Here is a 134721-nt window from a genome sequence, read left to right on the forward strand (position 1 = left end):
ATTAGAGCTTGGGAGGCGTTTATGGAAGGACCGATTGGTCCTGCAGGGAGGTGGTACGCCGGCATACACGCCTATGCCTGCTTGACCCGCATAGGAGCAATCTAAGCCACTTTTTTCAGCCGGAAAAGATGGATGGTCGGGATTAGAAGGAGCCGCGCATGTCGCCTTTGGGCACACTATCGAGGCAGGTGATTACCGCCGGCCTTGGCAGATCGTCTTACCGTGAATCTGGGCCCGCAGTGAGCATGCTGGCATAATCGGTCCCTCCTGAATGTCCATCTTTGCCTTCCATTCAAGCCTGCGAAGATGGACGCTCGAGATAATTTTGCGACAAATGGATAATGCCGCAATCCCTAATTTTAGGGTTTCATACCTGCGACTTTTGGCCGATCCGTTTCGAGGTTGCACGCCTTTTTAACAAGGCCGATTGTGCAAGGGGAATATTGGGCCGGCAGTGAACATGAGCATGCTTGCTCTGTGGTCCTGGGCGCGATCTAAGCCATCCAACCATGCCTGCGAAGTTGGATAGTTGTGATCGATTTTGGACTTTTAAGGCGCCACAAGCCTAGTTTGGGCGACCGTATGGTGCTCCACGACTTGTCTATGGGAAAATCGATCAAGCCAGTGGGAAGTGGGCCCGCCAATGGGTGCGCCGACACTTCCTACTTGATCGAGATGTGATCTAAGCCGTCCAACCATGCCTGCGAAGTTGGACGGTCGCGACCTTATTTAGACTTGTTTTTCCAACAGTTTTGTGCATGTTGGCTGCTTCATGCCTGTTCAACCATCCCTTTTCGAGGATGGTGTTTGAAGACTACTTGGAGTTGAAGCATGCGACCACCAGGGCAATGCCGGGCCCGTCGGCGGTTACGATAGCCTGCTCCTGCTGGGGATCGTCTAGGCTATTGAATCATGCCGACTTGCGTGGTCATGATTATTTCTGAGACTGGCATAGGCAGTCCAGTTTATGCTCAATCGGGCTAGTATAACACCGAAAGGGATGCTCGACGGGGCTAATATAACCCGCCGTGAGACTTTACTCAATCAGATTAATATAACACCGAGAGATGTATCCTGTACGGGTATTTCGTACATGCTTCATTAATAATGCTTGGAGATTCGTGTTTCTCTGCTGAGAGCAACACTCAGTCGTCATGCCGCATCAATAATGAGAGTGGAGCAGTACAGGAAATACAAGGTTGGTCATGCATTAATGGATAATGCTATAAATTCACAGGGTACAAGGGATTGTTGCTACATGCTCCAACCTGGATGAATTTAGTAAAGTGGAGAAGTATTCTCTACTTTATCAGTGGCTTTATCCTTTGCAGGACGTTAGCGCATGATTTTGGCTTTTACAATTTTAGCCTTAAAATGAAAATCCACCATCAACATTATCAAATCAAGAATACTGCTGAAGCTGAGTAACTAGGATTTAGTTTACTTAGTAGTGTATACACGAAGTTGCAGGTTTACTTTTTGTAGCATCTTAATTCATCGAGTATTCAAATCTGGACTAGGTCCCGGGGTTTTTCAACAAGATTGTAGTTTTCCTCGTTAACAAACTTCTGGTGTGTGCTTTACTTTATTTCCGCATTATAATTGTTTTTATATTATAATTAAAGTAATTGCACTTGTACGTTAACTAGGATCTTGATATTTATCTTATAAGGTTTCGATTATCAAGTGAACACTTTGTTGTAGTATTGTCTCGATTTGATATCCATAGACGATCACACAAAGTGTAATGGATCTTTCCACTTATCTGTTGTAATTATTCACGTGTTAGGAAAGTCCGGACAAACCCTATTTCAAGTGGACATTGTGTTGAAATATTCCTTGAGTGATTGTTGCTCCAAGAGGTTTATATACAGTGGGTCTTGTATAGGTTGTGATCAAAATAAAAGATTGTGGTATATTTGGGTACCCTCGTCTTTTTAATTGGTATCAGAGCAGGAAAACACGAAAAGATATAAAAATCTGTGTTTGGTGTGATCCAACCTATAAAGTATTGAATCAAATAATAATTGATGTAGTTAACGTACCTCCAGGGTTTGATGGCTCAAACTATCTATGGTGGAAAATGGCTATGCAGTCTCTTCTTCAAGCCTATGACTTTAACTCTTGGGTTTTAGTTATTGATGGGTATGTACACCCAAAAGTACTGGTCGACAACTCAACCACTGAGTTTTGACTAATGGAATTGAAATAATTTAGTAATGAAGAAAAATTGCTTTCGAAGCAAAATTCTTTTGGATTAAACGCCATTATACATGCTGTTACAAGTGACCTACATCATCATGTAACCAAGTGTAAAACATCAAAGGAGGCTTGGGATATTCTTAATATCGTATTTGAAGGGAATGCCTCTGAAAAAGAAGCTAGGCTTCTAACCCTATCTTCTAGATGGGAAAATCTTAGTATGGATGAAGACGATACCTTCGATGAGTTTGATGAGAAACTTTCTGAAATAATGAATGCCTCTTATGTTTTAGGAAAAACTATTTTAGATAAAGATATTGTGTGTAAAATTCTAAGATCTTTACCATCAAGATAGAATCTAAAAAGCATGCTCTCATGGAAGCTAATGATCTTTCCATACTATCTAGAAGCGCTCTAGTTGGTAAATTAAATATCTTTGACCTTGAATATCAATTCAAGAATGAAGTGGGTATTACCCTTAAAGATGTAACTAAGACTTTTTCTTCAGATACAAAAACCGAGAATTGCAGTGTTGATACGAGTGCAAGATAATTTAGAAAGTTACTAAGACAAAAGAAAAGGAATTATTCTCCTTCTCAAAAAATACAAAAGTGTATAGAGAATAAAGAACAAAATAACTCTGATAGCCCTAATTGTTTAGAGGTTCAAGAGCACAAAGCTTTACATGCAACTGTTGAATGCACATCTGGAAAGGATACTGAAGTAACTTTAGAGTCAAAAACACTTGAATGTGATAAACTCTGCAAAGAGAATGAAAATATTAAAAGAGAACTTGATATTCTATATAAGGATATAGAACGTGTAAGTAATGGTGAGACTTATCTTGAAGTCTCGGAAAAATACAGAAAACAAAAAGGTGATGATCGAGAATCCCTAGAGCCAAAGGCACTCAACTGTGATCTTCGTGAATAAAATGAAAGATTGAAAAAGAAACTTGATGAATTGGAGAACGATATTGAGATTATTGGAGGTGGTCATTATCGCGAATGCATAAGAAGCTACAGAGAGCAAATCGAAGATGGTCATGATCGAGAAAGGAAACTAGATACAAAGCTGGAGAATCTAAAAAACACTAAGGTAAGTAATTTTACCGAATATGAAATTTCTTTAGATTATAAAGTTCAAATTGAAAAATTTAAGGTTGATCTAGATAATGCTCTTGAAAAAATAGAAATATTGGAAAAAAAAAAAGAATATGGATCTTAAAGCGGACTTGAAAAAGTTTGATAGTAGCACAAAACAACTTGACTCAATGTTGAAGTCAAATAGAGTTCCTCGTGACACTCGAGGATTGGGATACAAAGGTAAACAAACTTTGAATGCTAAAAAGGAGACAAAGTTTTTTAAGCCTAAAGAATCTGCTGAAGAAATTGCTTCAAAAGTTGCCACAAAAGATTGCTCTTCCATAAAAGAAAAATATGTAGCACCTTCATCTTCAGCAAAAGATGGAGAACATAGATTCCGTCAAACTCCAATGAAATAAAATCCACAACAAGATAACACTAGACCCCATGGTTCGTTTGTTACTAAGCATTGCTCTTATTGTGGAAATAAAGGACACTTGGAAAGGAGCTGCAGATTCCGAAAAAAGAATAAGAAATCCATAGATGCACGTGTTTCCGCAAAATTGGCTGAACTCAATAATGCTAAATCAGGACATCATTGTCCTAAAAATGAATAAAAGAATTATTGTAATGATAGTTCCAAGTTTGCTTATCAGGCTTCTAAAAAGTTTTCTCAGAATCGTTCAAACTACAAAAGAGGAGATAACTTTGTAAAGACCAAATATGATGTTCCAAATCGAAGAAAGGATAACTCTCAGAGTTATCATCATTTAAGTTACCCTAATATTTCCTGTAGAGATTCATCTTGGATTTCAGGAAGAAATAATAGGAAGAACAAAGTTGCTTCAGCAAAACCCATTTCTAAATGGAGTCCAAAGTCTCTCTAAATACAACCAGGATGGTATCAAAAGATAGTCACAATGATGACACTCGAATGATAAGTTTCAATACTCATGACAGTCATAATATTGTACTAAACGTTCTTGAACAAATGAATGTATCTCCATGTTGTCGTCGTTATATGAGATAGGTCTCATAATCGGTTACCTTTTTATGATTTTGTGACTTTTGATTTAGCGGATTTCATATATATAACTTGTTGAGTTGCTTAATCAAATAATCATAAAAGGATGATGAAAATCAATCCCATATGTTGCCTTTGTTGTTCTTATGTCTTTGCGAATGGATGAGAAGAACAACGAGGAAAAATGGATGCGAAATTGAGGTAACAATCTTGTTAGTTAATTGTTTTCTTGTTTAAGAAAAGCCTGAGTTTATATTATATATGTATTGCTTTTTCTTAACGAAATTTAGGTGCAATTGATTTTTTATTCCATTATGTGTGTGTGGATGTGTTTTAATTGATTCCTGTTAAGAAAAACTATTGTTATCTTACTTTATTGTGTGGTATCAATCGTTTAGTATTACGAAATTGTGGTACAATTAATGTGTGTGTTGATTCAATTGGTTCCGGTTAAGAAAAACTATTGTCATCTTGCTTGTGTATGGTTACAATAGTTTAGGATTACAAAAGTGTGGTACAATTGATATGTGTGTGATTCAATTGGTTTCGGTTAAGAAAAACCTTTGGTATTTTGCTTTGGTATTATATCAATCGTTTAGGATTACAAAATTACGGTGCAATTGCGGTGCTTATAACGTCTTATGTTGATTCAATTGCTTCCGGTTGAGGTGAATAATTTTGCAAGTTGATTTATATTGGTTTGTATGAATTATTTATATCTTAACGAAATAATATGTATACGGGATGAGTTGTTTAGTCCAGTTCGATTCCGGATAAGAAACTAAGTTAATTCTGATCTTAGTTTGTATTATCAAAGTGAGGTTTCGGTTATTCAAGACTAATCGAATGCCTAAACAAAGAAATACTAGTTAACTAACCTAGTATTTGGTTTGTTTGAAATTGAAAGGTCTAAGTATATGGATTATTAGAACCTGATGAGAAAAATGGAGTTTATACTTTATTTTGGTCTTATCGAATTAAGCGGTTATTCTTGGACAATCGGTGGCAAAGGAACTAATGTGATTAGTCGTTTTTGGTTTTCTAAACTATATGGGAAAAATTATTTCGGGAAATTGTTTCCTTGATAACACTTCAAAATAAAACTACTTGTAGTTTCGGTTTTGATGTTGGTTATCAGAACGTGATGTGTGGAACCCTCGTGCCTAACTCTACAAGTTTGCAAGTCTATTTTTGAGATTTGTAAGATTCTTTTCGTGTTGTCCTTTATTTTTTCGTTTCTTTGTCATTTTTGTGACAAAAAGGGGGAGAAATATATGGAGTAAACAGGTGATACTGGGATTGATTGTATCTTACTTGGTATATATCAATTGGTATCGTTAGGGAAAAGAACATTGATGCTTGAATGTTATATCTAAACAAAAGAGTGAAAGCACAGACTAAGGGGGAGTAACATATCATATTGTGGTATAACAAAGCCATGCGGATTGATTATCTACCTATCTTCCTTAGGGGTAGTATTTTTCTTTGTTATTATAATGTCAACATCGGCATTTATAGTTTGAATATCTCCAGGTTATTGTGTTGTTGAAATGTGAATGCATATGTAGAATGAGTTATTTCTTTAATTTGTTTCTCCATATGTAATAGATTTTTGTCACTAAATTGACAAAGGGGGAGATTGTTAGAGCACTGCTCGGTTGAACCCACCAAGCGTTGGTATGTCAAGGTTGGTTGTCATATTTAGTTCCAAAACTCGAGTCGCTATTATGTAAACTATAGTCAACTTCGATAGGATAGACTAGAAATCATAGAAGTATTGTGCTCCAGTTACTCACAAAGATCTGAAGATGGATTGAAGACAACAAAGACACTATCCTTCAGCTTGAGGTTAGTAACTATGAATTGACTTATTCCATTTCTACCTTGTGTCTTTCAAATCTTTTATATTGAAAACATAACTGCGAAGCATGTTTGAACTCTAGATAGACATAGTATTAAGGAATACAATACGAGGTTTATTGCTTAACAATTAAACTTTGTAGATAAGACATGGCCATAATCATTTGAATGCTATTGTGATTATGTATGAGTATAAGGTGAGGATTTCATCCTAGGGAACAATGTGTTATTGTTCTAAGGAAGTAAGTTCATAAACTTGTTTGTGGACTGAAAAGGAAATTTCCAGGAGTTATTGGTTTTGTTATTCATTGCATATCTTATGAACAACCAATATGTATGATAGAGTATAACCGCTCACAACTTATTGTGTTCTTGATAGAACTATTCACAAAGTCCTGACTTATGTATTGGTATAACTTTTATGAATAAAACCAATTTTAAGTAATCACTTGTGGTATGATCGGATTGTAACTGCCAATGGAAGAGAGGAACTGATCCTTGTAAGGGGTGAAGGTAACCGATCCTAGTAATGGGTGTAAGGGGAACCCATCCTTGTAATGGGTGAAGGGGAACCGATCCTAATAAGGGGTGCAACACATAAGGGTAACCGATCCTAGTAAGGGGTGCAACAAGCCACAAAAATCTCAATCAAATCTGAGAGTGTTTTGTGTTTTTAACACAAAATATTTTCCAAAAATATGTTTTCGAATTTTCTATTATTCTATAAATATTAGAGATTCCGAAAATATGTTTGGTTAATATAGAAGGATGTCGAAACACTTTGAACACATGCATGAATGTTTATTTCTTTAATTGTTCAAAGATATTCCTTGACAACTAAAAGGAAGAAAATCCCAGGATCAAAATTAAATAAGTTAAGAATCTTTTAATTAAGGTTTTTAATTATACATATGGAAAGATAAGAATTAGTAATGTTCATTTACTAGTTAAATATTTTCCAAGGAGATTTTCGATCAATATTTTGGACAGAGCATTCTCAGGAATTATGGAAACCGAATTTGTGCTTTAATGAATATCTTGAGAATATTTTCGGTTTTGAAAATTCCTTGGTTTCCAAACTTCCTTATCTATAGATACTTGAAGTTTGCCTTTCTAGCAAACTAATCCTTCGTGATAGAAAAGTTCCTTTGTTCTTCTGTTACTGGTGTAGCCGCCTATCATAGAGGAAAGTAATCTAATTAGGTGAAATCTCTTACGGCCATTCGTTTTAAAGTCTTCTTTGGAATTGAGAAGCTCTAGCACAACCCGTTGGTGGGAAACTATATATTTGCAGTCTATCTTTAGTTTCCGATTGCTTTGATTGAATAACGGTTGTTGAATCTTTGATTGCACCTAGTTTGTTTATTCTTGAGAACCTTCTTTTATGATATAAGGCTCACTCAAACTAGATCAAGGATTTAACGTTTCTTCGGATCTAAGTCTTTCTAGATCTGTAAGATAGATTCATTTATTTGTCATTGTTAACAGACTCTGTTCTGTGCGACAAATCAATAAGGAATCAAGTCGATTTTTGCAGGTTGTTACTTTGAAGATTAAACCGAAGATTGAAGATTGTGAAGATTTGAAGAAGAAGTTGTTGTGAATCATTAATAAGATATACTAGATATAATCCTAAAGAGAACGTCTGTTCTGCTAGGATATTAGGTTTCAAATATCTATTGAGAACTTCGGTTCTGCTAGGTATTATCAAATCAAGAATACTGCTGAATCTGAGTAACTAGGATTTAGTTTACTTAGTAGTGTCTACACGAAGTTGCAGGTTTACTTTTTGTAGCGTCTTAATTCATTGAGTATTCAAATCAGGACTAGGTCCTGGGGTTTTTCTACAAGATTGTAGTTTTCCTCGTTAACAAAATTCTGGTGTGTGCTTTACTTTATTTCTGCATTATAATTGTTTTTATATTATAATTAAAGTAATTACATTTGTACATTAGCTAGGATCTTGATATTTATCTTATAAGGTTTCGATTATCAAGTGAACACTTTGTTGTAGTATTGTCTCGATTTCATATCCATAGACGATCACACAAAGTGTATTGGATCTCTCCACTTATCTGCTGTAATTATTCACGTGTTAGGCCAGTCCGGACTAACCCTATTTCAAGTGGACATTGTGTTGAAATATTCCTTGAGTGATTTTTGCTCCAAGAGGTTTATACACAGTGGGTCTTGTATAGGTTGTGATCAAAATAAAAGATTGTGGTGTATTTGGGTACCCTCGTCTTTTCACCAATGAAGTCTTTAAGTTGTTAAACTACGGGGTCTCGGTAGAAAACTAATGTTAAAGAAGAATCGACTCCGGCTAACACAACTAGTATCACACAGAAAGTGTGGGGATTAGTTTTCCCAGTTGCTAGAGTTCTCCTTTACATAGTCTCCAAATAAGGGTTTGCAATCTAAGTTACCTTGGTAACAAAGCATTCAATATTCACCATTAGATGAAAACCTGATTATATTCAATCTAATATCTTTCAACAGTTAGATCGAATCTTAACTTGTTACACACAAATGAAAAAAACTTCATTTAGGGTTTGAGTAACCTACCTAAACGGGTACACTTAGTTGGTTCAAAAACAGTTAGCCAATGGTTAGCCATATGAGCACTTTCATATCAACCTTATTCATCTTCACTATAACTAGTCCAAATGACTCAAATGAACTAGTTCGAGAGTTGTTCAATTGCTTAGATCTTATAGAAGTATGCAAGACATAATCGAAGTAAAATTAATTTTGATTCACTCGAATCAATTCATGAACATTATAGACACGGTTTGAAAATTGCATTCCTTAATATATAAATGTTTTAGTTCATGAACAAACCAATTTTAGAAAGAAACACACTTAAGTATGCGTACTTAAGAAACCATATTTGAGTTTGTTTTGGTTTTCAAACTCAGCAGAAATTCACCGACGTGAACTTTCTGCCAGTATGCGTACGGGCACGTATACTTAGGTAACTTGATTGAGTTGGTTTTGAATTCCAAACTCAGCATAAATTCACAGACATGAACTTCTGCCAGTATGCGTACGGGTATGCATACTTACACAGTCTCCATCAACCAATTAGTACACACAAGTATGCCTACATTTGGTTCCCGGTTTTTGGACTTATATACTAATGTGCGAACACACTATATTCTTATATGCAAAGATGGTTACATGTTCTAAACTCTTTATTTCAATCATTGAAACATTCTTAGAGGATGTTATATATAGTTGTTATCCACAAACTATTTTTCATTAAAGCAATTTTCAAAATATTGAAATAATCAACATGAATTTCATCACGACTAAAGATGAACTTGGCCAAAGCGAAAGCTTTACAACACATATTTCGAGAAATAGATAAGCGAGATAAATTCGGCTCGAAATAGCAAATGTGTATAATCGAAGTCTATATAGCAATACAACTTTTGTCTCAAGATAGGAGATAAAGTAGATAGACTTTTGAGCGATAGATAATTTCAAGTATCCACATACCTTTTTGTTGATGAAGATCCACCAGTTCCTTGAGTAGTTCTTTGTCTTGTATGATGAATTCCATGGAGTATAGAGCTCAACTACACTTTTTATCCTAGTCCGAGACTTAGATATAAGTAGTAGAATCAAGACTTATAGTTTTGATCACTAACATTGACAAACATGCTTGAGATAGAAACGCACGCAAGTTCGACCGATCAGTGCTCTAACAATCTCCCCTTTGTCAATTTTAGTGACAAAACTATCAATACATTTGGAATACAAAATAAATAAACTTTGCAGCTTCTCATCCACATGCTTGATCTCCTTGGTTCTTCAACATTACTCTAAATCATCGTCACTTCCAAGTACTCCAATGATTCCAAAGGTTGTAAGTTCGGAATCATCGTTGTTGAAGTTGCTTAGCCATAACAATGAGAAAACAATAGCTCTTAATCATTGTTATACAATGTTATAGTATTATTACACAACATCAAAGTTCAACTGCATCACAACTTCGACAACAATACTATGGTGATATGTATCACTCCCCCTTAGTCAATACTTCATCTCACATGAAAACCACTCCCCCTTACATAATGATTCGTAAACCATATATATTTGTAGTGTGAACTACACATTAATTCTCCCCCTTTTTGTCAATAAAATTGGCAAATATACGAAAGCTAGTTGGATCCTAATGAAATTTCCATAGAGATACTTCATGACCAAAAAAAAAGTAAATATCAATTTTTTTAGATGAAATCATATAGCCGAAACTAAATGCATTCATCAAGGATTTTATAAAGATACAAGATAATCCCTATAATATTCCGCAGCCGTACTCCCCACAAAGATTTGGCAGTTAAGCACAAGTTCAATAAGAACTCTCCCCCATAAAATGTCATTCCCGAAATAACAACAAGAGCGACCTTACTTTCACAAGAAAAGAAGGATTTCTTTGGGCATAAAAAATCACATAAGAATATGAATTTGTATCCAAAAATCTCAATTGAATTAACCACAAGTGAACCCATGATTAATTCAATCGGAATACTCAACTAAATTAACCACAAGAGAATTCATGATTAATGTAATTGGAAATTCTCACATAAGAGAACTTACGGAGACGCATAGTATTTTACATAAAAATATGGATCAGGAAGATCAATACTGAGGAATAAACAAAGATTCATTGTATCTTCCATCACTATTTGCACAATGACATATAATAGACTTAATGTTTGTAAACAAAAGCTCATCCTACCTTCCATCAATATTTGCATAATGACATAATAGGCTTATCTTTTGTTTTTGTTAAAATTTCATTCATTCTTTTATCAATATTTGTATATCGACATATGAAGGACTTAAATTTTGACCATGTATGGGACAATCATAGTTCACGGACGCAAACACACATATCCCATAACATTATTTGCAACATATAAACCAATAAAGATTAATATTGCAAAATCAATTTTTGTTCTTAGAAGGTAGAATCAATTTTTTTCGCATGGATTTACACCAATAATGGCTACCAAAGGCGTATAAAAAAATTTATTAATAAAGAAGAACATACAAAGTCATTAACGACCATGCACCATAGTTCACATAAGATGATTGTGAATATTCAAGAATCGCAGAGTAACGCGTACTACTGCCCATTCTTGAACTTTCTTCTTTGTGATTCACCAAAAACACTCTTGTAAAATCTACAAATGAGCTTATAATAGAGGTACTCCAAGAATCCAAGTGCCCAAGTCCAAGAGAAGTGGAACAAGTGCGACAAAACGGAGTACACACTCAAAAACAAGAGAAGAGACAAATACCAATCTTAACGAATCCAAATTCATCAATTATCATCACCATTTTGAAGATATTTCAAATAGGAAGATAATGCAAAAAGAACGAGATAATTCCGAGTTCGGACGAAGAAGTTACGTCCAAAACAATCGAATATCGACGTCTACATTTTCGTGACCAGGAGCAGTATGCAAACGGGTATGCGTACTAAACTCCCTGGATTTTGATTTTAAAAGATGGTATGCATACTTGGTATGTGTACCATGAAGTCCAAACATCCGAACTAATATTTTCAAACCTAAACATTCAAGAACCTTAAACACAAATCAAGTTAGGTAGAAATGAAAGATAATCAAGGTACATGGATCATTATAAGTACTCTAAGCAAGTAATAAAAACATAAATCTTGCTCAAGTTTATAGACATAAATTTTTAGAGAAATCGAATCTAATTCTACATCCTTACCAAGCATTATCTTTGCGCCCCAATTCTCGTGCTTCCCTCACCGTATGCATTACACAGCGTTCTTTGGTAAGGATGCACTTCCAACACAATCAAGTTGTGTTGAGGTGAACAATGTCTTTCTCTCAACAAGTGACTGAAACATACTTTTCTGTAACTATGGATTTTTCACCATCTATAGTTTTTGGCTTTTTTTGTTTCACTTTTGGATTATCATGAAAGAGATCGCTTTTAGAATCTTTCACATCCAAATCCATTTTTCCAAAGAACATGTTTAGTTCCAACATCATGGATACTGACTTCTCCGTAGTCATGGAATTTTCTGGAAGATCATTCCTTTTCGCACTCAAAGCATCATTGGCTTTCTTTGGTACCCACTTATGAGTGCGATTTGGAACAACCGGAACCTTTTTCCCATTACTCTCTTCAAGATTTCTCGAAAGAGAATTGGATTGACTATTCTTTTGCAAGTTAGTTTTTCTCCAATTGGGAGCATCGGGTCTTGTCTTAGTCTTTACGAAGTTATCCTTTTGATAACCATTACAATTGTGAAAAGGATTTCTATAACGTTTATAGGAAAATCTAGATTTATCACAGCACTGATTCCTTTGCCTAAAGTTTGGACAGTTACAACCTGTAGCGTTAAGGGGGTTAGTCTTAACATATGATCTTGGTGTCACAACTTCTTGTGATTCCCAAACAAGAACATCATGAAGTTTCTTATTCCTTATACGGTAACAACATCTCCTTTCCAGGTGACCTTTATTTCCGCAATAGTGGCTAACATAAGGAATGTTCTTACCTCGATCCGTGTGTGTTGAGTTTGTAGGTTAATATATTTTTTTCTTTCGAACCTTAACTGCCGGTGTAGGTATTTCACTTTTGCTCAATGTTAGTGATCAAAACTATGAGCCTTGATTTCTGGTCTATTATGGCTAAGTCTCTGACTAGTGGTATCCTTTTGTCGAGAAGAATCACTAGCCTTGACAAATTTTACCTCTTTGCTAATACTTGGAGAATTATTCCCTTATAGCCTAAACTCGTATATCACGATGATTTTTACTTGTTCCTAGCATAGTGGTTAATTTATTTGAACTAGTTTTTAACTTTTTCAAGTCCTCCTCTAAAATATGGATTTTATCAAGAGCAGCATCTAGATCAGCCTCAAGGCGTTTTTCTCGAGCGAGACAAGCACTATCTTTGTCGTCAGAACTTGTTTTCTGGGAGTTAATCCTTGCTTCAGATTCTGCAAGTTTCTCTTCCAACAAAAAATACTTTTGATAAATATTATCACATTCAAGTGAATTCATACGTTTTTTCCTCATATCCTTGAGGATTGATTCGTTAGAACGATTCGAAACATAAACACCTGCGTAACATCTTCTCAATTTCTTGTTTTCTCGACAGAGAGGAGTCAGAAGAGGAGTGACATGAGAAGTTGTCATCTTATTCTTTTCCAACGAATTCAAAACATTCACATACTCAGAGACTTCCTCATCAACATCTCTATCAATATATGAACCACTTTCGTCAGAAAGTTCATCCAACTGTTATTCTAGGTGTGTTTCCCAGACTTCAACAGGTTCTACATTAAGACAATATTTAGATACTGACCTAGATGTGACAGTCCTCTCTAGTGAATCCAAGATTTGAAAATCATTTGGTAATTTATGAAATGGTACGTTATTAGAGATAGACTCGTCCATAAAAATCATATTGCTTCAAACACAGACTTATGAGGTCTTAGCGTGTTTGCCTGCTCTGAAACCAATTGAAAAAGCTGGGGTCTACAACCTCACCCAATATTTTGCTTAGAAATCTTTATGGACTAACTCTAATTACTTTTAAGAGAATCTACTAGACAGTCAAACTCAATCTTAATAAAAAGTATATCAAAGAGTTATATCTCAATTTCTCGATTCAATCCTTACTCAAGCAAATAGAAATCTGCGAGCTTAATTGAATACAAGATAAATTAACTTGAATGGTACCAAAGACCAATGTTCAAGGATCAATCAATTTCAATCAACAACCAAAGGTTGGATTTACCAATTCATCGATTCAACGCACAACCTGTGATACTTCAATTATATAACAAAATATAATGCGAAAAAGAAATAACACATACACTAGAAGTTTTGTTAACGAGGAAACCCCAAATGCCAAAAAACCCCGGGACCTAGTCAAGATTGAACACCATACTGTGTTAAGCCGCTACAGACACTAGCCTACTACAAACTAACTTCAGTATGGACTGTAGTTGAACCCCAATCAATATCACACTGATTCAAGGTACAGTTGCACTCCTTACGTCTCTGATTCCAGCAGGATACTACGAAATTGATTCACATAGATGATTTCACCCACAACTAAGAGTTTCTACGACCCAAAGTCGAAGACTTTGATAAACAAAACTGTCTCACACAGAAAAGTATATAGGAATAGATAAATCTGTCTCCCACAGAAATACCTACAAGTTTTTGTAACGTATTTTGATAAATCAAGGTGAACAAGAACAAATTGATATACCGGACTTATATTCGTGAAGAACAGCCTGTAAAATTATCAATCACCTCACAATAATCTTAATCGACTAGCGAAACAAGATATTGCGGAATCACAAATGATGAGACGAAGATGTTTGTGATTACTTTTCTATCTTGCCTATCAGAGAAAATAATCTCAATCCAACTTACGATTGCACTCAATCACTATAGAAACATCAAGATCAGATCGCGCAACTACAAAGATAATAGTTGGGACTGGCTTCACAATCCCAATGAAGTCTTTAAGTCGTTAACCTACGGGGTCTCGGTAGAAACCTAAGGTTAAAGGAGAATCGACTCTAGCTAACACAACTAGTATCACACAGGAGGTGTGGAGATTAGTTTTCCCAATTGGTAGAGTTCTCCTTTATATAGTCTCCAAATATAAGGTTTGCAATCTAAGTTACCTTGGTAACGAAGCATTCAATATTCAACTTTAGATTAAAACCTGATTAGATTCAAGCTAATATCTTTCAACTGTTAGATCGAACCTTAGTTTGTTACACACAAATGAAATATACATCATTTAAGTTTGAGTAACCGTACCTAAACGTGTACACTTAGTTGGTTCAACAGTAGTTAACCAATGGTTATCCATATGAGCACTTTCATATCAACCTTATTCATCTTCACCATAACTAGTCCAACTGACTCAAATGAACTAGTTCAAGAGTTATTCAATTGCTTAGATCTTATAGAAGCATACAAGACACAATTGAAGCAAAATTGGTTTTGATTCACTAGAATCGATTCTTGAACATTATAGCCACGGTTTGCAAATTGCATTCCTTAATATATAAATGTTTTAGTTCATGAACAAACCAATTTTAGAAAGTAACACATTTAAGTATGCGTACTTAAGCAACCATATTTGAGTTTGTTTTGGTTTTCAAGCTCAGCAGAAATTCACGGACGCAAACTTTCCGCTAGTATGCGTACGGGTACGCATACTTAGGTAACCGGATTGAGTTGGTTTTGAATTCCAAACTCAACAGAAATTCACAGACATGAACTTCCGCCAGTATGTGTATGGGTACACATACTTACCCAGTCTCCATCAACCAATTAGTACACACACAAGTATGCCTACATTTGGTTCCCGGTTTTTGGACTTATATACTAATGTGCGAACACACTATGTGTTTATATCCAAAGATGGTTACATGTTCCAAACTCTTTATTTCAATCATTGAAACATTCTTAGAGGATTTTATATATACTTGTTATCCACAAACTATTTTTCATCAAAGCAATTTTCAAGATAATGAAATAATCAACATGACTTTCGTCACGAGTAAAGATGAACTTGGCCAAAGTGAAAGCTTACAAACACATATTTCGAGAAATAGATAAGCGATATAAACTCGGTTCGAAATAGCAAATATGTATAATCGAAGTCTTTATAGCAATACGACTTTAGTATCAAGATAAGAGATATAGTAGATAGAATTTTGAGTGATAAATAAGTTCAAGTCTCCACATACCTTTTTTTCGATGAAGATCCACTACACCAGTTCCTTGAGTAGTTCTTCGTCTTGTATGATGAATGCCATGGAGTCTAGAGCTCAACTACACTTTTTATCCTAGTCCGAGACTTAGATATAAGTAGTAGAATCAAGACTTATAGTTTTGATCACTAACATTGACAAACATGTTTGAGATATCAATGCACGCGAGTTCGACTGAGCAGTGCTCTACAAGTTACAACTAGATTGAAAAGAGATTATTGGATGAGCATGCCAATATGTGGCCATCTGCTCGTCAACTCATTTCATTGAGTCATTCTTCTCTATGGACATAATTTTACATTCTCACCAACAAGATGTACTTATAATAAAGAATTTTTACCAAGAAGAGTTGTGGTGGCGCATGTCCAAACGAACCATTTTACCAGCCTACAACTGAAAGAAGGATGCCCAGTACCTCCATTTAGGAGGGGAATATGATTGTCATGGCTCAATCCCCAGGGCTTGGTGTAATCGGTTTGAGGAAAGTTTTGAACTTTGGACGGTATTAAAATTATCGAGGAACACCCCATGTGTACTCATGAGTGACGATGAGGATGAATAAAGGTGGCGAAAGGTGGTGATTATACGATAAGTTGTATTTTGATGGGTTGTGATTATATGTTAAGATATTATTTTGATGGGTTGTGATGGGTCTATTGTGTTTTTTGTTTGCTTAATTTTTTTCTTATAAAGAAGAAGCGAAGAAATTTGGAAATTTATGGGTACTTACGGATAGGTTTCAGTCAGTATAGACCTAGCCGTAATTTCCTAAACGAACCAAAAAATTAAAATCTCAGCCATTTACAGCTATGTCGGTCCAAATTCCTATCTGTAAGTTTTGGTCTACAGATTCCCATCTCGGAATCCAAGTCGTAAAGTTGAGTTTTCATAATTTTGTAACGTTAACGACAGTGAAACCCATCCATAATTACATGTCACGGCTGGGATTCCCAGCCATAATTTTGTTGACTCTTTCAATAGAAGCATTTATTGTTAATTTTTGATTTGGACCAATATGGTTGAGTCTACAAACGACTAGGCTTTTCAAAAAACTAGCCGTTGGGTCTTTAAGATCTATAAAAAAACCTTTCTCTCAACTCTTTTTCACCCAAACCATAGTTTTCTACTTTTAAAAGGTCCATTTTGAGCTTGATCATTGCTATCGAATCTTGGAAAGAACTACATATGATTTCAACCTACATAATTAAGTGTTGTGATCTATGTTATGTATTTTTCTTCAACATTGCGCTATGAAATACATATATTATTCTAGTTTTAATGAAATGTTTGATATTCTCAATGAAGCTGAGAATTATATGGCTAGGTTTTCTGAAGTGTAGACATAGCCGTAAATATACACAATTAGGAGTTTAAGATATTCCCGACCGTAAGTAGTATTTCAGTTAATACAGAAGCACTTACAGATGAGACATACACATTTCACTAGGAACTTTTAAGTCATGGAGTGGAATTCGCTGTCGTAAACATAAAGCGACGAGGTTTTGTGATGTGTAGTCCTAGCCGTTTCTCACCTTGAATTTCTATCATCTTATTAATTTTTCGTCCAATAAATATATATATATTGGATTAGCAAATTAAAACAAGAGATTATTATTCATTCAACCTAAGTTATAATATCGCATGGCTTAAAACAAGAGAAATTCATCCAAATCCATAACCAAATACACTAGAACAAAGTCTTACATGATTAAATACTTAAACAAGTCCATAAACCATATACCACTATGACCAACATTCTGTTGAACATACTCTAAAGATGATGTAAAACTCTCACGCGTCTTGTAACCCCTTGCAATGAATAAATCCTCGTAAGAATATATATAATCCTTTTTAGGATTATCTAACTCATGAAGTCTAAGAAACAATTTTCTTTGTTGTTCAACAATTAACATCTTCCCATCATCAATGGAACATGACATTTCCCTCACAAGTCACTTAACTCGGTCGGCCTATTTTCATATCAAATTCACAAACTTCAAATACTTGTATATAATTTGAAAATATACAAATATATGATATAGTTAGTGTACATACCATCATCATCGAAACATCATACAATGATTGTTCTTGTGGTCCTTTATTATTTTCATTTTCTCGATTCCTAAAAATGGTACAAACATATAAAAATATTGAAAAAAATTCACTTTGAATGATGCACTTACGGTTGAGAAACAATAGATTACCAACTGTAAAACAAGTTTACGTATGGGAAGTACTATACATCACGACCATAAGGCTAGTTGCGGGGACAGGAAAAAAAATGCGACCAACCGTAAATACCATTTACAATTTGGTGAACAAAATTACGGTTTGGAAATTCCTAACCGAAACTATCCAGAAATATCGAGTTTTCTGCAAAAACAGAACTTGCTACGGCCTGGAAAGTCCCAACAATAATAAGAAATTCACGGTTGGGATTTTGGAAATTTCCTAACCATAGAAGCACATTACAACAGGGAGTTTTTAATGTCACAACCGTAAATAATACCTCACAGCTAGGTCGATATGATCCTAGGCGTAATCGTCTCAGAAAACCAATTTTGAGACCCCTAACTTCATCAAGATAACCTATTTATCCAATCTAAATCTAAAATATATAAATGGTGTGTTTTTCAATTCTTACCTAATAGGAGGCGTTAGTAGAGGATTCGCTGGTGTTTGAACAAATTCATTCACCAAATCTCTATTAAAGACATTTAAAACTGGGCATGTTTCAGAATCAAGATTCAATCGTCATGATCTTATCACTCTTGGTCATCTTGAGAATCAACTTGAGTTGTTTGGAGAATCGTGTGAAGAAAAGAAAAAAGGTGTATGTTTTGTTTTGATTTTTGTTTTTTGAGAAGAAGAAGATAAAACAAGAGTGATAAAAATTAATTTTAGGTTTTGAATTAGAGTTAAGTTTTGATTAGAACTAATTTTATCAGGAAATGATAAATTTTGACTTTTTTGGCACATTAGATGTCCTATCCAATTTTTGGATATCAAAATCTTATGCATCCCAATAATAAGATTCTTTCAAAATACCACTTAAAATGTTTGAGTGAAGAATAAAAAAATAACTTCAATTCCTTTATCAGATGGTGTGATGTGAGCCATTGGACGTAAAAAAAAAAAGGCTTTTCTTTTTTGTTGCCGCGATTAGACCTAACACGAAAGTACAAACCCGCTTAGATCCCATCACCAAAATTAATTCTTGTTAGAGCATAGTGTAGTTGCAGGAATTCCTACACTACACCCCTCATGAAATCTTACTAATATTTATTAGTTTCTATAGTAACAATTTGAATTCTATCGATTAACTTCTGAACAATATTACAAGATAAAGTATCAACAATGATCACAACTCTCTCTCTCTCTTCTCTCTCCTAATTACTTGATCCACACTCTCAAAAAGGTCTCCCCTTCTCTTTACAAATGAACGACTATTTATAAGAAATTACATAATGGATGACAGCTAATGTACAGCTAACATTTCCCCTAATTTCGGATCTTTATTGCGATGTCTTCACAGACTTACAAATACGACATTCGAAACATTCCTTCTCTTCGCAAGATCCTTATACTTTTCTAATGATTTAGTTGATGTCGTTTATTGTGTAATCTCTGAGATTATTCTGCGACGCTGTTCTGCGACATTGTCATGTTGGGTTGTTGATTTCGCCGAAGCACTATTGTTGCGAGATTCTGATCCAACATCTTGCCTCTTCTCATATCTTCTCTGCGAAGTAGAGAATGATGTGATAAATGCCGCAACTGTTTATTTCTCCACGCTCTGCATTTCCCATACGTGTTCTTTCTTCCATCCATTTCTTAACACGTCTTTTGTAACCGTTACTTTATTAATGGTATTTATTTCTTCGAGTAAAAATCTCCCCTATATATTCTTCTTCTTATTCTCCTTTTGTTTTCTCTTCTATTTTTATTCTTCCCTCTCTGCAACTCTACTGTTCTTCTAAAATTTCCGCCATTACAATCTCCTTTCTTCTTCTTTTAATCTTCTTAACTTGTTTCACATAATTTTACTAATACCTTCTTCTTCGTATCCATACTGTTCTTTCTGTGGATCTTCATCATTTTCTCACATACTTCACAAGCTACCCTTCCTGCTAGCATTTTTCATGGATTCATCAAGGTTAGTTTTCTGTTTTCTTTTTTATGAGTTTTGCTGAAAAAACCCTAATGATCTTTGTTTACTATTTTGTTTGATGTTGCTTATCTGATTCTCATATTGTTATTATTTCAGCAAAAACACCTCTACTACCAAGTTTACAATTCAGAACCCTAATGCCTCCAAATCGCAGCAGAAGACTGTTGCGAACAAGAGAAAGCATGTGAATCAGAAGGTAGTAAGAAACACTTGTTCTTTTCTAATGACAATATTGTTGCCTCTGTTTCTTATCTGGATTGTAATTCGCAGGGTGACAAAGAAGCTAATAGGCCTCTCAATAAATCTCGCCACCTCAAGACTGTTGAAACTTTTGTTCCTTTCCCTCTACTTGTTCCTTCTAAATCTCCTGCGACATCTTCGCAGGTTAAACCCTTACCTTCTATTTACGACTCAGTTATCCCTACCAAATCTCCTGCGACATCTTCTCCAGCTAAATCATTGTCTCCTATTCGCGAAGATATTTCCTCATATTTCATTTCTCCAACTGATCGCTCTCTTGTTGAAATCCCTACTGTTAATCCTTCTATGAATGAAATTCCTTCTTCCTCTGTTGAAAATATTCCTCAACCTTCTACTCTCGCGAGTTCTTCATCTGAACCTCTTTCGAAAGAAATTGTTGAAGGGATAGACATAACTTTCAAAGTTTTGTCTGAGGTATTGGATGACGGTAATAAGTCTTCTGCTGATCTTGTCAAGTCTGGTATTTGCGAAATTCTGAGAAAATATCTTGGTTCTGACAGAGCTGCTTCGCAGACAGCCTTGGAGAAAGAGTGTGATGCTCTTCGTCTTGAAAATCAAAAGCTTCAGAATGTCTCGCTAGATTGCAACAATCTTCGCAAGAGAAATGATGAGCTGAGAGGTATGATTTTCTTATCCGAGTATTTGACTTACCATTCTAATGATTTTATCCCTTCCATATTTAATTATACTTGAAGTCCCTCTTTCGCATATTAAGCCTTAAACCAGAAACGGGTAATGAAGAGATATCAATTTGAATCTGCTGCCGAAGAAATCCGAGTTGATAAAGAGATTTTGATGGATCAATATAACCAACTAGATAGCCTTTATTCATATTCTGCTGATCATATAGATAATCTTACCAATGAAAATACCCAATTAGTACAGAGGCAAGATTTATTAAATAAAGAAATTTCTCGCCTCTCTTATAGTTTAACTAAAGCTAATCTAGGAATGGAATCTTTATCAGACGAGAATAAAACTCTGTCTCAAGAGAAGAGAAGTTGTTTAAATAAGTTGGTGATATCTTCGCAACAACTTAGTATTCTCCAGAAAGTATGCAATGACCAAGAACAATCTCTTCGCTCTCTGAAAAATGAACTTAAGGAAGTAACAGAGTCATCTATTGCTGAAAGAAATACACTCATTCAAGGTAGAATAGCTTTGAGTGTAAAGGCAAATCAACTTAAGGAGAAGTATTCTAAATTAGAAGAATATTATTCTTCTCTTGCGAAGAAGAATGCCTCTCTCATTTCTAAAGAGAAAAACCTCCAATCTCGACTTAAAGGTTTAGTTGGAGATAAATTTGACGATGCTATGGATCATTGGGAGAATAATTGTGTGTCCTTGATTCAGCACCTTATTTCGCAAAAGGAAGGTAGTCATAATAATTTGACTTCCTTATCTGTCTTTTCTTTATCATATCTTTTTGAGTTTTTCATTTTTCTGAAATTTGGTATTCTTCTTTTCGCAGAGTCTGAGAAGAATCTACATTCCTCCATTTCTACTTTGGAAGACAAGTACGCCAAAATTCGCAAGGAGAATGCGCTACTTGTCTCTACACTTACTGGTGCTCGGGACCGGGCAGAAAGGAGACTTGATTATCTTGCTTACTTTAAAGATATTCAAGATAGGAATCATCAAAGAGAACTTCTTCGCCAAGTTCATCTCAGAGTTGAGGTTCTGGTGAACAATATTTTGTTATCCAACTCTCTTCATCCTACCTCAATTGAACCCTTGGAAGTAGATGATGATGAATTTCCTCGTGACGCTGATAGTGATTATGATTTTGAGAGTGGTGGATAAGATAATCTTCTAGAATGTGGAGAAGATATTCCTCCTAAAGAAGCAATTTCTGGTGCTAATGAAAGTGAGAAAGAAATTTCTCATAAAGAAGTAATTGCTGGCGAAGATCAGAATAAAAAAAAGCTTGGCGATGTTGAGAACATTGGCGAAGAAAATATTGGCGAAGAAAACACTGGCGAAGAGCGTCCATTATCTCCTCCAATTAATATTGAAACATGAAGTCTTCTTGAATTGTTTCATCTTTATTTTTTCTCGCGAATAATACTCTTCCTTTAACCTTGTAATTAATATTTTGCTGGCAAGAAAGATAATGCCTCTTATTTTCTGATTCCCATACTTGCCTCTCATTATCTTTCTGGCAAGAAACAATTTGTTATGAATATTTAAAAATATTATGTTTTTGTCATGTGGTCTTATTTTGCCTTCTTAATTAAAGGTCTTATTATGCCACTTTTTTTTATTTGCGACAAAATCGCAGGACGTTCATGCACTTTCATGCAAAAACCCATTGATCTTTCCTTAACTTTTTATCTAGTATTATAACCTCTTCAGGAATGTTGCAACAATATGACAGGCCTAAATATTCTTGCGAAAATAAATCCCCATGACATTGCCGTCTTGCGACGAAATCGCAGGACGTCTTCGCACTTTCATGCGAAAACCCATTGATCTCGTCTTATCTTTTTCTCTAGTATTATTTCCTCTTCGGGATCGTTGCACAAATATGACAAGCCTTAATACCCTGGCGAGTAAGAAGCCTCATGACATTTGCGTCTTTAGACACTTATCAGCTCCCTAATGGAGGGTGCCGCCCTTATCTCCCCCTGGTAGCCCCTTCAAGGAGGCGGACTTCGACCATACAAGATTAGCTCCTCCCATCCAGTCTTAACAACAACCAGTTGTTTTCGCAGCCTCTTATCCCTTTTACCTATAGAGTTTATGGTTACGAGACTGCACCCTAAGTGGGGTATTCTTCGGGCCGAGTGCAGCTTAAGCCAAGACTTGTCAAGAATAGCAAGGTACACTCTAGAAGCCCCTGGAACTCTTGACTCAACCGTGTACCTCGGCGCCTTGTTCAGATTCTGCACTCCTTGAGAGATTCCTTATTACCTTAGTCGCCCAACCTAAGTCATATGCTTAAGCTGAGAATCCAAGGTGCCTCTCCTGGATGGGCTTTATTGACCCCAAATCTCCATGACTCAGGTTACGATGGCGGTATAGTTTTTCCCTAATCCATGCAACAGGTACCCCCTTAAATGACGTACTTTAGGTCTTACATTTGCCTCTTGCGAAATTTTATTCGCGAACTAGGGTGTACGCCACAAAGGTTCGCCCCTTTCTTTTATGTCATTGTTCTATGATTATCTCTGCGAGAGTTTCGCACGTCATGATCTTGTTTTGATATAAACTCGCAACTATTCTTTATTTTCCATAATTTCCCAAAGCTTCTTACGGATAATATCTTTTTAAGTACAATCTGTTCCATGGTATGTCAAGTATATGACCCACATCTCTGCCCTCTGGATCCATTAATTTGTAAGCTCCTGTTCCAACTATATCCTTAATGATATAAGGTCCATCCCATTTTTTCGCTAATTTTCCACCATTTTCTCGCTTATATATTGGTGTCTCTCGCAGAACCAAATCTCCTGGCTGGAATTCGCGTACCTTGACACGTTTATTATATTCTCGGGCTAATCTTCGCTGATAATTCTCCATATGTTGTAAATCTCTTTCTCTTTTTTTTTCTAAGTCATCAAGTTTGCTTAAAATCAAACCGACACTAAGATTTTTCTCCCAAGCTTCTCTTTTTGTTGTTGGAATAACAACTTTTGTTGGTAATACCGCCTCAACTCCATATGTTAAACAAAAAGGGGACATTCCAGTGGCTTCTCTTCTAGTTGTATTATAAGCCCAAACTGCATTATGTACTTGTTCGCACCATGCTTTATGATGTCCTTCTAACTTCTTCTTTAATATATCTGCAATTGTTTTGTTTGTTGCCTCTACTTGCCCGTTCGCTTGTGGATACAAAGGAGTATACTTTCCACACTTTATTTTAAATGCATTAAGCAACATTTCTATGTTCTGACCTTCAAATTGTTTTCCATTATCATATACCAACTGCGCAGGAATTCCGAATCTGCAAATGATATTTTCGAAAATGAACGTGAATATATCTTTGTCACGAATATGTTGTATTGCTTTAACTTCTGTCCATTTTGTGGAATAATCTGTTGCGACTATCAAGTATCTTCTTTGCCCATATCCTGGTAAAAATGGTCCCAAAATATCTAATCCCCACTTTCCAAAAGGCCAAACACTATTTGAGGATGATAATGGTGCTCCAGGTGCATGTATTTTCTTTCCAATGCGCTGACAATCTTCGCAACGTCTTCTTATTTGCTTTGCGTCTTCGTGCATATATGGCCAGTAATACCCTTGCATTTTTGCTTTATGTGCCAAAGATCTTCCCCCACTGTGATTACCAGCATCCCCACTATGTAACATTTTTAGTACCTTTTCTCATTCTTTTTGCGTCAAACATCTGAGTGATGGTCCACTAAAGGATCTTCGGTATAGCAGCCCATCTCTTAACTCAAAATTTGTTGCGCGGCTTTTTAACTTGTGTGCTTCTAATCTATTCCTTGGTGTTTCTCCTTTAGCCAAATATGCATGAAGTTCTGCTCTCCAATCTGCTATATTGCTCGTTTGTTCTTCTTCTCCATCGTCTATTAGCATCACATCCACTTCTTATTCTTATTTATTGATCGATGGTGATAGAAGTGTCTGTATTTTTATGCATCTCGTGGTTGGATCTGTCATCATGCTTGAGATGAAACCAAAAGCGTCTGCGAGTCTGTTATCCTTCCTTGAAATATGCCTCCATTTTATTTTTGGGATTTTCGCTGACAATTCTTCAATGAGATTCTTGTATTTCTTCAAAGATGGTTCATTTGTAGTGTACTCTCCCTTTATTTGGCGAATAACTAGCTGTGAATCACTAGTGATCCTGACATTTTCTATTTTCATTTCTATTGCGAATTTTAAGGCATGCACCACAGCTTCATATTCCGTTTCGTTATTAGTGGATGCGAATTCCAATCTGAATGAAAAAGACAATTTCGCTCCTTCTGGCGAAATTAAAACAATCCCAACTCCATTTCCTTCTCCATTTGATGATCCGTCTACCAATATCTCCCATCTATTTGGCTCTGTTAACAAGTCTTTTGGGTCTCCATGTTCTTCCTCTGTATCCATCATTTCTTCTACCGCTTCATCTTCTTCTAAAGGAAATTCTGCCAAGAAATCCGCAACAACTTGTGATTTCGGTGAAGACAAAATTTCATACTTAATATCGAAATGGCCTATTTGTGCATTCCATCTCTCCACTCTTCCTGATCTTTTTGAATTCTTCATCACGGATTCAGTTGGTATTTTTGTTAACACTTTTATCTTGTGTGCTTGAAAATATATACGGAGTTTAAATGATGCATAGACTAATGCTAAGATGAGCTTCTCAATCTTTGAATAATTCTTCTCAGCAGTATTAAAAGTTTTGCTAATGTAATACATGGGTTTCTCTACTCCTGCGTCTATTCGCAATAACACAACACTTAATGCATGCGATGTCGTCGCAAGATAGATTAACAATTCTTCTCCTGATTCTGCTTTCTGCAAAATAGATGTATTCATAAGATGTTCTTTGATCCCTTGGAAAGCTTTTTCGCATTCATCAGTCCACTTGAACTTTGCACCCTTCCTGAGTATATCGAAAAAATATTTTCATTTATCCGATGATCGCGAAATGAACCTCCCTAGCGAAGCTAAAAGTCCATTTAACTTTTGTACATCTTTTATTGTTGCTGGTGTTGGCATATCAAGAACTGCTTGCACTTTCTCTGGATCAACTTGTATTCCTTCTTTTGACACAATGTAGCCTAAAATTTTTCCCGACGCAACTCCAATGGTACACTTCTCAGGATTCAATTTAATGTTATACTGCCGTATTTGTTCAAAAATCTCCCTTAGGTCTTGTACATGGTTTTTGGCCTCTTTACTTTTTACTAACATATTGTCCACATATACTTCTAATGTTTTGTGTATCCACTTCTCGAACACCTTCTCTACCATTCTCTGGTATGTTGATCCCGCATTTCGCAAACCAAACGACATTTTTGTGTAACAATATAGACCTCTAGGGGAGAAAAAAGAAGTATGCTCTTGATCTTATTCAGCAAGAAGGATTTGGTTATACCCTTTGTATCCATATAAAGATGTTACTCTATCATTTCCTGCAGCCGATTCCACCATTTGAGGAATATCTGGTAACAGAAAGCTATCTTTAGGGCAGGCTTTATTTAAATCAGTGAAATCTATGCAAATTCTTATTCCTTTGTTTTTCTTTGGAACAATGACCATGTTCGCTATACATTCTGGATATTTAGCTTCTCTTATAATTCCTGCATCAAGAAGGTTCTGTAGTTCTTCCTCTATTTGAGAATGGTAGGTTGTTGAGATTTTTCTTATTCTTTGTTTAAATGGTCTCACACCCTTGTCGGTCTCCAGCTTGTGACATGCAATCGATGGATCTATCCCTGGTATCTCATCCATGCTTCCTGGGAAAATGTCTTTATATTCTCGCAAGAGGTTAACAGTTTTTTCTTCTTCTTCTACCTCCATCTTGGTTCCAATTCTCAATATTAGAGGTACTTCTGTGGTTCCAACATTTACTTCTTTTGTTGGTTCCGCGGCAGTGTAACTAGACTTGGGTTCTCCCATTGGTGTTGGTTCTTTTATTGTTTTCGCAGATCTTTCTCCTCCTTCTGAAATTTCGCTGGGTATTCCCCTGCCTTATTGTGTACACTCTAAATTCTTCTTCTTTATTTGCCTCCTTTGCCAATTTTCTGCGAAATTGTTTCTTTTTTGCTCGTCCTTCATAATGCCTTACTTCAATTTGATAACATAATTTCGCATTGTTTTCATCTCTTCTGATTTTACCTATTCCATTTGGTGTGGGGAACTTAACACATTGATGTAACGTTGATGCCACATCTTTTATCGCATGTATCCACGGTCTTCCTAGCAACATGTTATATGGCGATTCCATATCTAGCACGCACAATGTCACGTGTGTTTCGATCTCTCCTAGTGGAATTCGTACCACTATTTCTCCTTTAGGCTTTGTTGTGGATTTTCCAAAACCATGAATAAGATATGTTGAATTGGACATTTCTTCATCTTTAAACCCCATTCCCTTGAATGCATGATAGAACATTATATCCACTTAACTTCCGTATCAACTAAAATTTTGTTCAATGTCCATTTCTCTGCGGATTTTGTTGTTGTCCCCTTCTCTTTTAGTGTAATAGGCACTGTAATGACCAACGGAGACGTGTGGTTCAAATTTTCTTTTGGTATTTCTGTTGCCATGAACGTGATTTCTTGTTTTTCCCAATCTTTCAAGGGTGATGTCCTTTCTACCGTCATAATCTTCCTTCCTTCAAAATCTCGTTTATGTATTCTTCCTTTGATGTTTTCATGGAATTCATGAACCATTGATTTTGTTATCATATTACACTCCAATCTTTTGTCACCTTCATTGACTCTAATCATTTTTATTTGAATTTGTTCACTGATTTGATTAATCATTTTCTTGATTTGAACACTCTCAACAAAAACTTTTAATTTTTGATCTTCAAGTTCCCTGTTTCTAGCGCCATTATGTAGTTGCAGGAATTCCTACACTACACCCCTCATGAAATCTTACTAATATTCATTAGATTCTAGAGTAACAATTTGAATTCTATCGATTAACTTCTGAACAATATTACAAGATAAAAGATAAAGTATCAACAATGATCACAACTCTCTCTCTCTTCTCTCTCCTAATTACTTGATCCACACTCTCAAAAAGGTCTCTCCTTCTCTTTAAAAATGAACGGCTATTTATAGGAAATTACATAATGGACGACAGCTAATGTACATCTAACATTTACCCTAATTTCGGATCTGTCTAGCGATGTCTTCGCAGACTTACAAATACGACATTCGCAGCATTCCTTGTCTTCGCAAGATCCTTATACTTTTCTCGTGATTTAGTTGATGTCGTTTATTGTGTAATCTCTTAGATTATTCTGCGATGCTGTTCTGCGACATTGTCGTGTTGGGTTGTTAATTTCGCCGAAGCACTATTGCTGCGAGATTTTGATCCTACACATAGCTCGGTCGACCTCGCATGCGTTGCTATATCAAGCATGTTTGTCAATGTTAGTGATCAAAACTATAAATATTGATTTCTTGACTATTTATCTAAGTCTCGGACTAGGGTAGGAAAGTGTAGCTAAGCTCAAGGACTTCATGCCGATTCAACGACAACGACGAAGATCTACACCAAGGAACCGTGGAACTTCATCAGCAAAAAGGTATGTGAAGACTTGAACTTATCTATCACTCAAAAGTCTATCTATTCTATCTCCTACTTCTTGAGGCGTAAGTCGTATGCGAAATATATAGACTAGATCAAACACATTTGGTATTTCGAGCTGAGTATTCAACGCTTATCTAGTTCTCGATATATGTATGTGTTGGTATAGCTTATCGCTTTGATCAGGTTAATCTTCATCTTCCAATCACTTGGAATGAGAGTTTGGATAACATAACCATGTACAACTTGTTCCAAAGTTCAGTGAACTTTGTTGTAGCAAGAATTCGGAGGATTGTGGAATTGGCTTGCCAAGTCCGCGAACCCAGTCCGCGAACCCAGTCCGCGAACTCAGTCCGCGAAATGTCGAGAGTTCTCGACCGAAAATATATGCTGGAATTCCAAAGACTCGTTTGCTAGTTTAAGTCCACGAACTCAGTCCGCGAATTGGAGGAAGTTCTCGACCGAGAATTTCTGCTGAGTCTGGAAACTCAACAGATAGACCTTAAGTCCGCGAACTTGTTTGTGTGCTTAAGAGGTTATGATCCAAAGATGTGCTCTGAACATTTATATTAAATTACTAAGGAATGCTTTATGCAAACCGTGGCTTTAATGTTCATTGAGCCAGTTCAATCGAATCGATAGCATCTTGTTCATTTGTGTATGTGCATAAGATCTTATAAACAATTGAATGACTCTCTAATTAGTTCGTGTGAGTCATATGAACTAGTTATGATGGATGAGGAACCAGGTTAATAGCAGAAGCTAATATGGTTTACCTTTGCGGGTTACTGTATTGAACCAATACTAGTGGACACGTGTGACCGGTTCTCACGAACTTGGAAAATGTTCACAAGTGTGTTTGACAATCTATATCTTTTAATCTAATGGTTGAGATATATTGGCTTGAATCTAAATCAGGTTTCATCTAACGGTGAATATTAACTAAGGAAAAACCCTGATTTGAAAGGCTATATAAAGGATACTTCTAGCTAGAGAAAAACTTAATCCCCACACACATTTCTTGTGTGATACTAGTGCGCTCGCTAGAGTCGATCTCCATCAACCCTTGAGTTTCTTCTTCAAATTCGGGTTAACGACTTAAAGAATTCATTGGGATTGTGAAGCCAGACCGATACTACTTTTATCATAGTTGTGTGATCTGATCTTACGTTTTCCATCGTGTTGAGTACAAACGTTTTTGTTTGGCTCGAGAACTTGTTTCTCCGATAGGTAAGATAAAGTAGTCATGATTATCTTCGTCTCACTAATCGTGAATCCTCGATATTCTTCTTGTGTAGTCTAGGATTGAGTATCGTGAGGTGATTGATTTATCTAGGTTGTTCTTCGGAAATATAAGACCAGATTAATCAATTGGTTCCTTGAATATACCTTGGTTATTTTATAATCAGAAAACGGAACAAAAACCTAGGGTTTATCTGTGGGAGACAGATTTATCCTTTGATAGACTTTTCTGTGTGAGACAGATTTGTTTATTATCAAGCCTGTGATTTTGGGTTGTAGCAACTCTTTGTTGTGGGTCAGATCAGTAAAAGAAATCAAGTGCGTAGTATCCTGCTGGGATCAGAGGCGTAGGGGTGCAACTGTACCTTGTATCAGTGGGAGACTGGTAGGGGTTCAACTATAGATCAGTCTGAAGTTAGTTTGGTAGTAGGCTAGTGTCTGTAGAGGCTTAGTACAGTGTGTATCTAACCTAGACTAGGTCCTGGGGTTTTTCTGCATTTGCGGTTTCCTCGTTAACAAAATTTCTGGTGTCTGTGTTATTTCTTTTCCGCATTATATTCGTTTATATAATTGAAATAATACAGGTTGTGCATTGAAGTTTAATCAACTGAAGATCCAATCTTGTGATTGTTGATTTCGTTGATTAACACTTGGATATTGGTCTTTGGTACCGTCCAAGTTATCTCTCTTTGATTTGACTCGTAGATTTCTATTTACTTGAGTAACAATCAAATCGTGAGATAGAGATAATAACTCCTCGAGACACTATATTCTAGATTGAGCATAACTGTCTAGTTGATTCTCTAGTAGAGTGCTTCGGAGTTTGTCCATACAGATTGTTAAGCGAAATATTGGGTGGTGTTGTTAGACCCCCGCCTTTTCAATTGGTATCAGAGAAGGCAAACACGTTTAAGACCTTACAAGTCTGTGTTTGTAGCGATCTGACTCTATGGACAGTAGTGCTATCTCAATAAATGCACCACTAGGTCCAGGGATTTCAGAATTCTCTTCCATGACTGATTTGATAAAATCTGTAGAAGAAATTCTATCTAAACCTCCACCAGGTTTAAAATCCCTTGAAGTGTTTTCAGGGCTTGAAAAGAAGCTTGAGAGATTATCTCTTGATGTTGAGTTATACCTCCAGAGAGAGCAAGAATCTCTTTACAGGATAAATCAAGTTATGATGAATAATATTCATGTTGAGGTTGATATTGATTTACTAATCAGCGAGAGCAATGCTCCTCCTCTGCGTAATCCAATTAGTTGTGTAAACTGAACGAATTACAAGAGGAGTTTAAATCTCAGTCATCTGAGTGTATCGCCTCAAAGCATGAATTGATTCATTGCTCAATTCCTGATACATCCTATCAAGATAGTACTATTATTTCCTTTTATGAACAATCTAGGACGTCTCTTTTTATCAAAAGAGTTTCCCTTCGCAGTACTAAAAACTATCAGCAGAAATTGTTTTTTATAAGTTGGAAAACAAGAAATCAGAAACACAAATATTTTTGGGTTCTCTTGAAGTTCTTTGATAGACTTATAAAAACAGTTCCTTGGGTGTTTCTCAACACTACAAGATTTAAGAGTTGTTGGAAAGAAACTCTTTCTTGGTGCCATGGTGAGAAAAACATTGTTCACCTCAATACAACTTGTTTGTGTTGAAAGTGCATCCTCACCATGGAATGCCATGTTATGTATACGTGAGGGAATCACGAAAATTGGGGCGCACATATTATATTCGATAAGGCTGTAGATAAGGACGTTTCTAAAAAGGTATGTCTATAAACTTGAGCAAGTTTTATGTTTTCATTACTTGTTTGAGTACTTATAATGATCCATGTACCTTGATTATCGTTCATTTCTACCTAACTTGATCTGTGCTTAAGGTTCTTATATGTGTAGGTTTGAAAATAGTAGTTCGGGATGTTTGGACTTCATGGTACACATACCAAGTATGCATAACATGATTTAAAATCAAAATACAGGGGTTTAAGTTCGCAAAACCAGTCTGCAAACTCAGTCCGCGGACTGGTTTATGAAAATTTGTTTGCAAACCCGTATGCATACTTGCATGTAGACGTCGATATTCGGTAAACTTGTTTTGGCCGTATTTTCTTCGTCCGATCTCGGAATGACCTCATTCTTTTTGCATTCTCTTTCTTTTTGGATTATCTTCAAAATGAAGATGATAAACCTTGAATTTGGATGAGTTAAAATTGGTATTTGTCCTGTCTCTTGTTTTTGAGTGCTTTGGCTCCATTTCATCTCTTGTTCCACTTCTCTTGGAACTGGGCACTTGGATTCTTGGAGTACTACTCTTCTAAGCTAATTTATAGATTTTAAAAGACTGTTGTTGGAAAATCACAAAGAAGGGAGTTCAAGAATGGAAGTAGTACGTATTATTATGGAATTCTTGAAAGTTTACAATCATTTTATGTGAACTATGGTGCATGGTCGTTAATGACTTTGTATGATCTTCTTTGTTAATATTTTTATACGCCTTTGATAGCTATTCTTGGTATAAATCCGGGCGAAAAAGATTGATTCTACCATCTAAGGACAAATCATCTTATATGTGCATTACGAGTTTTTCTTGATGCATAGGAAGTCTTCTTTTTGGATTAGTTGGAAAAATAACTAGTGCTTTTGAATAGCGATGATTGTGATTACACATAGCTATCTTTTGTTTCATTCTCTTTTGTTATTTTTTAGGTTTATGAATTTAAATTCTAAAAATATTTTGAGGATGATTATTGTTATTGCAATATTTTTATTGGTTTCTTATATTGCAATATTGTTTATGGGATATGTATTGTTTACATTCGTGAACTTGAAGGTCCCATATGTTGTCAAAAGTAAAGTCGTCTGTGATCGGTATTCGTATTGGTTTAAGGACGAATCGACTTTTGACAACTTACAAACGTTAAACCCTATGCAATCATATATTTGATGGAAAATAGGATGTAATCATTTGTTTGCAAGGATAAAATCTATTATGTCACTTTGTGATGCAAAGATAGAATTGATCCTTGTTGTTATCCACGGTTTTGGTCTTAATTGATCTTTTAGTTTGTAAACCGTGAAGGCTCCCTTGTGTGTCTCATGTTGAGTACCTTACAACCCAGTCGATTATATTGGCTTTGTTGGTTATTCTATGAGATACTATGTGATTGAGCATTAAGAACTATTTTAATCGACTAGTTTGATTACCTAGTTAGTATTCCATAAGTTTTACTTGTGTTGAGTACATACACAGCTAAGATTGTCATGTCATGTGTCAATCTTATTCGGGGTTCCATAATCCTTTATGTTGATCCCATGTAAACTAAGTTAATCATCTTGTCAGATTATTTAGTTTTGTACTCCATAAGTCTTCTTCTTCTTACTTATGTTGAGTACATGTACGGTTAAGGGTGTCATTCTTTTTGATACCTTAATCGGGGTTCCATATTCACATATGTTGAGCCCATGGGAACTAAGTTAATCAAACTTGTTTGGTTACCTAGTTATTTTCTCTGAAAGTTATTTTTTTGTAGAGCAAACTCTTTAATAGTTAAATTGATTACTTCGGTGATTAGTTTGGTTGTTAAGTTCTTGGTTTTCCGATTAGATTAATTCTAGGTTCTCTTGTAGTTAATCTAATTGTGTATTCATATATTCCACAATATCTTGTGTTGAGTATGTGAAAGACTATACTAATCATGTTTTATTGATTATTGTAGTCATATATTCCATAAGGTGTCTCTTATGTCGAGTATACATGATATTCCGTGAGGTTGCTCTCATGTTGAGTAAATGATCGTATATTCCATAAGAACCTTCTTATGTCGAGTATACGTGATATTCCGTGAGGTTTATCTCATGTTGAGTAAATGATCGTATATTCCATAAGAACTTCCATACATCGAGTATCTATGATATTCCGTAAGGAACTCCTTATGTTGAGTATTTTAACGGTTAAGTTAGTCACCTCCATATGATTAACTTGGTCGTAGCTCCGTAGGTTTACTTATATTGAGCACTTTTACAATTAAATTGATCACTTTTGTGGTTTTGATTTTAGTTGTACTATCCAATTAAATTAATCATGGGTTTACTTGTGATTAATTTGGTTGAAGATTGGATATAAAAGATCATTCACATGGTTTTTAGTGTCCAATTAAATCCTTTGTTCTTTTTGTAATTAAGGTCTCTTTTGTTGTTCTTTTGGGGATAACATCAAATGGAGGAGAGTTCTTTTGAACTTGTGCTTAATGGTAATATCTTGCGGGGAGTGTGACTGTGGAATTTTTGAGGGGTTATCTTGTATCTTTAAGCTCCTTGATGAATGCATTTAGCTTCGGCTTTATGATTGCATCTAAATTTAAGATGGTATGTATCTTTCCTTTGAATTATTTTGTCTATCTGGAAATTTCATTATGAACCCATTCTTGTACCTTTGCCAATTTTATTGACAAAAAGGGGGAGAAATATTGTAGGTCACACTACATATACATATGGTTGTCATATCATTGTGTAAGGGGGAGTGGTTTCCATGATTGAAATAGAGTATTAACTAAGAGGGAGTAATACATATCACCGTAGTATTATTGTCAAAGTTGTGATGCAATTAGACTTTGATGTTCATAATAATACTATGACACTGTAAAACGATGATTGAGAATTTTGAGTTCTCTCATTGTTGTAGTTATATATCTTAGACACGATAGTGCTAAACTTACAACCTTTGGGATCATTGAAGTACTTGGAAAGGACGAAGTTTTCAAGTAAGTTGAAGATTAGACTATGGAATAGGAGCCAGTAAAGTTTATATTTTCTGTATTCCATATGTATTAGTAGTTTTGTCACTAAAAAATTGACAAAGGGGGAGATTGTTAGAGCATAGCTAGGTCGACCTCGCATGCGTCGCTATATCAATCATGTTTGTCAATGTTAGTGATCAAAACTATAAGTCTTGATTTCTAGCCTATTTAACTAAGTCTCGGGCTAGGGTAGGAAAGTGTAGCTGAGATCAAGGACTTCATGGCGATTCAACGACAACGACGAACATCTACACCAAGGAACCGTGGAACTTCATCAGAAAAAAGGTATGTGAAGACTTGAACTTATCTATCACTCAAAAGTCTATCTATTCTATCTCCTACTTCTTGAGGTGTAAGTCGTATGCTAAATATATAGACTAGATCAAACACATTTGGTATTTCGAGCTGAGTATTCAACGCTTATCTAGTTCTCGAAATATGTATGTGTTGGTATAGCTTATCGCTTTGATCAGGTTAATCTTCATCTTCCAATCACTTGGAATGAGAGTTTAAATAACATAACCATGTATAACTTGTTCCGAAGTTCAGTGAACTTTGTTGTAGCAAGAATTCTGAGGATCGTGGAATTGGCTTGCCAAGTCCGCGAACCCAGTCCGAGAACTCAGTCCGCGAACTGTCGAGAGTTCTCGACCGAAAATATCTGCTGGAATTCCAAACGAGTCTTTGCTGATTTAAGTCCGCGAACTCACTCCACGAACTGGCGGAAGTTCTCGACCGAGAATTTCTGCTGAGTCTGGAAACTCAACAGATAGACCTTAAATCCGCGAACTTGTTTGTGTGCTTAAGAGGTTATGATCCAAAGATGTGCTCTGAACATTTATATTAAATTAATAAGGAATGCTTTATACAGACCGTGGCTTTAATGTTCATTGAGCCGGTTTAATCGAATCGATAGCATCTTGTTCAATTGTATATTTTGTGCATGTGCATAAGATCTTATAAACAATTGAATGACTCTCTAATTAGTTCGTGTGAGTCATATGAACTAGTTATGATGGATGAGGAACCAGGTTAATAGCAGAAGCTAATATGGTTTACCTTTGCGGGTTACTGTATTGAACCAATCCTAGTGGACACGTGTGACCGGTTCTCACGAACTTGGATAACGTTCACAAGTGTGTTTGACAAGCTATATCTTTTAATCTAATGGTTGAGAGATATTGGCTTGAATCTAAATCAGGTTTCATCTAACGGTGAATAAGGATTTCTTAGTAACTAAAGCAAAACCCTGATTTGAAAGATTATATAAAGGAGACTTCTAGCTAGAGCAAAACTTAATCCCCACACACCTTTCTTGTGTGATACTAGTGCGCTCGCTAGAGTCGATCTTCATTAACCCTTGAGTTTCTTCTTCAAATTACGGTTAACGACCTAAAGACTTAATTGGGATTGTGAACCCAGACCGATACTACTTTTATCGGAGTTGTGTGATCTGATCTTATGTTTTCTATCGTGTTGAGTACAAACGTTTTTGTTTGGCTAGAGAACTTGTTTCTCTGATTGGTAAGATAAAGCAGTCACGATTATCTTCGTCTCACTAATCGTGAATCCTCGATATTCTTCTTGTGTAGTCAAGGATTGAGTATCCTGAGGTGATTGATTTATCTAGGTTTTTCTTCGAGAATATAAGACCGGATTAATCAATTGGCTCCTTGAATATACCTTGGTTATTTTATACCTTGGTTATTTTATCTGTGGGAGACAGATTTATCCTTTGATAGACTTTTCTGTGTGAGACAGATTTATCCTTTGATAGACTTTTTTGTGTGAGACAGATTTGTTTATTATCAAGCCTGCGATTTTATGTCGTAGCAACTCTTTGTTGTGGGTCAGATCAGCAAAGGGAATCAAGTGCGTAGTATCCTGTTGGGATCAGAGGCGTAGGGGTACAACTGTACCTTGTATCAGTGGGATACTGGTAGGGGTTCAACTATAGATCAGTCCGAAGTTATTTTGGTAGTAGGCTAGTGTCTTTATCGGCTTAATACAGTGTGTATATAATCTGGACTAGGTCCCAGGGTTTTTCTGCATTTGCGGTTTCCTCGTTAACAAAATTTCTGGTGTCTGTATTATTTCTTTTCCGCATTATATTCGTTTATATGATTGAAATAATACAGGTTGTGCGTTTAAGTTTAATCAACCGGAGATCCAATCTTGTGATTGTTGATTTCGTTGATTAACACTTGGATATTGGTCTTTGGTACCGTCCAAGTTATCTCTCTTTGATTTGACTCGTAGATTTCTATTTACTTGAGTAACAATCAAATCGAGAGATAGAGATAATAACTCCTCGAGACACTATATTCTAGATTGAGTCTAACTGTCTAGTTGATTCTCTAGTAGAGTGCTTCGGAGTTTGTCCATACAGATTGCTAAGCGAAATATTGGGTGGTATTGTTAGACCTCCGCTTTTTCAATTCTACTAAAAGATAAAAATAAAGAAGGAAAAAAATTGTAGTAGTCATGAAAAACTTTGCTCCAATGACAAGGGAAACAAAATAGGACAAAGTAAACCAACGCCTCCGTGGCTTTAGTTGTATGGTTTGATTGGGTTTTCTTTCTCTCTCCTAAAAAAAGAGCTCCGCAAATCGGTAAAATGTACTGACTCAGTAAATTTGATTCTTAAATTTTTCTTTCATTATTGTCTCTTTTGATCTAGTGTTATGGTTAATGATTAATTTGTTTTCCCATCGTCTTCAATCTTTCCTTTTCTAAATTTTCCTTAGATGTTCAATTCAAATCTTAGATTGTTTTCTAAGTTTTGCTAAAAAATTTCCAAGTCTTTCATGTCTTCCTAAATCTCTTCTTATAATTTACCTCTATTAATATGTTTTAGATGTCTTTCTAATTTTACCGGGCCTCATATATCACCATTATCATGGAAATCATCCAGTATTGGACTTTTATGGTTCGAAATCTACTCCTTCTAAGAGTAGTATTACAACTTTCAATAGTATTAACGGTTCCATCTGTCGCAGTATTGCAGGCCATCAAAACTAGTATGGATTATCACAGTATGTCACAGTATGTCTTTCTCTATCATATATATGATTTAAACGATATCTCCTTGTCTTCTCGATTCAACTCAGAGGATACAATTCGACCAGTTGAGAAGAGATGCACAGTTTTGAATTTTGAACTTCAAGAATTCCCACTTTCAACGGCCGTAATGTAAGCTACCCTTCTTTTCAGCCGTATCTTATGCAATCAACTCATATCATGGGTCAAAGGTTGGTGAATATTGTTCCTCCAACAATTTTGGAAACAAAATATATCCTCTTAACTGATTTTAGTTATATGAGGAAAATTGAGAAGCTTTATAAGAATATCTCTCGGTATCATCTTTACACATATCTCAAAACTAAGTATCGTTCCTATCAACCAATCTTTCAACAATGGCCTCTTGTTCTTTAAAACCTCAAATCTCATCAATAACCTCAAAGATGCAAAATGCTCAGATTCGAGACATCTGTGCCAGACAAATGAGAAGAGCCATAGGAGCAAGATCTGCAATCTCCGAAGCCTCAAGTAACTAGAACACTACTTTAATATGATTTTTTTTTATTGAAGGTGCAGTAGAAACAATTGCTGTCAGAAAATAAAGTCCATATGGAGTATGTATAGAGTCAAGGAACTGAGACATTTGGATAGAAACATCTTTCTATTCAAATTCAACACAGAAGAATTTATGAATGCAGTGCTGAAAAATGGCCAATGGAACGTCCTCAAAGCTCATCTGAACCTGAAGAAATATGATTCTTCCATTCCTGTGAAAGACTGGGTGTTTGATGAACAAGAGTGGACTGTGCAATTTCAGCACATACTTCTTGAACATCACTCTATAGATGTGGTAGATGAAGCAATTGCAGAATTGGGTACATTGAACCTGAAGATTGTAAGCCAACATATGAAAGTATAATATCAGCAAGAATCAGGATCAATCTAACTAAACCCCTTCACAGAGGAGGATGGTGGAATACAACAACAGGTGGACAAACTTGGATTCGTTTTCATTGGGACAGACAACCTCACAATCTCTGTCCTAAGTGCTATAATGTTGCACACAATGATGATGAATGTGAAAATACAGCTGACGATCTTATAATCAGAAGGTATACAAATGAACAATATATTGCGTACATTCATGAATTAGCTGCATCCTATGGTGTTGAAATTGTAGAAGATATGGACATAATGCTTGAAAATATTGTGTCGCTAGTATGAAATTGTGTGAAGCTCAGGAGGAAAAAGAAGCAACCAAGGAAATACTAGATGAAGATGATGATGCTAGCAGAAGTCATAAGAGAACCAGAGTTGAGAAGCAAGGAGATATTGTGGAAAGTGTAACTGAAGAACCAAATATCCATCGAGAGTTTGATGGCATGGAACATGACCTGATTGATGAAGGACAAAACAACATAAGGGAGAATTTCCATGAGGTGATCGAGGTTGCTTCTCCTAATCTGGTAATAATCTTTTTCAACTCTTCTATTAAATGCAACTATAAGGCTTTTAATTTTTCTGTCTCGAGGTTTTTCTCGGTTTAAATGTTGTGCCGACCTTAAACAATAACTGCAGTATAACTGTCTTATACTGTTGCATTAATTTTAACTTGAATATCAAGTCTTTAATTCTTAATAGTAATATGGGATTATAAGTTGGAATTTCCAAGGTTTCCTTGGCAAAGCTACTAGGGATCACTTAAACCAATTGAACAATATCATCTCGCCTGAAATCATATTTCTGTGTGAAACCATAATTAATGATGATAGAATCATTTCCCTCACTAAGTTTCTTAAGATGCCGAATAAATGTTAGATGCCATCCTTAGAACAATCTGGTGGTATCATTATGCTTTGGAAAGATGGATTCCAGGTAGATATTGTGAACTCCTCTACAAACATGATACATGTTATAATAAACAATGATCCTTCTATAGGTTCCTTTCTTGTGTCTATGACACTCCTTACATAAAATACCAACTAGAGCAATGGAAATATATTTACAGGCTGAGTAAATCAGTTAATATTCCTTGGGTCCTTATTGGCGACTTAAATATTACCATGAATGTTATAGATAGAAAAACTAAGTCTGCCCTAACTTCCCCTGAAGTTTTAGATGTCATAAGAAAGTCTGATTTGCATTACATGAAATATAGTGGTAATGCTTTCACTTGGACTAGCAATAGTCATGGCACTGGAAAATTCAAGTCTAGATTAGATAGAGTTCATACTAATAGTAAGTTCTTTATTCATTTTCCTAGTGCCACTAGGCTCTGATCATACTCCTCTCTTGTTATCTCTCTATAACGAGTCTAATAACTCAGGAAGAAATTGTAAATTCTTTGAGCATTGGCTCCAAAAATATTCTTGTGCAAATGAAATTGTGAATGCTTGGAATTCTAACATTACAGGTTCAACAACTTATGTATTATGTGACAAGCAAGTCAACACTAGGAAAATTCTCTCAAGATGGAGTAAAACCAACTGTGGTCATATTCAAACAAGGATAACTGAGATTCAACATGAAATATCCAAACTCCAAGAATCAGATGTGCAAGGTCAAAATGCTGCTCAAGTCTTATCTTTGGAGAAACAAGTCGAAGAACTCAATGATATTCAATCCATCTCAAATAGACAGAAATCAAAAGACATATTCTACAATGATATGGACAAGAACTCTAAATACCTCCATATAAGGGTTAACCAAAGAAGAATAAGGAACAAGATTGACTCCTTACAAGCTCCAGATGGTACTTGGTGTCAAGATAGGAGGTATATTGAACAACTTGTAGTCACCCACTTCAAGAATATCAGTTCTATATCAAATCTCAGTGACAGCTTCTACTTCCTAGAACACATTCCAACAATCATCAATCAACACGTTGCTCTTATTTCTCCTCCAGATAAACAAGAAATATACTTATCTTTAATGTCAATGGATCTATGGACTTCCCCATGCCCAGATGGTTTCCCTTCAGGTTTCTATCAAACACAATGGAGAGTTGTCAAAGATGATATATGCAAAATGGTTCAGGCTTTATTTCATTGTGGGTATCTCTTGGAGAATATTAATAATACAAGAATCTCCCTAAGAGCAACTGCAGTGGTGCGAGTATAACCAAAGACCAAAGAGGGAAAAAAAGATCAAATTTTGGGTTTAGTATGGTGTGTGACGCTACGGTGGAAAGACTAAATTTGGTCAGACGTACATTATACGTTCGCCTGGTGTAGGGCGTAGACTATACCAACGCCTGATTGGGACGTGCACTAAAAAAAAAAATGAAAGAAGTGGGGCGGAGGTATAAAGCCCGCCCCACTAAATTGATTTTGAAAACAAAGAATGGGGCGGGGGTATAATGCCCGCCCCATACAAAATAATTAAAAAAAAAAAATGGGGCGTAGACTTTACGTACGCCCCATGTGGAGCGTAAACTATACCAACGCCTGGTGTGGGGCGTAGACTATACCAACGCCTGATGTGGGACGTGCACTATATGTCCGCCTGGTGGTGGGGCGTGAAGTATATCAACGCTCGACTATATCTGGGTTTAGTCTTGGTCCCAGACCAAATATACTCTGGGTTTTAGTCGTTGATCAAAATTTGATCGATAGTACGTTCCACTGCGTCTGTTCAAAAGACCAAATATTTGGGTTTACTCTCCCACTGTGGACGCTCTAATCCCTAAAGTCTCTTCTCCTCAAAAACCAGAAGAATACATACTAATTTCCCTCTGCAACACCATTTACAAAATAATCTCTAAAGTGTTGGCTCTAAGGTTAAAGAAGCACACGGCTGATATTATATCTCCAATGCAGTCAGCTTATGTACCTGGTAGATTAATCTCAGAGAATACTTGTATGGTTCAAGAATTAGTTTAAGTAATAAAGAGGAAAAAAGGGAAAACATGCCATCTTGCTCTCAAAATGGATATGTCCAAAGCCTTGATAGGCTAGAATGGAGTTTTCTAATTGAAGTCCTGAAGAAGTTTGGATTTTGGAATAAACTATGCCAGCTAATTTCTGAATGTATTTGTACTACTCAAATTAAGATTATGATTAATGGTTCTCCATCAACTGCATTCAAACCTACAAGAGGTATCAGATAAAGGGATCATGTTAGAGCACTGCTCTGTTAAACCCACTAGCGTTGGTATGTCAAGTTAGTTGTCAATTTTAGTTGCCAAAATGCATTCTTGATTTAGTATACTAAAGATAGTTTCAGACTAGATTAGGTCTAAGAAGGTGAATCGAAGTTATTCTTAAAGGTTGAAGATTGAAGATTAAAGATTACAAGAAGACATCAACAAGTACTTCATCAACAAAGGTATGTGATTGATTTCATTTGGATTCTTGTTCAATTCTATCTTTCTAATCTATCAACATATATGCTCACTCTATGGAACAATTCCGATGACGATAAATGTACATTTATATATATATACTTGAGGTTATTTGAGCCACGACCTTTGTGACAATAACCTTTATCGTTTCAAAGGTTCTCGTGTTATAGTGAATGAGCTTATGAATTCAACGAGCCAAGAATCACTCAATTCAGAGTCATAACGATAAAGTTATGAGTGATTTATTAAAGCAACAATTATAAGCGTTACTGAAATTGTTGCAGTTCGTTAGTAGGAAACAATCCATGGGCTGCTTGTAACGGTCCGCGGACTTGAGCCCAATTACGTGACCAAAAGGCTTCTTTGGTCAAATTGGCTATGTTTCCTTATCTAGGCAAGATGGCTGTTACTCCAAACATCTTTGATTACCATATTAAAGTGTTTGTGATTCCTTCCTAATTTAATTTGTGATTTATTCATATAAATACAATTTGCTAAATTAATTATTTATTTAATTATTTTGGTAAGAGTTGTAACTTAGGAAAGACTCCCTAAATTAAGAGAGTATTGAAAATGGAAAATAGCTTTGCTTAGCTTCCAAGCTATTGTTCACTATAAATAAAGGGTTCACGAGTTTACACGTTTTTCATCCCTTTTGAAAATTGGCGTAAGCTCTGCAGGTTGTTTTCCATGTCTTTGTTCTTCGTGAATAAGGGTGAGATAAAAATCTTTGTATTAGGGATCACAAAACCAAGTTGGATTTGATCTTCGTGATTAATCATACAACTTGTAATCTAGGTTTTTCACCTCTTGTATATTCTAAGGTTTTCTCTTCTGATATAAACCATTCAAGAGTTATTGATTATAGACCCTAGGTTTTGATAGATTTCAGTTTCTGATCGTATACCAACACTTGTTAGTCGAAATCGGAGACTAGAAAGAAAAACTTTTTTTGAGACATCTCGTAAAAATCCTTGAGAAGTTTTAAACAAGATATTTCTGGATTTATTCTAGTTGTTCTTGTTGTAGATTTGTTAGGGTTTCTTTAACTTGGATATTGGTATTTGGTACCGTCCGAGTTCACTTACGTAAATCAGGTTCACAGACTCCTTGTGTTTGCGTATCTTGATTGTAAGTTAAAACCCTAATCTACAAGATTTCCAAAACCTTGATTTACATCTAAAGGGAAATCAAACCGGTGTTTTGTGCAAACAAAATATCAAATCGTATCAATCGTGTTGTGGTATCTTCTAAAGAGAGCCTCGGGTTCTGCTAGAAGATTTGTGTGAAGAATTTCTAAAGAGAATCTGTATTCTGCTAGGAGTTCTACAAGTGCTGAAGAAGGTATTACATCTAGTCCGAATAGGTAGTAGCAATTTGGTGTAACAGCTTATCAGTGTGAGTTTATTCTGGAATAGGTCCCGGGGTTTTTCTGCATTTGCGGTTTCCTCGTTAACAAAATCTGGTGTCTATGTTATTTCTTTTCCGCATTATATTTTATTTATATCATAGAAATATCATAGGTTGTACGTTAAGATCAAACAGTACTTGTATCCGACCTTAGGGTTGTTGAGTGAATTGATTGATACTTGAATAATTGATTTTGTTATTTTCACATTGTTAGACCAGTCTGGACTAACCCTATTTCAAGTGGACACTGTGTTGAAATATTCCTTTAGTGATTGTAGCTTAAAGAGGTTTATACACGGTGGATATTTAATAGGTTGTGATTAAAAAAAAATACCTTGTTTCAAGAGCTTCACACTAAAATCAGGTTTACAGACTTATTTCTGTTTAACTTTGATTGTGTTGAAATAGAGATATTAAACTCTTTGATATACTTTACTCTAGATTAAGTCTGACTGTCTAGTTGATTATTTAGAAAGTATATTGGAGTTTGTCTATTCAGATTTCCAAACGAAATATTGGGTGGTGTTTTTAGACCCCCGCTTTTTCAATTGGTATCAGGGCAGGCAAACATGCTAAGACCTCATAAGCATGTGTTTGTAGCAATATGATTCTACGGACAGAGGTAATATCTCTATAAACGTACCACTAGTCTTCAATGACACAAACTACTTATGGTGGAAAATTGCTATGTGAGCTTTTCTTCAAGCACGTGATTTTTAATCATGGGTATATGTTGTTAGTGGCTATGATGCTCCCGTTGTGGCAGAGGAGATGTAAATGTTCCCAAACCTATTGGTGAATATAGCCCTGCTGAGATACTTGCTGCAAAGCAAAATTCCGACGGTTTGATTGCTATTATCCATGCCATTATCCCAGATCTTCAGCACCACGTGACTACGTCCAATAAGTCTAAAGATGCTTGGGATATATTAGAAACCGTATATGAAGGGAATGACGCAGAACAAGAAGCAAGGATCCAATACCTAGCATCTGACTGGGAAAACCTTCACATGACTGATGATGAAACCTTTGATGTGTTTGACCAAAGACTTTCTCAAATAGTGAACGCCTCGTTTGCATTAGGAAGAACTATTCCAGAGAAAAATATTGTGTGCTTCTCAGGTATCTACCATCAAGATACGAGTCTAAGAAACATGCCATTAAAGAAGCAAACGATCTTTCTACACTCTCCAAAAATACTCTTGTTGGAAAGTTAAAGATCTTTGATAATGAACACGCAAGAAAAGAGGTGATTTCTCTTAAAGATGCGAAAAATTCTGAATCCCCTAAGGATAAATCTGGTTCATCCGATACTAAGGATGTTACTCCACGACAATTTAGAAAACTCTTGGGAGACAGGAAAAAGAGTTTTTCTAAAGTTACAAAATCTTCTATTGATGATGTACAAAATCTGGTCCATCAGATACTAAGGATGTTACTCCACGACAATTTAGAAAACTCTTGAGAGACAGGAAAAAAAGTTTTTCTAAAGTTACAAAATCTTCTATTGATGATGTACAATGCTATAACTGTCGTGGTTTCGGGCATCTTTCTTTAGTATGTCATAGCTGGAGTCGTAGACAATCGGCATATGCAGCAGATCTGCCTACTCTTGATGATGGTCCTGAATTTTATAATCCTCAAGAGCTCTCAGGCGAGGTTGCATTAGCTTTTGGAAAAATTCTTTCGGATGACGAAGAAGTGTCCCATGATGATCCAGTTGCTAATAATCTTCTTAAAGAATGTCATCGGAAACTTTCAGAAGCCGATAACACCATTTTCAGTGAGAAAGTTAAATATGACAGACTTCGTAGTCAGAATAAAGACTTGCAAGACCAACTTGATTCTAGTGGTGCAAGATATTATCTCAACGAAATACGAAATCTTAAAGAAGAAATTGCCGAAGGTCGAGATCGGGAAATTGTTCTTCAGGCAAAGTTAGATAACTTGGAGAACGTGGAGATGAACGTGTTATTTGATTCGAAACGAGAAGATCTCAAAGTTCAATGTGAATCTTCCAAGAATGATCTAGTTATTGCGCTTGAGAAGGTCAAAAGGTTGGAAGAAGAAAACTCGAGATTAAAAGAGAGTTTGTCTAGAAATAATAGATCAAACAAATTAACCTCGATATTGGGAGCATGTAGAATTCATCGTGATACACGGGGATTGGTATATAAAGGAATAGACGCTCCTAGTATTTGCAAAGAGGTAAAAATTTTCAAAGCTAAAAATTCTTCTCAACCAAAACCTTCCACGGTTGACAAAAGGAAAAGCATCTCTACAAACTGCGGATGGAGAAAATAAGAAATCTTGGCAAGCTCCAAAGCAAGCACATATACATTCAGGTAATACTAAACATAAATTTTTCCATTATATTAAACATTGTTTTTATTGTGGAAAACCAGGTCACTTGCAAAGGAATTGCAAATTTCTTAAACGAGATAAAGCCAGATCTGATTCTGTAAGGATGACAAGATCTGATGTTCCAAACTGGAGAAAAACTGTGTCTCATAAAACCAATTCCTTCAGTATTCCCCCCAAGAAGTTTCATAATTATATTGGGAAGAAAATGAAATACGTTGCTCCAAAAGTTACTCAGAAATGGGTACAAAAGAAGATCAATAAAGCAACGAGTTCTATTAAGAAGGATCTTCCAGACAAGAGCTTGACAAGGGATAACATCTTAAAAAGGTATGGAACATTTATTGAAAGTTTCAAGGAAGTTGTTAAATTCCTAGACTCTATGCATGATTTTGTTTTGGATACTTGTCGTGAGCAAGATATTGCTCACCTCAATACAATCTGATTGTGTTGAAAGTGCATCCTCACCAAGGAGCCCTACTAAATGCGGTAGGGATTGCAAAAAAATTGGGGCACACATATTAAGTTGGGAAATTTCTGAGTATGTGGAACAATTTATTGTTTCGAGCTGAGTTTAACTCGCTTATATATTTCTCGAAATATGTGGTTGGTAAGCTTTCGCTTCGATCAAGTTTATCTTCACCTAGTGACGAAAGTCATGAAACATTTCAGTTGTCTTTGGAAATTGCTCTGACGAGAAAGGTTGTGAATAACGACTGAATAACGTCCTCTGAGAATGTTTTAATGGTTGGAATGAGAGTTTAGATAACATAACCATGTATTCCTTGAACCGAAGTTTTCGAACTTTGTTGAGCAAGAGAAATCGATAGGATTGTGGAATTGGTTTGCCAAGTCCTCGAACCCAGTCCACAGACTCAGTCCGCGAACTGACGGAAGTTCTCGAACGAGAATTTCTGATGGATTTTCCTAAACTCGTTTGTGTGCTTAGTCCGCGAACCCAGTCCGCGAACTGGCGGAAGTTCTTTTCCCGAGAATTTCTGTTGAGTTTGGAAAACTCAACCAGTTTACTTAAGTCCGCGAACTTGTTTGTGAGCTTAAGAGGTTATGATCTAAAGATGTGCTCTGAACATAAACATTAAATCACTAAGGAATGCTTTATGCAAACCGTGGCTATAATGTTCATGAGCCGATTCAATCGAATCGAATCATCTTTGCTTCAATTGTGTCTTGTGTAGTACATAAGATTACCTTGCAATTGAACAACTCTCTAACTAGTTCATATGAAGTCAATTGAACTAGTTATGGTGAAGAAGAATATGGTTAATATGGAAATGCTCATATGTCTAGATACCACATGTATGAGTCTTAATTTCCTAACTTGATTTATGATTGAAATTCTTAAAATTAATAGGTTAGAAGCAATTATCAAAGCCATGGATGTTGGTTTTTATTGTCAAAGAAACTTTTTCATACTCTTATGGTAACCATTCTTGGTGTAAATCCTTGTGGAAAAGTTTATTCTTCCTTCTAAGAATATCAAGTCTTGTTTATACAAGTTTGTATCTTATAAAAGATTATCACAATACTTGATCCTTATGATCACATATTGTGTATTGTTACCATGAGATAGTTCTAAACTTTTTAGTAACATGATCTCATGAGAGACTTTGAATGATTGATTCTTAAATCATATCTCCTTGTAGGATCTCTAAGATCCATTTTAAATCCTTCTCTCTAGAGTAAGGTCGCTCTTGTTGTTCTTTCGGGAATGACATCAAATGGGGGAGAGTTCTTTCGAACTTGTGCTTAATGGTAATATCTAGCGGGGGTGCGGCTGTGGAATTTTAAAGGGGTTATCTTGTATCTTAAAACTCCTTGATGAATGCACTTAGCTTCGGCTTTATGATTGCATCTAAATTAAGATGGTATGTATTCTCTTTTAGATTATGAAATGTCTCTTTTGGAAATTTCATTATGAACCCGTTCTTGTACCTTTGCCAATTTTATTGACAAAAAGGGGGAGAAATATTGTAGTTCACACTACATATACATATGGTTTTTGGATCATTGTGTAAGGGGGAGTGGTTTCCATGATCGAGATAGAGTATTAACTAAGGGGGAGTGATACATATCACCGTAGTATTATTGTCAAAGTTGTGATACTATGAAACTTTGATGCTGTGTAATAATACTATGATGGATCTTCAACAAGTACAAGATGAACACATGAAGAGTTGAAGAACCAAAGAAATCAAGCATGTAGGATTTTGGTTATGTCAAGTACAATCCATATGTAAAATGGTTTTGTCACTAAAATTGACAAATGGGGAGATTGTTAGAGTACTGCTCGGTTGAACCCACTAGCGTTGGTATGTCAAGTTAGTTGTCAATTTTAGTTTCCAAAATGCATTCTTGATTTAGTATACTAAAGATAGTTTCAGACTAGATTAGGTCTAAGAAGGTGAATCGAAACTATTCTTAAAGGTTGAAGATTGAATATTGAAGACTACAAGAAGACATCAACAAGTACTTGATCAACAAAGGTATGTGATTGATTTCATTTGGATTCTTGTTCAATTCTATCTTTCTAATCTATCAACATATATGCTCACTCTATGGAACAATTCCGATGACGGTAAATGTACATTTATGTATATATACCTGAGGTTATTTGAGCCACGACCTTTGTGACAATAACCTTTATCCTTGGAAAGGTTCTCGTGTTATAGTGAATGATCTTATGAATTCAACGAGCCAAGAATCACTCAGTTCCGAGTCATAACGATAAAGTTATCAGTGATTTATTAAAGCAACAATTATAAGCGTTGCTGAAATTGTTGCATTTCGTTAATAGGAAACAATCCATGGGCTGCTTCCGCGGACTTGAGCCCAATTACGTGACCAAAAGGCTTCTTTGGTCAAATTGGCTATGTTTCCTTATCTAGGAAATATGGCTATTACTCCAAACATCTTTGATTACCATATTAAAGTGTTTGTGATTCCTTCCTAATTTAATTTGTGATTTATTCACATAAATACAATTTTGCTAAATTAATTATTTATTTAATTATTTTGGTAAGAGTTGTAACTTAGGAAAGACTCCCTAAAAAATAGCTTTTGCTTAGCTTCCAAGCTATTGTTCACTATAAATAAAGGGTTCGCAAGTTTACACGTTTTTCATCCCTTTGGAAAATTGGTGTAAGCTCTGCAGGTTGTTTTCCATATCTTCTATTTTTCGTGAAAGAGTGAGATAAAAGTCTTTGTATTAGGGATCACAAAACCAAGTTGGATTTGATCTTCGTGATTAATCATACAACTTGTAATCTACGTTTTTCACCTCTTGTCTATTCTAAGGTTTTCTCTTCTGATATAAACCATTCAAGAGTTGTTGATTATAAACCCTAGGTTTTGATAGATTTCAGTTTTCGGTCGTATACCAACACTTGTTAGTCGAAATCGGAGACTAAAAAGAAAAACTTCTTTTGAGGCATATCGTAAAAATCCTTGAGAAGTTTTAAACAAGATATTTCTAGATTTATTCAAGTTGTAGATTTGTTAGGGTTTTTCTAACTTGGATATTGGTCTTTGGTACCGTCCGAATTCACTTACGGAAATAAGGTTCACGGACTCCTTGTGTTTACGTATCCTGATTGTAAGTTAAAACCCTAATCTGCAAGATTTCCAAAACCTTGATTTACATCTAAAGGGAAATAAAACCGGTGTTTTGTGCAAACAAAATATCGAATCATATCAATCGTGTTGTGGTATCTTCTAAAGAGAGCCTCGGGTTCTGCTAGAAGATTTGTGTGAAGAATTTCTAAAGAGAATCGGTATTCTGCTAGGAGTTCTACAAGTGCTGAATAAGTTATTACATTTAGTCCGAATAGGTAGTAGGAATTTGGTGTAACAACTTATAATCAGTGTGTGTTTATTCTGGACTAGGTCACGGGGTTTTTCTGCATTTGCGGTTTCCTCGTTAACAAAATTTGGTGTCTGTGTTATTTCTTTTTCGCATTATATTTTATTTATATAATAAAAATATCACGGGTTGTACGTTAAGATCAAACAGTTCTTGTATCCGACCTTAGGGTCGTTGAGTGAATTGATTGATACTTGAACAATTGATTTTGTTATTTTCACATTGTTAGACCAGTCTAGACTAACCCTATTTCAAGTGGACACTGTGTTGAAATATTTCTTTAGTGATTGTTGCTTAAAGAGGTTTATACACGGTGGATATTGAATAGGTTGTGATTAAAACAAAAGACTTTGTTTCAAGAGCTTCACTCTAAAATCAGGTTTACAGACTTATTTTTGTTTAACTTTGATTGTGTAGAAATAGAGATACTAAACTCTTTAATATACTTTACTCTAGATTGAGTCTGACTGTCTAGTTGATTCTCTAGAAAGTATATTGGAGTTTGTCTATTCAGATTGCAAAACGAAATATTGGGTGGTGTTGTTAGACCCCCGCTTTTTCAGATCCTCTTTCCCCTTATCTCTTTATCCTAGCAATGGAGGCATTTTCAAGGAAGTTGTTTCACTGTGAAGGTACAAAACAATTAACTGGTATGAAAATCTCAAGATCTGCTCCAAAAATTAATCACCTATTGTTTGCAGATGATTGCTTACTCTTCTGCAAAGCTAATTTGGATCAAACTACAAAACTTCTTCAACTAATTGATGAATTCATCTCATGTCCAGGCCAACTTATAAATTTCAATAAATATGTTTCTATTTTAGCAAAAACATGACTCCTTCTCAATGTCAGCTAATTAGTGGGACTTTGCAAGTAAGACAATTAAACTTAAATGATGAACAATATATGGGTTTACCTATTTTCATTGGAAGAAACATGAGAATTCCCCTTTCCATACTTGGTGATAAGATGGACAACAGATTGTCAAAGTGGAGACAAACCAACATGTCAGAAGCTTCCAGATCAGTGATGGTGAGAAACGTAACTAATACCATTCATATGTATCATATGTCAAGTTTCAAATTGCCAGATACAACTATAAAAAAGGATGAATTCTTTACAGCAAAAGTTTTGGAGGAAGAAAAAATCAAACAAAGGAAGAAATCTAATCACATGTAAAAGTGTAAATGCTCCAAAAGAGGAAGGTGGACTAGGATTTAGAGATCTTCATATCTTCAATAGAGCTCTTCTTACAAAGTCTGCATGGAGAATATGTACAAATCAATCTTCTATCTTCAGCATGTCACTTCAAGCAAAATACTTCCATGATGGTGATATATTTAATCTCAAGAAATGTTCTTCTACAACTTGGTCTTGGACCAATATTAGTTCAGAATTACAGTTAATCCAGAAATATAGTACATGGAGCCTTGGAAATGGTCAGTCCATCCTCATCCGGAAGCACAAATGGATTCAAGGTCCCACTGTACCTCCAACACCAAGGAATGGTATTACAAATGCTGAAGAGTACAAGTATGTCTTTCAGTTATTCAATTCAGATAACACAAGGTGGGATAATTCTCTAATACAATCTCTCTTTGAAGACACAACAACAAGTTTAATCCTCTCCATGAATATTTTCTCTAATCATGATGACAAGGTGGTCTGGACTCTAGAGAAGAATGGGAAATTTTCAGTAAAATCAGCATACAAAAATATGTTTGAATAAAACTTTTTACCTGCAATTTCTCCCAATATGAAGAAGATCTACAAGAGACTTTGGAAGCTACCTCTACTCCCAAGAATTAATCAATTTATGTGGAAGTGTGTTAAAGATGTTCTCTCCACTAGAGACAAACTCACTTATGCCATACAAGATGGAGATTTCAGTTGTGCTTTCTGCTCTCAAGTAAATGAAACAGCTATGCACTGTATTCTTGAATGTCCTCTGGTGAAACCTGTCTGGTTTGCAGCTTTAGGTATCCATACTCCCAATAATGTCAGCCTGGTGAACTGGTTATGTAATAATTTTGAAAATCTAGAAGCAGGTCACATTCAAGAGGAAAATATGTGCAAAATTACAATTGTAGCATGGTGTATCTGGACACATAGATATAACAAGATCTTCAAGGGTACGACAACAACACCAGATATAATTATTCAAAACTGCAGGAAGTATATCTCTGAGTATATTGAGATGGCTCGAAAGAGACCAGTCAATAACCATAAGCAAGTCAGACTTAATCTTCATTGGACTCCACCTCCATATGGAACTTTTACTATTAATGTTGATGGTTATTATTACAATAGTTCTGGTGGCATTGGTCTTACAATTCGAAATTTTGCAGGAAAACACCAAGGATCCAAATGTGTCTACTTAGCTGAATCTTTAAGCGCGGAACATGCTGAGTGCAGGGGGCTATGGGAAGCTGTGAAGTGGACAAAAGAATTAAACTTGAAGGAGGTATTTTTCGAACTGGACTCAAAGCTCGTGGTGGATGCTGTAACTAAAGAAGAATGCAACCTGGACTGGAGACTCCATAATCTAGTTAAAGATATTAAGACGTTTTTCATGCATCTAGCTCTTGGCATTGTTACTATGTGAAAAAAGAGAAAAATAAAATAGCAAATATCTTGTCTAAGTCTGCTAGAGTAAGAAAACTCAATAGAGTTTGGTTAACTGAGCCGCCTGGTAACATAAAGAGTTTACTAGATAAGGAAGCTCAATATGTAAACTCTTGATTTTAATATATCAATTTTCTCAGTTTCAAAAAACAAAAAACCCTGCTTTAAAAGGTCATACGGTGAAGATACCAATGACCCGAGTTCCAGAGTTCCAAACTCACCAACACCAAGTTATTTACGGATGCAAAAAAATCAAACAGTGCTTTGAAAAGAAACAGGGGTGCCTTCAATATTTCATCGGACACCTTGACTCAGTCACCCCTCTATAAAATAATCCATTTTAATCAGTTTCATCTGAATCTTTTCAAATTCTCCCGCTTCCGAAGAATTTCGAACTTCACTCTCAGATCTCAAAAATCATCAACTCTTTCTGAGGTAAATTAAACACCTTTCTGTGGTTTAAATCTAATTCGATCTGCTTGTTTTCGTTTTTCACTTCATTCCCAACTTTGATTCCACATCTGATTCATATACTTTGCGGTGAAAATTGATTAGATATCAGATTCAGTTCGATGGAATGAAACATCGAACGGTTTTTAGTATGACCGGATCTGTGATATTGTTTTCTTTTTTTCTTACAGAAAATTGAATCCATGAGAGAGATGTCTAATGTCACAGTTTGCGCTCGATTTAGACCGTTAAATTCTAAGGAGAAACGAGAAACTGGTGATAAGATCTGTATGCATAACTTAGATCCTGAATCTTTTGTTCTAAAGGTTTGTTTTCTCAAATCGTTGATTCGTCGTTTTTTCCCCTTACATTTCCGATTCTTTATATATATAGATATATATTAGATTTGTGCTAATATTGTGTTTGATTTAATTCCGGTGTGATTTGGTTATTAGGATGAGAAGGAAGGAGAATTCACCTTCTGTTTCGATAAAGTCTTTTATCAAGAATCGAAACAAGCAGATGTATATGAGTTTCTTGCTCTTCCCATTGTGAAAGGTTAGATTCACAAATCGAAATATCCTCTAAATGTTTTTCCGTATGATGTCGGTTTAATTTATATATCTAGTATTCTGATTCACTTCTTCATTCCGCTTTGAATTTTATCAACAGATGCTGTTAACTCCATTAATGGAACAATCATCGTTTATGGACAGGTAAAATTCAGCTTTGTTATATGGAGATTTTGTTTTTTCTCTGTTCATGTTTTTCTAATTGTTGTTGTTGTTGTCAAGTGTCTTTTGATTGAACATTTATGTTCATAACTCGTAGTTGTAAATCCCCATGTAGAAATACATCTGTAACTCCTATGGTCCCGTAAACCTGATTCTTTCTTGTCATGGTGTATAGTCTGTTTTTAACTGATCCAATGATTTCCAACTAATGAGTTTCATGCTGGGAACAGACAGGAGCAGGGAAGACATATAGCATGGAGGTAAAGTGGTCAACTTTGATTGTGGATTATTTTTCAGTTGATATGTCTTATCGATTAAAACCTATACTAAGAATGAGGTTACTCCTTTTCCAGGGAAATGGTGTCATGGAATGTCATGGAGAGGAGACAGGATTACTTCCTCGAGTCGTGGATGGACTTTTCGAATCTCTTAAATCGCTTGATGAAATGACCAAGTACACGGTCAAGTTGTCAATGGTATGTATATGTTTATAATCTTGTTTCTTACATTGGAGGACTGCAGAACTGTGCAGTTTCACCATGTATCTGTTCATTCAGTTGTTAAAGCTTTATTCTGCGTCATGTAGGTGGAGATCTACAAGGAGAAAGTGAGGTCTGTATGCTTAATGATGTGGTTGATCTGTTTTTCTTCTGAAATATGTGACCCTGTTGAAGTGGTACAACTTTTTCAATTCCAGTGCCTTTACATGGATGTTTTCTCAATGTCGTTATCAATTGCTGTACTTTTGTTCTCAAAGTCATAAGCTATTTTTCCTTTTATTTGGTTGATCTGATTAGTTACTGGATTTTTTTTTTTTGGTTAGGGACCTATTTGATTTATCGAAAGACAATTTGCAAATCAAAGAGAGTAAGCTCCATGGAATACATTTGACTGGCGTTACTGAGGTAAGCCAAACCTCCTGGAGTGTTCCATGTTTAATTACTATCAATGAGAATTACCAGTAGATAAGTGTTTAGAGTTACTTCTTAAGTTCAGTGTGATCTTTTAGTGTTTATGTCCCACAAAGTGTTGATGTAGCGACCAGTTAAATGGTCGTGATTCTGGCATGCAACTTTGCGTCCAGAGATATGATTCTAATTTTGCTCTGACTTGGCTTAGACCGTGTCAAATTTCTTTGAAATATCCCTGCTAGTTCCATGGTTAACTCAAGCAGTTCACTTGAATATGAGACAATTGGGCCAAGTCAGAAATGTGCAACATATGTAATGGAAGTTTAAGACTTTAAGTAACTTGTCACTTGATTTTGCTAGGCCTTCATCTCTGATCCAGCAGAAGCATCACAAAACCTTGCGGTAAGGAAAATGCTGTAACATATGTTGGTATTTATTTTAGTTCTGTTATATGCATTCTCAGCCCCCTAATTGGAACTCTGTGAATGCAGAATGGAGTTGCAAATAGAGCTGTTGGAGAGACACGTATCCTTTTAGAGGAAAACGCAGTTTTAATCGCATTTGAGAAATAGTAAGTAGTACTTACATTAACCTTAAACCTGTTGTTAAACCTTATCCTACAAAGAGATGAACATGGCAAGCAGTAGAAGCCATTGTGTGTACATCTTTACAATTCATCTGGACTCAGCAAATGATAGAAGGTATTTTCTTGTTTTTGAATCGACAACCCAAATTTGCCATCCCATGTGCAAGTTTTAGATAAATAATATCTGATTCTGTATAGGTTGAAGTCTGGAAAACTAATTCTTGTGGATTTGGCTGGGTCTGAAAAAGTGGAAAAAAGTGGAGCTGAAGGGAAAGTACTTGATGAAGCAAAGACCATCAACAAATCTTTATCGGCTCTTGGAAATGTCATCAATGCTCTTACTAATGGTAGTCCAGGAAAAACAAATCACATCCCTTATCGAGATTCAAAGCTTACTCGGTTTCTACAAGATTCGCTTGTTAGTCCTCCTGTTCGGTTATGCTACTTCCAATTCAAAATATTTCTGTGCCGATTAACAAAAAAATAATAGTTTCTCTTATTATGTTGCAGGGTGGGAATTGTCGTACAGCATTGTTGTGTTGTTGCTCACCTAGCACTCTAAATTCATCTGAGAGCCTTTCGACTATACGGTTTGGTGCAAGGCATGCTAACATCTTGAACTAAATCTTGTGAACCCATTTGTCCTGTCCTGTGAATCAAGAAGATCCCATCATGTGACTGGCGTGAGGACTTAAACATCCGAGTATATAGTAGCTAGAGTAGGCTGTTTTAGTCCTGCTGATTCACATAATGGGATCTTCTCAGCCCAATTGTGGGCCACCAGTGTTACAGGTTTTAGCAAATTTTCCTGCTCTAAAGTTGTGGACCCTGGATTTGCATTTGACAGAGCAAAACATATAAAGACATCACCAAGAGCCATTCCTATTGAAGACAAAGTTGTGAAGAAAGAAATGATTCCTTCTGCAGTTAAAGATGATTCAAACTCAGGCCAGAGAATACTAAACAAGGTAAGGATGCAGGAAGGCTGCTATTTTAGCTCTCTTTGTGTCTCACTTAATGTTACTGAATATGAAGTGTAATATTATTCCAACTACTGGATTTGATATAGTTAAGTGAGAAGATGAAGGTTGAAGATGTAAAGCTTCTAGAAGAGTTGCTTATAAAAGAGGGAATAGTTTACAATCCTAACTCGATTGGATTACACTGCGAACCAGCTTTAGAAGACTTAACTTCTCGGACAATCACTGTACTGCAGCAAACTGTGGAAGAATTATCTTCAACTGTTGATAAGGTCGAAAGGAAATCCCTTTTTTAAGTCTTTAAGACATCAAAACTTATTTATAAATTGATTATCTCCAGTTATTTGCTTACCTCAGTTTTCTTTGTTGTTTTTACAGCTGAAGAGAGAGAATAAAGCTCTAAAAGATATACTAAAAGATTTACTAATGGCCGGTGCTGGTAGATTAAATATACATGGTGAAGATGCTGAAGGTGACGCGAACTACTATGAGAAGATTTCAGGTCTTTTCAGTTCCTTGTATTCCTGGGTTTGCAGATCCATAACGACACTATATCTCAAAAAGGATCTTTAAATGACTCAGAAATGAAAAAGGTTAGTGATATGCATGTGAGTATTGTATAGCAACACTATAAGTCCATAACTGATGTACTGAAAGTTCTTGACTGAATTCAAACTTTGCTAGAAGTCTGTGAAAATGCTGAATAGGTTCATATTTAGTGTCTCAAATCATAGTGTCGAACTTTAGTTGTTTTTTTGTACCCTTTTCTTGTTACTCGTATTGTGTCTGAGTCGTTCAAGTCATCACACAGGCATAAGGCTTGCAATTTGTAATTGCCATATTCTCATGTCAGACAAATATCTAACGAGTCAAATTTTTTGCAACCTATTCCTTTGTTAGACTTAATAGTCTTGGTTAAAAACTCGGCTATCATAGACACAAGCCATGCTACTTTCTAGGTTCTTGTCTGGAGGTCGATGAGTTCACTAACTTCAGTAATGCAGTCATTGTCTAGCTAGACTAGACCCAACAAAAGCTACAATGAGTTGTCAATATGAATGATCCATCTTCCGTACCAAATGTTGATGCCGTCTCTGGTTCCCACTTTGCCGATGACATTTTGTTTAATAACCTTTAAACCCTGACCAAATTTCTCTCATATCCAGAAAGTTTGTTTCTTAGGTAGCATATGTAAGGGACTGGAGTTGGTGTCCCATAAAAATGTCCTGGCTTGTCATTTTTGTAGATGCCTCATGCCTCTTCAGTAGAGTTGTAATTTATTTATTTTTAATTTTTTTTGATACGAGTTGTAAAATTAGTGCGTCTGAGTTTGGAACTTGTTGGCACCTCAATTCAAATACCGACCTAAAGAAACAAGACAAAATAAACAAAATAAAACTCTGGACATGTATGAAAATTTTGAACCCATTGTATGATATATTGACAAGATAATCAGTCAAACGCAGATAAGTAAAACAAAAACTTCTCTATAAGTCTACAAACATAGATTGTATTAGTTGTCTTCCAATATAACTTTTTTTATTGAAAACTTAGAATGAATACCATTAAAAACCTTGAACCATCATAAGTCTTGAAATGTATAATTCATCCACCATTAAAAACCTTGAACCATCATAAGTGAAAAAACCCAGAAATTGCTCCAATTTTGATTGTTATGGCGCCAGGAAGTAGAGAAACAACAAGTGATGCTAACAGTAACAACCAATAAAATTTATCAGGTTGTAGTAAGATTAGATATATGAGTACTCAACAACAACCAACACCATATTCTGTTAACAAAACCATTGCACAGTATCCTGTTGATGCTAGACTTGATGATGTTTTTGAACAATCAGGAGAATCTGGTAAGTGTTTTGACTACTTAGAATGTTTAAAAGGTACTTCACAATCAATTCCTGATGAACAACAGATCAACACTTACTTATCAAGAGTCCAAAGGGGTGGTCACTTACAGCCTTTTGGTTGTATGATAGCGGCTCAAGAAAGCACTTTTAGGGTAATTGCTTACAGTGAAAATGCTTCAGAAATGCTTGATACCGAATTTTTAGTAGTGGGTACTGATGTTAGAACTCTTTTTACCCCATCAAGTGCGCCTTTCTTGGAGAAAGCGTTCTCGTCTCATAACATTTCGTTTTTTAACCCTCTATGGATTCATTTGAAGAATTCAGGGAAGCCATTTTTCGCTATTTTGCATAAAATTGATGTGCGTATTGTAATTGACTTAGAACCAGCTAGTGCAGAAGATCCTGCTTTTTCTATTTCTGGGGCAGTTCAGTCTCAGAAGCTAGCTGACAGGGCGATTTTGCGGTTACAGGCTCTTCCTGGTGGGAATATTAAGACTCTGTGTGATACTGTAGTCAAACTTGTTAGGGAGCTTACCGGCTATCATAGAGTTTTTGTGTATAAATTCCATGAGGATGACCATGGAAAGGTTGTAGCTGAAAGTAAGAGGCCTGATTTGGAACCGTATATGGGGTTACACTTTCCTTCCACTGACATACCTCAAGCATCGAGACTCTTGTTTGAACAGAACAGAGTTAGGATTATTGTTGATTGCCATGCTAGACCTGTTCCTGTGGTTCAGGATGAAGCACCGATGCAGCCTCTTTGTTTAGCTGGTTCAACTCTCAGGGCACCACATGGTTGTCACACAGAATACATGGCTAATATGGGTTCAGTTGCCTCATTAGCAATGTCAGTAATCATCAATGAAAATGATCAAGAAAGTAGCGGAGCTTCTGGTGCTCGTAATTCAACGAGATTATGGGGACTTGTTGTGTGCCATCACACATCTGCTCGGTGTATCTCGTTTCCTCTCCGTTACGCGTGCGGGTTCCTAATGCAGGTTTTTGAGCTTCAGTTGAGGTTGGAATTGCAGTTGGCATCCCAAATGCAGGAGAAGCACGTGCTGCAAACCCAGGCTCTCTTGTGTGATATGCTCCTCCGAGATTCCCCGGCTGGGGTTATTACTCGGAGTCCAAGCATTATGGATCTGGTGAAATGTGATGGTGCTGCTCTCATCTACCAAGGGAAGTATTTTTCTGTTGGTGTTTGTCCTATTGAATCCCAGATTGAGGATATTGTTGAGTGGTTGTTATCTTGTCATGGTGGCTTAACGGGATTGAGTACTGATAGTTTGACTGGTGCTGGGTGCCCAGGAGCATCCACATTAGGTGATGCAGTTTGTGGGATGGCTGTTGCTTATATCTCCTCAAGAGACATCCTGTTTTGGTTTCGTTCTTCTGCAACGAAAGAGATCAAGTGGGGTGGGGAGAAACATAGTCCAGAAGACACTGATGATAGCCAACGGATGCACCCACGTTCTTCTTTTAAGGTGTTTCTGGAAATAGTTAAGAGCCAGAGTTTGCCGTGGGAAACTGCGGAGATGGATGCGATTCACTCCTTGCAGCTTATACTGCGGAATTCAATTAGGGATGTTAATAGAAGCATTTGTAAGTCGGAGGTCAATACTGAAGTTGGGAATGAAGATTGTCAAGGGATGGATGAGGGCATTTCAGTTGCGAAAGAGATGGTCAGGCTGATAGAGACTGCTAACGCTCCAATTTTCGGTGTAGATTTTGGAGGTCGGATAAATGGGTGGAATACAAAAATTGCAGAATTGACAGGTCTGCCTGCTGAGGAAGCTATTGGGAAGTTTCGACTCCAGGACCTTATTTACAAGGAATACGTGGATGATGTAAACAAACTTCTTTCCCGTGCATTAAAAGGTAAGTTTCCCTATATTCACTTAGATTTTGCAGTTTAGTCTATATTATGGATTTCCATAGTGCAGTTTGATTTTGTTAGTTACCTTTTCCTTTACTATGAGAAGGTTTTATGCATTTTCTTGCAACTAAAGAACATGAAGAGTTCCCAATGATTTGAATCTATGCAGGGGAAGAAGATCAAAATGTAGAGATAAAGCTGAAGACATTCGGTCCACAAAAGCTTAGCAAAAGCGTGTTTCTGGTGGTCAATGCCTGCTCTAGCAAAGACTATCTGAACAACATCATAGGAGTTGGCTTTGTGGGTCAGGATATTACTTCTCAGAAAGTGGTACTGGACAAGTTCATACGTCTACAAGGTGATTATAAAGCTATTTTCCATAACCCCAACCCTTTAATTCCGCCCGTATTTGCTTCGGATGAGAATTTGTGTTGCTTGGAATGGAATAAGGGTATGGAAAAACTAACAGGTTGGAACAGAGAGGAAATGTTTGGAAAGATGCTGGTGGGAGATATATTTGGCAGTTGCTGTCGGCTCGAAAGCACTGATGCTCACACAAAGTTCACGATTGTCCTCCACAATGCAATTGGAGGGCAAGATACAGATAAAATTCCATTCCAGTTCTATGAGCGGAACAGGGTATATGTGCAAGCTCTCTTGACAGCAATGAAAAGGGTTAATTTGCAAGGAGAGATAAGCGGGGCATTCTGCTTTCTTCAGATTGTGAGCCCTGAATTGCAACAAGCCCCGGAAGTACCGAGGCAGGAGAAGAAACTCTGTGCTAGGAAGACACATTTGGCTTATATCTGCCAAGAGGTAAAAAATTCTTTACGTGGCATACATTTCATGAATTCTCTACTAGATGGAATGGATTTAAGTGAAGATCAGAAGCAGGATCTTGAGACTAGTGCTGCTTGTGAAAGGCAAATGATGAAGATTATTAGAGATGTTGATTCGGAATGCATCAAGGATGGGTTAGTAAATCATGTTTGACAATCCTTAATAGGCCACTAGATTCCAATAATTTTCATGTGATTGTTTCCTTCTGCCTGGTGACAGGTCCTTTGAATTTGATGAGGCTGAATTTTCACTTGGGAACCTTATAAATGCTCTAGTTAGCCAAGTAACGATTCTCCTAAGAGAAAGAGGATTACAACTGATCCGTGACATTCCAGAGGAAATCAAAACTCTAGCTGTTATTGGTGATCAAATTCGGATTCAACAGGTCCTAGTAAATTTCTTGTTGAGCACGGTACAATACACGCCATCTCCAGGAGGCTGGGTAGAGATTCAAGTCCAGTCGAGCCCGAAAAAGATTGCAGATGGGAAAGAACTCCTACATCTTGAATTCAGGTATTTCTTGATTCATGACTCTAAACCAAGTTAATTACTACTGTATGCTGGATGTACTAACACAATATGTTTATATTATCTGCAAACTTTTTGTCCTTGTCCTAATCAACAAAGCTCTGCTTGAGATAGGATTGGGTGTCCTGGTGAAGGCCTCCCCCCTGAAGTTGTTCAAGACATGTTCAGCAGCAAGGAGCGGTTGACACAAAAAGGTTTAGCCTTGAGCATGTCAATGAAGATTCTGCAGTTAATGAATGGTAAAGTTCATTATGTCAGGGGATCCGAACAGTGTTATTTCGTCACTGTCCTTGAGCTTGCCTTTCCTAGAAGGGATTAGAAAAACACTACATATTGAATGTATCGCATGCAGTTGCAGGCAACTGAATCCCATCTATGTTAATTAATGTCTGAGACTGAGGCAAGTTAGCCAAAGGAGATGGTGAATTTTCCCCTGACATCCTACTGTAAGCTTTTGTTAATCAAGTGCCAGGTGTTTTCTTTTTTATTGTGTATGATGCATCTTCCAAGCCATAATCATGTCTGAAAATCAAAATCTGTAAGCTACATCTGGAGCTGCCTTGTGGTACAATGTGAAATTTCTGCCTCCTGAAAGTAACTGAGCTTTTAATCCCAGTTTCTTACTCAAATATCCCCATAATAGAGAAATGAGTGATTTTGCAATCTACTGACTGAAAAATATATGATTAAATTTTTTTCTCAGTTTGATTTTAATGGGCAGTCTAATCTAATAAATAATAAAAATACTCACTAAAGTTTGCTTTCATTATCATTCTATTTTTTGTTCAACAGTCTTGACTACAGGAACGACTGTTCCAACATGTGACCCTATAAGTACAAGTGAACAGCTGTTCTTCAGTTCAGACTTGCCCAGTCAGTCTTTTTTTCATCATGCACTTCTCTTCAATGGCCTCTCCAAAAGCTTCTTGGAGTAGTATTATGAAGATCATCACCATCAACTTGATCAGTATTTCATTTTTTTCCTTTTGTAAAACTACTTCCTCTACTATGCTCAGTAGTAATCATACAGCAGTGTTCAACTTTGGAGATTCCAATTCTGATACCGGTGGTCTTGTAGCAGGGTTAGGATTCCTTGGACCCTATTCTGATACCGGTGGTCTACTATACTTCCACCAGAGGGAAGAACATTGGGCATTAGTCCATTTTCATTTGATGTTCAAGTGGCTCAATTCATCCGGTTTAAAGCTCGAGTTCTGCGCTTGCTTTCCGAGGGTACTATATACAAATCATCTCCTTATTCATTTTGCATAGAGTACGTTGTAAGCAATTCCGTCTAAATTCTCTTCCATTACAGATAACAAACTACAGCTTTCTCTTCCTTCCGAAGATTATTTTGCACGAGGTCTCTATATGATTGACATAGGACAAAACGATCTCGACGGTGCTTTCGGTTTGAATGATGAAGAACAAGTTATGGCTTTGATTCCGACTATGATATCCCGACTTGAAATCGACTTTTACGTGACGTCGCAGATATTGACCGGAAAATACTCGCATTCCCTTTTCTCGGAAGAGATTTCACTTCCTCAATATCCAATCTACTGCTGATTATAAGAAAGAGCCTTTGAATAAAACATACTCCTTCCAATTTTGACTATTTTTAAGTTAAAATACGGAAAAATGATAGTACCTCTTTTTTAAAGACGAAGATAATTTCTACTGCTATTACAAAGACTGTGATTATTACATTTTTCATACACTTCCAAATATTTTGGCATACGCAAAGAAGATATGAAAACACCAAGACAATGTTCCTCTTGCCAAATATCAAAGCAAAAAAGATATTCTTTTTTTTTTTTTTTTTTGTAATCTTTCCTTTCAAGAAGAGTTTCTTGGTGGTATGGAGGAGACACTGCAAATTACTAAACAAAGAGATTCATTTTGGAAATTCCTAAATTGGCCCTGACTTTTTGCACATTTGCCAAATTGTACTTTCTTTTCATTTTTCTTTTTCTTATCCAAAAATGATTTGGCTAATGCTATCCCCCAGTGTACCCACACCACACATTTACTATCCATTCAGAAACTTATTCCAAGGTTATTTTGGTCATTTGGTTAAACACCACCTATCACATCATTTCCTTTAGACTTGAAAAGAATTTTTAGGAAAGGAGTAAACTTGAAATACACACAAAAGCTACCAATAACTAGACTCTCAGTTATAAAGAAACAACTATTTGGTAGAGTGTTCACAATCAAACATTATCGAATTCCAAAACCACATCGTTTTGTTGATCTTGTGAAACAGAAGCCATCATGAGTCTGTCTAGGCTCTCTTATGCTCTCCTAATTCTTGTCATTTCTTTGGTCCGGGTAGTACACTCCATTGATTTCAATTATCCGGCTGTCTTCAATTTCGGCGATTCGAATTCCGATACGGGCGGGCTCATCGCAGGTCTCGGCGAAAGTCTTGAACCGCCTAATGGAGTACAGTACTTTAAGAGTCCGGAAGGGAGGTTCTGCGATGGACGTCTCATTGTCGACTTTCTAAGTAACAATTTTCTTTTAACATTTGTGTAATAATATGCAGTTGGGATAAATTCAGTGTTTTCTTTTGCTTATGAGAATGTTGTTAATTCTGTTGCAGTGGATGAATTTGATTTGCCGTTCTTGAATTCGTATCTGGATTCTGTTGGTTTCCCAAGTTTCAAAAGAGGGTGTAATTTTGCAGCAGCAGGGTCTACTATACTTCCTGCAACTGCAACATCTGTTAGTCCATTTTCATTTGCAATTCAAGTTGCTCAGTTCTTCCGATTCAAAGATCGAGTTCTTGAGTTGCTTGCGAAAGGTATATTGCCATTTTGCAATAACGTAAAACTGCAACATTTTGATTCAAATAGATAGGTACATGTGGTACAGAACTATATTGTGTGAGGTGCTAGGCGAGGCGGGTTTGGCGCCTCGTCTAGGCGTCCTAGGCTCCCAGAAGAAAAAAAGGGTTCACATTTTTGCACCTTGGGTGTTTTATTAGCTAGGGACCCTTTCACGACTCGTGCGCCTAGCTCGCCTTTCACAACATAGGTACAAAATGCAAATTGTGACATGTTTTTGAATCTTTTGCAGGTAAGAAACTAGATAAGTATCTGCCTGCCAAGGATTTCTTTCAGAACGGGCTGTACATGTTCGATATCGGCCAGAACGATTTAGCCGGTGGATTTTATTCCAAAACGGAGGACCAAGTAATTGCTTCAATCCCAAATATACTAGTGGAATTCGAAACCGGCATTCAGGTGAGGCGAAATATATATGTACATCAAAAAATTTCTTTCTTCTTGTTTTTGAAGCAGCACATTGTAAACTTATGCTGTCTTCATTCGTCGCTCGTGTTTGCGTTTACTTCAGAAAATCTATGATCAAGGGGGTAGAAGATTTTGGATTCATAATACTGGTCCTCTTGGGTGCTTGCCTCAAAATGTTGCAGTATTCGGCAAAGACCCGTCTAAGCTTGATGAACTTGGATGTGTCAGCGGACACAACCGTGCTGCTAAGCTTTTCAACTTGCAGCTTCACGCTCTCACCAAAAAATTGCAGACTCAATTGGCGGATGCAAATGTGACTTATGTCGACGTATTCTCCATTAAGTTCGATCTCATTTCAAATTATCCGAAATACGGTAATGTTACTTTCTCTGGCAAATGAAAGTTACTTGCACTGTAACCTGAATGCTGATCTCAGGGCTCTAAATTTTCAGGGTTCGAGAAGACCCTGCTGGTTTGCTGTGGGTATGGAGGTCCTCCACTGAACTACGACAATCGAATTTCGTGTGGGCAAACTAAGGATATAAACGGGACATCAGTGACAGCCAAAGGATGTGAAGACAGTTCTGAATATATAAGTTGGGATGGAATCCACTACACTGAAGCTGCAAACGAATACGTAGCATCACGTATACTAACAGGACTGTACTCTGATCCGCCGTTCTCTGACAAGATGCCATTTGTTCTGAACCTCAAGTTCTGATAACAGCATGAAATATGTTCATAATTCGTTATTTCTTTTTTTTTATCTGCTAACTTCTATGGATTCTTTCTAAGCTAATATCAATAACTTTGTGACTACTGAAATTCACAATGTCAAACTAAATCCATTATTTTTCTCCTGTAATTCTTCTTCATATACCTTTGTTGTGATTATCGAAGTCGCATAGGAGGCAATTTGCAGTAGCAGCTGTTGTTTGAGGCGCTAGGCGAGGTGAGGCGCCAAGCCCTTTGCCTTGCCTCATCTAGAGCCCAGGCGCGCCTAAGGCGCCCAGGGAAAATGAAAAAATGCTCACAGTTTTTCACCTTGGGCGTTTTATTAGCTAGGCGCACCCTACACAGCTAGTGCTCCTGGCTCGCCTTTTAACAATACAAGGCTAGTTAAGTTTCACCGGTCTGTTCTGCGTGGAGTGTCGTGCTAAACAAGATCAAATATAAGAAGACTCTGATTCGGAAACGGAATCAATTACGAACAAATATTTATTCATTTACGTGCAAAAAGCTGTTGTTGATAATTGATTAAGTAATGCTCTACATAAGAATTTGTACAACGAATAGATTGTCACATACAGCTCACTTTCTGGAGACGTACGCGTAATACTGAGCCATAGGAACCACGAATGCGATCACTAACAAACCCCCGACAACAAGAGTGAACTGCCCGCGTTTTTCATCGGTTTCTTCCCTGCTCTTATAGTTCGACTCCCGTTTGTTCTCGTTGAATTTCGGACCACCAGGATCAGGTAACCCGTCAATTGCAGCAACCAGCCGTTTGGCACTGCTGTAAATCGCTTCATTGTACTTCTCTTCGGTAGCCAAGACTGCAATGCAATGGCACATAGTCAGATCATGCAAGCACAAAATATGCATAAAGCAAGCAAGAATGAGAATCCGCGCGGTGCTGTTCCTTACCAGGAAGATTTTCAGAGACAGTGGAGTCAAGAATGGTATCTCCAACGGCTTTAATGAAATCAGGCCCTCCAGTGATGGCACCTTCTTTTTGGCTAGTAACCAGAACAACCACGGCTTTGTTACCGCCTTGTTCAACGGTCGGGTACCACTTTTCTAATAGTTGATCCGCATACTCAAATGCATCAGCTTTACTCTACAACCAAATCAATGCAACATCTCAAAAAAACAAATGCTACTCCGAAACACAGCAATCCAACATTCTTAAAGGGTTAGCAACTTACAGTGAGCTTACGGACGGTAACGAAATTAATGTGAATATTTTTCCGTGTTTCCAAATCGGTTAACAATCGTCTCAAGTCGGATTTTGTAACCCGACTGAGAACCCCAGCATCATCAACGCAGTATGATTCAGTTGGCGGACCTTCATTAATGATATCGAATTCTGACGCATTGGCATTATTAAGCAGAACTGGAGATCCAAAATTTATAGCTAAAGAAAGTGCTAGTGCTGCTAATCCGTGGTGAATCTGAGTGACCCATTTCTTAGCAGGTGGCGATTGAAGTGATTGGGTTTTAAGATTTTTAGAAATGGGTTTTGGCAAGGAGATGACTGGATTTGTTAAGAGTGTTTTTGAAGTGGAGGAGATTTTGGGATTGTAAAGCGGGCAAAATGAGTGAGGAGAAAATATGGTTTCCATGGTGAGAGTTTGGGTTTCTTTGATTACTCCTGAATTACCACTAAGGTTTTGTTTTTCTGTTGGGGATAGTTTGGATGTTGGATTGAGTGGTGGAGTTCTGGATAAGACATTCTTGTACAAATGTCTTGGAAACCATGGAACTTGGATAAGGGTAGATTTGGCATTTGAAAATGCAGCGGGAATACAAGCAGGACACACATGAAAATACCGGATGTTTCCACCCAAATACCTTGAGGGTAATGGTGAAGAACTTGATCCAAGTCATTTGACATAGCCTGACATTTACCGATGGGCTGAAATATCTAGGTCATAAAGTACAATGACAAATATACCCTCACATATGTAAACTAATCCCAAAACTAGACCACATTATAAAATCTCTGTCTCTGCCACCACATTATCTACATTTTCCAAGTCTAACCCACCACCATGGATGCTGTCTTCTCTACTCTCAATCTCTCATGGCCTTCCTTATTTTCTCCCTACTATCTCCACATCCAACAAAACCTCTTCTCCAAAACACCGTCAATTCAGAAACCCTTTCTAAACCCACCACCACCACCAACTCAACCAAGAGAGATTTTCTTATCAAAACTAGTACAATTTCCATTTCTTCACTAGCTATTGCACTTCAATTCTCTCTTACTTCTTCTATTGCTTCTGCTCAAAATGCACCTCCAAAACCACTCCTTTCTGAAATTGTCAGCACCAAAACATGGTTTCAATACTATGGAAGTGGTTTCTCTATTCGAATTCCTCCTATGTTTGTTGATAAGGCTGAGCCTGAGGTAAAAAAAGTTCCAGACTTTTTATGTGTTTTTACTTAAGGTTTGTTAGTTTTAGTGTGATTTTTCTGTAAATGTATCAAATTTTGGGTTTGGTAATTTGAATTGAATTAATGGTTGATACCCTAATTGTAGGATTATAATGCTGGTATGTCATTATATGGAGATAAGGCGAAAACTAAAACTTATGCAGCTCGATTTGAATCTTCTGATGGGTATGTATGTGAACTTGAATCCCCAATTGATTGTGCCTTGTATAGTAGACTAGTGCTGAAAAATTACACTTTCGGGCCACATTAGCTAAAATAATTGACTAGAGTGTTTATTCGATACTAGCTACTGCACAATTGATTGTGCCATGTAGTGTAATGCTGTCAAAAGTAGTATTGGACCACCGCACCTCGTGGAAATGCAGCTGATATGAACTTATCAGTGATTCTCACTCCCATCCGGGATGATAAAATACTTGTCACATGTTCATTGTTCGTTCTGCTGTAGTAAGTTCATTGTTCGTTCTGTTCAACTCATATTAAACTTTGTTGATTTATGTAGCTATGAAGTTGTAAGTGTTCTCACTCGCGCAACTAATTCGCTCAAGATCACTTTCTTAGAGGTTTGTCAAGTGTCCATTTTTCTGAACAAATTATGTTTGTATAAGTGAGGTTTCTGTGCACCATGTGTTTGATATATCCTAAGGTTGCGATCTTGCAATCGCGTATTACACTGAAAAGCTACTCGGTTTCTCTGGGAGAGTTTCAGATTTTATTCCCACCTAAGTATTTTAGGTTTCTTAAATATAAGACGAATCATGACCATCTTCGAAAAATGTAGAGATTCATTTTTTGGATAAAGCTTTCTACCAAACAGTTTCTACTGTAAAGCATATGTTAGGGGGGTAGTTGCTGAGAGGTTCTTTTAACAGCTCTACGTTTTTGTTTACTTGAGTAGGCCAAGGATATCTCGGACTTGGGTTCATTAAAAACAGTCGCAAGAATCTTCGTGCCAGGTAAATCTACTATGTCTATTTTGTGTTGTTCAGCTCTGCTGGTTTATGGCTTGGGGATCTTATTCTAATAGTGACAGTTACTTCATTCACCAGATGATATGATCCATGGGATAATTTATTAGAATCAGGATTTGTCTTCCGTTAGAATTCTTTTGAATGGTCGTCAAATGTCAAAATGCAGGTGGGGCAACTTTGTATTCTGCACGTATAATCAAAATCAAGGAGGAAGAAGGAATCAGGTAAAGTTTAGGTCCAAGTTGAAGGGACCAATGTCAAGTTATGTTGTTCAATTACAAAATTCAATGGGTTTTTTTTCTCCAGTTGTATTACTTTAAGAATATTTTCATATCCTGTATCAAATTTTTGGTCTGTTCCAGGAATTACTACTTCTATGAGTACGGATTAGAGTATCAACATTTTGCAGTAGTAGTTGCTGTTAGCGGTGGCAAGGTAAACTTCGTCATATAAGTTCTTGATTATGTAAAGGTTCATGGAAACCTGACAAAGATTTAAGTCGTAGCGGGAGGGTACTCCAATTTCACCGAGATTAAGGGAAACTAGAAAATGAACCAGCTCTCTACTCTTTCATATTTTGTTGGTGTTTCTAAGCAGCTAATGTATCAAACTCAAATTAACAAATACAGAACAGTAGTGAAATTTTATACATGTTTATGCAACCTACCGTATGTTGTATTATAGGCCTATATAGCTGGAGCAAGTGCCCCAGAATCTAGATGGGAGGAGGATGGTGTGAAGCTTCGTTCTGCTGCAATATCACTATCGCTTTTGTAACCACCCAATTAGACGTTCTTTTTTAAGCACTTGGCAGGTACGGAAAATCCAAATCTACTGTGTTCCATTACCTTTTTATATATATCCTGGTGAAACTGGGGAACAATATTTTATAATTTCTCCTATTCAGTATTCTGAATTACGACTATGTTATCCATGAAAATGAAAATCTAATACGGAGTTGGTGCATTGTTGTTTCAGTTAATTGTTCTAGTGGAGGGAAATCAAAGGTCCTGGAAATGTAGAGAATGTTTGGTCAGTTCTTCTCAGTATAGTATTGGGGCGCATCCTTAAAGACATGCTTCACCTGGGAAAAAAGTTTTTCGACCTTCAAATCAAGGCTGTGTATAGGTAATTTTTTGGGATCATGAGACTCAACAGATGACTTTGTAGGGAACTTGTATTCAAACCTCCTATCAAGTCCATATATTCACTGCTTCCTATTTGGAGTGTTCCAATTTTTCTTACCTCTGTTTCTATCTAGTTCTGATCTATGAAAGGCGCTGACAGTTGATCAATCCTCGTGCGTCAGATACCTTTATAGAAATTAAGCCATTCAGTTAAATCGAAAGCAAAATAAGTTACAAACTTGAAAAGAAAAGTAATGACAGAAATAAGTGAAAAAACTTATTCCTCACAACCAAAACCATTTAATAATTTCTCGTTCTCCTCCATTTGTTGTTTCTCGAGCAATTCTAGTCGTTTTTCTTCGGACATGACCACCACAGTTTCGTTCCCTTTGCTAAGTCATATACGGAACATGGTATAAACAGCTGAATCTGGATGGGAGCAAGGCTCCTCATCAATGATCTCCACACGAAGGCGTCGTTGTTGTTCAACTCTAAGCCTCATTTTACTGTCGAATGGTTCGAAGAAGCGAGGAGCCCCAACCTGAACAAACACAGGCATGATAAAAGTATCACTCTTATAAATTCTCTTCTCAAATGTGCATCTAGCAATCCCCTTTCTTTTTTCTGCCTTATTATTAACCTTCCCCCAGATACACCTGAAATTAGTCCGAATAGGCGAACCTTCAAATCCGGCAACGTCGATATCTTTCGATTTAAACTTGAAAAGTGCAGTCCTCTCGTCAAGTATTTTACGAGGTTTTCCTTCCAGCTCGCGTCTCTTCATTATCTTCATGTGAGACTTGGGGTCAAGAACTACCGCTTTTGCTGTTATCCGAAACACTTCCTTGGTTCCATGCACAACAGCAATTCTGGTGCCCGGAGGTCCCCAAAACATAGCAACACAATGCAGATGTTCAGAAATGAATTCGAGAATTTCATGCCGTGCATCGTCGATTTCGCGGGCGTAAATAGGTTTTGTCAGGTAACGTCTCCAACCAGCTGACACGGTGACTGCATCTGATGACTTCAACAGTTTCATATGCCAGTTATGTCGCTTAATTCTCACCTGCATATAACCAACATTTTCCTCTTCTTCAAGACCTACCACAAGAATCGGATGACGAGGATCAAAATTTTTAACCACCTGGAAAGGAACGTCATGAACCTCCAACCTCAGATACGTCCCTGTTCTGAAATTCTCATTCTCCATGTCAACAACAAAATCCTTTGCCATTTCCGTGTCAGATGTGGAAAAGGGAAAGGATCAGTTGCGCTTGTAACACCAGCTAAACGAAAATCGCCAACACCAGCAAGATGCACCATAGCTCCGCTCTTAATATTGCAGCCTGGAAGATAACCATACAGACTTATGTTTCTCTTGCAAAATGCATCCTCTTGCAGTTCTTCTGGAGGAGTAACGTCTTCGATGCGATCTACCAGCACGTAAGGATGCGACGAGCATCGATATGTGTTGTGCCAGTTGTTGTACCTCCTCCATTCTGTACAAGTCATTATAAAGATCAGATAAGCAAGATATTGTTGCTCCTTGATATATTTCAGTCCAAAAATGGTCCTTGAGACACTCTGGTTTCTACCTTGAGTTCCTTTTCATCTTTGAACTCGTCAAGATGTGTAAAAACACCCATTACCTCTGGGAAGCCATGCGCTTGTAAAAGGTTAAGAAACTCGAATGTTTCCGCTTCAAACCCGTAACTTGCATCAACCAATATCAGCACAAGATCGGCGTACTTTGCAGCATCAATCGTTCCATTAATGGCATCAGGGCATTCCAGCCGCTTTCTTGTGTTACCTATTATGATGGTGGTGGGGCCTGGTGATGGGGACGGTGATTCCTTAGTAAAATATTTGACTAGAGATTTAATCAGCAGGGACTTGCCAACACTAGGAGGTCCTTGCACGAGAACAATGCAAGGAGGTGGTGGTGGTTCATTATCATCATCATCAACTCCATCACCACCATCTAGCAGTGGTTTGACATCACCATTATCCCAAACATCTTCACACTTGTCTTTGTAGCGTCTATAAATCTTGTAAGCTGGATCAACTTGAGAAGAAGAAGCAATTGACATTATTTCCTCTCTCCCTTTCGCATCAACTTGTGTATGGATGGTTTATAGCTTCTCCGAACTCCATTCTTGCAAACCGGTCGTCTTCCAATCCCTTCTGATTTCTAAATACTGCCTTCAATCTACTCCGTCCATCACCACAGACCAACGGTCTACTGCTATGTTCCTTGTCTGTTTTTGCGGCATCAAACATCTAATTCCTTGTTTATCTTGACTTCTAAAACAAATTCCAGACAGTCCTTGATAAACAACCTTTGAACCATAGCTAGCAGCTAGGGCTGAACATGGTTTCGGTTTTCCGCTGGAATCGGACCAAACCAGACTAATTAGGAAGAAACCAAACCGAATCATTTACTAATGGATTGGTTACGGTGTAGAAAGTGGAAAATTAATAGTGTTGGTTTTGGTTTGGTTTGACCTCTAAAACCGAATCAAAAACCACTGGAAAACCGATTAATTTTTAAACTTAGTTTATATCGTCGATTTACAAGTATTAGATTATACCCATTGATTTAGAGGATAAATAGAAATCTTAAATCTAATATTTCATTATGACACTCTCCCTCTTTCTCTTTCTCCTTTTCTCAGCCGCCTCCCTTCTCCACCCCCAACTACAGTTGCTGCTACTCGACTTTTTTCTTCCCGTCTTCCTTCTTTTTTATTTGTCAATAACTAAATTAAGATATATTATATATCTTCTTTTGATCTCTAGAATTAGAGTAAGCTTTAACTATTCTTGATATTTTTTTTTTATTTTATTTTTTTTCTCTATATATTTGTGTAAACCAATACTATCGGCAACTACCAAAAACCACTGGGACAAACCGAAACCAACTGGAACCATTTGAAAATCGAACCAATGGTTAATGGATTGGTTTGGTTTAGATTTTTAGAAACCAATAGTATTGGTTTCGGTTTTGGTTTGTCTAGAAACCGAACCAAAACCGACCATGAACGGCCCTAGCTAGCAGCTGCATAGTACTTGGGCAGAAAGGACGTGAACTGATAGCTACAAGGCACGACCTGTGGTTCCGGCTTTTTACCGAACATTTGTTAAGCACAACCTGGGGATGTCATCTTTTATAGCCTTCTAATTCCTGCGAATAAGATCAATAACCCATGTCTCCAAATCATATATGAACTCAAAAACTTCACAAAATCTCCACCATTTATCATCACAATCAACGGCAGAGAACTTCATTTCTTCTCCCTTGTATTCTTCTCGAATCCAATTCCATAAAAACTCAAGTTATTTTTCATTGCCAGAACATTAACGCAATACGGTGGCCCTAAACGGCAATCGATCGATATAGAAATCCTTGTCAAACAAGGAAACCGTTTCCTAGTTCGAGATGGCCTTAATTTCACATCTTTCTTATATAAAGGGCAACGCAATACGCGAATACGTATCTTTAATATCAGCTAGAATCAATTCATTCATCGGCAGTTTTTTTGGGAAAGACCCTAAAACAAGGATGAAAAATCTGGATGCTCTTGAGAGTATGATGGAAGTTATAAAACCAAAGAAATACTCCAAGGAATGGATGACAGACCTCAGGAAATCTTTGGCGGAATATAATTCGGTTGTTCCATCTGGAGGCCCAAGACCCCAAAACGGCTCAACAGGCCAACGTACGGGGGTGAGCATTTGACCTGTAATCAGTGGATTTAACCGGACCAACCGTTCATTTGGGAATGGATATCCGGACCGTTCGTTAATGGATTGGGTGTGGATGGAATTTTTGAAATCCAACGGATAACGGATCGGGCCCGGATGCAACCTTGAAAATCCGTTGGACATCCATATTCGTTAAATTAAGAACATTTATATAGTTCGAGAAAATGTTATGGATCATTTAGGAATTTTTAAGATGTTTGCTTGGGGTGTTGTACATCTAACTCCTTCAAAATCCTAAGCTCATAAGGCTCCACGTTGAACGGTGACCCTCACCCACTCACATAATTGCTATGTTTCACTTTTCCTCAAAGGAGAGAAAAACAAGGCTTTTTCTTCACAAAATAAACAAATTTTTATATTTATCACACACAAAATATAAAAACGAAAACAAAAAAAAAATTCTTAGAAGAAACCCTAGGTTTTCTTCCCTACGAAAAAAATCATCATTAACGATGATACGGAAATTCGCTCTCTTTATTCTCCTCCCGATTTTTCCCTGAACGAGAAGAGTAATTGAAATGGAATAAACCTCGACTAAACCTAAAACAAAGCTTCCGCCTCCACCTTCTTTTCTACCATCTACACATCTGTATCATCCTGATATATTCACCTCTCCTCTTTTGTTCGTCGATTTACCATCATGTATCATATCTGTCTATGTGATAGATTTTATTATTTTGATCAACTAGGTTTTTTTTTTATCTGTTATCAATTATCCTTCCAACTTTTAGGTCGACAAAGATCACAAGTCCAAATCAGTTGTTAGATCTATTTTATTTCAAAAGAAATCAGTTAGAGTTTTGACGTTTAGTTTTGTGCTAGAAGCTTTGTAAATGGAGCTGGTTAATTATTGCGGTTTGCGGAAGCAGTTCAATAGCTCGACTCGGCCTAATATGAAGAGATGCGGCGTATTAAGTTTGACAACCATTTCGAGTGGTATACAAGACCAGGTAAATTATTTTCCATGAATGATTTTTGCAATCAGAAATCTCTCACTCCTTTGTTTTTTGTGTCTTTGTTTCTCTGAATCAATAAACTCTAACCCTTCTTTTTTTAATTTTACAGGTACTATTTTGTCCAAAATAAGTTTCGGAGAAACCCTAATAGCCATTCAAGAAAAGATCTCAGAATTCTGGTGATTTTTATATGCATCTTACTTATTCTAATTACTGATATATCATAAATCCATATTTTTAACTTTCAAAATTATGTGTGTTGATTCCATTTCTCATGGTTTTCTTTTGCCAATGGAAAGATTCAAATCTAATTCTGCTACACTAATCCAGTATTGTGTTTTCTTCAACATTTGGATTTTTCTTTAAAAAAAAATTATTTATCAGATTGATTATAGATTGTACAAACTCAATGTATACTGTGTTTCTGAGATCATCCAAACAAATTCTATCAAAGTGAAGATAATGCAACATGGGGCTCCTTTGATTTGTACTTGCAAGTAAGTTAGTGATTTTTTTTTCTTTGGGAGTTTAAGCTTTCTGTTAATTGTATCTTCATTGCACTCCGCTTGCTTAAATTTATCTTTATTATTTTTGTTGTTAATGATTTTGATTTTTTTTTATGTTGTTTAGGTTTTTTTTGGGTGAGAAGGTAGTTATTTGGGATTTGTCAATTCGCAGAGAATTGGTGTTTCTATAGAAATACTTTGTTCAGCCTTGCAAAGTTTAACCATTTGGTCTGGGAGAGGCGCTCCCAGAAGACTATGTTGCAGGATACTACTGTTACATATGGAGAAGAAGACACACACATACTCATTCATTGTGTATCCTACAACAGTATAATGACAACCTGACCATTGAGTAAATGATTATGACTTAATTGCTTACTTAAATCATTGGTGTTCAATATCATTTCAAACTTGAGTATTGTTCAACATTTTTGTTCCATACCAGGACCTTTGTCGTTGATCGACCACTTTCTTGCAATTAAAAATTTCCAGTAGTTTTTTGTTAACAAACAAGATATCAGTGACATCTTCAATAATTAATCAACACAAAGTTTAATTTCACTAACTATAAGAAAGATATGATGATTAGGCACGAGAAGTAATTGTTTTATGCTTTAGATATTGGAGGCAAGAATTGCCACTACATAGATAATATAGAACCTGCAACCAGTATTCTCATTTCTTTAAGGCTAAAAAAATTGGGGTTGATTATTTTTCTATCGATTGGGATGTGTAAGTTGCATCCAGATGTATACCTATGTTTCATAGAAATCCACAGAGATATAGTTTATGATTTTCTTAGTAATATCCATTTTAGGTTGTAATATACGTTTAACTTTCCTGTTTTACTGTTTGAAACTATATCCTAAGATTAAAGATTGATTGTTTGTTGTATTGAGTTAATTTGTGTTTGTGTTGTAGACAAGAATCGTTAATGCCTCAGTAGCTACAACTAGGAAATTGAAGCGAGTAGCTATACCCTATCAGCGATGGATTCAGATCTTTATAGGAGGAGATGAAGGTAAGATTGATCGGTACTTAATTGTGCGTTATTCTATCTTTCTTAAGTTTTTGAATAATGGCTTAGATGTACCTTTTATGATGTTGAAGTTTCGTGACAAAATAGAATTAGTTAGTGTTGAATTAGCACTTGATTTTGCCATATGGTATTGTCAATGTCTTCTTAATGACTTAGTAAATTTGTCGTAATGGTTGAGAGACCTTGATGTTACTCAATCTTCATTTAACTTTTTATCCTCAGCATGTGCGTTTATTTGTCTAAATTATACCTAATTATGTGTCAAAGATATAGCTGTCAATTTTTTCTCCAACCTGAGGGAAAATTTGGGTCCATTCTGTTTTGAAAGTTGCTTAGTGAAGGTAGCATCTGATCTAACTTGCATTTTCGCGTGGCGCAAGTATACGTGGCTGGATTGCATCTGAAATGCACATGATGATCCAAAGAAATGTACATTTTTCATCGTCCGTGTGGCGTAAGTATCCGTGGCTGGATTTCTTCTGTTAGATGGTTATGCCATTTATTCTAACTTGCATTTACGTGTTTTCTTTGCCTTCAATGGAACGAGTTTCAATCCATCGTATTTGTTTCTTCATGTGCAGCTAAGTTCTCCATTTGTTAAGCCAAAATCATTTGGAAATGGTTACAAGGCCTCCTCTTGCTGTTTTGAGAGGGCAGAAAGATTACATCTGTTAAGGAGGAAGTAAATGAATTTTAGGAATTCAATCACTTTCTCTAGAGTGCAACATCTGACTCAAGAATAATGGGAAAACCTGCTACAGGAATTTGGAACTCATCATGGGATCATACGATGCGGATGTTGAGGCAGACGCAGAGTTTAGTATTTCCGTTCATCTATTTTGTAACTACGTGAGAATGGGAAGTCTATTCTTGAGGTACAATTTTGAGTTGGTGTGTACCTGTTTAGGAATTTCTTAGGCGTTTGTCTATAACTGTCGTAGCTTTCCATTTTGAACATTACATATCAAATACTAGCTCATGTAACAATCTTTTCTTTAAATTCTTTTTTCTTCTATATTGATTACTTGCTATCTTAGCTCAAATGGAAGAGCACGTGGTTTTCAACCATGTAGATGTGCGGTTCGACTCCTACAAATGGTATTCTTATTTGAGTAGGCTAAAATGTTACATGATTCCGGCGTCATATATATCATTTTTGGTCACTTAATGATCTTGCAGTCACGTAGTATATCGAGCGTTCTATTATTCAGATTTACATAACGAGCCTTGGCCAAGAAATTAAGGGTAGCAATTTTATGTTTTTGAATGGTTGAAATGTCTTAGCTAATAATTAGTTAATCATCGCTAATTTTCCTACATGTTTTATTGTATATAACAACAAAAGTGTTAAAATCATGATACATGCAAGAAGACAAAGCATGCAATACACGAAGGATCAACTTAAGTAGAGAAGAGGAGGCTGCTCGAGCAAAAATGTCATCAAGCAGTTGTAACTATGTATGTAAACCCTGTCTTTCAGCTCCACCATTATCAGCAGGCTAATGTTGTCCAACTCAAAAATAAACGACGGGGCGAGGCGAAGCCGAGCCAAACCAAATCAAAAATACTAAGGGACGGGACGAGGCGAAGCGGAGCCACACCCAATCACAAATTTAACACAAAATCAAAAATACACGACGGGACGAGGCGAAGCTACATCACACCCTCATACTATATGATTAAATAAAAATGCCCGGTGCGTAGTACGGGCACAAAATCTAGTTGCATTTTTATATTTGCATACTTATATAAGATATGTAGATTTTATAAGGAGTCATTTGTGTTAGCTTTATTTTCTTTACTATAAATTTTAACTAAAACAAATCCATTGGATTATCCGCATCCAATCCGTCCATCCATGCATCCATTGGATGCAAATCCGTAGGATATAGATTGGATGCGGTTGCCAAATTTGAAATCCGTAGTACAATGAATTGGATGCGGATGAGGTGAAACCAGTCCATACCGACCCATGCTCACCCCTACGTACCATAGATTTTAGCCAAATTCTTTCCTTAAGTTTTTTAAGTTCTATTTTGTCTGTGGTTTAAAAGTCTGTTTTGAGTTTGAGTTGTTCTTGGGTAATTTTACCATTCATTAATTCTTCAAAAGCTAATTTATTAGTTCTTGACTATTCAAAACCTGGCTAAATTGGGGCATATGTCATAATTGGGGCCTATGAATTACTTCAACCAACCTAAAGAAGATGATATGGGGTGTCTAAAAGATGGTAAAATACTAAATTAACCCTTAAAGAAAATTTAATTATTCTAACACAAATTCAAATACAAAATCATAATCACTTTATTAAAAAAATACAAAAATCATTAATCAAAACTCATTTTAAGTTTCCATTAAAACTAAATCCTAATCAATCCAAAACAACAATTGAAATCTAATTTCATTTTGGGTTTTGAAAAAAAAAGTCAAAAACAAACAATTCAAGTGATTGAGTTAAATTCCTTTAATCCATTCCTTCTAAGAGGTACTCTACAATGATTTACCTCTAAATCTTTGAAATGCATTCATCAAATTTTCTGAAAATCCACCCAGAATCGGTTTATGTGTGCACTATACTAGTCAGATTGTGGTAGCAACTGGTTTTTATTATGTACCAACATAATCCGATTCTGGGTGAACATCAACATCAATCGGTTCAAGTTAATGCACGTATAAACCGATTCTGGGTGGGTTTTTGGATTTGTAGACAAATCAAGAATCGGATATACGTATAATCCGATTGTGAATGTTAACGGGTTTTTTTTTTTTGAATTTGAAATTATAGTCGTTGGTACTTTGTGTATATAAAGAGGATAGCCTATTCTCTTTCATACATTACCTAATCCAAATAAATCTTTCTCCATTGTTAATTTTTTTTCATTTGGAGATGTCAAATCCATCATCATCAACTACCAATTCAATCGAACACATACTTAATGATGCAAGCGAACAACCAAATCAATTGAGGCAATGGAAGAAGAGATACGCAAAAGAAGCGAACAAACAACGACAAACAAATATGTTAATGTCATGGATGAAGTGTTAATCAAACAAATAACTACAAAAGAAACCATATCATCGTCATCGGCTGCGAAAAATATGAAGAGAAACTCAAGGCAAAGAAACGAGGTCAAGAGCAATTCCAACTAAGGGAAAGAATGAAGGATGTTGATGAAGAGACCGAATGGATTAGAAACTTTTACATTCTCAAGGATCTTCCAAGAAGATCCTAAAGATCATAATATATTTTGGATTAATGTTGGTTAGGGTCCTTTCGTTAAACAGGCGGGCAAGAAACCACGCTATAATTATGAACCATCCCACATTTTTTCAAGGACGAATCATGTTAGGAAATTATGCATCAAGTACAATGAGTTTCTTGATAGGTACAGAGGGGACAGGTTCGCTGCACAAGATGCATATAAAGCTTGGAGCAGTTTTATCATTTCGAAGCGGCATTGATAGTTGAAGCTCACACTAAGAAATAAAACCGTGTTAGTTTCAATGTTAAGAGTTAATGAAAATTGGAAATGGTCCACAATCGGATTATGTTAGACCATATGTAATCTGATTATTGAGTTAAAAATTGTCTGTTTTTCTGTAACTTTTTCTTCCCAAAATCGGATAACATTGTCGTCCACAAAAATCGATTATAGGAGCCAATCGGATCATGTTGGACCATATGTAATCCGATTATTTAGTTAAAAATTGGGTGTTCTTCTGTAACTTTTTCTTCCAAAAATCGGATTATATTGTCGTACATAAGGACCGAAACCCAGACTAGTTTTGTTCAGAATCGGTTTATAATAGTTCCTTAGTAAACCGATTCCTGTTTGAAGTCAGAATCGGTTTACAACAGTTGCAGTATAAACCGATTCTGACAAAGCTGCAGCAAATTAACTCTACAATCGGACTTTATAAACGTATTAGAAGACCGATTATGTAACAAATTTCATGAGTCCAACATACCCAAAAAAGACAAATCACTTTCATTCATTAAGCTTGGTTCAAGTTTGCAAAATACAATATAAGAAAGCGACAAAATATAAGCATCCGATAAATCAAGTTTAACATAAGGAAAATACTCATTCCAACAAATGTAGACCTTCGAATTGATCCGGCACGATCAATTCCTTCCATCTCCTCATGTTGGGATCATATTTTTTTAGCCACTCCTTGGTGACCTCCGAGACCTCATGAAACCCATCTACCGGTGGTAATGGATAATCATCACGTACTCTAAGACCGATATAATGCATGTTGTTATTGTTGAATAAAACAATTCTCCGATCCTTAAGCGATTCATCCCAAATGGTGTATTTTGGTGCGTATGTGTAGCATGATCCCTTACCAAATAGATGAACAACTCAACTCCACGTTTCCGCCAAGAGATGACCACATAGAGGCATACGCATCCAATACTGTCGGGTAATTGGTCTATTCCCCTTTCGCCCTTGTACTCTAGCAACCATTTTTTCAAAAATCACTTCTTTGTCTTGTCTTGTTTTTCCTTCCTTCATCATCGAAATGTAAAATTCCTTGTCTTCTTGTAAGCGCAAGGACATCATCTTTCTAAAGTATTGATATTGGGTTAGGTTCTCATCGTCCGCCAAACTTATATGGCCTATTTGTTCCGACGCAACGTGATAACCACAATTCCCATCCGCATACACATCGTCGGTAGATAACACATAGGTCTTAACGATTTCAGGAAGTTTCGAGTAATACTCCTCGAATATGGTGTAACACGTTCGATGGGGTCTACCGCGTTCATCCCTAGGCGTGCTTCCATCACCAAGAGCGTCCCTTACAGTCACCATAGAACCCTTTTGTCTTGCTTGTCCCTTCCATGCACGTATCCTTGATACTCGTGTTGTACTCGCTTGGCTCTCTTGGGAAGGAACAATTAGATTGTTTGGTGCTTGACTTTCTTGAAAATGATCGATTGGACCCTCATGTTGCGAAGGAGCGAATGGATCATTTGAAAGGACCATATGTGCGCTACTTGTCCCGCTTTCTCCCTTCTTTGGTAGACCCCTTTTCCTCTTAGTCGGTGCCTCTTCATTCTCAATTTGTGAAGGAATGTTTGAAATATTTGTCTTGGATTGTGCGCTACTTGTCCCGCTTTCCCCCTTCTTCGGTCGGCCCCTTTTCTTTGGAACCTTCACCTCTTCATATTTAGCGTCTTCACGCTCATGTTGAGAAAAAATCCTTTTATGACTCAATACCGGGTTTTTTCCGGTTCTCATTGCAACGTTAAACTCGTTCCTTTCTTCCTTCCTATCCATGTTGATAGGTGGTCTACCAGTCGGCGATAGTATCGTCGGTTCTCCGACCGGTACCATATGGGGGTTAGAGGCTAGTTTTAAGTCGTACATCAAAACTTTTCATCCCAAACCATCCTTTTTTGAGAATTTCTCGATGAGTTCTTTTCAAATATCCGTGTCCGCAAAGGATTCGAGTGGTTCTTCGGTTGGGGGTGGTTTGAAAGTTAGTTACTTCTAAAACGGATCAATGACTTCAAAAGGAATTCCTTGTACTTCGCAATCATGTGACGACACGGAAATCCCAAGGCCGTCATCGTCGTACATGAACATACATTTCTTCCTCTCCCCATCTCCTTTTCCACATAATATTTGTAATCCTTCATCGTAGAAATGATTTCCCAGTGAGACACCTTATAGTTTAAATTTCTAATCAACCAATGTTAATTCTTGTAGCTTGTGATGATTTTCATCCTACTTCTTCCATTTGCGCGGTTATCTTGATGATATCAGCCTTGGTGTATTCATGGATGGCTTCGTGTACCGTGACCATAGTGTTTTGGCTCCCTCTGAGCAACCTTTTCAAACGTCCATGAGATCCTTTCGCGATACTTGTCGCCTCATTCTTGTAATGCATGTGTTGGTAGGTGTAAGCATACACAAAGTTTTCCTTGTACGGACCCAACAATTCCTTCATGCAATAAACCATACATTTCTCGTAATCTTTCTTCCATAGCCCAATAAAACCCTCCAAATATGATTCGAACTCGGTCGTGGACATTGAGTGCACCATTAAAACCCAATGATGTTGAAAAGCCTTCCATAGTAACCCATTCGCTTGATACTCCGCTTTCCTTTTCTTCTTTTCCTCCTCTCATTGTTCCGGAGTTATTTTTTGAAGACGCTCATCTTTGGAGTTTTCACGAGCGGTACCTTTTTATGGTTTTGGATTTTGGATATGACCTCTATAATTACTTCTAATATTGCATTGTATGTGCCATGTGCAAAGAAAATGCTTAGCGTCTGGAAAGACCACTCCTATGACATTCATTAGTGCTTGGTCCTTATCCGTTACTATGATCCTCGGAGTTTGATCGCCGCGGTATATCTCTTAAAGGTCTCTAGCATCCAAGTAAAACTCACATCATTCTCCCGATCCATAAACCCCCATGCTACCGTGAAAGTTTGCTTGTCGGAAGTATGGCAAGCAATGTTTAACAACAGCATGTTGTACTTGTTGGTCTTGTACGTACAATCTATTAACAAAATTGGATAGAAGCATTGGACCAACTTGATCATCTCCGGATGATCCAAGAAAATACTAGTCACTTTGCCTTCCAATACCTGCTTCCTCATTGTGTATCCGTGTTGATCGGCTAACTACTGAGATTGTTCCATAACCGCTCTACCATCTCATTCCCTCTTCCTAAAGGCTGCTCTTTCCGTGTAAATTTGCCTCAAAGTGGACAAGTTATCCTTATCGTCCTCCTTAATATTCCTAAGGATGTCACTTGGTTTACACGCTTTCATCGACCTCACCGTTTCCAATTGATGCGGTTTCAACCCACAAACGGCCGCGTGTCCAATAAGAGATTCTGGATCATCATGATTATGACAACCATTCATCACTTTAGAGAGCTTGTATACCTTACCCTTGGGTCCCTCGGGTCTATTAACTATAATCTTAAACGAGAAACCAAGATTCTTTGATTTAGTAATGTAATCCCTTGACGTCTTCTTCACGTACTTTCTGTCCTTTACCCAGTGACTTTCTTACTTTCCACCTCTCTCACAAACAATTTCTAAACGATCTTCACTTGAATGACGGCCTAAAACTAGCGCGCATTTGATCTCTATTCCCTTGTCTATAAACCATTGCTTTGCATCCTTTCTTTCTTTACATTCCAAATTGGTGAAATAGTGGGCAGAGGTATCAACTCCCAACAGATATACGGGTTTGGGCTGATCTTCGTCGAACACCGCAACAATCTACAACAAATATCAAGAAGTTGAGGATTTAAAATCGGTTTATATGTTACAGTCGAGACAACCGATTACCGATAATCGGTTTATATGTGCAACTATAAAGTCCGATTAAAGACTTGACGAAAAAATTTCAAAGTTTACAATCGGTTCATGTCTCGTATCATGTAATCCGATTTTCGTTCACATTTCTCCTGTAACTTTTTTTCCCAAAATCGGATTACATATACACGTAAATAAACCGATTGCCAACTTCGGGTATTCTACGTGATTATTCAATTGAAGGAATTGGCATATGAACCTCACCAACATAAACCGATTTTGGTCACGTACCCATCGTGCCAAAAAATTACTACAATCGGATTACATGGTGATGTACAACAACCGATTATGATACCCAATTTGGGGATTTTACATAGAATCGGTTCATGCGGTGATATCGAATAAACCGATTCTGGAAAAATATTTTGAATTTTTTTTCCAAAATTTGGCGATCGAGACGTGCAAATACATGTTTGTAGATCGTTACAACTGATACCTGTTTATTAGAAGCATTATCACCTTCTTCTTCCCGACGATATTGTTCTTGTGCTTGAATAATATCCTCAAGCATTCTTTGGTTGACATCCTCTTTTTCTTTCAACAAATTATCCAATTCGGTAAGGTGGGAATCATGATAATCTGATGCACCCACTTCTTCATCACTACTAGAGTCTTCATCATCACTACAAAGTTTCATTTTTGCTAATAAAATCACAAACTCTAGTTTTTTTCTTTTTTCCCTCTACTTCTTTTTTCCCTCCAAACCTTAAAAGAGGAAATGAATTTCTACTCTTATCTTAACACTATAATCAAACTCAAACACTAATTAATTTAACTAATACTAAATTAATTAATTATCACTAATTTAATAAGAGTATATTAGGTATTAACATAAATAGTGGTTAAGGGGTTTCTAGAAATTACTTGTTAGTGACCCTATTTTATCATGTAGCTATAGGCCCCAATTAAGTAGCATAGGCCTCAATTTAGGGAGGATTCAAAAAGATCCATTGTCTATTTATAAGGAATCCTACTATTGAGGCTTCAAAGAGTTGATTTTTTTGGGGGGCTAATACATAAAATGTGATTTTATTTTATTTTTGTAATATCTAAACAACCATTAATTTGATTAGTGCTAATTAAAGTGATAAAGCTAACTAATCAGTTCTAGACTAATTAATTGATTAAGCTTTTGAAAATCAAAACTTGGTTTTCCCATATTTTCAAGAAGGAGAAGGATGATTTTGGTGAAATTTGTTTGAAAAACTTTGCAGAATAATGATGAAATTCTTCGTCACAATACTCAGGAAAACCTTATACAGTAAAACCTCTCCGGAAGAATACTCTATATATGAATAAACTCCATATAAGAATAAAAAAAATTGGTCCCGATTTGGGCCAGTTATATTTAAGAATAAACTCCATATTGGAATAAGTCATAAATTTTTCCGCTCCCGTCTTAAGGAACCTACCTCCATATAAGAATAATTGATATTATAATATAAATATTATAAGTTTTATCATGCATCAAAGTTTAATTTAAAGAGATTCTTGTAACCATTTTACAAAATCATTTGGCTTTAAAGTGGTTTGTTTACTTTTCTGTGCACAATTTAGTACAAATACCTTTCACTCATATAATTTTATTGGTCAATTTTCGATAACACCTTTCACTCATGTAATCTCATTGGTCAATTTGCGGTGTCAAAGTTGAATTTATATTTACCTAGACACATTTTTGTGTTTTTAATGCATATAGGCTCATTTTCTCAAGTGCGCATGTATGCAAAAAATTGGTTTATTCATGACATACCTCCATATAAGAATTTTTTTTTGTGGTCCTTAGGATATTCTTATACAGAGGTTTTACTGTAAACAACTCCCCATAGCAATTTATCAATTCAAATCCGTTAAAATTCGGGGGAAATCTGAGTTTTTTACGTGTGACGACGGGGATAATGTGTCGAATCAGCCGTAAAAAGGTATATACGCTTTGAAATTGAGGAACTAGTAAATATGGTTGGGAACTGAGGAACTCCCAGCTGTAAATAAGCACAGCAAATGGGAAGTGAAGAACTTTTGGCCGTTATTTGGGCCAGTATCATGAGTCTGTCTTACTGCTGGGTTACCATGTTTAGAAGGAAATTATCTCGTTCGTAAATGAATATGTAAGTTAAGAAATTTAGAGTTTCAACATGAATACATATATACTATGATTAAAAGGTAGTAATACTTCATTAATTAGACCACAATAAAACCAATTACATACTTACTAGATCGGCACTACAAAGTTGATTTTAATAACATCCCTTACGATGTATTAAGAAGTCTTTGATGATGGAGAATTGAGCTTCAAATTCGAAATTATAACCTTTTCATTTTCTGCATTCCTTCTTAGCTTGAGCTACGACTTCATCTCCGGTCTCACCTCTAAGTCGAAGTTGCTTGCAAATACGAAGTGAAGCCATATATCCTTTCACTTTTTTTGAGTATGCCTGAAAATCGAAGATACAATTCAACCTCATCATGGTTATTAGTGTTACTTGTTTCGCTACAAAAATTATCAAATAATTTACTCCAATACGATTGCCTGACTAAAGCACCTTTTTTCGTTCTTCTCCCTTCTTTGGGTAGCATAGTACAATTTTTTTTGCAAAGAGATACGTCTTCATCCAAAGTAAAGTTGGGTTTATCCTTTGAGTACATTGCATTGGGCTTGCATGGATTCTGGGAGAGATTATTGATGTAGAAGGTGAGATATTGATTTGGAATGGGCGGTTGTATGGAGGTGGAGTTATTTCAATTATAAATAAGTTGTTGAACAGTTAGAACCTTCTAAAAATGAGTCTTCTAATGGATCTATTTTTCAAAATTCAAAAAGTAGCCGATAGGAGGTGGCACAAAAGAAAATTTAGGTATTTACGGCTAGAAAAATGACTATGTCGACCAAGCCATAAAGAATTATAAACCCGTGGGTTTGGGGGTATGTCAGATTTACGACTAGGAATTCAAACTGTTAATCTGGATTTTTACTTTATGTCAGGTTTACGGCTAGGAATCCAGGTTGTAAACCTGAGTTTTTACTTTATGTTAGTGATACGATTTGGAGTCCTAACCGTGTAATAGATATGCGGCCTGGATATCTAGCCGTAATATGGATTCAAAAAAATAAAAAAAATTGGTTATCAGTGAAAGGCACAACTAGGTCTTTCCCAACCGTAAAAGGAACACTTTTCGGAAACCTCCATGTTTCTGCTTTTACGATTAGGAAATTCTAGTCGTGAATATGTGTCGTATTTTTTTTTTTAACAAACTCAGAGACCATCACAGATAGGACTCCTAACGGTAGGGAAACCTAGCCAATGACAGGATGTCTGTCTTTAGATTACAATATTTATAGGCATTTACAGTTAGAGCATTGCTCGGTCGAACTCACAAGTGTTGTTATCTCAAGCTTGTTGTCAAATTTAGTTGTTAAAACTATATCTTGATTTCTAGTCTACATTTAGTCGGGTCTCGGATTGGGACAAAAGTGTGTAATTGAGAATCAGATGGAACTGCATTCTACTGTTTGAAGGCGAAGATCGACATGAGCTTTAGAGAACTTCAAAATCAACAGGAAAGTGAAGACTGAACCACCTATTTCTCAAATTTTTCACCTTTATATCTTTGAGACATTGTCGCATGACTAAATTAGACATCACATGCATAACATAAATTTCGAGTCAACTTTATCTTAAATATTGTTCTCGGAATATGACTACTTAAAACATTTGTTCATACTTGATGAATTTGGTTAAGAACAATTTATTGTTCATGACTTAAATTGTGATTCAAGATTTAATCATCTTAAAATATCCTGGAACATAACAGTGATATGTTTCATTGATGTTATTCGAGAATGTTTCGAAATGATTATTAGAGAAATATAGAACTACTGTTAATCTGGATACAGGACAGTATGCATACAAGTTCACATACTGGGAAAACTGTTATAAGTCTGGAGCCGCAATACACGTACCGACGTAGCTATAGTTCGGCAGCGACTTTGTGATATGCATACACAGTATCCATACCACAAAAATTCTGTGACTCGTGAACCAGGAACGGTAAGGATACCTAATATGCAGACAGTAAATGATATGTTGGTTTTGATACCGAAAACTGTGCGCATGCCCGGTATGCAAACCGTAAAAGATCTGTGAGTTCCGAACCTCATTTTTTGTCCTAAGGGTATCCGTACCGGTACACGAACGATGACAAAGACATTCACAAACATGTATAGTACATATACCATGTACACATACTTACCTTGTCGAATATTTTCAGATGCATCAAAATTATTTCTATAAGATAATCGGCATTTGTATAACTCTTTAGAAACACTACCTAGACATTTTTGATCATATGTGTGATTTATGAAAAGTCTTAAAGTGTTACATGAAAATGGTTAGTTCTATTAGATAGTTTCAACTAACTTACATGAACGGGTCATTATACACGGTTCGGTTACGGTCCATCCTAACCAGATTGTATATTCTGCCATGTTAATCTCAAGTCAATTTTTTCATCTAACGGTGATTATTGATTGCTTGGTTCCAAATCTATCTTAGCTTAAACCTAAAGCAACCTTGACCTTGCAAGTATATAAAAGAAGAACCTCTAGCAACTAGGATCTTTGAATCCCTTACATTATTCTTGTGTGTCTTAGTTGTAAACTAGAGTTTTTCTCTCCTTCAAACCCTTATAGGGTCTAGCGACTAAAAAAACTTCACCAAGTCGCCCTCTCCTTCAGCTAGTTCGAGTATCCTGAACTTTTTTTGATTGTTGAGTTTCTCTCAAACAAGATATATAGAAATCACAAAGTATATTCGTCTCAGACTTTGTGATTACACAAGTTTCGACTTGTGAGTAATTGAGTAATAATTTAGGATGCTCTTCGGGAGTCATAAGACCGAATTTTGAGGTTTGCTAGCCTTTGTCTATTGCAATAGATTTCCTACCTCACATTGATCTTTGATCAGAACGGAAATCACAAATAGGCTTATATGTGGGAGGAAGATTGGTTTAAAGTCTTCAATTGTGTTGAAGAAACTCTATGCTATAAAGGAAGTTAGCTAAGGGAATCATTTGCGCGGAGTCCTACCGGGATTCAAGAGGCGTAAGGAGAGCGAATGTAACTGAATGGTTGTGAAAGTTTAATTCGGTATCAACTACATTCCAGTATGATGTTCTGATAGTAGGCTAGTGTCTATGGCGGCTAAATACAGTTTAGTGTTCCAATCTGGACTAGGTCTCGGGGTTTAGGGGCAGAGCCAAGGGTTGACTAACCATGGCTCTATCCCCCCAAAAAATCATCAAAACCACAAAAAAGCCCTTAAATTTGTAGCAGAATTTGCACTTAGTCCACTTAGTTTTAGAAGTTTAGCCCACCTAGTACACACATTTTATAAAAAAAAACTCATATCACTTGTTTGAAAAGAGTTTTTACCGAACATATTTGTTGTTCCTTTACTGTTTGGAATACGAACCAAAGGAATTGCTCCAAGTGCGTGACTTGTTGCAAGTTGGAGGCGCAGGGATACAGACGGAACTAGGTGAACTATAGGTTTAGTTGCTTGGTCTCAACTATACGAAGTTGGTTTAGATTTTGTATAGCGGCTTAATCCTGAGAGTATTCAATTCGGGACAAGGTCCCGGGGTTTTTCTGCATTTGCGTTCCTCTTTAACAAAATCTTGTTGTGTCTTTTACTTTTCTATTTCCGCAATTATAATTGCTTTTATTATAATTATAATTAAAATACACAAACGTTAATTCCTAATTACTTGATAGCAATCCTATTGTGTTTGGTTAAGTCCGAACCTATTATCAAGTAATCATACTTCGTTGTTGTGTTATCTCGATCTCGTATTCATAGACGATCACACGAAGTGTGAGCCGATTAGTTGTATTGTCTCGACTCCGTCCATAGACAATCACTTTCGGAGAAGTGCCTTATAGGTGGAAAGTTTTAGATTGAGGTATATTTGGGTACCCTCGTCTTTTCATCTTCTTTCTTTCTAAAACTCTTAATCTCTCTCACTCTGTAGAGATGTCTTCTAGGATTCTTGATCCCAGGTTTACTGGAGAAGAGGATTTAACTTTATGCAAACCTATTTTTTCATAGGGTAATCGTTGGAATGGGCTATCAAGACAGTTCTTTTGGGGATAACATTTTTACAATGTTCGTCTCACTGACGGGGAACCCGGGAAACCGAGATGCTCGTCGATTATTCTCGTTTTCAATCAATTAGGTTCGCGGTCAAGCCATTTCTTGCTCTGGTAAGGGAAATTGATCAAGAGAAGTTCATTGGTGTAACTGAAGCTGAAGTTATCCAAATAACTCTCGATAATTGGGAGGAAGCTCACGGTAAACCTTTTCTTTACGAAGCTTGTTTCAACATTCTTAAAGATGTTCCATCTCAAGCACATTTTTACTGCACTCGAACACCTCTCCCGGTCTTTACAATGGAAGAAGATGTTACTTTTGTTCGATGTTGGTCACATCGTATGACTAGACCAATGAACAATGGCTATTTCTGGAAAAGAGTACTGGAACATTTTGTAGCGTCGCGGAACGAAACCATAAGAAACAGTAAGAGCCTAGAACTAATATTTTCATTCATCACTAATGATGTCAAACATTATACAGAAGTTTTGTGGATGGTTCACCGTAGCAATTCTAGATTATCCAACGAAGAACTGGTGAGTATCTTAATACCTTTGTTCTCACTGATCAACTGCATCATAATATCTTAACTAATAACTTGTTGTTTCTCTGTTTTACAGAAAACCATCGTTCAGACCAAGTTTACTAAAGAAAACGCAAGAGAGTTTAAGCATTTTGAATGTTATGAACTCTATAGAGATAATGTCGCTGGATTTGATGTAGTTTGATGTTATTGTTATCTTTTATTAAAATGTAATTTGATGTTAGATGCAAGTTTAAAATGTAATAAATATCGCTTAATCTGAAGTGGAAATCTATTTTAAAATCTAAATATTTCCATTCATTGATATTACTGTAATTTTTTTTACAAGATATAAACTTAGAAAATAATAAATAATACTAAACAACTTCAATAAAAATCAAGTACAAACTTTGTCCTTTTGTTTATCTTCATTTGATGTATCTTCCGTTCAACGTGCTCTTTAACAGTTTCGCCTTTGTTTTTGAATTTTTTTTTGTTAACTTTCAAAACTGGAGCTGTTCTTTGCCTTTTAGCGGAATATTTTCTTGAAGCAACTTCAAAAACTTGCACTTCCCTCTTACAATTTTCAATCTTTTTAAAACTTCCACATATCTTAGAAACAACAGCTTCAAGTTTTGCATCGCAAAAAAGTGTGATCCCCTTTTCAGCCGTTTCACAAACAAAAAAATGAATTAGATTTAGAAGAGAAAATTAAAGAGAAGTGAATGTTGGTGTGAGTAAATTTTTTGAAGATGGTGGTAGTTTTATAGGGGAAAAACGCCCGTTTTTTACATTTGAAAACTAGTCGTTGGCGGTTGTACATCACACGCAAGCGTGTTGAGATTGGCCGCCAATTTTTTCTTCGGATGCCACCATATCATACTGACACGCGTGTTTAATGATCAGCCACCCACTACTTTTACCATAATACAAAATTCAGTTTGACCATCCACCCGACTAACAGATTTTGTGATTTGCATATTGCCATCGTAATTGCCCTTAGCCATCATGCCATTTTGTCCAAATTCCCTCATAGACTCATAGTGGTATTTATGTGCAGTTCACGATAAATACGCATAAGGCGCATTTTAGAAAGAACCTTGGTTTGATTAATAATTCCATGGTTCTTCTCTTTTCCCCTTTCTTTACCCTCTTCTCCACTCTTAGAACCATGTTCTCTCTGTCTCTCTGTTCCTAGCTTATTACAAAACTCAAAATTACAAAACTCAAAATTGAACCCAATTCAGAGCTTAAAGCTTCAATTTTTATAACTGAGATCGCATTCTTCGTTTGTTTCTGCAAACCCTAGTAGTGATGAAGCTTGTTCTGTAGGAGGAAATTTCTGTTGTTTTTTCTTTTTGAGATAATAATGACGGTCCCATGGGGCGGATTAAGTTGTTGCTTAAGTGCTGCAGCTCTTTATCTTCTTGGCAAGAGCAGTGGAAAGGATGCAGAAGTCCTGAGATCAGTGACGAAAGTTAGTCAATTAAAAGATTTAGGTAAGTGAATGATTTGTCTTTGTTTATTGTGTTTCTTGATTGCCCCCAGTATTCATGGGCTCTACATTGTTGATTGGGGCATTGCTAAACCAAAAAAAAAATCTGATCTTTTTATTTTTATTTTCTGGTCATCATTTTAGCACAACTGCTTGAGACTGCTTGTAAAGTGTTGCCGTTGGTTGTTACTATATCTGGACGAGTGAGTTCGGATACACCGATTACTTGCGAGTATAGTGGTTTGAGAGGTGTTATAGTCGAGGAAACGGTAAGAGAGATTGTGATTCATAATGATTTTAAATTGATGTTGTTGGTGTTTGTTTTTTCCAGTTAATTTCTTTCGGTGAGGTGAATGTTTTTGTTTATGTTTTCTTTACAGGCAGAACAACATTTTCTGAAGCATAATGATGCTGGTTCTTGGATACAAGATTCGGCTTTGATGTTATCTATGAGTAAAGAGGTCCCTTGGTACGTGGTGAGTAAAGCTCTTTCTGCTCCCTACTTATCCAGATAACTTAGCTCATATCTGATTTGTTTAATTCCGTGGTTTTGGTTTGTTTCAATGTCGTGGATATATTTCCAAACTTAGCTAGTAGATGTAGGTTGTCTTAAGATGAGTTTTTCACATTGTCAGTCATGGAATTGTGTTTGGAACCTTAGATTGTATTGATAGGAATTTCTCAATTTGGGCTAATCTTTTCGTTTCGACTTGGAACTGATACCTTTTATCAGGATGATGGGACCGGTAGAGTTTTTGTAGTGGGAGCGCGAGGTGCTACAGGTCTGACGTTAACTGTGGCAAGTGAAGTCTTCGAGGAGTCAGGGCGTTCTCTTGCACGAGGAACACTGGATTATCTTCAAGGTCTCAAGGTTTGTCCTTATTTGTGTATTTACTGTCATTTGTGGGTATTTAAGTTAGATGATGTCCTTATGTAACAGCTTTGTGGTTTACAGATGCTTGGAGTCAAGAGAATTGAAAGAGTTCTTCCTACTGGGACTTCCTTAACTGTGGTTGGCGAGGTATGTTTCACTTGTGTTGTTAGGCAGTCTCTTGGGTGGCAACATGAACTAATTAAGTGTCTCCTGAGTTCCCAATGTTGGTGAGATTGGTATTGAATGATGCATATTCTGAAGGTCTTACCAGCAAGTGGTGCACTGTGCTAGTTTAACTGAAGTGTACTGTACAAATTAATTCACCATTTCATTGTGGTTTCCTTATACTTGCGTAGGCTGTCAAAGATGATATTGGAGCCATCCGGATACAGCGGCCGAGCAAGGGTCCATTTTATGTGTCACCAAAAAGTATTGACCAGCTTATCGCAAATCTTGGGAATTGGGCAAGGTAGTTTTTTAGATGTAAAGTGCACACATTTTTCTCCTTCCCTTTTTATGGAATCGACATGTAACTAAAAGAGGTATTTGCTGCAGGGTGTATAAGTATGCGTCTATGGGATTCACTGTGTTTGGGGTTTATCTACTGGCTAAGCATGCTATTCAGTATATAATGCAAAGAAGACGTCGCTGGGATTTGCAGAAACGGTAAAGTTTTGTTCTTTTTTTTAACTAATTATACTTGAAAGGTAACTTAAACCTTGATTTTCCGAAGCTTGGTAGATTGGTTTAAATTATAGTTTCTCGAGTTAAGCATACAATCATATATTTGTGGTTTAGGTAGCCATATTGAAATTCACAATATTGAAAAACTCAAAGGGAAGTTCATTTTGAGTCATACCTTGGGATTTGCTCAAACATGAATTTTGGTTTTGCTGGTATTTAATTGTCTGTGAGCTGCATAAGTTGAGCAGTATGGTTTAGTTACACAATGTTGAAACCTTTTTCTTATTGAAAATTGGCTTTCTGCTTTCAGGGTTCTTGCTGCCGCTGCTGCACAACGGTTACAGCAGGATAATGAAGGTAGACTTTGAACTTGTCTTGTAATCATAGTCTGCTTACAATGGTTATGTGTTGTCATATAATTTTGAAATTAAATATACAGACTCAAATGGAAAGACAGAAAATGAAACAGATACTTCTAAGAGGGATCGTCTCATGCCAGATCTCTGTGTCATATGCTTGGAGCAGGAGTACAATGCTGTTTTTGTTCCGTAAGCACCTTATCATGCTTTTCCACTATCTAGCTACTGGTTTGCGTAATCTGTATCTCATGTTACATTACCTCTTATTGCTGGTCAATATATTTTCTTGTCGGAATATATCCGTTGGGTTAGATGCAAGGGTCTTATACATCTGTGAGTTAACCGTGGCAATGTAATTAATCGTTAACACCACTCAGCTTTCTCCATTGGCGGAGTGGGAACTTGTTTACCCTCTTGGATGACTTTAACCATGCTAGCCAAGTTGTGGCATCTCTTTTGAGAAAGACTTTCACTTATCATTGACCTTGTAACACTCCATGGATTAGATCACCTCTTTAGTTTTTGGTCCCTTACAATTTGCGGATTTAAGTCTTCTAATAGGGATCTCTTAGGCGGCTCCATATTTCAGCTGATACTTGAATGAGTTTCCTGATGCATTAGTAGATGCCACTATAGGTCTGAGTAATATAGTTCTCCACTTATTCTTACAAGTTCTTAGACTGCTATTCAGAATGAAATATTGCTTTTTAGAAAGTCAAAAAATATGATCTTATTCATGATGTATTCATAAAATTTCAGGTGTGGTCATATGTGCTGCTGTACATCATGCTCGTCTCACCTGACAAGTTGCCCACTTTGCCGGCGGCATATCGAACAGGTAGTAAAAACTTTCCGCCATTGACAAAAGCTTGGTGGATTAAGACCAACCAGGCCACATGGCAAGGGACAAGAAGTTGAGGTCCTTGATGTTGTATTACTTTCTACAAGTTCCGGAGAATTCTCCAAAATAGTCTCAGTGATCCAAAACAAAAATTGATATAGAGAAGAATTTGGTTCTTCAGTTGTAAATACCACATAGTACATGTTTTCCTTGTAAATGGGAATTGCTCAGCTTAGGGTGGTTCCTCGTCAAACTATCTAATCTATCTATTTCATATTGAATATTGTTATTCCCTTTATCTTTGTGTTTCTCTGTGGTTGATATATTTTTTGGCACTGCGATTCTAATGTGTGTGCAAATTAACCATGCCTTCACTAATTCTGAATCACCATAGTTGCTCTTTTTACTATCTCCTGTTGTATTCTCTCTTTCAGTTATTCAAAGTTGCTTTCTTTTGAATATCACAAAATGAATATAGGGTATAGCATAGAATTGAAATCTTATGGTTGTTTCGCACCACCGTTGGCCACATAACAAAAAATGTCAAAAATGCTAGCTCTTGAAGATATTCCAACATGTTTTTGAGCACTATATCAAATCATATTGCATTTGCATCAAAAAGATATTCTGGTGTAGTGAATGACAGTAATGTTACTGAGTTCATTTTGGTGCAGTACATCTCTCTCTCAAATCATAAGATTTGTGGTTTAATAAAAGGGACATGCTATGTTCTATCTTTTGATTGAAAAAGAGTTTTGAATATCGAAATGAGAATATGATACTCAAAAACACTAGCTGAGTAACCTGACGAAGTACAATTATCTTATCTCAGCCTTCAGGAATCTACAAAAGAACCTTCTTCCTTTCTCACTTAGTTTCCACGCAACCCTTGTTAGTTTCACACACAGATTAAGAACTGCCCAGAGTTCAAAACCATATTAAAGACCTCACTTAGCACCTAAATCATTGCCGATTTTAAACAATCACAGAGAGAAACGAAACACAAGTCTGAAAGAAAACACAAGTCTCAACTGGTCCTTTTCGTTGAGACCATCACTATCTTCATTCTCTGATTATCACTTGCTCACCTTTCCTAGTCTCGCTTGCAAATGGATCAGAAAGCACCAACCTCAACTCACACAGGTGTTTGTGAAAAGCTGTTCAATGCTTTATCCGGTAGTCCTACTTTTCGATCATTTTGCCGAATTTCTCATCACCCACAAACACCCACTGCTTCTCCAAGTCTACCAGCACCAACACCTTTACCACCTCCGACTAGTCTAGAGTACAACTCCAGTACATTGGGAATACAAACAAAACCACATTCTCGTGGGAAAAATGACCAAGGTACGCATCTGGGGCACACTCATGGTGCCCAAAACAATCCACATACTCTTGCCAAAAATGAAGAGCAGACCCACAAGCCTGAAAAGAGCAAAATAGCTGAAGCAGAACTTCCAACTAAGGCTCATCCTTCTCTACCATTGCCAAAACCCAAAACTGAGAGAGTGAAATTCACACCTGAATCTACTCGGGAGAGAGTGAAGAGCCAAGTATTTAAAGTCAATTCAAAGATTGAACCAGAAACACCATCTAATGTTTCAGTGAAGGAGAAAGCTAAAACAAATCCTGAGGTATCCTTGGCTCCACCACCTGTTGCAGACTCTGGGAGGGGAATGCCGAAGGTCGAGCCACCAACTCTGCAACCAGCCCCAGAATTGGGGCCGACAAAAGCAGAAGACGCAAAAAAGACAAGATCTAGTACTATAAATGAAAAAGCTTCAGACTACATAACTCGAGCAAGAGCCAAAATTAGGACTACTACAATGGCTGGAGGGAGGTTTTCTTCCTCCAAGTGAGGACTATAAAATATGCTACAGGTTAAAAGAATCAGATAACAACGATCGGCAGAAGGCAGTAATGGTTTGGAAGTTGCTAAAGATTTTTCACTTTCAGGTGTATTATTTGATACTATCTTCATTTATGTATGTGTTTTAGTGTGTGGTTGTCTTAGCAAGCTTAAGTTAAAGCTTGTTTTTTATATTTTTGTGGTGGGTATTGAGATTATATTGAAAGAGAAGTGGAACCAATCTGGGACTTGATGAAAATTCCAACTCAAATTAACTACAGACTGCAATTATGAACAAAAAGAAATATTGCCACGGCAGTCCAGCTGATCTAACCAGGAATCACAGTCAATCAAAGAAGATATAACAATACTCAGATCTACAATTATCCCGCAAAAGAAGAAAGGAAACAAGAAATTTCTGTTGTATGCTACACTTAATTGCATGTTCAACGTTGTTATATAGGCTACTCCTTCAAAATTGAAACAGTCTTGAGTAATGTTCCTAACACCCAAAAGAAAAAGGGAAAAAAAGAAATTTCTGTTGTAGGCTACACTTAATCGCATGTGCAACGTTGTTATATAGGCTACCCTTTCAAAACAGAAACAGTCTTAAGTAATATTCCTAACATGGCCGGTGTCGCTGTAGTACAGTGGTAAAGTCGCTGGGTGATGATACCAGTGACCTGAGTTCGAAACTCGCTAGCACCAAATTCTTTACTGATCAAAAAAAATTTATTCCTAACATGGATTATTCAGAGTGCTAAATGAATTGAGCATTGATAATAAAATAAAGCAAAGACTTGCACCAGTTGTATTGATCTGCTTAAATTTATACCAATCTGGGCCACAACTAAAAGCATTGAGCCTATGGTTTGATCCGTCCACATAGGCGCCAATATGCTCCTTGATGAAACATAGACTTCTCGAATACCCATATATCACGTACTAGTACCTAAGGAAGACAGAAGATATGGACCCATAATTATTACAATATTTGATACTAGTATTTTTTTAAAATGGTTAGCTTCCATATACAAAGTACATTGGATGAGCATGCATATGATCTGAATTTAATTGAAGGCATATAGAAGATAATGTGGGGTGACAACATTTTTGAGAAAATGCTTTGTACTGTTTGTCGACATAAACCAAGAAAACAATGTAATCCATCTGAACCGGCACAAAACTTGCAGTACTAGCTTACCTCTTTCGATTTATCACCAGCAACAACTGCACCTTTTGAATCACATGCCTCAAACTTCTGCAGAAATATAAAGCATAAGATTATTATTTTTAGCAAATCAAGGAAACATCGATTTCACCTGGATCAAGTCCTTACATGCTTAGCAAGGAATTCGAGTGTAAGCTGTACGAACACTTTGTTAAGATCATTTCTGTCAATTGCAATCTGCAAGATAAAGATTAAAAAAAAAAAAACAGAAACAGATTCTGGTTATCAGTGAAATAATTGGGGGGAGTTTTATAATTAAATATTTAAGTGGCCATCTTTCGTAGAGTAGTGTTTCATTACATTCTATTTCTTTTATGGATTCGTTTAAAATGCTTTCTTTTCTTTTTTCCCAGGCCATCTAGTAAAACATTTTCTTCGTAAGACAGAAGAAGGGAAAGAAGTCCCAACCTGGTCCGGATTTCACCGAGGTGCACACAAACTACAGTCACTATTTCTCTATTGCTAAAAACTTGACCTAATTCATTCCAGGATGTGTACTGTCATTTTTATTAAATAATAAACTACATAATAACTGCCACCTTTGACGTTCAGGACATGGTAGTCAAGTTAGTTACTATAGATAGAGAATATAAGCAATTTGAATGATTGCCTCATCACAGTAGCCAAATCAAAATTTTGTTTTCTAGTTGTATTGTGCTATTATTTGGATACAAAAAGTAATGCAAATCAGAAAACAGATGATACGCACCAGTCTAGCTCTCAGGGTACGTATTTTAACGACTGGCTCAACCAGCTCCCAATAAACACTGCTCCACATGGATTGCCTGGTCTTGATCTCATTCTTCAGGGCCTAAAGTGCCAAACAGAACAACACTTAGACAAAAATGAAAACCAAGGGTCATTATACACCTGGACATTAATCAATGAATGAATCATTAGAAGCAGCAAATGACAAGAAAGTATAATTGCTCACAGAATACATTTTCTCTGTAACTGCTTTCCGTAAAGGTGTTTTATCGCCATTTGCCATTAGAGTGTTTATCTGGAAAGCAAATGAAATTACAAAATCACATCAGCAGTATAAATTAACATTCCTACAAAATAAATTTAAATACAGAATCCTTTCATTTAAAGAGTTCTACATGAGATAAATAGTTAAGTACTAAAGCAAGAAGCTCTGGGGTTAAGAGTCCGATTGTCATTTGTCATATAGATACAGCAAACCGAGCAGGTTACGTTATAATACTATCTAATGTTTATGGATTGAAAATTAGTGTCCTCTGTGGCACTCATGATGCTCAGACTCATACAATAACATCATGAATAAGGAATAACAAAATAACAGTTACTTGTTAGTAGCAAATCAAAGAACACAAAAATACTCATAGGGAGATCACCTCCTTGTAAAGCTGTACAGCCTCCTGGTAGAATTCCTTCTTAGAATATCCAGATTTCCTCAACTTGGCAATTGCATAAGCACTCCTCATCTGTAAACATCAAAGCAAACCAACAAAAGTGATATGGTTTGTGCACTAGGCAATCTCGGTTCTCAAGCTAAGTGACGTGAACATATTTAGGTCTCCAAGAGCAAAAATAGTAACGTGAATCATGCTTTCAGTTGTTCACAGAAAATCAAAAAACCTGATGTGTTATCTTCAATTTCAAGTGAGATATTAGTAACTGTGAATGACAATCAATATTACAGACCAGTATACACATTTGATTTTGCTCTAACATGCCATTCACCATTTTAAGTTCTATTCAAGTGACATTAGAGAAAAAGCCTTCCGCGGATTTCAATTTAGTATATCTGCAGCAGGGAGAGATATAGATGCACTAGAAACCAACAGCTAGCAGACCATAGATTAATACCTCAATTTTGATATCATCTTTTGTTCTTCTCCAACCATCTCTGGTAAACCATCTGACAAATAAGAAGTCAAATGTCAGTACAAATAACAAAGATTAATTACAAAAATAAAAGATGTACAATGTCATTTGCCACAGATGTTTCATCCTTGTTAGGGCCCATTTGTTTCATTAACTATTATCGGGTAACAGTGAACTCCACGTAGTGAATTCTAACTGACATATCTGAGGGCCTGACCACAGATTATTTTCTCCTTCGACGTTACAACTACTAGAAATGAGGCCTCATATACAATATGATTTATCGCGCGACATCTAGATACAAGTATCTAAATTCTAACACAATAGCTTATTTAAGTCATGTAAAAGAATATCCATGTTTGCTGTCTAAAGTTCACATCAGGTTTCTTCTTCATGCCAAATTCTTAAAGAACTCCGAGTATATGAAGCTAAAACAATGTAAAAGGATAAAACCAAATCGAACTCCACCCTCGCATCCTATTATTACATAACTTCAAATTTTACGCAAAACAAAAAGAAACCCTTAGAATTTAACCAACCTTCGCCAAAATGGAATCTTTGTACGAGGCTCATATGGTTCATAGACAAATCCTGGGCTCGTCATGGATATTTGCATAGCCCCCTAGATACATATGATAACCAGATATCAATGCTGTTACACGGAGATAAATGTGCATGGAATTTAAGGTTGCAATGGAAGCAAAAACCAGTTACAATAAGCAGAAAAAACAATACAGGAGAGCTTGAAGCTGAGCTAGACATAATGCATTCAATGTGTGGCCAAGCGGTTCAGCTAACCCCACAGTTGCAGTAAATTAAGGTATTTGAAATGCAATCTCGAGAATCATTTTTGGAAGGGGTCAGATCATAAGAAAAACAGTCTCTCTAATGGCAACGGTCATCATTAGACGTTACCGTTTTCCAGGTCATTAAAATCTCCTTCTTCAACCTAATTGGGCAATCAAGTTTTTCAGACATATATCCAACAAGTAGAACAAATCTCTGACTTAAGTGTGACAAATGGAGCAAAACCAGTAAACCCGTGACAAGAAGTGTAATAAAAGGTTATCAATGCGGTTATATACTAGGTCTTCAAGTATACTTGATTTTTAGTTTGTGTTCAGAACTAATAAAGATACCAAAAAGGGCGAAAACAAATACCATTTGTCGTGCTTGAGGAGGTGCTTTCACTTGTGTGCTCATCAGCCTATTTCCATTCATGAGTGTAGATAGATAATCAGCAGCCTAAGAACACAACAAAACCACTTACCCAATTAGAAAGAAATCAAAACATCAAATTGAAACTACAGACAATCATTGAAGTATTTTTGAATTACCATTGTGGAATTCAGTGACCCTGCACTTGATTTCACCAAAGGAAAACTTCCATAATCCTTGCATGATGAGATAGTGGAGAATCTCTGATTCTGAAACCCTACAACTAATCACATTATCACACACACATAAAAAGAACCCCAAATCAAAACAAACTCTTTTACAAGCTAATAAGACAGAACAAGTCATTTCTTAATTATTATTTACCTTTCTCATCAGGATTGAAGTAGTAGTTTTTTGAGCTTCCAAACCTAGAAATTTCAAGATTTAAATCAGAATAAATTAAAAAAACATTTTAGAAGGAAATCTAAAATGGAAAAGAAAATAATTACTTACAGAGATGAAATTTCACGAGTTTGAAGAGAGTGATAGAGATATCTGATGTTTCTTGATCTTGCTAAAGCCATCGCATGAAATTAGGGTTTAGAATAATGCTGAATGATCAAATTGGTACAGATCCTTTCTCATAACTGCGCAAATGGAAAAGAGAAACTGAGAAAGGAATGGTTTTTTTTTTGTTGTCGTTTAAGGGTTTAAGGAGTAATGTTTCTATGCTTCGCCTGGTAGTAGGAAGGGGCGGGCCTGGTGGTGCTTGGCCTCCGACTACCACATGCACGGGCCACATATTAAAAAGTACTCCACATATTTAAGGAGTAGTATTTTAATACTTATCAATAAGACGAGGTATTGTGGCTCTTTCCAAGCCCTTTCTAATTGTCTTTTCATGTCAGTTTGGGAAGCGTCCAGACCCAACGGTATTTTCTGGTTTTAGTAGAGGACGGTAATGATTAGTCGTTCTGTTCAAATATAACGGCTAATCATCAACCATTCTACCAAAACCGAATTATTATTGGCCGTTTCATGAAGAATGCTAGACATTATCCATTTTTTTTATTTTGACCAGTCAATAACTATTGAACTAGACAACCATTATTTGTTCTATAGTTTGTTCTCAAACCACACAGAGAAACCGATCAGGGTTCATTCGACGATTTTCATTTTCATGGTTCCGGAGAGAAAAACTCAAAATCTTCATACTTATAATCAAGGGAAGTTTTATACTTATAACCTTTCATGATATGAAAACTAAGTTAATTTTTGATGTTAGTTTGTCATGTCGAAGCGTAAGATACGATTTTTGTGTTAGTTAATCGTCTTCTTGTTAAGAAAAGCTGATTGAAATTGCATATTATTTGCTTTTGCTTGAAGAAATAAGGTGTTAAAATACGACGCTTTTGCTTTTGTTATATTTCCATTATGATTGTTTAGATTGTTATGATTCAATTGTTTCCAGTTAAGAAAAACGTTGTCAATTCTGTTTTTTGTTTTTGCTTAACGAAAAAGGGATCATTCGTTTTAGTCATTTTGATTCCTGATAAGAGTAACTAAGTTAATTCTGATCTTACTTAGATCTTATCAAAATCAGGATTCGATTATTCAAGTCTAGTCAATTCCTTGACGAGAAAAACTAATTAACTAACCTAGTTCTTGTCTTGTCTAAAAGAAGGTACAGTCTTTTTTATGAATGATTGGAACTTGATAAGAGAAATTAAGTTAATTCTGATATCTTTTGAATCTTATCGAATAAAGCAATTATACATACATCATCCGTGCAATTTCGTAACTAATTTTTCTTAGTCAACTAATCGGATTAAGAGAAAATTGCTTCGAGCAATTGTTTCCTTAATGGCATGCTAAAACAAGATTACTTAGGTATTTTTGGTTTTAGTATTGGTTATCTAAAATGGTATGAGAAACATTCATACTTATCTCTTATAGGTTGTACAAGTTCTTATGAATTTATAAGATCCTTTCGGTTTGCTCTTATGGAGTAAATAAATGATTTATGATTACTAGGAAAGGACATATGTTCTTAAAACGTTATATGTAACGAAAGAGTAAAGCATCCACTAAGGGGGAGAAACATATCATCGTGCCTAGCTTTCCTTTAAGAGGAGTAAAGCTTTTTTATTCAAATGTCAACATCGACATCTATTTTTTTTAATATGTGCAGGATATTGTGTTGTTGAAACTTGGAAGAAAGAGTATGAAGAATGAGTTATTAGTAATTCGTTTATCTCCATATGTATTAGAGTTTTGTTACTAAAATTGACAGGGGGGGATTGTGAGAGAATTGCTCGGTTGAACCCACCAAACGCTGGTACGTCAAAATTGGTTGTCATGTTTTAATATCAAAACTCAATTAGACTCGCTTGCTTAAATTAATAAAGTCAACTTCGTTAGGTTAGACTAGGAAGTGTAGAAATGTTGAGATATAAAGGTATTACTCTGAAGACCTGAAGAATCCGAAGACTTATCGACATCAACGAAGACATCTTCCTTCCACTCGAGGTTAGTAATACAAGACTTGACTTATTTCCATTTTTATATAGTTATTTTCAAGTCGTTTTGATTAAAAATATAGCATACGAAGTTATATACATGAAACTCTAGTATTAGAGACTTGATCATCTTATTATGATCGAAATGTCAAGGAAGAATATGTCAATAGTTTTGAATGCTTTATATTGGAACATCATTTTACGAAGTATAATGCTTATCTTTTGAACTTCATAATTGTGACATCAACATAATTTTTGTAACTCGTTACTAAACTGTGTAGTAAACTTAAGGTTGATTACATGTCTAGAAAACTATGTTTTAGTACATGAGTTTAAGCAAGTAGACTTACAAACTTTTTTCGGAGTTGAAAGAAATCAATATTATGGAAAGTACGGTTTTCATTGAAGATCTAAGGTTGGACCGATCCTAACCTATATAGGGAATCAAGGTAGAACCGATCCTAACTTATGTACTGAGTCAAGGTAGAACCAATCCCTACCTATATTGGGAGTCATAGTAAAACTGATCCCTACCTATATTGGGAGTCATGGTAGAACAGGTCCCTATAGGAAAAACCGATTTCTTTTGTCACGTACACTTTAGGGTTTGTGTGATTATGGAAATTGGTTTTGCAAAATACGAAAGTTCAAGATGTCAACATAATGACTAATTTGAACATGATCAAAAATTTATATTTTATTTTTCAAAGATATTCCTTGATACTCGAGGTGAAATCTAAATCCAGAATGTTCGAGAATCTTTTTGAGATTTTCGAATGTATATATTTCTGTTTTAGCAGCAAGCAAAAAATATCTCTAGAAAGATATATTAATTAAATGCTAGCTAATATTAAGTTGTCCATGAGGGATTTCGGTTATACAATTAGATATTGGTTGGAATTAGACAAAACCGAAATTTGGTGCTTTATTGTATATCTTAAAATATTTTCGGCTATGGAAATTCCTTGGTGTCCAAACTACCTTGGTCTATAAATAGTGAAGTTTGTTTTTCTTACAAACTTATCCTGAGGAAGGCACTTCATTCCATAATCACTATTGTAACCGACTAATAGTATTATTTGTAGTATTCTTTTGGAGAGGAGAGTAACCTAATTAGGCGAAATCTATTATGTCTGCTAGTTTAAAGACTTTTTTGGGATCAAGAAGCGTCTAGATAGTACCATTGGTAGGAAACTAAAATTACATTGTTATTTTATTTTTCGATTATTGATTTGATTGACTAACGGTTATTAACTCTTGATTGCACCCAGTTTTATTAGTCTTGGGAGCCTTCTCTTCTAACATAAGATCACTCAAACTAGATCAAGAGATTAGATGTAGTTCAAATTTGTCTTTAGATCTGACGTTGACTTGTGATTATCCATTGTTAACATATTTCATTATGTGCATGGTCGATCATAAATTGGAATCAAGTTTGGTTGTGCAAGTACAGAAAAAGACTTTGAAGATTTGAAGACAAAAAGATTTATTCTTATTGGTTTTGTATCTTTGTTATTTGCTTCATGCGCAAACTTGGTCGGTCGGGATTCGACAAGATCTGGTTTATCTTTTGATAGACTTGTTATTTCTAGTTGTACAATTTTGAATACTCTCAGTATCATTTGGTGGTACTCTTAAGTATTCGAATCTGATAGTTCTGTTTGGATGTATTTGGTTAACTTGTTAATCCATATCTTGGAAGATCTAACTCGACAAAGGAGTTTATTAATTTAAAATAGAAAAGCCTTTGCCAAGATCAATTAAAATATATTTGATTAACTTCTTGACATAAGAAGAGCGGTGACCAAACCGATTAGTCCTTTACAATTTGGAAGACGATCGAAATGGTTGAGTGCTTGAAGTCTTCACAACGTGTGAAGCAACTTAAAATAGTTAACTCTATCTTAGTATTCATGTGTGTTGGCCAGATTGCTTGTATGGGTAGGGATACTGAGGAAACTAGGTAACTAGGGGTAGTTTACTTGGTCTCAATTATACAAAGTTGGCAATATTCTTTGCATAACGGCTTAATTATGAGAGTATTCAAAACTGGACTAGGTCCCGGGTTTTTTCTGCATTTGTAGTTTCCCCGTTACAAAATCTTATTGTGTTTTTACTTTTACTTTCGCAATCATAACTATTGTTTTAGTTATAGTTAAAAGTAAATACACTATATGTTAATCCAACACTTGGGTTGATCCATATAGTTGTGTTCGTTATTGAAATAAAACTATATACCAAGTATATACCTTGTGGTTTGCTTTTTTATTGACAATCTTTGTCTTTATTAGATCATTCAAGGTATCAGACTTATAGGTTGATATCGAAAAGATTGTGGTATACTTGATACCTTCGTCATTTCATTTATTTATTTATTATGAATTCATATATACTGAATAGTTTTATCACTAATATTGACAAAGAGGGAGACTGTTAGAGCAATGCTCGGTTGAACCCGTAATTTTCGCCATCTCAAGCTTGTTGTCAATGTTAGATGATCAAAACTGTATCTGGATTTCTAGTCGCACTAGGCTAGGATTTTGTAGTTGAGTATCAAACATTACCCTCGACGACTAAAGATCGACGAAGACATTTGAAGAACTTATTTTATCAGTTATGTGAATACTGAACCATTCAACTTAATCACTATCTTACTATTCAATTTTATGAGACTATGTCATATGACTTCTAGTATATTTACAAAAAGAAGAAATTTCGAGTCAAGCTTATTTTTTTAAATATCTCAAAATATGATTCAAGCATAGATTTTCAAAGGTCCTTAACAATATTAGTTCGAAACAATTTATTGTTCAAGAATTAAATTGTGGATCAACTGAAAATTAGCCATACAATTGGTTTTATCATTTGGGAATGTTTCGAAGATCAAAAGAGAAAAAAATCAGAACTTAAGATATTTTTGCTCAAGGTATTGGCGAACCACTTCACAAACCATGAATATCTGAGTTTTAAAAATACAGGGGAGGTTGGAGAACCAGTTCGCAAACCATGAGTTCAGTTGGGAACAATTCATGAACTGTTGTGTGCGCATCATGATAAGACTCTTAGGTGTTTAAATAAACATCAAATTGCTTATAGTTCGAAAGGCATATTTGCCAAACAAAATGGTCATTCTACATGGTTCCGTAACCGGACCATGGTGTATATTCTTCAATTATATTTTCAAGACTAATTCTCACATGCTTACTTGAAACCCTAATTATAGTTTTATCTAAACAGAGAAAATGCTTGTTTGATTCTCAAGTTTTTTTAGCTTGAATTCCAAGTAACCCTTAATCTTGAAAAACTATAAATAGAGATATTCTTTCAACTGGGAAATTCATTTCCCTGATCTTTATGTCTTACTTGATAGCTAGAGTCGTCCTTTATTGACCTACGTTTTCTCTGTGAAATGTTATTAGAGTTACGACTAAAAAAACTTCCTTTGGGGATTCGTGAAGCAGGTTCGATTATCTTTTACCTTGATAGTTCGTGTGTCCTAATATTTCTTTTGTGTTATAGAGGTTCTCGTAATATCTTTCAGGCAAGATAGATAGTAATCGCAAAGTTCTATTCGTCTCAGACTTTGTGATTCCTTAAGATAGATATCTGGAAAAAAAATTTTAATTGATAAGTTGAAGATTTTTCCTGTGAGTGTTAGAGCACAGCTCGATCGAACTCGCATGCGTTGCTATCCCAAGCATGTTTGTAATGTTAGTGATCAAAGCTATAAGTCTTGATTTCTAGTCTACTTATAGCTAAGTCTCGGACTAGGATAGAAAGTGTAGTTGAGCTCAAGACTCCATGGAGATCATCATACAAAGACGAAGAACTATTCAAGGAACTGGTGGAACTTCATCGACTAAAAGGTATGTGGAGACTTGAACTTATCTATCACTCAAAAGTCTATCTACTCTATCTCCTATCTTGAGATAAAAGTCGTTTTGCTATATAGACTTTGATTATACACATTTGCTATTTCGAGCCGAGTTTATCTCGCTTATCTATTTCTCGAAATATGTGTTGGTAAGCTTTCGCTTTGGCCAAGTTCATCTTTACTAGTGACGAAAGTCATGTTAAGTTTCAATCACTTGAAAATGGCTTTGACGAAAAATGATTTGTGAACAACAACTATATAACGTCCTCTAAGAATGTTCCAATGATTGAAATGAGAGTTTAGATTATATAACCATGGTTGGATATAAGCATTGTGTGGTAACTCATACATGTATAAGTCCTTATTCCTTGAACCAAAGTATACGTACTTTGATGCTCATGAAAACCGGAACTAGAGTCCGCGTACTGTCGGAGGTTCTCACTCCGAGAATTTCTGCTGGAGTTTATGAATTGAAAACAAACTTATTCTGGGTGCTTAAGTCCGCGTACTTAAGTTGGTTATTTTCTAAAAACGATTATTCGTGAACTTTATATAAACCAAGGAATGCAAGTTTGCAAACCGTGGCTATAAAGTTCATGAATCGAGTCGAATGAATCAAATCGTTTTTGTTTCAATTGTGTCTATTATAAAGATCTAAGCAATTGAACAACTCTCTAACTAGTTCATTTGAGTCATTTGAACTAGTTATGGTAAACAAGAATATGGTTGATATGAAAGTGCTCATATGGCTAACCATTTGGTTAACTACTGTTGAACCAACTAGATGTACATGTTTGGGTACGGTTACACAAACCTATATAAACGTGCATTTCATTTATGTGTAACAAGATAAGTTTCGATCTAACGGTTGAAAGATATTAGCTTGAATCTAATCAGGTTTTCATCTAACGGTTGAATGCTTTGTTACTAAGCTAATATTGATAGCAAACCCTGATTTGAAAGACTATATAAGGGAGAACTCTAGCAACTAGGAAACCTAATCCCCACACCTCCTGTGTGATACTAGTTGTATTAGCTAGAGTCGATTCTCCTTTAACCTTAGGTTTCTATCGAGACCCTGTAGGTTAACGATTTGAAGACTTCATTGGGATTGTGAAGCCAGACCGGTACTACTTTTCTTGTAGTTGTGTGATATGATCTTGTTGTTTCTATCGTACTAAGTACAATCGTAAGATTGGCTTGAGATTGATTTCTCCGATAGGCAAGATATAAAAGAAGTCGCAAACATCTTCGTATCATCGTTTGTGATTTCACAATATCTTCTTTCGCTAGTCGATTAAGATTATTGTGAGGTGATTGATAATTCTAGGCTGTTCTTCGGAATATAAGTTCAAGTTTTCAATCGGTTCCTGTTCACCTTGATTTATCAAAAGACGGAACAAAAACTTGTAGGTATTTCTGTGGGAGAAAAATTTATCTATTATCGTAGACTTTTCTGTGTGATACAAATTTGTTTATTAAAGTCTTCGACTTTGGGTCGTAGCAACTCTTAGTTGTGGGTGAGATCAGCTAAGGGAGTCAAGTGTGTAGTATCCTGCTGGGATCAGAGATGTAAGGAGCGCAACTGTACCTTGGATCAATGTGAGATTGATCGGGGTTCAACTACATTCCAGACCGAAGTTAGTTTGTAGTAGGCTAGTGTCTGTAGCGGATTAATACAGTGTGTGTTCAATCTGGACTAGGACCCAGGTTTTTTTTGCATTTGCGGTTTCCTCGTTAACAAAACTTCTGGTATCTGTGTTATTTCTTTTCCGCATTATATTTTTTTATATAATTGGAATATCACAGGTTATGTGTTGAATCGATCAATTGGGAAATTCTACTTTTGGTTGTTGATTGAAATTGATTGATCCTTGAACATTGGTCTTTGGTACCTTTCAAGTGATTTCTCTTGTTTTCAATGAGACTCGCAGATTTCTATTTGCTTGAGTAAAGTATTGAATCGAGAAAGAGAGATATAACTCTTTGATATACTTTTATTAAGATTGAGTCTGACTGTCTAGTTGATTCTCTTAAAAGTATATTAGAGTTAGACCATACAGATTGCTAATTGAAATATTGGGTGTGGTTGTTGTACCCCCGCTTTTTCAATTGGTATTAAAGCAGTCAAACACGTTTAAATACCTTACAAGACTGTGTTTGTAGCGATCTGACTCTATGGACAGAAATTCTATCTCCATAAACGTACCACCAGTCTTCGATGGCTCAAACTACTTATGGTGGAAAATTGTTATGCGTGTTTTTCTTCAAGCTCGTGATTTTCAAACATGGGTACGTGTTCTTAATGGCTATGATTCTCCAGTTAATACAGAAGGCGATGCGTCTATACCGAAGGATATTGGTAGATATAGTCCAGAAGAAATTCAATGTACTGTTCTCAAGTACAATTGCTATCAAGATCCGGCAAATAGAGGATATCAGAGACAGACAGGGAAGAATATAGACGACTTAGGGAAAGGAGTAGACGAATTAGGAAGAAGAAGGTTGAAGAAACCTGGTTCAGATGAACAAAATAATGGAAGTAAGTTTATTCATTAATCTTAAGGTTTCCCTCTCTATTACAGATTAAATACTAGCCAATCATGTGCCCCAACATCGACCATCCTAACTCAAACACGTGGCTGCATCTGCTAGGCCAGTGACTCACTAAATGGATCACTACTGAACATTTATAAGGGCAACCAGAATAGTACTTAAGGCACCAAGTTCAGTGGTTACTCAACATAAGCTAAAGTAAACTATGTACATGACATTGCACCCCTCTTAAAGAAGATCTTGTCCTCAAGGATCAAGGAATGGAGAGTGAACAACCATGAACTTAGGAAAATGAGCTGCAATAGTGGACTTGTCCTCCCAAGTAGCATCCTCTGGATATGAGTTAGTCCATTGAATGAGTAACTGCAATACCTCTCTGTTCTTCTGAATAACTGTCCTGGTGTTCAAAATGCTCTCAGGTTGCATTATGATATGCCCTGCATGATCAACTACAGGTAAAGTTGGTGAGGGAATGAGAGCTTGACCGATCTGTTTCTTCAGCTGAGAGACATGGAAGACTGGGTGAATTCTAGCACTTGCTGGTAGGTCAAGCTTATAAGACACAACTCCAATCTTCTGTGAGATAGTAAATGGCCCATAGTACTTGGCAGAAACCTTGAAATTTTTGCGCAAGGCTACAGATGCTTGCCTGTAAGGTTGAAGCTTCAAGTAAACTCTGTCTCCAATCTCAAAAACTCTATCAACTCTGCTCTTATCAGCAAAGAATTTCATTCTTTCCTGTGCCTTCTCCAATGTTTCCTTGAGTATGTCAATCATGGCATCTCTTTCTTTAAGGTAGCTCTCCACTGCAGCTACTGAGGTGACTGATGTAGAGGGAAATGCCAAGTGTGGTGGATTATAACCATAAAGGGCCTTGAAAGGTGTCATCTTCAGACTGGTATGGTAACTGGTATTATACCACCATTCTGCCAAAGCCAACCACTAGAACCACTTCTTTGGCATATGACCTGTAACACACCTCAGATAATTTTCCATACAAGAATTCACCCTCTCTGTCTGTCCATCAGTCTGGGGATGGTAAGCTGTACTTAGGTTCAGGTGAGTGCCTAGTGTTTTGAATAGGTCCTGCCAATAATTACTTGTGAACACCTTGTCCCTGTCAGACACAATAGATGCTGGTAGCCCATGCAACTTAAAAACTTGGTTCAAGAAGACTTTTGCTACACTGGCTGCTGTATAAGGGTGTTGCAACCCAATAAAATGGTTGTATTTAGTCAGCCTATCCACCACCACAAGTATGACAGTTTTTATATCACTCATTGGGAGCCCCTCAATAAAATCCATGGCGATGTGTTGCCAGGATTGGTCTGGAACTGGTAATGGCTGAAGCAATCCTCCAGGAAATTGATGATCTCCCTTGTTTCTTTGGCAGACATCACAAAAAGACACATAAGATAGTACATCTTTCTTCATACCTGGACAATAAAAGTAGATTTTAATCCTCATGTAGGTGGCCTGAATTCCTGAATGACCACCTATAGATGATGCATGAATTGACTCTAAGATAATAGCTCTGCTGTTGTTGCTACTTCCCACATATAATCTATTTTTGTATCTCAACACCTCATCAGTGTAAGTATAATTCTCCACAGATGCAGGTGCTAAAAGCAATTGAGAAATCAGTTGTTGAGCTTTTGTATCTTGGGAGTAACTGTTTACCAATTCTTGAGTCCACTGGGGTCTTGTTAGTGTAAGTGTACTACAACTAGCTTATGGATGTGGTCTCCTTGACAGAGCATCTGCCACAATGTTCTTTGTGCCCTTCTTATATTTGATTTCATAATCAAAGCCAAGCAACTTCATTAGCCATCTTTGTTGTAGAACTGTAGTGATATTCTGCTCTAAGAAATACTTAATACTCTGGTGGTCTGTGTGAATGATGAATTTGCCTCCTTGTAGATAGTGCCTCCATCTAGTCACTGTCATTACAACATCTAATAGCTCCTTCTCATAGGTGGAGAGAGCCATTACTCTAGGCCCCAATGGTTTGATGTAATAAGCTATGGGTCTACCTTCCTGGGTTAAGACTGCTCCAATACAGTTGTTGCTTGCATCAGCTTCTACGGTAAACTGCTTGGTGAAGTTGGTAGTGCCAGAACTGGAGTCTTGGTCATGGCCAGCTTCAACTGCTCAAATGCTTGAGTAGCTTCATCTGCCCAGAGGAAGGAGTTCTTCTTCAAAAGGTTAGTGAGTGTCTTGCAAATGCCTCTGTAGCCTTGGACAAATTTTCTGTAATACCCAGTAAGACCAAGAAATCCCTTCAATTCCTTGATATTGTTTGGAAGTGGACAATTTCTCATACTAGCAATTTTGTTTGGGTATGCAGCTACTCTATTTGTTGTGACAATATGGCCCAAATACTCTAGCTCCTTTTGGCCAAAGCAGCACTTAGAGAGCTTGGCATACAATTGGTGTTGCCTTAGTAATGAAAACACAATTTGGAGATGCTCAAGGTGTTCTTGTACTGATGAGCTGTAGACCAGAATGTCATCAAAAAATACTAGCACAAATTTCCTCAAGTAAGGCTGAAATACCTCATTCATAAGGGCTTGAAATGTGGCTGGAGCATTTGTGAGCCCAAAGGGCATCACTTTGAATTCATAATGTCCCTGGTGGGTTCTGAATGCAGTCTTGTAAATTCTGGTCCATTAATCATGATCTGATGGTATCCAGCCCTGAGATCAATCTTTGAAAATATAAAGAACCCATGTAGATCATCTAACAATTCATCAATAACAGGTATAGGAAATTTATATTTAATAGTAATCTCATTGAGTCTTCTATAATCTACACAGAACCTCCATGAATTGTCCTTCTTCTTGACTAACAATATAGGAGAGGCAATTGGACTATGGCTGTTTTGTATAATTTCAGAGTGTAGCATCTCTTTGACCAATTATTCAACAACCCCTTTCTGTATGTATGGGCATTTATATGGCCTGAGGTTGACTGGTTCTGAATTTGTCTTGAGTGTAATTGAGTGATCTAAGCTTCTAGTGGGAGGTAACCGTTTTGGCTCATCAAATATATATTGAAACTCTTGAATGAGTTTTGTAAAGGGTTCAGGGACTGAGGTTGGAATTTCAGAAAGTGATATGGAAGATAATTGTCCCATAATCCCATGGTAAGTTTTCCACAAGAAATTCTTAAAAGCATTGCAGCTCATCATCTTGAGTGTTACCTTCTCAGTAATGCCTTGCAGGGTAATTTTCTTGCCTTGGTAAATGAAGGAAATGGATAGCTTAGGAAGGTTAAACATTACATCACCTTGCTTCCTTAGCCAGTCTGCACCAAGCACCATATCACATCCCCCCTAAAGGAAGCATCCTCAAGTCCTCAGAAAATTTGTGACCTTGCATTGACCACTGAAGTTGAGAGCAAATACCAGTACTGACAGTTCTATCTCCATTAGTTACAGTAACCAACATGGGAGCTGTTTGTTCTACCTGACACTTTAAGGTCTTGACTAAAGTACAATTAATGAAACTATGAGTACTTCCAGTGTAAATAAGAATTGATATTTTCTTCCTTTTAATTGTACCTGGTATTCTAATTCTGTCTCCATTTACATTGCCAGTAAGAGCATGAAGGGATATTTCCATATCAGACTCAACTGGATATTCCAAGCTTCTTCATAAACCTCTTCCTCTAACTCTTCAGAAGATTCAGGTTGTTCTACTTGTACCATGAACAATTTCTGCCTCTTGCAGACATAGCCTGGAGAGTACACCACATCACAATTATAACACAAACCCTTCTCTCTTCTTGCCCTCATCTGTTCCTAAGTCAATCTTTTTATAGGTGGTATTGGAGGATTGGATTTTGGAGTTGTATTACCAGATCTTGGTGTGAAGGGAGAAGAAGCTGTAGTAGTAGTTTGAATGGGTTTAGGTGGAAATTGAGGAGTAGTGGTTTGATAGACCTGTTGTTAGTAAATGAGTTACTAAAAGGTCTTTGGAAGGGTTTTGTGGGTTTAGCTTGTTGCACACATTTCTGTTCTTGCATTCTAACCAGTGAAAAGGCTTGTAAAAGGGTGGCAGGGCGAAACATGAGCACATAATTCTTTATTTCAGCCTTCAACCCACTGATAAAACTCATCACAAAGTATTGTTCAGTAAAATGAGGATTATTGTTCAACATAAGAGCTTTAAGAGCTTCAAATTGCTCAAAATACTCCTATACAGTGGTGACTTGACACAGTTTATTAAAACTTCCAATAAAATTATCATCTACAAGATTTTAAAATCTAGCACAGACACCTTCCGATAACTCTCTCCGTGATAAAAAAGGTTTGCCAATTTGAAAATTAGGAAACCACTTATCAGCCTTACCTTCAAGGTAAATGGAAGCCACACTGACCTTTTGATGTTCCTCCGTATTGTGGATTTGAAAATACCTCTCACTCTTTTGAACCCATCCACGCGGATTCTCCCCATCAAACTTAGGAAAATCAAGCTTTGGAGTACGCTGTTGTCTAGTATAAGATGTCTCTCCCACAAAGTTGTGACCAAATTGATTGTTACCTCCTGGTGGTGTAAATCCAGGCGTACCCAAAATTCCTGGATCGCCATTGTTGCGTCTAGAAGCTTAAAGTAGCTCAGTCATTTGAATGGCTAGAAAATCGAAATTGTTACTCGTCTTCTCTTGAAAATCTTTTGAATCTGTTGATTGTTCATCTAATTGTTGGCTCAACTTCGTTACCTTAGCGTCTAGATCAGTGAATTTCTGTAAATTTTGTACATGAAAATCATATAATTCTTTGATTGTAAAGTTATTGGAACCCATTGTTTGAAGGATAGAACGGATCTGATGCCAAATGTACTGTTCTCAAATACAATTGCTATCAAGATCTGGTAAATAGAGGATATCAGAGATAGACAGGGAAGAATATAAACGAATTAGGGAAAAGAGTAGACGAATTGGGAAGAAGAAGGTTGAAGAAACCTGGTTCAGATGAACACAGTAATGGAAGTAAGTTTATTCATTAAGCTTAGGGTTTCTCTCTCTATTACAGATTAAATACTATCCAATCATGTGCCCCAACATCGACCATCCTAACTCAAACACGTGGCTGCATATGCTAGGCCATTGACTCACTAAATGGACTACTACTGAATATTTATAAGGGCACCCAGAATAGTACTTAAGGCACCCAGTTCAGTGGTTACTCAACATAAGTTAAAGTAAAGTAGGTACATGACAAAATTCTTGCTGCAAAGCAAAATTCTGACGGCTTGAATGCTATCATACATGCCATTACCCCAGATCTTCAACACCATGTGACTACGTGCACTAAGTCTAAAGAAGCCTGGGATATCTTAGAACTGTATTTGAAGGAAATACCAGTGAGAAAGAAGCTAGGCTTCAAAACCTAAATTCTGATTGGGAAAAACTTTGTATGGCAGATGAAGAAACATTTGATGAGTTTAATCACAAAGTGTCTGAAATTGTTAATTGCATCTTTTGCATTGGGTAAGACCATTCCTGAAAAGGACATTGTGATGAAAATTCTCAGATCGCTGTCATCTAGATACGATTATAAGAAGCATGCCATCGTTGAAGGAAATAATCTCGCAACGCTATCCAGAAATACTCTGGTTGGGAAGCTAAATGTCTTTGATCATGAGCACACGTCCAAGTCTAGTAAGGATGTTGCTTTCAAAGCACTAAAGAACACTAAATTACTTGATAAAAGTAAAAGTGTTTACGTCTCTGAAGATGATCTTTCTGAGGCTGATTCATCAGATGAAGATCTTGACAAGTCAGTCTCGTTGATCACAAGACAGTTTAGGGATCTTCTTTTGAAGAGAAGTAAACGGTTCTCCATAGATAAATCCAAGTCATCAGATAAACCACATAATCGTATTGGTTGTGGTTGTTGGACCCCCGCATTTTCAATAACATTTGATATCCTTGCAATTACATGCAAGTATAGCAAATAAATTCATAATCAAGATTATGTTCATTTCTTGATGATAGTTGATATTCACGTTTGTTGACTAGGTTTCAATATTTTAGTTCTGGTTTCGTATTAAATTCTATGTCATAAATTCCAAACTTATATGAGTCACACGCTTATTATCATACACAATAATTCTCAATATGTTGTTTCCCTAAAATCCATTATAAGTTTAAACAATCAATTTATTTTCAATCTAGAATGCAATTATTTGATCACTACAACGACTACAAATAGTTCATCAAACATAGCTCATTTGTTTTAAAACCAATTGGTTATAAAGCATTGTCCACTCTTTGCATACCAACAAAGAAATCGATAAAACCATTGCTCCACACACCGATTAATCTCCCGTAATTTTTATTTCATTGGAAAAAAAAAACTTGCTCAAGTAAGTGAATTTTCACCTGTCACACTCATGTACATGTGAGCATTTGAAACCAAAAAATAAGTAAGGTATGCACTTACATAATTACTTGAAAATAAATTAAAATATGGTACTCCAAGTTTCTCTTAATTGTCAAACAAAGATTCAAAGTTATATAGTTACAACATCATACATACACTTATAACTTTCTATTAAGCATATTATCAAACATATGAGGTGCATTAGTTTGATCGCTATCAATGATATTCTTTTTCATTACCAAAACAAGAAATCAAAACATGATTTTTAATATAGTTAATTCTTACATATCTAATCTCAAGTATCACATCTACTATTTTGGACAAACATACACAACGATTCTAAAATTACTAAATCTCTCAAACTAAATATTCAAAAAGAAAATTTCAAAATGGGTTTTGAAGATAAGTTCATGATCTACAAGTTTCGTGTGACACACAGATTCAGATTTTCTACACAAAGATAAGGAAAAATGGATTTAATCAGGACTAATTTTCTGCCCATTAGAATTTTTCAGATACGTTATGCAGTTTTCTAAAATACTTTAAAAATAGTTTCTGGACTCCAAAAATCCTGAAATTTGACGTAGGTTATCCTCATGATGTCTAATATATCCATATAATAGACCAAATTAATTTTCATTAAAGAGATGCACATAAAACTCTACAACATGTTAAAAACATCCATTTATCATCAACAATATTTTTCTATGTCAAATATTCACAAAGAAAAATATGTAACCATGTTATTCGTAGTCCATCAAGATCAGACATAAATTTACTTCAGGTAACCTAATTCCAAGAATCTTTATAAATTGCTAAAGAAGAATTATACCGTTCACACAATTCAATAAAAAAAATTAAACAATAATACTTATCGCGTTTCAGCAATCGTTTCTTTTGATATCTGTGGAAGAATAGAACGTCTTAAAATTGTTGGAACAATTGCTGAATTATTCTTGTAAAACAATCACAAAAAATAAACAAAATAATGTTATGGCTTAGCCGCAGACTAGGTCGCTTTCTTTAAGACGTTTCGCGGCTCTGTCCATGATTGTGCAAGCAGTTCGTCGATGTCGCGTCGTCTCTAGGATAAAACTGCTGAGATCAATCTCTTACACAATCACTCTTGCACAGTGAGAGGATGTGAAACTTCTACACTTCTTCCTTGCTCAGAAACTCTTTTAGAAAAACCAAGGATGATCACACATTTGTTTTTCTTTCTCACAAAAAACTCATTTTTCTTTAAAACTCAAAAGACATAAAAATGAAAAGCTCCCACGCTAGAGAAAAAATTCAACAACTCTTAAAATTCTTTTCATAGAAAATCTGATTTTTCTAGTCAAGGTTTTAATAAATTTTAATGAGAAATTATTAAAGTGTAATTAACACCATTAACACAACAAAGTATGAACGGTCAAAATCAATTATAACAAAATTAGTTTTCATTTAAGAAAAGCTTTATTGTTACCAAAAATATTTTAATTAGGAAATAGATTTATGTTTTAAATATATATCCCCAACAGATCAACCTTCTAATTTTTCAGCCAAATTCCGTCATTAATCTGTCCTTTACCAATCTCATTCGCAAAAACGTATTTACATAGGAAAATAACATCAGAATTGACTTTAAATAATTTGGTGTTGACGAAAGGAAGTTTTTCATTTTTCTTTTGGTTTTGGTCGGTGAAGAATTTGGTGTTGACAAGTTTGAAACTTAGGTTAGTGGTATTATACAGAATGACTTTAATGGTCATGCTTCCATTTTTGAACCAAGATATAATATTTCCTCCGCAGCTAGAGTTTCTGCTTTTGTAAACATAACCGGATGGGTGAAGCATATTAGCTATTTAACTTTATCTTAGCATTCTGGAATAAAAGATGTCCTTAACAAACCACTACTCCAACTTGGATGCGGTAGTTCAGTGCAATGCTATCAATTGTACGAGGGAAACCTCTCTTTTATTTTATTTTGACTCAAAAAGGGCAAGTTTTATTAAAATCCAATACATCACTAAGAAAGTAATGGTATTGGTGGAAGAAAAATACAAAGACGATTCCAAAAATTACATAGACTCAATGAACAACAACCTCCCAGTTATGAAGAACCATGTCCAAGGTGATTCCTTCAAATATTTGAGTACTCACTACCTACACACCAATTATAAATCAAAGTTTTGATACCATCTTTCAAGTTACTAGTTGAGTTATATCTTCCATTAAAAACTCTTGAGTTTCTTTCAAGCCAAACATCCCACCAGATTGCAAATGGGATTATGTCCCAAATCTTAGTTTTCAAACTTAAATTCTTCCCTTTTTTTCTTCTCCATTCCCATAATGCATCTCTGGCACTGCCTTGAAAAACCCATTGAATATTATAGGCACTTAAGAAGTAAAACCAAATTTCTCTAGTTGTATCACAGTGCAAAAACAAGTGTTGGTTTAATTCAGTACTTTTCTTGCATAACAGACAACCATTCACATTATATGAATTCCTCGGAAAATCCATTGTAGGTGCAGCATTATAGCAGAGAGACCAAAGAAAGAAAATCACCTTGTGTGGTATTTTTGGATTCCATACGCTTTTTTAAGGGAAAACTAGCAGGTCGTCATCCTCCAATGATTTATAACACTCTGCCACTGAGAATGTTTTTGTACCATTCTGCCATAACATGTGATCCTGACCTTCACCTCTATTAAAAGTATCCAACAAATTCAGGAGATGAGCTATGTCTTTTATCCCAGCTTCCCTTAAATTCCTGCAAAAATCAAAATTCCAACTGTTTCCAGCATTTTCATCTAACACCTCCTGAATAGTAGCATCTTGCAGTCTGCTCAAACTATATAAATTTGGGAACCTTTCTTGTAAAGATTGCTCAGTCAGCCAAACATCCTTCCAGAAGAGAACTCTATCACCACTGTTCACCTGTAAAGTTGAATTCTGCTCCACATGACCTCTACCCTTCAGAATGCCAACCCACAAACTTTCCCCACTGACTTATTTGAAGTATTTGGAAAAAAAATATTTCTCATTACCACCAAATTTAAGCCTCACAATTTTTCTCCATAGAGTTTTTTCTTCATTTCCATACCTCCATATCTATCTGGCATGTAAGGAAACCTCTCTCTTATGGAAAACGAAAAAGAAAGTGTGTTAGCTGTTCACCACCGTTCTAGTTCTTTTGGTTTTTATTTTTTATTTATTTTTTATTTTTATCATTAACGTTTTTGGTATAGCTTAATTGTTGAATTCTTAATAGGATCGTATGTCCTTTTCTCATTAATCTCAAACTATTTATATAGGTTACAATAGTCGGCATTGCCTTGACTCTCAAGGAATTCTTTTCCTAGAATAACTCTATTTACATAGATATCAAATTCCTAACTATAGAAAGATATATTCTCCTAATAGAAAGATATATTCTCCTAATACCCTCCCTCAAGATGGAGAATGGAGATCAAGAATGCCCATCTTGGACAAGAGAGAGTTAAATTGAGCTTTCCCTAAAGCTTTTGTAAAAATATCTGTTAATTGCACCGTTGTAGGAGTGTATGACGGTGATATGATCTTACTTGTTATTGCATCTCTGACAAGATGACAATCTACTTCAATATGTTTTGTTCTTTCGTGAAACACTGGATTTTGTGCAATGTATAATGCTGACTGACTATCACAGTATGGATTCATTCCTTGAGGATGATGAACCCTCAAATCACCAAGTAGTTGTTTTAACCATTTTAACTCACATGTCACAGCTGCCATCGATCTATATTCTGCTTCTGCAGACGAAAGAGATATTGTATGCTGCTTTTTAGTTTTCCAAGACACAGGTGAGAAACCAAGAAGAACAAACCAACCAGTTAATGAACGCCTTGTCAATGGACAAATTGCCCAATCTGAATCACACCATCCTTTCAAATAAAGAGCACTATTAGAACGTAAAAGTATACCTTGACCAGGAGTTTTCTTCAAATAACTAACTACACGCAGTGCTGCTTCCCAATGTTCCACTCTTGGTTGTTGCATAAATTGAGACAATATATGCACAAAATATGCAAGATATGGTCTCGTCACTGACAAGTATATCAAACGACCCACTAATCGTCTATATTTATCCACATCCTCTAGTAATTTGCCATTTGCTAAAGCTAGACGATGATTTGTTTCTAGTGGAAATTCTGCAGGCTTTGCTCCCAATAATCCAATCTCCATGATAATGTCAAGAGCATACTTCCTCTGGCATATGTAAAATCCTTGTCTACTCCGTGCCACTTCTAGTCCAAGAAAATATTTCAACTTCCCAAGATCTTTCATTCTGAAACAGTGACCCAAATATGTCTTAAAATTATGAAGTTCAAGCAAATCATTGCCTGCTACAATTAAATCATCAACATAAACCAATATGTTAAGTTGCATCTTCTCTTTTGCCATTGTAAAAAGTGAATAATCCGAATATGACTGTGTAAATCCATAATTCTTCAAAGTTGTCGATAACTTTGCAAACCAACATCGAGGTGCCTGCTTCAAGCCGTACAACGACTTCTTCATTATACATACCATGTTAGGATTTCCCTTAGCAAACCCTGGAGGTATCTTCATGTACACTTCTTCTTCCAAATCACCATGAAGAAATACATTATGTACATCCATTTGATGCACTTCCCAGTTCTTAACAGCTGCAACTGACAGAAAAGTTCGTACTGTCGTCATCTTTGCCACAAGAGCAAACGTCTCATTATAATCTAAACCCTCAACTTGATGATTACCAAAGATCACCAACCTTGCTTTCAAGCGTACCGGATCTCCATTTTCATCTCTCTTTTCTGTATAGATCCATTTACTTCCTAATGCTTTCTTTCCAGGTGGCAACTCCACCAATTCCCATGTTCCTTGTTCTTCCAATGCTCGGGTTTCTCTATCCATAGCTTTTCTCCAACCTGGATGTTTCATAGCTTCTTTAAAGCTCCTTGGTTCACTTGATGCATTAACTGCCGTAAGATATTTTCTATGCACAATGGAAAAACGATCACAACTAACATAATATGTTAAAGGATAAGGTGTAGCTGAGGTAGATGATTGTACGGACGGAGGAGAAGATGGACTATTTTCTCGAACTGTATGCGTCACAAAAAATTTGAGTCTTGACGAAGGAATTTTCTTACGCTGTCCTTTACCATCTCATTGATATTGTTATCTACCACTGTCTCTGTCAGTGTACTACATTCACTGTCACCACTAGAATCTGATATGATTTCTTGTTCTTTCTCTTCTATCTGTTCTTTTCTATTTTCCTCTACTCTTTCTATTGGTCGTGAAGAGCTGTCCTGTATATCTTCAACACTTTCTGGAAGTTCAGTTAGACTTCTAGGTAACGGTAACTCCTCCACATCCTCATCATCACTCCAACATGCTTCATTACTTGTTGTTGCAGTATTGGGGAGTTGTTCATCTTTTATCTCAACATATGGGAACTACTGTTCATGAAAATCCACATCTCTGGATACTAAGAATTGATGTGTATCCAAATCATACACTTGCCATGCTTTTTTACCAAATGGATATCCAAGAAACACACATCTTCTTCCCCTACTAGCAAATTTGTCACCTTTGCTATTTTGATTATGCACATAACATAAGCACCCAAACACACACAACTGATCATATGGAGGCAATTTTCCAAACATAATCTCATATGGTGTTTTATTCCCAAGTAAAGATTTCGGTATTCTATTAATCAAGTACGCTGCAGTTAACACACACTCTCCCCAAAATTTTATCGGCAAGTTAGTTTGAAATCTTAATGCTCTTGCCACATTCATAATATGTTGATGTTTTCTCTCAACTCTTCCATTCTGTTGAGGTGTACCAACACAAGATGTCTCAAATATTATACCATTAGACTTAAAGTACTCACGCAAAGAATTAAATTCCGTTCCATTATCACTTCTAACACATTTGATTTCCTTGTCAAATTGACGTTTAATAAGAGCAATAAAGTTAAGAAACATTGATTCAACTTCTGTTTTAGTTTTCATCAAATAAATCCAAACACCTCTTGAAAAATCATCTACTATTGTCAAGAAGTAGTGAGCTCCACAAGAGGAAGGTGTCTTGTAAGGCCCCCATAAATCCAAATGAACCAATTCAAATAAACTAGCAGCTTTATTATGACTTAAAGGAAAGCTACTCCTACGATGTTTTGCTCGTGGACATATATCAAAAGCTTTATTGTTGTTACTAAAAGAACCACTCACAACTGGTATTTTCTGCAACACTTTCTCTGAAGGATGTCCCATTCGTTGATGCCACAGCTTGAATGAATCTCTACCAATTTCTAACACTTTAACTGGAGGAACACCACAGAAGAAATATAGTCCATCTTGTATCTCACCCACTCCAATCACCTTCCTCGTCCACTGGTCCTGTATAACACATAATTTGTTAGTAAACTGCACAACACAAATAGACTCATCAATCATCTGAGTGACTAAGGTCAAGTTACAATTCAACTGAGGCACATAAAGGACATTATCAATCCTTAAACCACCCAGAAGAATAATGGTTCCAATTTTATCAGAGTTAGCTGTCTTTCCATTTGGTAGACCAACTGAACAATTTGTAATTGTCTTCACTCCGATCATGTCATCTAAATTACATGTGACATGATTTGTTGCCCCTGTATCCACAATTCAGGAGTTACGATTCTTCTTACCTTGTAATTGTATTTTCGATTTGTTTGAATTTAAAAATTCAAGTACTTGTTGAAGTTCAGTTGCTGTCACTCCAACTAATCCAGCTCCATCTGCAGGTCCTGCACTGGTATTTGACTGCTGACTGGCTGTCATACTCAAGTTATTGGCACGCACGGGATTGGTGTTGTCATTGCCTCTTCCACCTCTTCCATATGCAAAACCACCACGACCAGGATTATTTCTACCACCACCTCTGTTACCTCTACCATACCCTCTACCAGAGACAAACCCACCTTGTGGTCTATCTCCCCACCAGTAAGGATATCCAATTAATTCAAAACAACCATCTTCTGTATGTCCATCTTGCTGACAGTGGTTACACACTTTTAAACTAGTAACAGAATTACTAGTATTTCCTTTTGGGAAAGGTTGAACCTTAAATGCCATCACATTATCTTGTCCTTCTTTAGACAATGAGACCTCTCCTATTCTCAAGCGCTCAGCATTCACTATAGCTTGGTATGCAACATCAATCGTTGGCAATGGATCTCTTGCCAATAATTGTTCACGAATCGACCCATACATACTGTCTAAACCAATTAAAAAATAATGAAGGTAATCTGCTTCTCTTAAAGTAGTGACTTGTGTTGCAATATCACAAGTACACAGACCACAACTACATCTTGGTGTCTTCATATATGTGATCAATTCATCTCATATTTTATTAAGCCTTCCAAAGTACACAGCTACAGGTTCAGATTTTCCTTGCTTGCACTCGCTCAGAGAAGATTTGAGTTGACAAGTTCTGGTTCCACTAACAACACAAAATCGATTCTTCAAGTGCGTCCAGAGTGTACTTGCATCATCATAATCTCCCAATGTTGATCTGATAGAAGAATCTAAGGTATAGTAATCCATGAAACAATCATAGAATGTACATCACTCCATTTCTCCACCTGATCATTATCTCCAGTAGGTTTCTTCACAGTTACATCAACAAAGCCAAACTTACGCTTTGCTTTCAAAGATCTTCCAATGACTCTATCCCATTCATCATAGTTAGTTCCCTTCAATATGATCGGGGTAATAATAATACCCGGACCATCACTTGATCCAAGGTGATAAACTGGATCTTTCTTCGTCCTGTTTGACGATTCTGGTTCATCATCTTTTCCCATCGCTAAAAAATAGTTTTAGGGTTTCTGTTTTTTTTCGACTGAAAAGAAGCTTTTAAAAATTTAGGTTGAAACCAGGCTCTGATACCATGTTGAATTCTTAATAGGTTTGTATGTCCTTTTCTCATTAATCTCAAACTATTTATATATGTTACAATAGTCGGCATTGCCTTGACTCTCAAGGAATTCTTTTCCTAAAATAACTCTATTTACATAGATATCAAATTCCTAACTATAGAAAGATATATTTTCCTAATATTAATCGATAATCGAAACATCTTTTTAACGGGTGATGATGGCACTTCATGCATTAGCTAACATTTCTTTGACAGCATTCACTTTTGGCTTACTTGATTAAATACGTCATCTTTTCTCCAGCAGGCATGACAAGAGCATTGTTCAATGGTGTCTGTTGAGTTCAAAAAATTAAACAAAATAGGTATCCAAAAATTACACAAGTAAAAAAAAAAACGCGATTATTGGACTTGGGTTGCTAGAATCGGCTACACCACCATTTACTTTTGTCCTTTTCTCCCATTGGCCAGGAAACTGTCTGTTTGGTGTATTGTCGAACTTCAAAGGCAACCAAACTGACCTTGAGAGTCGTGCATGCACTGAAATGCACGTTTACTCTGTCAAGACCAATGTTTATGAAACTAGACCGGGCATTGAAGTTACTGGGTGAGGGTCACCATTAATATGCTACAAAAATTTCCTCATGGGTTAGCTGAATATGCATCATAAACTAACCTAAACTGGATCAACGCTCCCAAATTTAAATATGTTCCCTAGTAACTAAATAAACTTGCATTTAGTAGTTTGGTTGGTGGTTTATCTGCTCCTTGTTTTTGCAGTTACTTTCATGCTTTGTTCCGCGCTTTTTCTGTTTTTGTTTGGAATATGCTTTCTTCCTTTTGTGCAAGCTTCCTCTTTGTATTAAGTGAACAGAGCACTAAGTGAATAAAACAACAACTCCTTCTTTTCCCTCTGTCTGTTCAAACAGAAAATTTCTTGGTTCTTTTTCCTTTTTCTTTCCTCTCTCAGAAAAAAAACCATGATCGTCATCATGTTGTTTTGTTCGGTCTTAGGCGGTGTTGGTGCTGCAGATGTCGATGTGATTCATAAACTATCGGAAGCATTGTCACTTTATATTACCACAATAAAAATGTGTTTTTTGTGATAAACACATAATAAATAAATGTGCTTTATTTTGAAAAACATGAAAAATTATGATATAAGTTGAGTCCCTTCATTTTAAACCTGCATCTGTTATGTTCATTTATTTTAAACCCGTTACTTTGCACTTTGTTGTAGAAGAGCATCTCCAATGCAAGGGGTAAAGGTCTTAGATTAGTATGACACCTAGGATTTAAGACTTTTTGCACCAAAGTTTTATCTCCAATGCAAGGGTGGGGGTCATAGAAAAAGATGACATGGCTTATTGGGGGTAAAGGACAAGGTGGAAATAAGACTTTCTTCATGACCCTAGGTCTTAAGTCCACATCATCTTTTGTCTCTTAATTTAATTAAAAAGTGTAAGATAGTACCTTGTAGATTGGAGATGAAAATTAGGTAGAGAGTGTTATTTTTATTTATTTTTTGTCATGTAGTGAATGACCCACAAACAAAAGGTATAAATAACATCTCCACATAGGATGACCCTGACCTCTAACATTGGAGATGCTCTAAGTTGTTTCTCTACATTTTAAACCCATTATTTGGAAAATATTGTTGATTTTTGTGAAAGACATGTCTATAATTTGGCAAAACCAAGATGAATTATGTGTCCATGTATATTAAAGTTGGTGGGTCCTTTATTTTAGACACATTGTTTTGCCACATGGCACTTTAAATTCTTAAAAAAATGTAAAAATAAATGTAGTTTTACCAAGTCAAAATAAAAAAAAAATGTCTTCCTTTATATGATAACTATTGATTGATTGATTCACTTTATGCCGTAAATTTAATTTTAACAAAAAAAAAGAATAAATCGATTAATCAACATAGGATGATTAGTGAATCGATAATATGTATAAGTATTAAAGAGTTACCTAGTTACCTTGTATTGTTTTATAGGAATATTAATCATCTAGTTACCTTGTATTGTATTTTAGAACTAATGAAATTTGGCCACTTTATGTCAGGGCCGGCCCTGACCCCAAAACCATTAGTATGGTCAGGATCAGGCCCTTGCACATGGCGAGGTATCAAGTGTGGTGGTGGGAAAGAACCAATAGTTGAAGCAATTGATGTATCAAACCAAAATCTCCCCGGTTCGATTTCACCAGCTTTTGCAGATCTTGCTTCGTTAAAGAGTTTGTTCTTGAATGATAATAATCTCACAGGTTCAATTCCTTACAGTTTGTTGAGATTAACTCAGCTTCAAACTATTGATGTTACAAACAACAATCTTACTGGAAGAGTTCCAAAATTTCCCTTAAAAGTGACTTTGAAGTCACAAGATAATCCATTTTTGGGTATAAACTTGCCTCCAAGTGGTTCTACTCAGGGGGGTGTTGATATGTGGTCTCCTCCTGATGGTGGACCTGGAGAACATAAGATAGCTTATATCCCGACAAGTGTGCTGGCTGGTGTTGTAATTGGTGCTATTCTGCTTCTGGTTTTCGCATTGATAGCCAGGTATAAATACTTCAAGAAAAAGTAGCACATGGAATTTGAGAAGACTCAAAGTCCTCGTAGAAATGGGAAAGAGATTGCAATGAGTAGTGGAACTATAGGTACATTTATATTTTGATTTCTATGAGGACTTTGAGTCTTCTCAAATTCCATTGACACTCTTCAACAAAAAAACTTAAGTCGAAACTGTATATACATTTTTATTCAGTTTTCTATAAGAAACCTTAACTTAAGGTCTTCAAACCAGCTTCCCTCTTAATCATCTTAGAATCAGCTCACCACCTCTAGTAATCACAAAAGTATAATCTAACGTATCGATTTTTCAATCGAATCATATGTATAGTAGTACTTCTTTGATTTGGGTTTCTTACTTTGGTACTACTTGTTAATTGATTTTCTCGTGGAACTTTAGCATAACTAGACAGTATTGGTTGGCACCATTCTGCAACCAAGATCTTGCAAGTTCTCTCCCCTCTTGAAAAATCCCAAAAAACCCATTAATGGATATTATTAAATTTTTAAGACGAAGGTTATTTATGAGCATTGTGAGTGAAGCGTGATATAACACAGATAGTTTGATAATCCCATCAAACAAAGCAACATGCAATTTCTCTTCTCCGTAAAAAACCCTCTCTTTTTAATCCAAGAAGTTTTTGGGAAGAAAGAGATTTGCATATAGATATGACTGTAGGAGTAAAATATCGCACATTCATTAGATATACGAAGTAAAGGTCATCAAATATAAGCGAAGATCATAACATATACTAAAATTAGGATGACGTATTTAATGATGTCAGCATAATCATGATAGGTCCAAATATTGCATTATTTATCATCATTTTATTGGCACTTATCCCTTTTTGCATACCATAATTTCCCCTTTTGTAATGAATTTTGTATTTTACTCTCCTCAAGGATAAATATTTTATTTTACTTAATTTTGCATTTTTAGGTACCAAATAAAGTCTAGATGAGTTGCGGAGCGAAAAGAGCAAAGACACGGGAGAAAGCCGATGGAAACTCTAGCGGAAAAGAAATGGAGATTGTGGTATGGAAGACTCAAGGATAAAAATGGGCTTAACAAGGAAGAATTTGTTCTTAAAGAAGAAGTGGGCTCAGAATTGTCCAAGCCCAAACCCATTTCCCAAACTCAAACCCATTTCCATATCCTAAAATCCAAGCCCAAACCCGCTTCTCTCTTTAGCCGTCAGATTGGATCCATTCCATCATCCAACGGTCGCTTCATCAGAGTACATCGAACTCTGAAGTCCCTGTCTAACATCATAGCACCTAACCCCGATCTTCTCCGTCAATTTTGATGTATCTCATCATCCAACGGTCGCTCCACATCCATTCCATCGCGCCGTTGGATCACTCCATCACCTTTTCATCCTACGCTTTTCATCACCGATCATCAAATTTTGATACACCTGCTCAACACCCTAGCACCAAATATCTTCTCCCAAAACCATCGACTTCTCCTCTTTTTCCAAAATTTCTCCTTCTTCCCCGACCAACAGACCTGCAACACCATTCTTCCCCTTCTTCTCGAGCTTCACCATCACTACCTTCACCCGACACCATTGCAGACTAACCCTAAACCCTAGACTCTCTCTAGCTTAGTTTTAGTTTCTCGCAAAGACGCTACAACCAAGAAAGAGAGAACTAGGGTTTGTAGCAGAGGCGATGTAAGAGACAATTGGAGCAGGAGGAGTAGCAGAGAAGGAAGACAAGACATGGGTCGAGGGGGAGACAACAAAAGCAGGACGGGTGAGCTTTAATTTTAATTTTCAATGTAAACCCTAAATTGGGAATTTTGGGGGAAACTGTTAAGAACCCTAATTTTGGGTATAAATAGAACATGGTATTGTGGGTGTGGGGGGATGCCCGGATTAGCCGGTGCACCAAGAAGTAGTTCATGTTTGATTTCATTATCTCCATGATGTTCTAATTTCATAGTTAGGGTTTAGATGAAACCATTAATCCATTGCTACATTTGGTTCCACTAGTAAGCTCAACAATGTTGTAGCCTAGAATATCTCTTTTGACCCCACGGTTATTATCAACCCAATTGCACTTGAATAGATGAATTTTTCTTTCGCAGTAATCTAACTCCCATATCTCTTGCAAGACACCATAATAAGACGTTTTACCATATGTTACGCCATCATCTCTAGATATGCGCATGTCATTTTCCGCAACGCTAACCCCACTATTCTGGTGAATTTTACCATCACGAGATCTTGTGCGGAATAGATATCCATTGACGTGATATACAGTGTATTTTGTTACCTCGTAGTGCGGGTCGTGTGATATCCATCTTAAGTTCTCTGAGATATTTTCTCCATCGACTTCCAACTCTTTCTCAACCTGAAAGGGGAGAATACAGAAATTCAACTTTCTTGCGACTCTTAGAGAAGCCTTCCCTGGATACTTTGTCGGTAATGGTTTTCGTCGAGACCATTTTGTGAGTGTCAACTAGTGAAGTTTTTGTGAGCTCCAAGCACCCTCCCTTTTATTTTGTTGCTCATAGAGAATATCATTGGCCTACCCTCCTGCGAACACAATCGACCAATTAAAGAAGTTAATACCATACAATGTCTGAAGAAAAGCCTCTGAATTGGCCCATCTCTTTCTTGATTCTTATGTTACCGGATTTTATGTGTTATCAAACATACTGTTATCGATACAACAGTTTTAACTTAAAACTCTTATGTTTTTTAACAAGGAAATTCTCATTCAAAATATTAGAAGAGACTGCGTAACATTTTTACTAGTCAGTCGAGAGCCAATAAACTAAAAACAAGTGGCAAACAGATGTAGATCAAAGTAAAGAAAGAACCTCGTAGAAGTGGCAAACCGATGTAGATCAAAGTAAAGCAAGAACCTCGTAGGAGAGGCAAAAATAAGGGTTGACATACGACCTTATGAAGTCACTGGGGACTCTCCGCACAGGACTCCATCGCAAGAGCCAATTAACAAATCATAAACTACTCTTGAAACCTTGCTATTTAATTAGTCATCATATTCAGGATTATATACCACACTACTGTCTGTGTATTCTGACCAAGAATCCACGCTATGTAAATATCGATGTTAATCACTTACAAATGTCAGGTGAATTGAGAAAATAGGAAGGGCAGCATTGTATAACATGCGATGGCGTCCAAATGTAAGATCCAAACATGATAATTGGTTAAGTACATTTCCATGTACGGACCTTATAATGGACATATCGGTCACACAATCCTTCAACACAAAGAAGGAAATCAAAATACAAACAAAATTTGGAGTACTGACATGTAATCAAAAATTGTGCGAAAGATACAATTAAGACTTGGTATCACTAATACTAAATAAAGGGGATTTTTATCAGAAGCATGAGTTGGTTGATTATCAGATCAATTGGTCCGCCATCTAATCTATAGTCTATACAAATGTTTCTGGTGGCTTATAAATTCTATGAAGAGCTTATCATACAATCACATAATTCTCTGTGCGTGCCACAACAAAATACAGTTAGCGTAACTTGTACCTGCAGAATGGACATGTGACCAATATTCTTTCACCAGTTGACTAAACAACGATCCGTCCTTCTCCATCAACTTGATTGGTTCATCGTACTCCATTATTTTACCTGTAGGATAATAAATAACACTTAAACTCTCCATTTTTAAGCACTATGAAATTCATTTTTCAGGGTCTGATTTTAGTCTTAGGATAAAATGGAACAATATTTAGTCTAACCCATTCATCTGCAAGTCATTGATTACCAGATACATCTGAACTATTCCACATTTTCCACAGACTACCAGATCGACCTCCATTCAACCTTTAGGTTACTGTCAAACCTAAGACAACGAGATCTATAAAAATCCCAAAGGAACACCCCCAAAGAAGCTTTGTAACAAAAAGTACTATAACCCCAAATACCCAATCCACATATCAATCTGATTATTAGTTATTAAGCCAATAAATTTATCGTATAGTCCACAATTCACGAATTCTGCACATTGAATCTGTAAATTTTCTGGTGGAAAACCAAAAGTTAGGTTCAAATTATGAACCAAACAACTCTAGATATTGTGAGGAAGTAAGACCTCTCTTATCAAGATAGGTTCCAAATCTCTTTAAGGTGAGTAGAATCATGGACATTCATAGATTTATAAATTTCAAAATTTATCAGAAGATGATTTCAAAATATACCAACTATATAAATAGTACAAAATGCAAACTGTGTATATTTTTTTCTCTCAATTCCTAGACAAAGGTTCAACCACATACTAATTCTGAATGCAATCATCTACTCAACTATAAACAAAAATGCAAAAAATTGTAGAAAATTAACATCAATCCCATTAAACTATTAATCAAAAAAGAGTTTGATAAGTGAGTTAAAAGAGACTGTTCCAAGAAATAGGAAATGTAGCTGAGACAAATTAATATCGAGCTTTCAATAATTTCACTTTTGAACTGGATTGGAGATCAGATATCTCTACTTACACGCAGATTTCTTAGTTCAAACCAGAGCCCCATCTTTTTCACCACGATAACTACTGTTGAGAAAGCAATCCATCACATTCACAAGTGAGACATTATCTCAAACAGTTAAGAGGTATCAAAATGATGACAAAGATTAGCTCAAACGAGAGGGGAAAAGAAAGACAATAAGAAAATTACCACAAACTGGTGATTATTTCAGACTTCCAGTTGCTGATGGATACCCAAACGTCCAAATCCTTCAAACGAACAAAAACTCACGCCTGCACCAAAATAAAAACCCAATTAGCAAATCAATTTATTTTCTTTCGATGAATACAAGACTCAAATAGTAAGGAATCATACGAAATTATAAAAACAAAGATGTAATCCCCACCAAAGCTTCAAAAGATTGAATCTATATAAAACGTATTTCAAGTAAATAGATGAACATATCAAGCTTACTTACCAGATTAATAGATTTGTGCATTTACAATCCGATGAACTCTAATTTCCTTAATTAGATCGAAAAATTGTAATTTGTAAATGATTTGACTATGAACCGTTTTACGGGTTATACAGATTACCGCATACTGATCACTTATCTGAGGCTAAAGATTTGACTGGGAAATCAAAATTCAGTCACCAACATGCCCTAAAGCTTTGATGTTCATTCTATGTTTATGAGGGGAATCCTTTTGTGGGTTTTTAATGGGAAGAAACTCGTTGTTGTTGATGATGATTTCTTTTTCTCGAACAAAAATCATTCAAACGAAGATTCGAAGATGGGGTTTCGGTTTAGGGTAGAGTTTGGTGAGAGAAAATTATCTTTTGGTGGTGAATGGTATGAACTATGAAATTCCGTTTGTGGGTTTTGTTACAGCTTTGAGTCGAAATAACGCGAAGTAGAAAAATTATAGGCAAAGATGCAGCTAGGGTTCCAGCGGAGGGAAAATAATTCTAGACAAAATTTGGTTGAAATTTCACGGGATTTTGGGCGCCAAATCTTAGTTATTCCCGCCAACAAAGATTGCAATTGTGAAACACCTTGACCAGTGCATACGGATCGATGACTTGTCATAGTTTGTTGTCGTTAGATTTGAAAGAGATGGGACGAGATATGAAAATATATGAAGGGATTAGTGAAAAAGTTTTTGGTGGGAATTTAGAGCGCCAATTTTATGTGAATATGTAATATAAATGGATCCAATTTCCTCTACCCGCTCCGTTTTAATTCTGATATAGGCATCGTAATGTGAATGCGTATGCTTTTGAAATAAAAAGGTAAAAATATACACAGGTCAATTATATTTGTGATCCATATTTTGTTGGAAAATGGGTTCAAATAGAGGATGAAATAAACACAAAGAAATTGTTGTACTCTGGACTTTCAAGAAAAGTCTATTAATGGATAACAAGAAAAGTCGAAGGGATCCAAGTGAAATTGAGCAAAGTCGAGTGACGTTGGGTGATATTGATAAATAACCAAAGAAATCGATGAAATACAGGTGAAGTGGGTGAAATTGAGTAAAACTAATGGACATTCAGTGAAATAAAGGGATAGTCGAGGAAATGGAAGGAATCCCGATGAAAACGAGTAAGGTCAAGTGATATTGTATAAGCTTGATGGATAACAGGCAACATGAGTGTGGTCGATGGACATCCGGTGAAATTGGTGCATCACCGGAGAAACAAATGAAATACGAGTGTAATTCAATGAGGCGTTTCAAGAATTCGTTGAAATATACCGACTCAAAAAACCGTTTGATCCCATTGGATATGCTTAGATATTTATATAAGCAGACTGCATGAAAAGATTATACGACTCTATGATCTTTTGAATCTCACTGGATGCGCATAGAGATTTACATAAGTCGATATCGGGAAAGACTTTTGCAACTCTATAATTTTTTCAAGGCAAGTATATAGCTTCAAAATTTGTTGATTAGTTCCTTAAGATGCCCCACTAAAAAATTAATTATCATATAATCCGAAAAGAAAAGAGAAAACCTAAATAAATATATATTTTTTATGTTTCTCTTATTCCCTCAACTCGACATTACTTTTTTCTCATTTAGACTCGTCAAACCAACCACGAAACTTAGATCGGGAAGAAAGACAAGAAAAGTGAATTCACTTTATGATTTAGACCATCAAAGTGCACATACATATATATCCTCTCTAGGAGTTTAGCGACCCTTGAAGTCTTCTTAAGGATATATCGAGGTACAACCGCATACAAGACTTTATTCAGGATCCGAAAGTCGTTAAACATATGATTCAGGTTGTAGTACTATTACAACTCAGATTCATTGGTGGATTAAGTCCATCTAACTCAATTAGGGTTGTCAGTAAGTGCCATATTACTCGTTATGGATGGTTTATCCATGATCTACTTCAATCTAATTGCCCACAATCTTCCAAGAAGATTACTCGACCATACTTGCTATGACCAATTCTCAACAAATTTGATCCAACTATTCACAATTTTACATAAATCGAAAATCACTAGATCATAGTCGTTATGACTCAATATACTCGTTATGGCTGGTTTATCCACATGATCTACTTTAATCAAATTTCCCATAATCTTCCAAGAAGATTACTCGACCATACTTGCTACGAAGAATTCTCAACAAATTTTATCCAACTATTCACAATTTTGCATAAATCGAAAATCACAATATCATAGTCATTAGGACTAAATATACTCGTTATGGATGGTTTATCCATATGCATTTCCATAATACTTCAATCAATTTGTCCCCAATATTCCCATAAGACTACTCGACCATACTTGCTATGACCAATTCTCAACAAATTTAATCCAACTATTCACAATTTTGCATAAATCGATCATAGTCATTATGACTCAATATACTCGTTATGGATGGTTTATCCATGATCTACTTCAATCAAATTTCCCACAATCTTCCAAGAAGATTACTCGACCATACTTGCTATGACCAATTCTCAACAAATTTGATCCAACTATTCACAATTTTACATAAATCGATCATAGTCATTATGACTGAATATATTCACTATGTTTGATATATCCATTTATTTCCATCCACTTCAATCGAACTATCCATAATTTTGGTTAGTATTACTAGATCATACTCGTCAGGAATGATTATCAACAAATTCATTCCAACTGTGCTCAATCTTTCGTTATTCCATTGAACCACTAGATCATTGTCGAAATTATCAGATAGGTCTCGGTATAACTGATTACACGCCTGATTATATGTATTCCAATTTTCCTCTATTTTCCCCCAATATTACTGGATTGACACTTATTTTCCTAATTATCCATAAAATCCGATGCAATTTAAGTCAAATTTACTTTGTTCCAACAAAATGTCTTGATCAAATTTAATTTTTTTAGATCACATGGTTTAACCCACCAGTCCAACCCAGTCCAGTCCATTATGGTTTTAAGGTTTTACTTATGTTATTTCCACATAACATCGAATAGGATGTCCTTAGTAGATCTAACGGTGGATAATAGTTATCATTAGCCCAACCAATAGTTAGATCAATAGACAAGAACCTCTTATCTTACGCTCTGTAACACCTCAAATTTCTTTTTTATTTTTCCTCCTCAACCAAAGTTACAGAGCGGAGAGAACTGGAGATAACTAAGCCGAAGGGGATAAAGTTCTTGGCTGAAAATCAGGGAAAGTTTGAGATTTGTTAGAGAAAAAAGGGTTCTCAATTTTGGAAATATTTTTAGCTCTACCATAGGATCAAAATCAAATGGTGTTTTCTTAGGAGATTTTTCCCGATAGAAGAAATCATAGATGAAACTCAATATTTTTTTCAGTTCACCCTAAATAATTTTGAGCGGAATGAAAATCAAATTCAAAATATTTTGGGCGGGATTATTCAATCTGTTCGACGATATAAAGAGCCCTAAGATGATGAGGAATTGCATCCGATTTCAGCTAAATCTTACAAAGGTAGATCTTGTTCTCAATTTTTCCTTCGTCTAGAAAGCTTAGTTATTCAAACCCTAATTGATTCAAACCTTAATTTTTGATTCAGACCCAATTGATTCAAAGGTTAATTTTTGACTCAAAAAAAACCCTAATTGATTTTAGTTTTTGTGTTTTTTTTTTTTTTTTTTTTTT

At 36.2% G+C, this 134721-nt stretch overlaps 8 protein-coding genes and 1 long non-coding RNA gene across 14 annotated transcripts; 6 read left to right on the plus strand and 3 right to left on the minus strand.

Annotated features, from left to right (window-relative positions):
* Positions 1-51452: 51452 nt before the first annotated feature.
* LOC113359037 lies at positions 51453-52301 on the plus strand. Its single transcript, XM_026602735.1, has one exon. The coding sequence runs from the start codon at positions 51453-51455 to the stop codon at positions 52299-52301; it is 849 nt and encodes a 282-aa protein (XP_026458520.1).
* A 384-nt stretch (positions 52302-52685) lies between these two features.
* On the plus strand, positions 52686-56665 carry LOC113355382 (kinesin-like protein KIN-1). The gene is made up of 16 exons (XM_026598230.1): positions 52686-52756; positions 52963-53097; positions 53227-53329; positions 53444-53487; positions 53736-53765; positions 53859-53981; positions 54092-54117; positions 54329-54410; positions 54777-54818; positions 54908-54941; positions 55042-55117; positions 55201-55420; positions 55513-55604; positions 55850-55970; positions 56072-56254; positions 56361-56665. Exons 2-16 carry the CDS (start codon positions 52975-52977, stop codon positions 56553-56555), a joined length of 1494 nt encoding a protein of 497 aa, XP_026454015.1. The 5' UTR covers positions 52686-52756; positions 52963-52974; the 3' UTR covers positions 56556-56665.
* On the plus strand, positions 56560-61601 carry LOC113355381 (phytochrome B-like). Of its 4 annotated transcripts, none has more exons than XM_026598229.1 (5): positions 56560-56575; positions 58318-59731; positions 59899-60703; positions 60789-61082; positions 61212-61601. In XM_026598229.1, exons 1-5 carry the CDS (start codon positions 56567-56569, stop codon positions 61414-61416), a joined length of 2727 nt encoding a protein of 908 aa, XP_026454014.1. In that variant the 5' UTR covers positions 56560-56566; the 3' UTR covers positions 61417-61601. The 4 variants fall into 4 exon arrangements, with proteins under 4 accessions (XP_026454014.1, XP_026454009.1, XP_026454008.1 ...); XM_026598224.1 differs by lacking the exon at positions 56560-56575 and having other exon boundaries at positions 57556-59731; positions 59899-60545; positions 60624-60703; XM_026598223.1 differs by lacking the exon at positions 56560-56575 and having other exon boundaries at positions 57556-59731.
* A 1640-nt stretch (positions 61602-63241) lies between these two features.
* On the plus strand, positions 63242-65222 carry LOC113355383 (GDSL esterase/lipase At1g54790-like). Its single transcript, XM_026598231.1, has 5 exons — positions 63242-63609; positions 63706-63906; positions 64182-64348; positions 64461-64731; positions 64810-65222. Exons 1-5 carry the CDS (start codon positions 63375-63377, stop codon positions 65076-65078), a joined length of 1143 nt encoding a protein of 380 aa, XP_026454016.1. The 5' UTR covers positions 63242-63374; the 3' UTR covers positions 65079-65222.
* Positions 65223-65548: 326 nt separating this feature from the next.
* On the minus strand, positions 65549-66778 carry LOC113355384 (UPF0603 protein At1g54780, chloroplastic-like). The gene is made up of 3 exons (XM_026598232.1): positions 66289-66778; positions 66008-66200; positions 65549-65916 (listed from the first exon to the last, which is right to left on the minus strand). Exons 1-3 carry the CDS (start codon positions 66703-66705, stop codon positions 65669-65671), a joined length of 858 nt encoding a protein of 285 aa, XP_026454017.1. The 5' UTR covers positions 66706-66778; the 3' UTR covers positions 65549-65668.
* Positions 66779-67131: 353 nt separating this feature from the next.
* On the plus strand, positions 67132-69755 carry LOC113355385. Its single transcript, XM_026598233.1, has 8 exons — positions 67132-67493; positions 67626-67705; positions 68043-68103; positions 68439-68496; positions 68678-68735; positions 68874-68946; positions 69196-69325; positions 69490-69755. The coding sequence occupies exons 1-7, from the start codon at positions 67167-67169 to the stop codon at positions 69286-69288; spliced, it is 750 nt and encodes a 249-aa protein (XP_026454018.1). The 5' UTR covers positions 67132-67166; the 3' UTR covers positions 69289-69325; positions 69490-69755.
* A 21304-nt stretch (positions 69756-91059) lies between these two features.
* Positions 91060-94476, plus strand: LOC113355386 (E3 ubiquitin-protein ligase SP1-like). Of its 2 annotated transcripts, none has more exons than XM_026598235.1 (10): positions 91060-91424; positions 91565-91689; positions 91801-91896; positions 92154-92291; positions 92376-92441; positions 92651-92763; positions 92850-92960; positions 93289-93335; positions 93448-93526; positions 94097-94476. In XM_026598235.1, exons 1-10 carry the CDS (start codon positions 91295-91297, stop codon positions 94197-94199), a joined length of 1008 nt encoding a protein of 335 aa, XP_026454020.1. In that variant the 5' UTR covers positions 91060-91294; the 3' UTR covers positions 94200-94476. The 2 variants fall into 2 exon arrangements, with proteins under 2 accessions (XP_026454020.1, XP_026454019.1); XM_026598234.1 differs by having other exon boundaries at positions 91061-91424; positions 93418-93526.
* A 1931-nt stretch (positions 94477-96407) lies between these two features.
* Positions 96408-100968, minus strand: LOC113355388. Of its 2 annotated transcripts, none has more exons than XM_026598237.1 (12): positions 100781-100968; positions 100652-100695; positions 100447-100544; positions 100271-100354; positions 99649-99731; positions 99092-99143; positions 98617-98706; positions 98193-98261; positions 97968-98069; positions 97367-97435; positions 97232-97288; positions 96408-96979 (listed from the first exon to the last, which is right to left on the minus strand). In XM_026598237.1, the coding sequence occupies exons 1-12, from the start codon at positions 100849-100851 to the stop codon at positions 96893-96895; spliced, it is 906 nt and encodes a 301-aa protein (XP_026454022.1). In that variant the 5' UTR covers positions 100852-100968; the 3' UTR covers positions 96408-96892. The 2 variants fall into 2 exon arrangements, with proteins under 2 accessions (XP_026454022.1, XP_026454021.1); XM_026598236.1 differs by having other exon boundaries at positions 100447-100550.
* Positions 100969-128614: 27646 nt separating this feature from the next.
* Positions 128615-131072, minus strand: LOC113360949. The gene is made up of 5 exons (XR_003364882.1): positions 131055-131072; positions 130787-130869; positions 130610-130662; positions 129642-129743; positions 128615-128661 (listed from the first exon to the last, which is right to left on the minus strand). It is a non-coding gene; the product is annotated as an uncharacterized LOC113360949 (long non-coding RNA).
* Between the last annotated feature and the right edge of the window lie 3649 nt (positions 131073-134721).

Source organism: Papaver somniferum, chromosome 3 (genome assembly GCF_003573695.1).
Source record: "Papaver somniferum cultivar HN1 chromosome 3, ASM357369v1, whole genome shotgun sequence".
In the NCBI taxonomy this organism is placed as follows: domain Eukaryota; kingdom Viridiplantae; phylum Streptophyta; class Magnoliopsida; order Ranunculales; family Papaveraceae; genus Papaver; species Papaver somniferum.

Coding starts and splice junctions, on each gene's coding strand:
- LOC113359037 (XM_026602735.1), top strand. CDS start 51,453: ATGAAGAAGATCTACAAGAGACTTTGGAAGCTACCTCTACTCCCAAGA.
- LOC113355382 (XM_026598230.1), top strand. CDS start 52,975: ATGAGAGAGATGTCTAATGTCACAGTTTGCGCTCGATTTAGACCGTTA. Junction 53,488..53,735: donor CAATCATCGTTTATGGACAG/GTAAAATTCAGC, acceptor TGCTGGGAACAG/ACAGGAGCAGGGAAGACATA. Junction 55,118..55,200: donor GACTCAGCAAATGATAGAAG/GTATTTTCTTGT, acceptor GATTCTGTATAG/GTTGAAGTCTGGAAAACTAA.
- LOC113355381 (XM_026598223.1), top strand. CDS start 57,742: ATGAGTACTCAACAACAACCAACACCATATTCTGTTAACAAAACCATT. Junction 60,704..60,788: donor TCGGAATGCATCAAGGATGG/GTTAGTAAATCA, acceptor GCCTGGTGACAG/GTCCTTTGAATTTGATGAGG. Junction 61,083..61,211: donor CTCCTACATCTTGAATTCAG/GTATTTCTTGAT, acceptor TGCTTGAGATAG/GATTGGGTGTCCTGGTGAAG.
- LOC113355383 (XM_026598231.1), top strand. CDS start 63,375: ATGAGTCTGTCTAGGCTCTCTTATGCTCTCCTAATTCTTGTCATTTCT. Junction 63,907..64,181: donor TCTTGAGTTGCTTGCGAAAG/GTATATTGCCAT, acceptor AATCTTTTGCAG/GTAAGAAACTAGATAAGTAT. Junction 64,732..64,809: donor TTCAAATTATCCGAAATACG/GTAATGTTACTT, acceptor CTAAATTTTCAG/GGTTCGAGAAGACCCTGCTG.
- LOC113355384 (XM_026598232.1), bottom strand. CDS start 66,705: ATGGAAACCATATTTTCTCCTCACTCATTTTGCCCGCTTTACAATCCC. Junction 66,201..66,288: donor TTACCGTCCGTAAGCTCACT/GTAAGTTGCTAA, acceptor ATTTGGTTGTAG/AGTAAAGCTGATGCATTTGA. Junction 65,917..66,007: donor TGTCTCTGAAAATCTTCCTG/GTAAGGAACAGC, acceptor ATTGCATTGCAG/TCTTGGCTACCGAAGAGAAG.
- LOC113355385 (XM_026598233.1), top strand. CDS start 67,167: ATGGCCTTCCTTATTTTCTCCCTACTATCTCCACATCCAACAAAACCT. Junction 67,494..67,625: donor TTGATAAGGCTGAGCCTGAG/GTAAAAAAAGTT, acceptor CCCTAATTGTAG/GATTATAATGCTGGTATGTC. Junction 68,736..68,873: donor AAGGAGGAAGAAGGAATCAG/GTAAAGTTTAGG, acceptor GGTCTGTTCCAG/GAATTACTACTTCTATGAGT.
- LOC113355386 (XM_026598234.1), top strand. CDS start 91,295: ATGACGGTCCCATGGGGCGGATTAAGTTGTTGCTTAAGTGCTGCAGCT. Junction 92,764..92,849: donor AATCTTGGGAATTGGGCAAG/GTAGTTTTTTAG, acceptor TATTTGCTGCAG/GGTGTATAAGTATGCGTCTA. Junction 92,961..93,288: donor CGCTGGGATTTGCAGAAACG/GTAAAGTTTTGT, acceptor TTCTGCTTTCAG/GGTTCTTGCTGCCGCTGCTG.
- LOC113355388 (XM_026598236.1), bottom strand. CDS start 100,851: ATGGCTTTAGCAAGATCAAGAAACATCAGATATCTCTATCACTCTCTT. Junction 100,696..100,780: donor ACTCGTGAAATTTCATCTCT/GTAAGTAATTAT, acceptor TGAAATTTCTAG/GTTTGGAAGCTCAAAAAACT. Junction 98,262..98,616: donor CTGTACAGCTTTACAAGGAG/GTGATCTCCCTA, acceptor TTTGCTTTCCAG/ATAAACACTCTAATGGCAAA.